General features: G+C 49.6%; 8 protein-coding genes and 5 long non-coding RNA genes across 34 annotated transcripts; 8 read left to right on the top strand and 5 right to left on the bottom strand.

The window, feature by feature from the left end:
- Positions 1-18,233: 18,233 nt before the first annotated feature.
- Positions 18,234-26,849, bottom strand: LOC135317294 (uncharacterized). Its single transcript, XR_010376302.1, has 3 exons — positions 26,201-26,849; positions 23,522-23,753; positions 18,234-22,578 (listed from the first exon to the last, which is right to left on the bottom strand). It is a non-coding gene; the product is annotated as an uncharacterized LOC135317294 (long non-coding RNA).
- A 13,078-nt stretch (positions 26,850-39,927) lies between these two features.
- On the top strand, positions 39,928-44,882 carry HOXB9 (homeobox B9). The gene is made up of 2 exons (XM_064473278.1): positions 39,928-40,562; positions 44,029-44,882. Exons 1-2 carry the CDS (start codon positions 40,055-40,057, stop codon positions 44,262-44,264), a joined length of 744 nt encoding a protein of 247 aa, XP_064329348.1. The 5' UTR covers positions 39,928-40,054; the 3' UTR covers positions 44,265-44,882.
- Positions 44,883-49,882: 5,000 nt separating this feature from the next.
- Positions 49,883-54,625, bottom strand: LOC135317300 (uncharacterized). The gene is made up of 3 exons (XR_010376311.1): positions 54,512-54,625; positions 51,307-51,361; positions 49,883-50,108 (listed from the first exon to the last, which is right to left on the bottom strand). It is a non-coding gene; the product is annotated as an uncharacterized LOC135317300 (long non-coding RNA).
- HOXB8 (homeobox B8) lies at positions 50,871-55,632 on the top strand. 2 transcript variants are annotated; one of them, XM_064473309.1, is made up of 2 exons: positions 50,871-53,558; positions 54,429-55,632. In XM_064473309.1, exons 1-2 carry the CDS (start codon positions 53,138-53,140, stop codon positions 54,731-54,733), a joined length of 726 nt encoding a protein of 241 aa, XP_064329379.1. In that variant the 5' UTR covers positions 50,871-53,137; the 3' UTR covers positions 54,734-55,632. The 2 variants fall into 2 exon arrangements, with proteins under 2 accessions (XP_064329379.1, XP_064329378.1); XM_064473308.1 differs by having other exon boundaries at positions 54,426-55,632.
- A 1,436-nt stretch (positions 55,633-57,068) lies between these two features.
- HOXB7 (homeobox B7) lies at positions 57,069-61,596 on the top strand. The gene is made up of 2 exons (XM_064473312.1): positions 57,069-57,715; positions 60,638-61,596. The coding sequence occupies exons 1-2, from the start codon at positions 57,316-57,318 to the stop codon at positions 60,889-60,891; spliced, it is 654 nt and encodes a 217-aa protein (XP_064329382.1). The 5' UTR covers positions 57,069-57,315; the 3' UTR covers positions 60,892-61,596.
- Positions 61,305-83,303, bottom strand: LOC135317299 (uncharacterized). Of its 2 annotated transcripts, none has more exons than XR_010376309.1 (4): positions 83,215-83,303; positions 69,075-69,365; positions 64,667-64,951; positions 61,305-61,422 (listed from the first exon to the last, which is right to left on the bottom strand). It is a non-coding gene; the product is annotated as an uncharacterized LOC135317299 (long non-coding RNA). The 2 variants fall into 2 exon arrangements; XR_010376308.1 differs by lacking the exon at positions 83,215-83,303 and adding an exon at positions 79,911-80,167.
- Positions 63,724-74,167, top strand: HOXB6 (homeobox B6). 2 transcript variants are annotated; one of them, XM_064473311.1, is made up of 3 exons: positions 63,724-64,209; positions 71,565-71,731; positions 73,060-74,167. In XM_064473311.1, exons 1-3 carry the CDS (start codon positions 64,196-64,198, stop codon positions 73,317-73,319), a joined length of 441 nt encoding a protein of 146 aa, XP_064329381.1. In that variant the 5' UTR covers positions 63,724-64,195; the 3' UTR covers positions 73,320-74,167. The 2 variants fall into 2 exon arrangements, with proteins under 2 accessions (XP_064329381.1, XP_064329380.1); XM_064473310.1 differs by having other exon boundaries at positions 63,727-64,209; positions 71,144-71,731.
- On the top strand, positions 76,038-79,058 carry HOXB5 (homeobox B5). Its single transcript, XM_064473306.1, has 2 exons — positions 76,038-76,948; positions 77,875-79,058. The coding sequence occupies exons 1-2, from the start codon at positions 76,399-76,401 to the stop codon at positions 78,120-78,122; spliced, it is 798 nt and encodes a 265-aa protein (XP_064329376.1). The 5' UTR covers positions 76,038-76,398; the 3' UTR covers positions 78,123-79,058.
- On the top strand, positions 80,216-96,025 carry HOXB4 (homeobox B4). Of its 3 annotated transcripts, none has more exons than XM_064473304.1 (3): positions 80,216-80,377; positions 93,307-93,733; positions 94,501-96,025. In XM_064473304.1, exons 2-3 carry the CDS (start codon positions 93,313-93,315, stop codon positions 94,815-94,817), a joined length of 738 nt encoding a protein of 245 aa, XP_064329374.1. In that variant the 5' UTR covers positions 80,216-80,377; positions 93,307-93,312; the 3' UTR covers positions 94,818-96,025. The 3 variants fall into 3 exon arrangements, with proteins under 3 accessions (XP_064329374.1, XP_064329375.1, XP_064329373.1); XM_064473305.1 differs by lacking the exon at positions 80,216-80,377 and adding an exon at positions 89,298-89,710; XM_064473303.1 differs by lacking the exon at positions 80,216-80,377 and adding an exon at positions 90,173-93,202.
- A 1,721-nt stretch (positions 96,026-97,746) lies between these two features.
- Positions 97,747-122,505, top strand: HOXB3 (homeobox B3). 16 transcript variants are annotated; one of them, XM_064473291.1, is made up of 5 exons: positions 107,092-107,179; positions 109,583-109,639; positions 112,784-112,846; positions 118,497-119,050; positions 120,132-122,505. In XM_064473291.1, the coding sequence occupies exons 4-5, from the start codon at positions 118,615-118,617 to the stop codon at positions 120,896-120,898; spliced, it is 1,203 nt and encodes a 400-aa protein (XP_064329361.1). In that variant the 5' UTR covers positions 107,092-107,179; positions 109,583-109,639; positions 112,784-112,846; positions 118,497-118,614; the 3' UTR covers positions 120,899-122,505. The 16 variants fall into 16 exon arrangements, with proteins under 16 accessions (XP_064329358.1, XP_064329370.1, XP_064329371.1 ...); XM_064473290.1 differs by having other exon boundaries at positions 109,583-110,180; XM_064473292.1 differs by lacking the exon at positions 107,092-107,179 and adding an exon at positions 107,753-107,820.
- Positions 105,126-110,859, bottom strand: LOC135317298 (uncharacterized). Of its 2 annotated transcripts, none has more exons than XR_010376306.1 (3): positions 110,651-110,859; positions 107,239-110,173; positions 105,126-107,158 (listed from the first exon to the last, which is right to left on the bottom strand). It is a non-coding gene; the product is annotated as an uncharacterized LOC135317298 (long non-coding RNA). The 2 variants fall into 2 exon arrangements; XR_010376307.1 differs by having other exon boundaries at positions 110,656-110,859.
- Positions 122,506-126,274: 3,769 nt separating the features above from the next.
- Positions 126,275-129,316, top strand: HOXB2 (homeobox B2). Its single transcript, XM_064473150.1, has 2 exons — positions 126,275-126,876; positions 128,084-129,316. The coding sequence occupies exons 1-2, from the start codon at positions 126,483-126,485 to the stop codon at positions 128,719-128,721; spliced, it is 1,032 nt and encodes a 343-aa protein (XP_064329220.1). The 5' UTR covers positions 126,275-126,482; the 3' UTR covers positions 128,722-129,316.
- LOC135317239 (uncharacterized) lies at positions 129,317-130,265 on the bottom strand. The gene is made up of 2 exons (XR_010376288.1): positions 130,064-130,265; positions 129,317-129,964 (listed from the first exon to the last, which is right to left on the bottom strand). It is a non-coding gene; the product is annotated as an uncharacterized LOC135317239 (long non-coding RNA).
- Between the last annotated feature and the right edge of the window lie 6,480 nt (positions 130,266-136,745).

The following is a 136,745-nucleotide window of genomic DNA, read 5'->3' as shown; positions in this document are numbered from 1 at the left end:
CCGATCGGTGACGACAGCAGGGGCGGTGGGGTAGACGTAATAAATCCCGCCCCGTGCGGGGGGAGCCGTCGGGGCTGCGGGGAGGCTCCGCGACGGTCCAAAAAAAAAAAATGCCCCCCAAAAAAGGCGGAAAAGGGGCTGTGCGGACAGTGTGAGGGCAGAAGCGCACAGGAAACCGCGCAGCTCCGCCTGTGCGGGCCCAGCGCGGGCTATAGGTCCCTGCCCCCGCCTATAACGCTCGCCTGTAGGTTCCCTTGCCCGCCTATAAGGCACGCTCCTCCGGCCCCTGGCAGCGGTGGCGGGTCCCCCGGCGGCAGCGCTGTCGTGCAAGGACCGGTTACACTTTGCTCTTCCCAATCCGGATCCTGCTCTGAATTACTCGGGTTTGAACCAATTCGGGTTTATTTTCTTAATTTCTGGCCCGGAGGGAGGATCCCGGCCCCGAGCCCCGGCAGCACCGGCCGGCCTCGTCGGCTGGGAATGTTTGTGTGGCTTTTCTGAAGGGGCATGTGGACGGAAAGCTCAAAATCCGCTTTCTTTCCCTCTGTGTTACCAATAAGGAACCTTCTCGCCCTGATTTCGGTGGGTCTGTAGGGGCAGCAAAGCAGAAGCGGCTTTACCCGACAGGAGGAAGCCCCTCGGATGTCCCCCCTAAAGCAAAACAAATAATTCAGTAAAAGAAAATAAATCCTGTTGTGGTCTCCCACGGTCCGTATCTGAGCGCGACTTCAAAATAAACTGGCCTGTTTACGGGTTTGGAAAGGGATGCTCCTCTTAGACCTCCCCTCTATGGCACGTTAAGAGTTAATACTTTTAATGAGCTGTTTCTTTTTCCCATCCTTTTTCCCCACCCGTCTAGAGATCTTTCCCCGATGTCCCCAAACCCGCACTGGAACGGCTGGAATCCCCCAGACACCCACAGCCCAGTTAGGACCCCAACCCCAGTGGGAAACTGGGCTGAAACTGGGAGACGTGACACCCCACCCCCCCGCCCCCAGTCCCTGTCTTCAGCTCCAGCCCCGAATCCGAGGCGGAAAATGCAGATGGGAAGGGGAGGAGGAGAGTCTCGGGGAGAGCTGTAAAACCTTTACACGGCGGCCTCAGCAAAGGGCGAGAAAGGCCCGACATCCTCGTAAAACGCCGGGAAGGAGCCGCTGCCGGGGGGCGCCGGGCCAGGTGAAGGCTCCCGCCCCCTCCCTTTGCCGTTGAACTTGAAACTCAGAAAACCCGGGGCAGAGCATCCCAAACCCGGGGCAGAGCAGCCCTGGGAGGTCCCGGGTGGGCGATGGGTTGGGGGCGGGGGGGTGTCTAGTATGGTTTTAGTAAGAAAATTGAGTTTAAAACTGTCACTGGAGAGACACTTTCGTCTGCGGGCCTCCCTGCCCGAGGTGGGACACACACCGCACCAGCATCCCTTCTCTTCTCTTCTCTTCTCTTCTCTTCTCTTCTCTTCTCTTCTCTTCTCTTCTCTTCTCTTCTCTTCTCTTCTCTTCTCTTCTCTTCTCTTCTCTTCTCTTCTCTTCTCTTCTCTTCTCTCCTCTCCTCTCCTCTCCTCTCCTCTCCTCTCCTCTCCTCTCCTCTCCTCTCCTCTCCTCTCCTCTCCTCTCCTCTCCTCTCCTCTCCTCTCCTCTCCTCTCCTCTCCTCTCCTCTCCTCTCCTTCCCCTCCCCTGTTTTTCCCCTAAATCAAACTAAAATGCACCCAAGATCCACCTACGAACTGAAAAAAGGCAGAAGCAGCGCAGTGGGAACACCTCTCCGAGTCCCTCCTTCACGCCTCCCCCCTTCCCCAGCCTTTGACTCCTTTCTTTTGTTCAAGTTCATGCCCACTGCACAAAGTGTCTGGGCTGCTTTTTTTTTTCTTTCCCCTTTCCCCTTCAAAGGATTTTGTCATTGAACTTGAGCCCACGTTGTAAACATTCTTGGGTCTTACAAGCATCTTGACGGGATGCCATTAACAGGGAACTCAGACCGCTCTCTGTCCTTCCCTGCTTCTCCTTCAGCAGAATCAAAGGTACATTTTTTACATCCTCGCTCCATTTGTTTCCTAATCCGAGTCCAAAAATAAAACACAAAATAAAAGGGAGCTCTGCCTCGCTTTCTTTTTAGTTTTTTAAATATTTTTTTTTCAAACACTACGGTGATGGGGTCTCAGTGCGCGCTGCCGTACAGCACCGTGGCATCTTAGCCCTGCAAACAGAACAGGAAAGCTCCTCGTTGTAGTTATATCCCGTAAATTTAAAATGAAATTTCTTACCCTAAAGCACTGCCAGGGAAATGCCTTTTCAATATATTCTAGTGTTACGCTGTCTACAAAGGCGAAATATAATTCATTTTCCAAGGGAATCGATGTTCTCTTTCTCTGCTAGATGACTTAATTGCTTTTTATAAAATTAAAAATAATAATAAAAAAAGATTAAACAGGTTTATTGTTTGTGAGCAGACTCGCCATTGATGGGTCTCACGCCACTCTGGAAGTGCCACTGGGATGAAATATCCCCTAAACAGCAACTAAAGCATTCCTCCCGTTAGGGTTTTTGCTCTGATCTACAGAAGTAAGCGTCCAAGTGAGAAATATTTCAATTTTCCGAGTGGAAATTTAATACAGTCATGGGTTTCTAATGGGTTTTTGTTCATTCACACTCAAAACCATTTCATTCCTACTGCAGAGGACCGTGTGCTGAATGTTAATGTCCACCGTAAGACTGTGAAATATCCGCACTATAGATCCGTGCGCGATTTTCTGTTGCAACCAAAAGACGGAGAAAAAGGGGCTCTTTTCAATTCCTTTCAAGCACCGTTTTGTCTTTATTCTGATGGCTAAACGCTTCTCTTTTTTCTTTTTTTCCCCCCTCCTTACAGGACAGTAAATGAACAACCCGCGGCCGCCCATTTGCATTTCGCCGCATCCTTCAGCCTCATCACCCTCTTCGGCATCAATTTGAGTGCAAGAAAGTGCAAGAAAGAGGCGATTCCTCCTGCTTTCGCCCGGGCAGGGGGAGAAACCAGAGCCCGGCGGAGAATCGAGGGGGAAAAGCCGGATTTTTTCGGCCCTGCAAACCTTTGCTCCGGCTGAGGCTGCACCCCGACCCGCCGGGAGCGGCTGCGGCCCCGAGGACGGGCTGCGGGAGAAGGGGAAAACCACTTTTAAAGCAAAATTTTGCCTAGAAAGAGGTTGCATTTTGCTGCACCCGAGCTCACCCGGCATGTATCTCCCATCCCGTTCATTTGCAGCTCGATATATTTTTTACAGCACCTGTAGGGTTGGATTTTCCCCTAAACACCCAAGGCTAAAAGAGATTGTTGTTGTTGTTGAGGATACACCCACGTGCTTTTAAGAAGCCTCTCTGTGCGGCCACAGGAAGGGTACTACCTGATGAAGAAATACGTGAAATCAGTGTGTTGCTGATTCTGAGACTCCAGGGCTTTTTGCACAGAGAAGGGAGAGGAAATCCCATCAGCGCTTATTTCTGGTTGCATCAAGCAACTGAATTAAAGGATCTGTTGCTTTTTAATGCCATTAATTCCTGACCGATGCATAGGTATGAGGCTAGCAAGGGGGCCTGGGGCACCGAGGGACGGGACACTTGGTGTGTGTGGTGGCAAGATTAAATCCAGATCGCAACTGGGTCACCTTCCAGGGACCATTTATCAGAATATCAAAAAGGTTTGATTTAATAAAATTCACCTCCAACCTAAACTCACCCTCACACAGCCCTGAAATCATCAGGGGCCCATCCTGGGTCTGCGCCCCAGAGACCAGGTATAGGCAAGGATATCAAAAGCCAAAGGTGTGGAAACATCAGGGACAGACCCGAGCCTGTACGAAGGGAGCCGAGACGGAGCTTAGTGCAACGCTACGTCGCCGAAAACGAGCACGTGGGCTTTCATATCTGCTTCCTACTGCAATGCACTGAGATGCTGGAGAGGGGTGGAAATGGGAGGGATGGAAACAGGTCTGTGTTTGCATGCATATGTTTCAGCAGCACTCAATAATTTATTAATGAAAAAAAGCAACCTGGGCTCAGGGCTTCATTTCCTCATTAAAGTCTCAGTTCAGCAGAATGCTTCAGTGGCTTCTTTAAGCAGGAGAATGAGACACAGAAGCTCAATCTGGCTTAAAACCAGGATCTTTCAAGCACCCTGTGGGACATGGGGCTTCTAAGGTTGTCCTCCAGCATCACACACAGCCGCAATGGTCACAGTAGCTGTGGGTGTAAATAACCGAGGTCGCTGGGATGGTCATTGCTCACCTGAAGGGCTGTTAGCGGGCAAGGGAAAGGAGGAAAACATTTCTGGCTTGGAAAATCTCGTCAGGAAAAGGCTAGTTGGAAGAAATATCATCCTGAACAAAATTTTCTTTAATTTATTAAAATAGCCATATGCCTTCGTCTTGCCTTCCCTCCCCCCCCCCCCCCCCCCAATTTAATGAAGTGATATAAAAGCAATTTCCTTTTGCTTTAGCAGTCCCTGGCTTAGGTACCTGCACACAAATTCTCATCCACACACAAAGACAGGTCTTTTTATAAAATTTATCAGAATCTTAAGTATTGCATTGGCTTTCCTGGGAAAACAAATAACCAGACTATTTTCTCACATATTTTGGGTTTTTTTAGCAGCTTACCACAGGAGAGAGGAGAGGCAGGAAGTGGAATGAAACTAAATTATGTTAAATGCCATTTTTTCCTGCACCATAAAATGCTTGAGCACACATGGAGCAACAGCTTCCAGCTTTTGTCCAGGGCAGAAGACCTAAATATGCACCGAAAAGCCGGGAGCTGTGTTGAGAGGCAGCTCGTTCGGCCTTGCTGAGCACGCGTGGCCCTGAGGATGAGGGTGAGCCTTTCCTTTTGCAGGCGTGCCTGAGCACAACACCCCTCCCCATCGCTCGCTTCAGCTTCTGAGCTTCTGTTGGTGTAAATCAACAGCAATTCCCTAACGAGCACCAGCAAAATCGCGCAGTCCCTTGTATTGGTTAAAGTTCAAAGCAATCTCCTCGAGTTTAGTGCGGAGGAGACTGGGACCGTCGTTTCATGCACATTTGCGAGGAATGAAGCAGAGCTGTTCTACATCATGAGCTGTTATTTTATGTCGCCTTATTACGGCTTCTCCTATTTGTCCCTCCACAATATTCCTCAGTCGACGTTGCTGAAACACCAACCTGATGCTGCAGATCCACTGGGGATGGAGCTGTTGCTTCCTCCCACCCCAACTGAGATTCCTTCTCTGACAATGGGTTTCTCTGTCTCTTCTCTCCATCTGTCCTGTGCGAGCAGTGGCCTATTAAGACAATGTCTTTCAGCTGGACAAGAGATTTGTGACCTGCAGTAGCCGAAGCAGCATGTGCTCTTGTGTTCTTTCACATGTGCACCCAGAAACGATCCCCGTGGGCCTGTGAAGATGAGGCTGAGCCAGACAGTTGAGAAACAAGTGGGAATTCATGGCTTCACAACTTGTCCTCTTTATCCAGCAAGAAATTTTGCCTTGGTGGAAGAAGAGGAATTTGGTCATGGTTTTTGGACGTCCAGAAATATGGAACAAAGGGAAGTAGGAATAGATTAACTCCATGGAGGTCAGTAGAGTCTGGTGCATTCGGGACATGCTGAGACCTTCTACACACGAGCCAGCTGTATGCAGAGTACACAGGCAGCGAGTCCAGCGCCCTCAGACATGCTGTGTGGCCCGTGACCTCCTCTTTGTGCCGGGGTTTCCACGCTGTGACCGTCCTTCCTTCCCCTCCTCACTGACACTAACTTCCTCCCGTTTTTTGAATGCTCATTAGCACAAAATATTTCCTCACCTCTGAACATGAAATGTGTCGTGGCGAACACGTTGCAATCCACTGGTCGTCCAGCGGCGCGAGCGGTTGAGCTGGGGCTACCCATGGGGACCGTTTGCTGGGCTAATGCTTCTACCGGCACCACGCAGACACAAAGAGCAGATCCGCTGTTAAGTCAAATGCCTTTACCGTCTCATCATTTCTTACCTACAATATTCCTCAGGAGTCTGTGTGAACTCTTGGATGCTGGTGCTGGGAATATACAAGTGCCTGATTCAGGGCACTGCATGCCAACGGCCCGCACGTTTTTGGCTGATTGATTTTTTTTTTTCCATTTTTAATACACTGTAGTACCTTCACCTATGTGCAAAAAACCAGCCATAGAGAGCTTAATCATTAGAAACAATATGTAAACTGATGTGCTTGATTAAATTTAACAATGTGTGTAAAGCCATAAAGGCCAGTGCTGAGCTAGAAGAGACAGGCAGGTGCTTCTTGTTAAAATTCCTCTGCTGAATTACATGGCAGGTTGGGGTGAGTTTCCTGTCATTTGAAGGCTCACCCTTTTTGCAACCACCATCTATCTCCCCCAAGATTATAAAACAGTGCTTAACATCTCTCTATTTATTGAATATACTTTCAAATAATTACATTTTTCTTCTTTTTAAATATATCAGCCTATCCCAGATTACTTCCCTGAAAGATCTGGTCCTTATCTAGATGGCCCTAAACAATTATTTTGTTCCTATTTCTCCCTCCAAGAAGTCAGGCACTGGCATTTAGCACTGAGATAGCTTCGGTGTACTTTTCCAGAACCATCAGAAACAATTTTCCCATCTCCAGCCTTTCACAGCAGCATCTTTGCCCAGCCCCGGGATCTTCCTCCCCATTGACGTTAAAAGAGAAAGTGCTTTTCTGTAAACAGGGAAATGAGCACTGTGGTGTTGCAGCTCCTCAGACATACGGTTTTCACAAGCAAGGGAAGGTCAGTGGTATTTTTATGGGAAGCCCTGGTTAATGTGTGTTGCTGTCTCTGATAAAGACTCTTGTTTTTCTATTCCTATTTTCACAAACTCCCTCACTCCTGAGTCCCAAGTGCCCCATAACCTAGGAGGGTTTCCAAAGAAACCTGAAGGTTTGTACACAGCGGCAAACGCGCCCCAGGTACAGAGTCTCCTGAGCAGACCAAAGAACCGGCATCTAAATAAATGTTTACGTAAAAATCACACACCTTAAGCTTTATGGTAGCTTATGGCTCTGCCTGCGGTCTGGGCAGGCGATGCAAGGCGGGAGGTGTTTGCGCACGCCCTGCACAGCCCTAAGCGCAGCCCATTGCACTGCCAGGGGAAGCATACGAGACCCAAGCGCTTGTCTTGCTGGCCAGATGGGCTGGCATGGTTGGAGCCAAGCAGGCTGCTGCCCTCAGCTCCACTGGCGGGCGAGGAGGGGGCTGATGAGGCCCCCAGGGCTGGGAATCTCAGCTGGAGCTTTGAGAGGAACCTCAGGGAAATCAGAGTGTGTTTGTAACTGGCAAACGGAGAGGTTCTGGTCTCAACCTTATCACTTTGTTCTCATTAACAAATGGGCTTTTCCTCCACAATGACTCAGCTCAGTGCAAATGAAAAAAAGGACAAAGCTCATTCCTACAGCCGTGCACGGTCCCAGTTCTGAGAGGAAAGGGAGAGTCAGGCATAACAAGCCCTCCTCTGTGCTCTCTTAGTCCCCGAGTCTGGATAGCTTATGGCAAAGAGAGCACTATTCCTTACGCCTGTGCTTATTCTGCTTTACCCCTTCAGCCTGAACTTGGCTGTACTGAGACCAACTGGCACCTGGGAACCGCAGTTCTCCGACCCCATCTGCATGGTGCTTTCCGTGCCCTGGGCCAAGCCCCCATCGCCGCAAATCAGTGGAGGCAGTATTTTTCAACACAAACCATTGAACCACCCTCAATTTTTTTTCACTTCTGATTTCCCACTTGCTCTTTTTGTGTTGCTAAATCTAATGCTGAGCCTATGCCTGAGCTGCCGGTGTTGGGACACCAGCCACCCAGTTTCCTGTCCCTCTCCCAAGCTCCCCACCATTATCAGTCCATAGAGGATGTGAAATCTGGAGCGAGATTCCAGGGCTCGTAGCCTCCATTCCTGCTGATGCAGCTCTATTTATTGCCAGTCCCATGTCCTTTCTTGGAGTGTTTTTGGCAGTCTTTTCCTACATCTGCGCTCAACCATCATTCAGGCACATTCCACTAAACCTAGGGTTACACAAACGCATGAAACAATGCGATCTGTACGGAGGAGAACTGGAAATGCACTGAAGGCTTTCGGTATTTGTCTCATCCCACCACTGCCGCTACCTTCCTCTGTGCTCCACATCTTAAAATTTCACAGAGGTAAAATGGTTGAATTAGGAAATCTCCTTAATAAAGTAATGGGAGGTTTTGAATTTGTCTGTAGCTATTCTTTATCAAAATGCTTCCCAGAATCAAGCCAGTTCTTCCCCTTCCCCACCCGAGTTTTAGAAGAAAAGGGGAACATTCAGGACTAGGATTTCTCAAAGACAGAAATAAATGTTGGCTTGTGTCTGTCCTCAGCATGAATTCAAAGCCCAAAACCGAGTGCTTTAAATAAAAATCCCAAGATTTGGTCTGCATTTGGTTTACGGCTTCTACTGTAAAGGAATTAACATATTTCAGAATTTCAGAATTAACATATTTCATATTTCAGAAGACCCAAGAGCCCAGTGGTTGGGGTACTACCCCGGGACTTGAGTGGTTTGAGTTGTATTTCTGGCTTTACCATCATCTCTAATTTTATTTCCACCTCTTACAGCCATCATAAACTACGTAGAGATCTCTGTGGAACTTTGCTATATAAGGGCTAATGTCATTTATAATCTAAGTTGCAAAGAAATCCTCCCAAATCTGCCTAGCATCTACACGTCTGCCAGCAGCAGGCCGCAAGCACTGCGAAATCTGGTAAAGCTGTGGGGTCCCCCTGCCTGGCCGAAGGCGGAGTTCGGGAGAAGGCTGAAGAGATGCTGTGTGAACGGGAGGCATTTCGGTCACGCTGGCCAGAGCACGAAGAATGGCTGCACGATGGACTGGGCCACAAAGAGCCTTGAGGGCCGTCACCTCGTGGGGCTGCTCTCTCCCAAAATGTAAACCTCTTTTAACTGTTCCTTTTAACCAGTCTCTGAAACCCAGCTTCCTCAAGCCCTCCCCTTTCAGACTTCAAGAGGAAAAGGCCAACTTGACAGTGGCTCTTCTTGGCTCGCCAGGCTGACGTGGGTCAAGGTCACCAATGCCTGAGCAGCAACCACAGCCCTCAGCAAAACCACAGGAGAACAGGACTGATTTAATAAGTGGAATTTTTAGACATAGACCATATGAGAAATGCACCTCTGCTGCAGGAATTCGGGCAGGAGCGTCTTTGGCTTTGCTCCCTGCAGCCCGCGTCCTGAGCAGACCTGCATTGCTGGTGTTGAGCAGCACCGAGGGGGTGGGTACGGATCTGCCAGCCCAAACCTGCGGCTCCTTGGGGGCTCCATGTCTCTACTCGTGTGTCTGGCCACCTCCAAGAATAGCCCTGCATGGAAGGAAGGAGAATTTAATTAGGAATTAGGGATCTCTGCTCAGCCAGATCTGTTGGGGTTTTTTTCTTTTTCTCCTGTCTCTCTGTTTGGTCTTAAAAAATAGAAGATCACACCACAATCAGTGGGAGTTACTGCTTTCCCCCCTTTTTTTTCTTGTTACTTTTCCTTTTGCTGCAAATGTCAAATGCAAGTGGGACGAGAAGTGAGATGCCGAAATTCTTTGAGGGAATTTGTGGACACTTCTTTCTCTGCTCTCTCTCCTTGTGCTCCTGCAAACCTCTACCGTGCCAGAGCATTTCTCACCCTTGTTGCTCACTTCACCATCGAACCCTCGCTGAGAGCACAAGGCCCCGGGCTCCCCTCCACGATGGAGCCCCAGGATGATGCGTGGGGCTGAGCCCTCCCAAGCCCACCCCAAAGGCCTGTGCCCCCTCCCAGGCTCTGGATGGGGGTGCTTGTGTGTGCCTGGCCCTTTTCACCTCGCAGGAAGCGTAATTCAATCCAATAATGCTTTGGGTATAAATCAGGATCCCTTCCCTGTCAGAGAGCCTGTGTGTGCAGGGACTGACAGAGCTGGGGGGGTCCACAGCACCGGGGCGGTTCACAGCACCCGGGGCAACCCTATTACAGGTGGGGGCCTCGGGGTGGGGGTGGGGGGGAGCTGGGTCTGTCCCCCAGGGATAAAGCGGTTGAGAATTAAGGGGCTGCAGCAGGGACCCCTTCCCAGACCGGCGCAGGAGCCTTTCCCCCCTCCCCCCCGCCGCGGTTCAATTTGCTCCGTGCCAGAGGGGGAAATTTATCGCTGCCCGAACAAGAGCAAGTATTTTTTGGCGACAAACTCCGGCTAAGTGACACTCTCAGACTTCCTCGCTTCAAGTCCCCTCCGGGAAAGGCCGCCGCGATGTTTTACAGTGAATCCCCCCGCCCCCCCCCCGCCCCCTGTCCCCCGGGAAAACGCAGAGAGAAAAAACCTGAGGGACCTTTTCCGTGGAAGAAGCCAGGGTAAGGGGGTGGGTGATCAGTTAATAAATGAAATAATGCCGCCCCCCTGCCCCCGAGCGCCGTGGGTGCTGCCCTGCTCGCCGCTGGGTGCCCCGCACCCCCCCGCCCCCGGGGGCAGCTCACGGCCGGGACTGATGTCCCGGCTCGTCCCGGCTCACCCCGGCAAACCCCAGCCCCGGGTCCCGTCCCCGGGCCGAGGCGCTCCGTCGGGAAAAGCCACGTCCCCGCCCCGCCGGGCCCCGCACCCACCGTGTGCGGGTCGAACGTCCTGGGAAAGGGAAGCTCCGAGGGTCGGGGAAAGGGCCTGGGGGGCAGCCCCGGCGGGCCCGCGGCCGCAGCGGGGCCCTTTTGCTGCCCTCAGGACAAGCGTTTGACGTGGAGCTCCCCGCGCGTGGGGGGAGGACCTCACCGGGGGGGGCGACCGAGCCTTCTCCCACCCCGCGCCACCCCGGGGAACTCCTGTTGGGCACCTTTAGAAGCACGAAAATTACCCGATTTCTTCCCCCCCCCCCCCCCCCCCCCCCCCCGGAATAAAATAAACTAATAAAGGCAGCAAAAAAAAAAACAACCCAACCCTAATTCATTGTAACAGCGAGACTCGCAGGTTAAGCCAATTTAAATTTATTTTGGACATCGGCAACTCTACGATATAGAGCCACCATCCCCAAAAGAACCGTACCCCAAAGCCCCACCTGGCATTTGGGTGCAAACCCTCCAGCCGTGCCCCAGGACCTGGCAGCGCCGCCCCTTGTAGCCCTGCCGCGGCCGCGGCTTTGCAAAAAGCCCTGTAAAAGCCTCTCAATTTTTGTTGTTTTCGTTTTCTTTCGGTGTTTTTTTTTTCTTTTTTTACGTGCACACATAGCGAATAATAAGGGTGCGTTTTTAAAATAATATCGGCGGCATATCGTTCTCAAGTTTCGACCTTCAAAATATTCCTGTAAAAATATTCGTGCTCATATGAACCATTTACGCCGTAGAAAATGTTGCACTAATTCACACCCACAGCCGCTATTATTCTCCTGGAATCAGAAACGAAGCTCTCCCTCGATCTAGAGACCGAGTTTTGAGGCTACAAATTATTATTTGTCTCTTTTTGCAGTCACACTTCCCGCAGGGTCAATTCAATTATCCGTACCGGTTTCTCTGCGTGTGTGAGAGGCTTTTCTTTGCTCTCTGAAGAAAAGGAAAGTGAATTGGACACATGGAGAGTTAAATAACAGTAGAAAGTTATCGCTGAAGATAAGGCGGGTCCTGCAGCCCCAAGTTTTTCAAGAAAAAGTGAATACAAAATCATTTTCACCGATGGTGAGGGAAAGGATTCTCCTTACGCTGCATTATCTCATGCTGCCGCTTTGCATCATCCCCGATTTCTGTTTTTCAGAAAGTTGTGATTACAGCTGGGGAAACAAAATAAAAACAAAACCCACCATTTCTTCCCTGCAAAAAACCGCTGCTTATTTGGTAATTTTCCTTGCGCATCGGTTTGGCTTGCAAACAAACACACTTGCAAGCTTTCAGAACTTGGCTGCAAGAAAATATATATTAAACGCAGCGCAGGGAAGTGGAGCCGCTTGTGCTGCACACGCAGGGTCTTCCCAGGCAATTCCCTCCTTCTGCATATTTGCAGACACACCTGATCAGCCTGTAGAAAGCACAAATACGTTGCAGAACTTGTTACTGTTATTTACCACTTAGCCTCTAGATTTTTTCCCCCCTCTAAGGGAAGAAGTTATTTTTTCTCCTCCTCTCTGTTAAATATAATTTAAGGTGAGTGAACCTATTATTATTATTGTTATTATTATTATTATGTTGTTTATGTTGTTTATGTTGTTTATTATGTTGTTTATTATGTTTATGTTTATTATGTTTATTATGTTTATTTTACTTTTGTAATTCAAGCTGGTGGTGTTACTTCGCTCTTGCAATTCAAGGTGGTGGTGTCTCTGTCGTTGCACAGTGACTCCATGCAGCTGCCCACACAACTACAAATACGTAACCGCAGGAAAGAAAAGCGAAGCACCAGGACGAATACCTGGCCTTACTTAAGGTCTGTGTTGCTTCAGGAGAGCGTGGCCGTACCCAGAGCCAGGAGGACCCTTCCCAGCCATGGACTGGTGAGGACTCACCACCAGCACAGCTCTTGCTGATCATACCCATCGTTAGCGTTCGCTGCCTGCAACAGAGAGGAGGGTCAGACCCTCGCTGTGGACTCCTTTCAGAGGATTAATTTGAAGAAGAAGCCCCAAACCTCATGGGGAGGGAAAATCCAAGCCACGCTTGACGGGACAGGTGGAGCTTTGGGGTCAGCCAGCGCGGTCGCGTCCAGACCCTTGTTCAGAGAACCTGTGGATGTCGATGCCCAGGTGGAACGATGCTTCCATACGTGTGTGTGTGTGTATACGTGTACGTGTACGTTGAACGCTGGGTGCTTCCCGTCGGGGGGCGCGGAGCTCTCCGCGGTGCTGCCGGCCCGGGGTTCAAGCGCGGCCCCCAGGGACGTGGGGCGGGCTGCAGGGGCTGAGCCCGGTGCGGGGTTGGGAGGGGTCCCCGGGCTGTTCTCCCCTGCTGACACCCGGGTCGGGGCTTGCTCCACAGCTGCCGAGCAGCGCTGTGGGGTTTCCGATCCGTGGCTGGGCAGGGGTGCTGCTGTAGGGCGGCTGAGAAACGCAAACAGCTTCTGATCGTTGCTCAGTGGTTCCGCGTCCCGTTTTCAGCCTGTGTATTGTCTGAGCGTTTTCTGGGTAATTAAGTAAAAAGTAACATTTATTATATATGTTCTGTCACTATGGGTATGGAGTCAGACATGATTTGTTTATCATTTTCTCTGTGATCTTTCTCATCAAAGGAACAAGACCCATCTGTCGGGCAGAGCAAAGCTGCTCGACTTTAATCCATAAATGTTACCATTTAAGGGGTGCAACCTTTGACAGAACATAGTACAAGTCTTTGAACAAGACAGTTGTGCAACTGGCATTAAATAGCCTAATTGAATCTCTCACTAACCACACACGCTTGCTTTGGGCAAAGGTTTTCTCTGTGCAAATATGATCTTGTCCATTTGCTAGGAAATTTATTACCTTTCCAATCATGTGAGTTCCATACTATCTGCAGACTTAAAAGCTTAAACATCATGGATTCATCTTCTGCTTGTCCAAATGTTTCATTAAGGTGCCTCATAAATTCATTCTGACTTTCATTAGTTTGCCTTTGCTTCTGTATTACACTTGTTTCTGTCCTTTCAAAGCATCTCAGCTTGATTGTCCCTTTAAGCTCTACGCCTCTGAGCTGGAGACACGATATTTGTTCTGGTGTGTGTTAAATTGGAGTAATTTCTTCTGGCTGAGCACCTGCCGTTCAAGGGGAGCGCTCAAAACCTTTTGGAAATGTTGGCTATATGCTTCCTTCTTTCTCCCAGAATGCCTCTGAACACCAGTGATCCAAACAGGACTGAACTACTATTGACTCTCGAGTCCACATTTCATGATCTCCTAGACCCTGCTGCTTCTCTCATTTTCCCTGGTTTGTGCAGATGAGCCAAAGCTGTGCACGGAGGGCAGGACTCTCACAGCCAGTCCTGCCTCCTGCTCCCTCCAGACAGGTTTCATCTTGCACATTTGGAGAACACGGTCGGGATCCAAAAGCAAGAAGCAGAAGTGGAGGTGGGGACAGGCCGGGGCTGGTCTGTAACCTACTAATCAGCTGCTCCTGGCTTATGGGATCAGAAGCCAATAAAGGCACTCTGCAAGAAAAACAGGAGGTGAGAGCTGTAAGAATGAGTTCTCTACCCTCTGCATAAGATTGGAGTCCCAGTCTCAGCTCGCCACTTGGTCTCGGACAGTTTTACCTTGTTATCACTGTGACATGCATCCACCCAGAGCCAGAGATCGCCCACCACTTCCAAGTTCCAAATTCATCCTTTCTGTTCCTTGCAAATGCAAAATCTTTGAAAACGGGTAATGTAAATCATCTTAGCTGTGTTCTAAACCCATTGTTTCTTGTCCTGTCCACCATGAAAGTGAAGAATAGGATACAGTCCAGTCTTGCAGCCACTTTGCATATTATTTAGGCAACGGTCTGAAATTTATCTTTAGACTTTAGACTGGTAAGTATTCAAATGCCTGCAAGGACTCACTGCATTTACACAGCAGAGGGGGAAGAGCTGTGTGACTCGCAGGGGTTCACTGCTCAGTGTTTGCAAAGGCTTTGAATAGGGAAAAGAAATTCAAAGCCATTGGAATTTCTTTTTTTTTCCTACTTTGCAACAGTTTGCAAGTCCCCAGTAGAGTTTGGCCTCACATAGCTACTGCAGTGCAATAATTTTTATTAATAATGGTGGTAAAATTAGGCACATATGGATTATCTTGTTATAATATAACTGGATTATATTGTTATGATTCTCTTTTATTTTTGAAAGAATCGTCATAAATGGCTGTGAAAGGGGAGTTTAAATTAGAGAGAAGCTCTGGACATTGGTTTTATTGCATTGCATAAAACACTCATCAACCTGCTTGATCTGCCTTTTCCCTCTTTATAGCTTTCTGGGTGATGGCTAAGATGGGACTTTGCCCAGACTCTGCACCTCACAGAAAGAAAGTCACTCCTGATGGTTATCGCTGTTTTGTAGACTTTAAGGAGTTAACTCCAGACCTTGCTCTGGCTCCATTTCTGGTGAGTGGATTTTATGGGCTCCTTTTAACTCCCAGCACAGATTTGACACTCTGGCCTTTCGTAATAATCCTCTCACTCATGTTGTTTCTTCTGGAAACTTCTCCTGCTCGGCTTGTGCCAAAAAGCTCCACATTCCAGTTCTCCCAGACTTGAGTGCTTTTTTCTCATTCCTGCTTTCTTTTTGTAGTTAACACTTAGCAAGAGACAGGATGGCCCGAGGACTATTCTAACAGGGGGTTGTTCATTTACTTTCCAGCTATTCTTCCTCGAGCCACACACCCTCACCAGGATGAAGTGGCCCGGTGGGATGCCCACTTCCCTGCCAATGCTTGTACATGAGGTTTTCCAAACCTTCTCCCAGGAGGTAGTTGGGAAATCACTGAGGTGTTGAGCAGCCCTCCTCGAGCGGGTTGTGTCTTTTCTCAGAAGCATTTTGACCCCCTTTCCTCACCTTCCCCTCCTGCCAGCTCCTGGCCACCTTCAAGTGCAAAGATAAGGCCATGCTCAAAAGTAGCTTCACTGAATCGCATGGGGCACCTCTCACACTCAAAACAATTCTGAAACACTGGCTTGGATCTTCACCGCCCTCTGAGGAAAGAGGACATCTGAAGAAAATTATATTTAATTCACGGCTTCTGCAATGTGGCATCTTGCAAAATGTTACAGTTTCATATTCCTTATTTTGCAGATGGGGAAACTGAGACAGAGAAGAGGCTGAGCTCTTTGATCTGTGTCACCCAATGATATAGAATAAAGCTTGGAATGAACTTTTGCCAGGGTCTTGCCCACCAGCCTGTCTCCACAGGGCAGGTCAAGAACGCATCTGGTAGTGTGAGAATGTATCGCATAAATAAAACAGTGTGTGTGGTGGAAATCAAGTATTTGGAGAGGATTGAGAAAGGCTGCACACAGATCTGCTTGTTTTACCCAACATACACCCGCATCTTCTGCCTGGGTCTTGTAAAAGGAAAAATATTAAAGAAGAAGAATTAAACACCAGCCTGGTGAAAATAAATGGTGAGATATGCTTATGATTGGATCACCCAGCATAAAGTTCCGAGTGATTCAAAAGAAATTCCAGTTTATTTTTAACTCTGCTTTTTTCCTTTTGGCAGAGCCAGCTTGCGTTAATGAAGGCCACTGTGTAAAGAAGCACAGCATACCCCGAACCCACACTCCCCGTAAGATCCCCCATCTGTGTTTTCCATTTTACAGCCTTCCTCCATCGCAGTAATTTGAGCTTTTGCTTGGAAGGAGCAGGGAAAGAGGAAAATCTTCCCAAGCATCTCTTTTTAACCAGTGTTTCTCAGTTCAGTTCCAGCCAGGGATTGCCCTCTCCTGGAGGACAGGAGAAAGTCGCATCCCACGACCTTGCCGTCCTTCCTTTTGGGTTGTAATCCTGCACCTGCCAGACCCCAGGGACTCTTTGGGTCTCCTGGGCAGACTGTCCCGTAAGAAAATATTTTCTCCACCAAAACTTGGGGTAACCACACCATCCATTGCCGACTAAGCTGCCAGGAAGAGGGATGGTTGAGATGGAGGATGATAGAGGTCTGTCCCAGCCTGGAAGGAGAAGGGAAGGGAGCAGGGGAATGTTTATTCTCTGTTTCAGAGGATGGACAGGTTGTTTCTCACAAAATGTGTACTTATGCTGTGGAACTCACTGCTGGAGGCTGTAGAAACCAAAATTGAAAATGAGAGCCAAAAAGGGATCCAACAGAGTACTGACAGATGCATCCAACTTTGGCTGTCAATCATGATGATCCAGGCAGAGCCACCGGGTCAGAAAGTTTCTTGCTCTGCTGCTTGCCAGAGGCTGGGACATTACCCTCAGCAAAGGTGCACTCAGTGCATGCCCCCTTTCCGCTGTACATCTGCTCCTGGGCCCCTCTGGAAGCTGGGGTTGGTGCTGGAAGTGGGGCTGGATGGTGCTCCGGGCTGATGCATGTGACAAACCTTGCTCCACCCAGCAATACGGACACTTCTGGGTCTCACAGCCTTTGCAACGCTGGGTTCTTGCTAATGTCCAGCCACATTCCCAGTAATGACAGGCAACACTGTTGCTCACCCCCATCACCCACCTGTAGGGTGCCAGACAGGCATATAGACATGACCATGGCCTGCCACAAAACATGTGGGACTTGCTTTCTACCCTTCCTCGGTGTCCAGCTGTAAAAAAAACCCACCCCAGCAGCATGTCACCATGTCGCCAGCCTGGGTTATGTGGACAAGTGATAGGACGAGAGGAAATGGCCTCAAGCTGCGCCAGGGGAAGTTTAGGTTGGATATTAGGAAAAACTTCACCAGAAGGGCTGTCAAACATTGGAACAGGCTGCCCAGGGAGGTGGTGGAGTCTCCATCCCTGGAGGTATTTAAAAGAAGGGTAGACGTGGTGCTTGAGGATATGGTTTAGTGCTGGACTTGGCAGTGCTGGGTTAGTAGCTGGACTCGATGATCTTAAGGGTCTTCTCCAACCTTAACGATTCTATGATTCTATGATCCTTTTCTTTCCCTGGCTGTGTCCCCAGCTCTTTCTCTGTCCCCGTTTCCAGCAGCTGCTGCCACTCGTCCTGCATGCTATGAGGCAGGAGGTTTCCAAGGTGCTTGGAGACCTCCGTGGGGCAGTGATACAGAAATGCAAAGCATAAATCCTTTATGTATTTAAGTCTCATAAAAAGGAAGCCCATGTCTCCTTCAGCTGCTCTCCGGGGCCCCAGAGACTTGGCCTGATATGAAACAGGTTTTTTTTTTCTGTAACGTTGCTATTTGGATAAGGGCACCAGCAGGAGAGAAGGTCCATTTCTCTGCCTAATGGTGCTTCAAACACTCTTGTGAAGTTGAATTAACACCACTAAAGGGAAAGATTAGAAGTCACTTTAAAGTGGCTCTGGGGGAAGTTTTCAACCCAATCTATTTGCACCCATGACACTGTATAAAGATAGAGCTAATGGGAGTGCAGTGAAGTCGTAAAGACTGGCAACCTTGGTTTTAAATTAACAGGAGCATTATTTACACCTAGGACATGGGATACAGGAAACCCTTTACATAATCTCTGCTACTTTCTAGTTTTCCGCCTCCTACATACTTAGGCAATATTAGAGTAGTTAATTAAAAACACAGTATAACACTTCAGAAAGGTTTGATTCTCCTTTCTTTACTGAGTGATTTGTTTTTATTAAGGTTGGTTGGTTTCTGTCAAGGTAAATAAACAATATCACTGTTTTATTCTCCAAAGAGCCACTGAATGGGATGCTAAGAAGATTAAAATGATGATAAATAAGCCCAACAGCAGCTTTTATGACCTCTTTTGTGCCGAGGTCCCTTTTGGTTCCTTTTTGCTCACGCTCAAGCTTGAGGTCATCCACCATAGAGCTCCAGCCCATCCACCATGCCTGTTTTGGGGATGCTTTTCCCTTTTGCGACCCACAGGAGCTCTGCTTAAGTCTGCTACAACCCCTGAGAACCCCTCATTGCCTTCAGGAGGCTTTGGAACTGCAGCAGAGCTCTGCATCATGCAGGAAAGGCTGTAGAGGGAGGAAAGTGTGGGGGAAACTGAGCCTTGGTGCTTGGGATGGGTCTGCAGGCCATTCTGCAAGCAGGCAGCACCCTACAAGCACCCCAAAAATGAGGGAACCCTGCTGCAGCCACTTGGCTGGTACCCAAGAGTGCCCCTGGCCTCTGAGACCCTCTTCTGTGGCCTCTTGACTGTGGTCCCACAGCGTTCGGCAGGCTCTGGATCAGCCCTGGGGACCTCCCTAGAGCAGCTCTGCTCTGGCCTCCCTGGGTATGAGCTTACGGCTGGGCCAGGCTGGGAAACATTAAATGCCTTAACGTTTATTCCTTACATTTCCCCTTCTTCCAGAGGCACTTCAAAAATCAATAGCAGCATAAAAAAGGCATTTTTTGAGACAGATTGATGCCTTCTGCTTTCTCTTAAATACTTCAAAGTGAAGAATAAATACCTAGGCAGAGGGGAAAGTAATTTTGACAACGTTTATATCAATTAGAGCCCAAATTGCCCCGAATCAGATCACAAACACACAGAGCTGTTTCCTTTCCTGCGTTTTAGGTTGGTGTCATCTCACTGCTATGCACATCTCATATATAGATACATATAGGCATAAATACAGCCGGAAATGCCAGTAATAGCACAGGTACATTAATTCTCACTTTCTCTCCCAGCTCCAGTGTTTTTCTCACTTGGTTAATTCTCGGTCGTTAATTAATTGAGCCCGGGGCTCCCTCTAGCGTCGCTCGGGGCCGCTCCCGGGGCCGGGGGCTGCTCTCGCCCCGACTCTCTCTCCTCCCTTCCCGACCACCAGGCCCAAAAATGGGAAGGAAAAGGTGGGCTGAAGCACTGCAGCAAGACCGGCCTGTGGAGTTTTACTGCACATCTTTCCGTGCGTGGTTTGCACAGGTGTTACAATGAGGTCGTCATTGCTCTCCTCAAAAAATGCTGACATAGAGTCAGGGCTTTTCCTCCTTGAGGTCGTTTAGACAGTATTGACAGTGGCAGGGGGTCTGGAGCTGAGCCTGTTCAAACGTTGGGGCTTCAGGGAGGCAGGCTGAGGTTCTGTTGGAGGTCCTGGGTCTTCAAACACTTTCCTGTGCACTTCGTTCTGCTTGGCCCAGGGGACTGACCTGCATACATTTGAACATGGACTTTAACGCCATGTTGAACAGCCAAAGGGGTCTGCCGCCAGTGGTGCATGGTGCTGGCTGGTTTCGGAGGGAGGCACAGGCCTTCAGCAGGGGATGTCAGCACCATCATGCCATGATCCTGCTCACAACACCCACATAACCTCATCCCCTGGACAGAGGAGGGGCACAGCCCACGCACAGGTGCCCAGAAGCAGACATGCACGAACCTCCATCTGCAGGGTCCATGGGTGTGAACCAGATGGCTCTGGACCACTAAATATGTTACTTTCCTTGTTTGGATGGAGAGCCCAGCAGAGAAATAAGGTTTCCATAGTCTATTCTAGCCTTGCTGCCCTGAAACAGGCTTGAAGTGCTCTTTGCTTCTCTGATTGGTATTCCTGTGGGGAAACTGAGGCATACAGCTGTGAGCAACTCCCCAGAGCTCGGCAGGAGCTCACAGAGCGAAAACCTTCATAGTTGTTGTGTCGGACACAGATTTGAGACTTGGGCTCTTGCTGTGCCTCTGCATTACTTCCCTGCCCTCGGGGGAATCTCTTCCTTTCTTCCCTTCTGCAAAGATGCTTCTGGGTAGCCAGACCTGGCCCAACAGTGCGATGCTCTTTTTATCGCTCTCCACAGCACCGACCTCCATAAAACCGCCAGCATCAGGGCCTCTGGCCCTGCCCACAATGCAAATAGTAATAAATAATGGGGCCTTCTGGCTCCAGCCATCCTGCCCCTCCTTTCTCCCCTCCTTTCTCCCCTCCCTCAGCCACAGAGCATCCTTTGGGGGGTCTGCAGGTATGCAACCATCCGGAAGGAGCCCATAACTCTTGGGGAAGTTGTCCTTTCTTGCCCTGACTGAGGCATTCTTCTTTGTTTGGAAGACTTTTGCCTGTGATCTCCAGCAGACACACCTCAAGTTTCAATCCCAACCTCATACTCCTGCTCCTTATTCAAGACCATGACCTGTGACCTTCAAGGTCAGACATCCCTAATCCCAAGAACAACATCTCTCTAGTCAACAGGGGGATATCTCTCTCCTCTCTCTCCAAATTCCTCGTATCTGGCTACACAAATCCCTCCTCCTCCAAGAAGGAAAAAAAAAAAAAAGAAAACCCCACCACATTAGTAAAAATAATATATGAGGGGTAGTGGCTCTGGGGGTGGGGTAGGGAGAAGAGACCTTAAAAGGCCCCCATCTCCCATGGATGTGAGCTAAATAGTTTCAGGATGGTGCCACAGCTTGCCTTTGCTCTGTCGGAGGCGAGACACAGCAAGTTCTGCTGCCGGGGCCCTGGGTCCTGTTTTCTTGTTGTGACTCACCTCTTTTGGGGGCCTTTTAATTTTATTTTATTTCTTTATCTAAAGAATAACTGATGGACTAGTGAGCAGACCCTCACCACCTCCCAAGCATTAGGAAAAAACGCAAGGGTTGGAGAAGTCTTTTTTTTTTTTTTTGCTTTATTTGGGATCCAAACCTTCAGAGGGACTGGAGAAGGGCATGTGTCATCAAGGGCATGAAACGCTGACACTACGCAGAGGAGAACCATAAACCTGAGAGGCGAAGGTCCCCGGACAAGGGCCGGGGGGGCAAGGGGGAGAGGAAGACTCACATTCATCTACTTGCAAGGGAGTTAAGCCATGGATTTGCTCTTGTGCTTTTTCCCTGCCTGGATTTCCAGTGCCGTTTTCCCCTTCTTTCACCTCTTTCTCTCCCTGCCAAGCTCCTGCTTCAAACTCCAAAATGCACGAGTAATTAGAAGGAAAACCAGCAAGAATAGCAAAGCTACATATCTGAGGAGCTTCTCCAGCTGCTTCAGGCTGGGATTGGGTTGGGATTTTCTGCATGGACAGCTGGGCCTACAAGTGGCCTTTGGGATGTCCCAGGGCTGAGAAACCCTCGGGACGAACCAGCCCCAGCCCCTTCCGCAGAGACCGGAGCTGCTGCTGGCAGAGGGGCTCTCCCTGCCACCATGGTGATCCAGGGACTTTTAAAAAGCTGAAACCCCCCCCGGCTGGAATCAGAATTCAACTCCAGACAGTCCGAAAATCCTGCGGTTTAAGGCCCGGTCGTGAATCAGCTCTCGTTGCAAGGTTTGAGTGTTTAAATTCATGCTAAACCCAGGGGGTCTCTTGCTGGGAAATGCAACCAGGAGGGAAAGGGACGGAGGTCTGAGTTAAGGAATAAAATGAAACCGTGTCCTGGGAGTTGGGTCATAAAAAGTTGTTACCTGGTAGTTTTCAGGTTCAGGAGATGTAAAGTGACTTTTACAAGGAAGGTTTCTTTATGAACTGGGGGCACAAGAGCTGTTACTGGGGGTGCCCTGGGCTCCATCGGACTGGACTGGGACCGGGGCCGGTTGCCTCCAGCACATTAATACCTGCCGGCAGCAAACTCGGGGAGGCAGGGGTTTTGGGGTTGTTTCTCATGTGATTTGCAGAATGCGGCAAAATTCACCTCGTGTCCCCCACCCTCGGGACCTGCTGCCCCGAGGGCCTGCACGATCGCAGCAGCGGGGATTCAGCATGAAAACCCGAAAGCGAAGTAAATTGAGTAAAGCTCGTTGGGGTGGGGAGGGGACAGAGTTTCCGGCTGAAATCAAGTCAAGGAGTGATTGTCAGTATTAGGCCCGGAGTAAAAGAGAGCAAAAGCCCCCACCCTACCCGCGTTAACGGCGTGGATTTATTCCGGACCCTCCAGCAGCTTCCCTTGGGTGGCGATAACGCCTGGAGCCCTCTCCAGCTCTCCCTGCCGAGATTTGTCATCTTTCAAGTACTTCCACTAAAAAAAAGCCACTCGATAGGGCCGAGGGTTGATCCAAGAGCTGGTGACATCCCCTGCCCTCTTCCCAGTGGCTCCTTTTCCTTCATGCTTTTCCGACAAACAGATTTTTGGCTAAAAATTAACAGAGAAAAAAAAAGGCAAATCTTCACTCCTTTTAGCCGAGACACCCTGAAACATCAGCCTTGGACTTTTAAAAGTCCTGCTCCCTGTTTCTCCTTCCCGTTCCCCCTCCCCAGTTCCCAACGGCTCCCGGTACTGGGGAGAAGACACCGACACGGGAGGGGGCCGGGGCTGCAGCGGGGCTGGCAGCCGGGGGGGACAGTCACGGCCGGACCCCCGCGGGTACACGCTGCTTTCGCCCCCCCCCGCTGGAAACCTCCACGGGTGACCCTGTGGAGAGCGGGATCAATGTGCGAGGCGGGTCTGGACTTTGGTCCCTGGGGGAAGAGGATGGAGCGAGGCTGAAGGGAAAAGCTCCCCCCCCCCGAGGGACCGCAGTGCCGAATCTCCTGGAGGAGAAAGATGCTTTATTTTTTAAATTAAGGACTCTGTGCAAAGGCCCATGGTGAGAGCAAGTGGGGAAGCGGTTGGAACAGGAGGTGGGAGGCAGGAAGGAGGTGAAATGGGGAAAACCCACCCCAATTTCCCAACTCACGGCTGCGGCCCGGAGAAGAGCAGGGAGGGGGTCCTGCGCGCTGCTCCCCCTCAGGTCAGTCCCGGCCGGGGGGAGAGGAGGGGGCTGGAGGCGGCTGGGAGGGGGCAAATATCGTCTGGGGCTCAGAGCCCTCGGAATTGTGCCCCCTCTCTTCCTCCCTCCGTTGTTTTATAGCAGAGGTTCGGCTGGGTTTGGTTTGGGGTCTTTTTTTCTTTTTATTCTATATGAAGTCTTGGGTTATACTTACGGTTTCCAAAATGTATAAAATCCCACTCCTCTTTTTTTTTCCTCCCCCACCCCATTATTGCTCATTATTAGCTATTTAAATTGGCCTATATTTATATTTTTGAGACCGTGTCGCGGATATAGAACCAGATGCAACTGCAAAATATCTCCTACCGGTGGAAGCTCTAATTGGTTTCCGAGAACACCCCGTCCCCGTAGGCTCACTTCCAGAAGGGAAGGTGTTTTACAAGTGAAGAAATTGGATAAATAGATTCTAACGAAGAACCAAATTTCCCCTTTTCTCCACGCTCCGAGCCCGAGCCGTTTTGGAATCGGTGCCTCCAGCCATCGGAAACCCGCCGGTGCTGCTGGGGTTTGGATCCTTTTCTTCTTTGCAATGACAGCCCTGCAGAGGATTGTACCACAAACCATCATTTTCCTTAAAGACAGAGTCAGAATTAATTCACGCTGATTGTTAAATCGTCCTACGCGGTCGGGCATTTAATCCTGCGTATAAATCCTTTCGGAAGAGAGAGCAAGCGGTCTGGGCGCCGTCCTCCTGGGAAACCCGGCTTTCCTCTGTGCTAGACGTGCCCCCGGGCAACCCCCAAACTGGGGAGACACACACACCCCCCCAGCCCCGTCTTTGCCGGCCGGGGAGGAGGGTCCCCCTCCAGCCACCGGCCAAGAACTTGAATTCCTGCGGGACAGGGTAGGAAAGAGGAGACGGCTGAGTCGGAATATGGGGGGCACCCCGGGGAGGGGCTGCTCTGCCTGCTGCCCCCCCCCCAGCTCCTTTCACAGCCCGACCAGGCCCACGCGTGTGCAGCCCCGCAGCCCGCGGGTTTTCCGCGGGAGCGGCCCGAGCCCAGCTCCGGTTTTGGCCCCGGGAAGGGTGAGGCGGGCTGGGGGGACACGTTCTGGGGTCCCCCGGCCTTTGGGGTGCTCCATGTCACCTCCCGGCTCACCCATCCCTCCGTGGGTCCTGCCACTACAGCAAGAAACCCCATCCCGAGGCCAGGGCGTCCTCCCTTCCCTAAAAATGCCACCGCCTTTTTGCATTTAATATTCAATATATAGTATTTAATATTTGCATGTAGGTGTGTGCAGCCTGCAGGCAAGGTGCCCTGCGACGAGCTCGTGGAAGGGAGCTGGGCATCAGCTCTCCGCAGCATCCCTCCTCCTCCTCCTCTTTATTTTTTATTTTTGGGTGGGGGTTTCCGTGCCTTGGCACAGCCACAGGCTCCCGCTTCACCTCCACAAAGGGCTTTCCCAAAATAACCCCCAACCCCAAAAATGGGGAGGCTGGAGGTGGAGAAGGATGAAAGAGCTTCGGAGCCGAACGAGAGGGGGTGTGGGGTGCGAGGGGACAGCCGGCGGCAGCTGAGGGTCTTTATATTAAAAATTACACCAGCCCCCTGCAAAGCAGTGAAGTTTCCCATTAAAACTGACACCAGGGGATGGTCTCAGCAGCCTCGGCTGCCCCGGATTGGTGAGCCTGCCTGCAGACGCGTTCTCTAACAGATAAGTCAATCGTCAGAGACCTCCCCCCACTCCCCCCTTACCCCAAAATATCTTTTTTTGCAAAGCCCCAGCCCGCTCCTTCCCCTTGCAGCAGCGGGGCAGCGACCTGCTCCCCCAGCCGCCTCTCCTCCTCCCTTCCCCACCCCCGCAAAGTGTCGGGGGGCGGGGGGGACAGGGATCACCCCACCCACCCCCCCGCACCCCCCTTTGGGGATGGAAATGAGCGGCCAGCAGCCCGGGCTGCGGGTCCTGCCGCCTCCCCTCCACTCCGTTTGGGGTGCCCCCACCCCCGGGCAGCCCAAAGGAGCCCTGCCCGCCCCCCCCTCCCCCAATGGGCACAGATGAGGGGTGCTGCCTGGGAGGCGAGGCTGGAAACCGCCCCCCCCGGCTCGGGGTGGGGGGCGGGGTGGCATGCCGGAGAGGGACTCCCCGCTTTAGCCACCGACCCCGCAGGTCCTCGGGGGCCTCCCGAGTGTCCCCCCCGGCCCCGGCCGCCTCTCCCGGGGGAGGGGGCTCGGCGCCGGCCGGGGCAGCGCTGCCGAGGGGGATTTGGAGGTGCCCGTTGTGCTGGAGCCTGCTACGGACCGGGGGGGAGTAAAAGAGAAGATAAAGTCCTTTTTTTTTATTTTTGCGACAGGAAGCTCCATCTTTAGACAGGTCTAAAGATGCTAAAACGGCACGAGAAGTCGAAGGTGGGTAAAACAAATGAATAAAAATTAAACTTCCCTCCCCTACTTTATAGGAGAAGGCGGCAAACAAGCAGGAATTAGGGAGGAGCGGGGAAAGCCTGCAGTTTGCCGTCAAAACAGTGATTTTGTCTAGACAGGGGGAGGGAAGGTGGGTTGTTTTTTTCTCCCCTTTGCTAACACAATGGCCCTTTAGTTAAAAATTAATTTACAGCACCCTCGCTCTCAAGCCAGACTAACGTTCAACCAGAAGGAGTCCTTAAGATTAAAAAAAAAAAAAAAGACAAAAAAGCTAAAAAAATATTAAAATCCGATCATCCGGAGCTGGGGAAGGTTTGCTCGGCTCTAACAAGTGGTGGAAGGATGCCTTTACGATGGAGAGTGGCTGCCGTTATTTATTTCCCTGATATTTTTAAGGGTGAGGGGAAGGGCTTGCTTAAAAAAAAAAAAAAAAAGGAGAAAAAAAAAGGAAAAAAAGAAAGGAAAAAACAATAAAAGGAAAAAAAAGAGCAAAGCCCGAGAGGAACGGCACGGACAGGTAAGTGAGGGGTGGATTCGGCCTCGCCGGGAGACCCGAGAGGGAGGCGGTTTTCGCAACGTCTGTTGGTCTTAGAATTTCCCACATGTAGCTTCCCGAGAATACCTTATCCTCCTTGTCAGCTGCAGACGTCTGGGTAGCAAACCGGCTCTCTGGAGGGCGAGCAGACGTGCTTACCTTCCCGCTTCTTTATTTTTTCATTATAATTTCATACTCCATCTTCTAAGAAACCTCAAGCTCTCCTTTAAAACAGAGATGGAGGCGAAGCCGCGTTGCTCCTCTCCCCCTTCTCCACCCGCCCGTTTCTCTGCTGGGAGTTTTGACTACTTCTTTTTTAATCATTGATCCGACTCTTCATCATTAGCATAACTTATTTATTTATCTATTTGACCAAACCCACTAACCTGCGCGACGGACCCGGGGATTAGAGGCGGCCGCGTCGCAGCTCCAGCTCATCGCAGAGAAATCCTGCTTGGCTCAAAGGCTTCGGAAGCCTCCTGGAATAAATCCCCCCCCCCCCATTTCAACCTCTCCCGGCACACACCTAGTTTAAAAAAATAATCATCATCATCCAACCCGCGCTTTCTACTCCCGTGGCTCTACCACTTCCACGATTTTCCTTTCTCCCTCTTCTTTTCCCCCCCTCCCTGCTGACTCTCTGAGCCCACCGGTGGGATGGGAAGGAAGGCTGCTTGCTAGACTTGAAACTAAAAGGTCACTTCGCCAGGATTGCCAAGTCCACTTGCTGAGGGGGACTCAGCCTTTCCATATCGCCTCGGGTTTTCTCTCCGGCTGCATAAACTTGCGTCCGTCCGCAGCGATGCAGAGCTAGGAAAGCACTTGTGCCGTAATGAGGTACCTTTCAATTTAATTTCCTGTCCCTCCCCTGCTTTATGGATTTCTAATAACAATGTTGAAAACCAGAGAAGAAACCTATTAAAGTCTCCGGGACAGAGGGCTTATGTACATAATTGAAGGTAGCCGGGCTTAATTGAATTTCCCAAAAATAGGTGGAATAGGAAGAAATAGAGTATTTTGTTTAAGGGACCGCCTGGTCCTGGATATATCTCTGTTGCTCATTTCCAGATAATTTTTATTAATATTATTATCTTTTTTTTTTCCTCCTCCCCAACGGAGAACTCGCAAAGACTTAAGCGTAGTTCAAAATACGCCGAAACACAGCAACTGAAATAATTCCTAAAATATAACCAACAACTCTCCTGAAAAATTAATAAAACAAAGATTTTTAGAAATGTTTTGCTGGCATGCGAATGTGCGGGGCAAGATAAATTCTCGCACGAGCTGTTGGACCTGTAAAGGTCTTGGCAAAGCGAGGTTTAATTCAGGAGGGTTAAACGCGCTTGACCGATCGATTTCTTTTCTGACCGTCGTCTCGCCCAAAATATTTTGCTAATCGATTTGATTTAAAGGCAGCCAGCCTAACGGTTCTGACTCTTTCTGTACCTGTAAAAATTACTTTTTAGGGTTTAGCCAGCAACCCCTCTGCCCAAAGCCTCTCTTGCTAATTAAAAGAAGCCTCATTTGACTAACTCGGAAACTTGGCCGCATGTGTGGGGACTAGTTAATTTTTTTTTCCCAGGGAAGGAGCGCTCCCCTGTACCCTGGGTTTAGCCGGTCCCGGACCCCGCGGCCGGGCCGGGGCCGAGCTCAGCCGTCAGCAAAGGCACCTCCGGACACCCCAAATTAATTTCGGCTGCTGGGGGAAGATGCTTGAGTGTCTGCTCGCTGCCGAGACGACTTTTCGTTTTGCTTCTCCGCGCCCTCTGGGTTTCCAGTTCTCCCTGCAAAGAAACAGGGAGTTATTGCGAGGCGGGTGTGCGGGAGTTCCCGCCGCCTTTTCCTGCCTATTAATTGGAGTTTTCCTGTTAATTGGAGTTTTCGAATTGGAGCAGCGAAAGGAACATGCTTTTTCACCTCGATTCTGCTTTTAACCCCGGGGCTTTGCAGAGTTTGCTTTCCCTCAATTCCTCAGGCGGTGGGTGCGGAGGGGAAGGGGCGCTGCGGGGACACGCGTGGGTCATTCCTTGAGTTTCCCTGCCCCGGGACTAATGACTCCGTCTAATTGTGGGTTTAAGTCCATAAAATCAGGGACTCCGGCTCTCCGTGAACGCAGGGGGAGCGTGGGCAGCCGCGATTTCGAGGGGGCCAAAAAAGACCCCGAAGGTGAAAGTAAATCCTCCAGCCCAGCCCCGACGGGGAGGGCAGGAGGCCGGGCCGGGCCGGGCTCCCGTTTCATCCCACTCGTGTCTCCTTTGTCCCGAAGGAAAACTTTTTTTTCCCGCAGCAACAAGTAGCCGAGGCGATGATGCCCTCGGGGTTTTGCTTCTCCCGGCCCGAGCCGCCCCCCGGGCCGCAGACCCCGGCGAGGGGAACCGCAGCCGGAGCTGCCCGTGGCGGGGTTTGCCCGTGGGTTAGGAGGCCCACGGTGGGGGTTTTGCCCCTCGACACCCCGGGGCCGGGGCACGGCAGACCTGCCCGTCGCCGCCGGGTCACCCCGACTGGGGGCCGTGGCACCCCATGTGCTTCCCACCCCGCCGCCCACCCGGAGTTAAGCTCTTTGCGTGGGTCACAAGAGCCCTACGGGGTTTTAGAGAAATGTGTTGGGGGGTGGTATTTTGGTATTTTAACGCGGCTTTCTTTAAGGCAGAAAGTTGAATTTAATTTTTATTCCAAAGCTCTTTTCTTTCTTTGCTTTTCCCTCCTTTCACTTAAAAAAAAAAAAAAAGGAAGGAAAAGAAGAAAATTAAAAAATAAATAAACAACCTACAAAAACAGAAAAAAAGGAGAAAAAAAAAAGAAAGTAAAGAAAAAAAAAAAAGGAAAAGCAAGCAACCCAGTGAAACGTTTGTCGTCTCCTTGCAGAGAAGCAGCAGCTGCCCCCCGGGCGCTGGCAGCGGGGTCCGCGCAGGCGGCCGGGCCGAGGGCGCTGCGGGTCCCGGGCGAGCCCGGCTGGCGAGCGCCGCCCCGAGGCCACCGGCCCCCGGAGCGGGGGCACGGCCGGGAACCGCGGCGCTCCGGCCCGCTCCTCCCGGGGCCAGGGCGTCAAACACGGCCCCGGCCAGCCGAGGGACGGTATTTATTAAGTATTCCTCTTTTTTATTTCCTTTTTAAAAATTATTATTATTATTACCGTCGCTGTAACGATTCCAACAGTCACGTAAAAAAATAGACCTATTTTTGCAACGGGTGGTTAAGAACTATCACGGCGGTTTTATGTCCTTTGGTCTGATGGATAGCCGGACGAAAGAGAGAAAAAGCCCACGCCGAGCTGTTTCCCAGTCACATCCAGGCACGGCCATGGGGAGGGCGGAGGGAGGGAGGAGGGTTTAAGGCCAACTTTTTAATCTTTTTCCTATAAATGCGACAGGCACCTCCCGTTCGTAACGTATTCTGCTCGGGAACATCCGCATGACTCCTAAGGAGCCGACACCAAATACTCCCAAAGGCTAATGCTGATGAATGGGAACTGTGAAACCCAGCTGCTATAACCATATTTTAATAAAAATACTGCTTTGTGAAGATCTAAGTAAGTCACAGAGAAACCCATAATGAGATCTTGAGATTCAGTGCCATTTCCCTTGGATGATCTGTAATAGATTCTTCTATTATGTAAGTGTGTGAGTGTAATGGATATGTACACATATATATACATTTACTGATATATGCGCACGCAAACACTTGAAATCCCTCCCATCCCAGCCTATTAATTATTTTAACACTTATTCCCCTGACAAGTAGAAGTTATCTTATAGCTCAGACATCCATTTACTGTCTAAGAGCTCTAACTTGTCTTTGACGTCTGAATTTAAAATGTCTTTTAAAACTTTAGCAACAGCCAGAAGGGGGAAAAAAAGATCCCATTACCTTAAAATGTTATTCCAGCCCAAGAATTAAACCTAATGCATCACCTACTTAGATCTGGGGCTCTTTTTCTTGTTTCTCTCCTTTTTTTCCCCTTTCTGTTATTTATTTTAAACCTAATCGTGAAATTAAATGGCACATGCAGTTTTCTTTTTTCACGCTTATCTTGAGTGCTTTTCTTTATTTATATTTTCAATCTGCAATTTAGGGGCGGGGGGGGAGGGAATGCTTCATTTCCAAGTTGCAGCAGTGAAAGCTCTGTTAAAATATATTCCTCCTGCCTGTTTTGTCTGAAAGAAAGAGCTTTTAGTAGGACGAGCTCAAGTGTGACCACGACTTTTGTTTTACAAATTGCATTGGCATAAAAAGTAAAGCAGTGGGTTTGGGTCGGGGTGTGTGTGTTTAATCCTCTCTGAAGGAAATCGAAAATATTCCACAATTTTTTAAATTATTAAAGGTGTGGTGCATGTAAGTGTAGCAGATTGTACGGCTGCGTGTCTGCAAACATATCGCATATACGTACTAGAGGTATGGAATATTATCGGTCCTTCACGTGTGAACATAATTGAAGTTTTACGGCAAACTTTAAGTTCTTTCCCTCCGCAGGTTTGATTTAAACTTGAACTTGCCTGTATTTGTGTAGCAAAAGGGAGAGAAAGGGAGAAAATTATGAATTATGAACTAATAGAAAAATCTATATTAATTTCAAATTATAGCCTGCACCAAAGATGGGGAAGCAGGCGATGTTCTCCTCCCTCCGTGCATTCAGAGAGCTCTAACCTCGCACAAAATAAACCCCCAATATCATCCTCCCCCACCAAAAGACATTAAAAAAAAAAAAAAAAAGGAAAAAAAAGTCTTTCCCCCTTTTCTATTCTCTTTCAAATGGGTGTTTGGGTTTTTCCGGGGATGTTTTTTCTTTGTTGGTTTGTTTGTTTGTTTTCGGATTCCGCCCCGTCTCCCCGCCCGACCTGGTATAAAGTGTTTGAAGTTCAACAACATGGCTAAGTTTTATTGTATTTCCGGTACAATAGATTTATATACCGTCCCGTCCAGGCTTTTAAAGGCTTTTCAAATGAAATGAAGCTAAGTTATCGTCAAGTTTCTGGCTCCTCCGTGCATCTCTTGAACTCGGAGGATTTGTTTCTTCAATGAACTTTTAAACTCCCCTAAACTTGCCCTTTCGGGACGGGCAAGTCTCTGCCTATTGTCTTTCCAGCCTTTATTATTTCTTTTGCTCCCCCTGTTTAGTTATTTAATCCACTTGAGGACAAACCCCCAGCTTACCAGGTAAGACATTGACTTTATATTATACATATATAAATATATACATCTAAACGTGGTTTGTGACCTGACCCGATGGGCTGGGGATCTATGGTCCTTTTTTTTTTTCCCCAAAAATGGGAATTCTGGTCTTTTGTTGTTGTTGTTTTTTTTTTCCTTTTTTTTTTTTTTTTTTTTTTTTTCCTGCCCAACTTCCCCCGCGGAAGTTAGTCGGAGCTCAGCAAAGCCCCCGGGGCCCGGCCGCCTCCCGGCCCCTCTCCTCGCCTTTAATTCTCCCTTTTATCACCACACAGTCATTATTTTATAACACGCTTTTCCAGCGCGGGGAGCGCATTGGAGGGAGGAAAGGACACAATAAGTTTCTCTGTTGCTATTTACACCTATAAAATAGTCACAATGACGCTTTTTTTCTTTTGCTTTAATTGATTTATACGTTCTTGGTCTTTCCCCCCGCCCACCCCCACCCTTAAATGAATCACGTTATACTTGGTTTCACGGGGGGGAATAATATGAATTAATTGGGCTTTTTTTCCGGAACCCACTGATTTGACTCTATTCTCTGCGGAAAGTTATCCAAACGCTGGCGGGTTTAGATTGAAAAAAAAACCAAACTGGTAATAGTATTTTAATACGAAGTCTTGATAAATCAAGATAAATCCTTTAAATTAGCCTTCCAGAGGAGGTGGGGGAAGAACTTTAGGAATTTTTGCTCTTTTTTATAGCTGCGATAATCGCTTGTTTCTCAAAGTCAATAGCATTTTACTGTTTCCTCTGGTCTATTTGTAAACTATTTGTAAAGTCCTGCAGGAGGGATCCGCTCCAGACACTGTACATAGGAAATCATTTGAATAGTTATTTCGTGCAATCGGAGGGGTTTTATTTCGTCTCTGAAAAGATCCTTTTGTTGCTTTTGTTTCCTAGCAACTGTTTTCTATTATAAAAGTTCAGATTGCAGATGATGTCAAACAAAATGGCCGCCCAGGCGCCTTTCTTGGGAATTTTAGCCTTTGACCCAAGGCTGAACTAGAACTGCTCTGTGAATTAGGTAGTTTCATGTTGTTGGGCTTTTAATTTTAAACACAAGAACATCAAACTACCTGATTTACTCCAGTTATCCTCCTCGCTCTTGTTTGCTGAGGGTAGTTGCTCCGGGAAGGATGGGGTGGCATCCCTGTATCCCCCCCACCCCCCCCGGCTCCACCCCCTGGACCGGCACCGGCGCCTCCGGGTGCGGGTCCGGGTGCGGGTCCGGGTGCGGGTCCCCCCCGAGCCCGGCTCAGCCCGCGCCGCCGCCGGGCCCCAGCGCCGGGCACCGCCGGGGCAAGGGGCGATGGTTTCTTTGTTTAAATCCCCATTTCAGGGACCTTTTGCCAGACAACGCAGTCACGCCCCGAATCATCAAGAGCTTATTAAAGGTCTAATTAGGCTGCGGCGCCTCTCAGAGGCTAAAATCCCCCTCCCCAGCCACAGGCAGCCCCGCGGTGGCAAAACCCCTCTGTCTGCGCAATAAAGTTTGTGTCCCGCATAAAAATATAGACCTATAAATATACACACAGCTATAAAGCAATTTAAGTGTGTCTCATTTTAGTGGCCGTGATCTACACCTCGGTGTAAAGGATAAAATGTGGGTGCAGGGAGCACAAAAGGGTTGTGTCCAGCTCCTGACTTGCATCGTCCCCATTGAGAAAATCAGATTATTCAAGGCCCCGCCGCACATCTCCGCAGCCTTTGGCGCTTAGCTGGCAACATTTAGAGGGAGCGGGTCCCTGTGGCTTTTCCTAATGAGGGAAAAATGCCGGATTTGGCCATAAGGGGCTGGATATTGAATATTCAGTCACCGAGGAGCTCCTGAATCTCGTAGGGAAACATGCCCACGTCTTTAGAGACCGATAAATGCCAAGCCGCGGTCTGTACGCACGGAACCGCGCGTAGATGCGCGGCTGATGCTCACTGCTGGGCGTTGATCTGTAAATTAATCAAATCTGACTTCTTCAGACCAAGCTGGGCGAGGACCACGGCTGTGAAGTTCACGAAATAAAAGGGGTTTAGGTGGTGTCAGAAATGCCCGCAATAGTTTCACCGCATCCTTCCTCCTCATCAAAACGTGTTGGACGTGGGAATATGCTGATTTTTAAAAAAACAACACCCGAACCAAAACTATACAAATCCGCGTGAGGAAGAGGGAGCGAGCTCTGCGTGTCGGAGTGGGTGAGTGGGTGAAGCCCACCCAGCCCAGCTTCTGCAAACTGGAAGCCCGTACATTTGCGTGTGAGCAATCAGCTCATGGAAGCGATTTTCCCTGCACTGGTGCTTTAGATACGCATAAAACCAAGTTTCACATGGTCCAGGCCGCGGCTAAATAAGCCTGGGACTGGATCCCCCTTCGAGGTTTAAAGAATTAGACTTTGATACCATATCCAGGGTCTAAACCACCATCTGCTGCTACTTTTTGTGGCCGAGGGGGATTACTTGGATTTCAGGGATTTTTAATTTTTTTTTCTCCACTCGGAGCGGTAAAAGAAAACGAAAACAAGCAAACAAAAAACTTGTTTGGGTTTTAAACTTGTGCGTGCTTTATTCCCGAAACTGGCGAGCCTTGTAGGCACGCTGCCTATCGCGCCTATAAAACAAACAGCCGCTCAAGGGGAGGAGAGGGAAAGTCAAACAGCGTAAAATAACTTCGAGTTTTCTATCTAACTCACAAGCCCTGTGACTCCTTCCTTAGAAACAACGTGCTGCTTGTGCCCTAACTCAAAGCCTTTAAACGGAAAAGGACAATCTGGGAAAGTTAATCATAAACTATTCGGTAATAATGTCCCCATAGGCGACCACTAACCTGCCTTGTAAATGTCTGGGCTTCTGATTTTGATCTCCCTCCTACCCACGTAAATAGAGGAAATAAGGGCCAGGGAGGAGAATGGGGGACGCAGAGCTGGGAAAGATCCGAATCAGGCCCGGGGGGTCTCTATTGCTGCCAGAAAACGGGAATTGGGACTAATTTCCCAAGGGCTTTGGGAAGGCAGGAGCGGGGAGAGGAGGGTGCGGTGGGCAGGGGGTCCCGCCTGTCCCGCAGGCTCGGCTGCCTCTGCAGCGCTTTGTTTTCTCTTCTTTTCCAAATTAAAAAGATAAGAGCGACCTTACCTGGAGAAGAAGCTGTGCGCGGATGGCTAAAATAAAATAAAATTTTAAAAAATATTTCCTCCGCGCAGTAATTGCCTGGTTTGTGACGCGCTGCACATTCTGCGCTTACAGGCGACGAGCAACTACGGTTAATGCAACTAATTTCCCCCAAGTTGCTCTCCTGCCAAGGGCCAGTCTGTCTGATATTCCCCCGACCCGGGATGAGTTTTAATTACGGGCAAAAATGTTGTGAAATGAGCCTAACCGAAAGCAACTCCCCCCTTTTATTTTACCGGGGCTCGTACTTCGGGTTTTATGGAAACAATTCTATCGCAACTTAATTCTTGTACCTGTGCTTGTATTTTCCCACCCCCTTCCCTGAGTGGGAGCGACAGATTTCTCACCATCATGGGCTGTTACTTCCCTTCCTCCCAGACTAAGGCGATTTGGACGAATTTTTTTGGGGGGTGGGGGAGGGTCCAGTTATATCGTGGTGACCCCAAAGCAGAGCCAGGGGAATCCAGTTGCACCAGCAGCTCCCGGGGTGTAAAATCTGCGGCAGCCGGAGCGAGGCAGGCGCCCAGCTATTTCATGGGACTTGAATATTATTTCAAGGAGGGAGGCGAGGAGGGGAGGGGGGGGTGGTGGTGGAATTAGTCTAGTAGCCAAAATGTGGGTTCCCGAACAACAATCAAACTTTATTTTAACTTTCGCTCCTTCCAGCTTCCCTTTCCAAACGCACATACGCTTTTACTTTACAGGGGGGATCGAAATGCTTTATTAACTGCTGAGATTACAAACCTCATTTGGAATTGGAGGTTTTTTAGCCAGAGTATACTTTCGGTCCTTGGAAAATTGCCCACATGTGTAACTTGTTTTTGCTTCTCTTCAGACAAGGAATTCCCCCCCCGCCCCCCCTCCCTCCTCACCACTTACGGATTTTTAACAGACGGCAGCATTCAAACTGAGAGCTAGCACAGGAAATGGCAAAGGTAGATCCTCCGGCTTTTAGGCTACAGAAACTTATTTCACTTAAAAAAAAGTGGGGGTTTTACTCTTCAGGAGGGATTTTTTTTGGTTGCGCTCCCGTGCGTTTGGAGGGGTCTGCGACTGAAGTTTCTTTCATAACCTCTTAGACCTGCCTGAATGTATCATTCATAAATTCTGTTTGCTTTATGCTGAGGTTTTATTTCTGTTTCCTGGCTCTTTAAAAAAATAATATTATTAGCTGCTTGTTGTTGCGATTAGCACTCTTATTGTTGTTATTATTAGTATATTTTCGGAATGGTTTATATCGCCTAAAATAAACGCTCAGCCCTTTGAAGGCTGGGTTATCTCAGAATCTGGTCTCCAGACTCTCCATAGCCATGAAGTTCACTCTCAGCTTTTATCCTCTCTTAGCTTACCCTTATCGGCTCCCCAACGCACACTGCGGAATTAAATATGCCTAAAGTAAGGCAGGTTGAACCCCACGCCGTGTCGGCCTCTTGGTGGAGAGCTCCTGGTGGCCCCCCCGCCCTGCCCTGGCCGAGCACCAGGCCGGGGGCAGAGCTCCGCACCCCCAGGTCTCCTCCACCTTCCCCACATCAGTGACCAAGAGGTGAAATCAGCTGGCAGAAGGTGCCAGTTCTAATAAATGGTAACAACCGTCTTTAAAAAGTGGTTAAATATGTTTCCGGTAAGAAATGGCTCATCCGCTCTCTCCTCTTTCTTACGCCAAAACTTATAAATCAGTAAAAAGTGGCAAATGCGCAGATTTAAAATCTGCATATTTCGAAAATATTTTATATTTGGTTTTTTCCAGCTTAGAAATGCCAACCCAAAGAGTTGTTTGCTAAGGATGGATTTTGGCAGCTGAGTATTTCAAAGCACCCTTTGGAAATGATTCCTTCTCCCCACAAACAATAAAGATTATTTATAAACAGCATCTGAGTTCAGAAGCCTCTGGCTTCCCATTGCAAACTGACAATACTCCGAATTTTTCCTCACGGCTAAATACACTTGGCTCTGATTCCGAAAGCAGGAAAGTTTCCACTTCGGACTTTTTTTTCTTAATTTGTTTTTTTTTTTTTTTTTTTTCATAACTATTTCCAGTTCCACTTCCCTTTACTAACTCACAACAATCACATATCTAAAATTAATCCAGTTTGCGAACTGAGCAAAGCTCGCACATCCTGCCTCCCCTCTCCCAAAGCTTCATCCTTTTAGACTTGTAGACTCTGCTCCGAGCTCACTTTCTCCTTCGCTTTTCCTTCTCCAAGATTTTTTTTTTTTTACCAAACAGAAGAGCTTTTCATGTAATTTCTGATGGGCTCTGTTTGGGATTTTAAAAATCTAACCGCCCATGTATGTCACCCGGAGCAGGCAGCACTGCTCGACGTGGGCTCTCCAAGCGGGCAGACCTGGGATGAAGCTGTAGCTTCCCTTAAGCCCCTCTCAGAAAAAGCTACAAAGAGATGAGCTATGGGGATATGTATAAAAAATAAACTACTGAACAAACGGAAACCTCCAGAGGAGCAAAAGCAAATGGATTTTGCAGATCTTCTTGTGAGGTTTCCATTCACTAGGGATCTGGAAACCCTTGGTTTCTGCCTCACAGCCACGCTCCTAAGAGTCTTCTTGGTTTAAATTTATATACTACAGAAAATTATATACTCACATGCTGACATAGTTCATCATTATTTATAGGAGGCGCACCAGGATTTTTTCCAAGAATATATTTATTACAGGTAAGACATGGCCAATCTATCTAGCAAACAGAGAACAGGTGTTTTGCTTCAATTAACGTTCAATAATTTCATCTACCCTTATTCAACACGCTGCTACCAACACGGCTGTTTATCCATCAGTTGTATAAACACATTTCCATGCGCCAAGCGAGTTTAATCTCCACAACACACTTAAATCAGCCCTTTCCTTTCCCAAGCTCTCATAACATTTGCAAAGTCCCTCCGAATCTCTTGTGAAATAGTCTGATTTTTAAAAATCATTTCTGAAAGGCAATAAAGCCGAGAAATATGACAATGTGAGCAACCAGCTCGTATGTCATGTCTGATGACACGGGGTCTTTTCATTTCAAAACCTCCCCAACTCTTAAGGAAGTTTAAGGGGTGGGGGGGGGAAGGGAATATAGAAATGTGAAAATTTGGAAAAAAAGCAGGAATTTCCCTCCTCGTTTCACACAGCCCCTGTCCGGGGGAGATGCACTGGAGGGAGCAGCGCCCCTGCCCTCCGCTGCTCACGGGTAGGGGATTTCTCTGCCTTCACCGGTTTAAACGCGAAAGGGGCGAAGTGGAGTTACTTTGGATTAAGACACACACACCCCCCGGAAAGGAGAGGAGAGTTTGCAGGGAGGAGGGGTGGGGGGAGTACTCACCTGGTGACATTTACCCACGGCTGCCTTGGCAAGATCTTAGCCCAGGGGCTGGAGAGGGCTCCCAGCCACTCCTCAAACCTCACCTTGGCTGGAGCCTGCCGACTGGATCTGCTCTCCCAGCACAGGCAGCATTTTGAGCTGGTTGGGGGGCTCTTGCTACCCTGATGGATACAAGAATGAAAAATAAACCTGACCTCCGGCATTAAGCTCTGGCTCTCCTTGCCCATCATCCCGACCCTCTCGATTATTTTGGTTAATGAAAATGGAGAGCTTCCTCATAGCGCCTCTTTTAGAGGAGCTGTAGTCCTGGACAGGGGGAAACGCGTCCCGCCGTCAGGCTGCAGGGCAGATGCTCCTGGAAAAGCACCGCTTAGAGGAAATAGGGAAAATCTAAAGCTTTGGGTGTAGGTTTTTAAACGCCTTCATAATCTCCCAGTATCAGTAAAACACCTCTGATAGCAATTTCCCACATCCGTTTCGTGGAGGCACGGACATACGGACACCCGCACGCACACTCCCACACGGACAGAGAAGAGCGAAATACATTTTTTCCTTCATTTCAGGCGGCTATTAGCACCCCTCAATGTTATGATTAGCCTGTTAGTACAGGCTTCCACCCCTATACACTTCAGGAAGGATTCGCGATGATTTATCAGTCGAGAAATCTCTTTGCCCTTCACTTTAAATATCCCTCAGTGTTGGGGTGAGAGGGAGAAGGGCAGAGGGGTAATAGATTAGAGGGGGCGAATTGATCCAGGCTGGTACAGCTGAAGTCCGGGGAAACACTTCTGCCGTGATCACAGAGCGCACCTTTTCCTTAACCAACATTTACGACGCCATCGGACCGTCTCACAATAAACGGATTTATCGTCATAACTTGGTAAAAGCGCCCCCGCTACCCCGCAGCCCTGGGGCTGGGAGCCGCGCCGAGCTCTCACCCCGTGTCAATCATTCGCTCCGTGCAAGGAAAAAAACACCAAAACCCCGAAATCGTCGGGTTTCCGAAAACACGGGGAGAATGCGAGGGGGGTGTGTGGGGTGGGTGGGTTTGACACGCACCGTGGGCACACACATGTGAGGTGGGGGGGGAGCACGGTGGCTGAAAACGCGAGGGATTCCTTTTTTGCCCCCTTTCTTTTCCACAGGCAATAAATTCAAGGCTATAAAAATCAAAGAAAGCTAATGTAAGTTTTATTAAACTATTTAACCATCACAAGTTTAAGGCATTCTGTAACAAAGCCGGATCAGTGGCGCACTGTATTTTACTAGCCTTGTAAAGTTAAATGAAGGCTTCTGATTTCACCAATGTGGGAAACTATTTTAGCCCAAGAAAAGCAACCCTGAGATTATGCCGCCAAACATGCGAACATATGTTCATACACAGAGGTATTTTAAAAAATTTTTTATATATATATGTATAAGAATAAGCCTAAGGCGGGCTCGGGGTGTGCAGAGGGGCTGCGGCTCGGCAGCTTGCTGCTCGGACTTGCGATGCCACGTCCACGCCAGTGACATTTTAAATTTCATATTTACCCACATTATTTTCCCGTGTTAACAATCCATTTTTCCCATTCCGGCTAGTTAATTATTTATAACAGCCTCCCCACCACTCTCGCTACCTAGATCCATCCTTTTCTTTACAGAAAACCCATATCTGTGTGCGGCTGTGTATATATGCCCGTAATGCACGCGCACATACGTATGTATATGAAATCACGGCGCGGGGGGGGGGGGGGGGGGGGGGAGGATGGTGTGTGTTTTGTACTTATTTTCTGGGTTTTTTGCTATCGTGCTCTGGAGCCCGAGTGGCAAAGAATAGCTTTTATCTCTATTCCCCCGTGGTGGTTATTAAAGGCAAAGCGAGCACATCAGCATCTTTCTTTTTTAAAAAAAAAAAAAATTACAAAATACCCCCCCCCGGACCCCCTCCCGTAATATTTCAGGAGCAAATCTAGGAAGGGATATTAGCCCCAGCTCTGCCCGTTTGGTGGCTTTTCGAAACTCCTGACGTTTTGCAACATTGCATAAACATAAAACAATCCATCCTTGATATGGAATGCAAGGGCGGATGACAGCGCAGCGCAGCCCCCTCGGCTTCGATTGATTTACGCCGAGACTGACGCTTTATCAGGCACACGAAAAAAGTTTGACCAATCATTTTGCTGGGAGCTCACAACACAGCAGCCCAACTGTACTTTGTTGGCTGGGAAGTTGGAGAAGGGGGTAGAGTACAAATCTAGATCTGTCCTATATATTTTTTTCCCTTCATTGAACCGTGCTTTGTATGATGTCTGAGAATGTCCATTTCTGGGACTCTTAGCAATTATTATGTCGACTCTATTATAAGTCATGAAAGTGAAGACTCGCCTTCAGCTAAATTTTCATCTGGGCAATATACAAGTTCCAGGCAAGCTGGGCACAATGAGCATCTAGAATTCCCCTCCTGTAGTTTTCAGCCAAAACCTCCAGTTTTCAGCGCCTCCTGGACTCCTTTGAATCCACATTCTTCTGGTACCCTTCCTGCCGTCTACCATCCATATATTCAACATCAAAGCGTCCCATCTGATAGCAGGTATCTACGGAGCTGGCTGGATCCAGTACCCAGAGCAGAGAACCTCCCCGGGCAGGGATCTGTTAAGGCAGAGCCGCTGCTGGGCCGTCCCGGGGATGTCCATAAACAGGGAACACAGGAGTACAATTTAGAAACTTCTGCTGCAAGGGAAGGGATCGTTTCCAATCAAAGGCCCAGCTTCGAGGACAATAAAGTTTGTGAAGGAAGCGAAGACAAAGACAGGACAGATCAAAGTAAGTTATAAAAGTGAGGAAGTAAACAGTATAAAAGCTGGAGGAGGTGCAATAAAAGGGGACAATGCTGCGTAAAGTTTAAAATCAGGGCTTAAAGAAAAGTCTCAGCTTGCTGATGCCAACCTAAGGGGAGAGGTGGGGAGGGGAGAGGGGTGGCATTGTCTCTGCCGGTAAATAAAAATAAAAATAAAAATGAGCGTCGTCTCTCAGCTTAAACAGAGTCCAGAGCGGACAAAAGCTGGAGCGAGTCATCCTCTTTCCTACAGAGCGCTGGCTCCGGCAGCAGAGACCACTTTAGTAAGCGGGAGTAAATCTGCGCGGGTGCGGGCGGCGGGGCCGGGGAGGGCCGGGGGGAGCCGCGAATGTCGGGGAGACGGGCAGGGAACGGGGGGCGGCGGGGGGGGGTAGGAGAAGAAGAAGAAGCAGAAGAAGGGGGAAAAGAGGAGAAATCACGGAGGAAAAGTTCACGTGGGGGAAGTAAACAGCAGCGGGGGCTTTTCCGTGCCCGCCGCTCCGGGGGACCCCGGCAGACCCCGGCTCATCCCGCCTCGGCTCCCCTCGGGCTTTTGCTGGCGGTCTCTTTTTTAAATTCCTCCTACTTGTTCGTTTGTTTGCATGCTTTTGTTTTTTTTAATCGTTTGTTAAATATAACGGTTCAGGGTAAGAATATTTCAAAACCACGCTCCTTCCTAGTTAAAAAAAAAAAAAAAGAAAGGAGGGAGGGGGCTGCTTCCAACTTAATTAGCTTGTATTTGTAATGTAGGCAGGTTGGGGAAACAGTTAAACTTCGGCATGTGCTTTTTCCGCGAACTGCCTTGTCTTTTTTCCCCTGAAATATAGAAAAAAAAATTCATTCGCTTTGAAAATATTTTATAATGCTATCAATAATGCTATTAATAAGGCTATTATTAATAATAATGGTAATAGTTGTAATAATAGTAATGATAATAACAATAATGCAATGGCGTTTGAGTACGAAAGAATCCGTATCTTCACCTCGCGCCGCTCTGGTTGGTACCTGGTTTCCATCAGAAAAGGTAAACCGGAGCCAAAGCCCGAGCGGGGGGAGAAACTTGGCTTCACCCCCACGGTAAATATTTTGCAGTGAAAGCCGAAGTTTCCCAAACTGGCAGAGGAGCAGCCCCCGCCGAGGGGAGAACTCGCAGGCTGTGCAGGACCCACTGACACAGCCATTCTTTTTCCCCTTGAATTAACTTCTCTTTCCACCCCCTCCCCTCCAACGTGGAGCAGCAACAGAGATTGCCATTGCCACCGTACGATCAAAAATACAGTATATTCTCTCCCCTCATGATTTCCTCCCCTCCTTGTGCAGGATGTTATGGTGACATTTCCCCCCCCCCAGCATTTAACTTGCACGCAGCCACACAGGCGCACACACACTCACACACACACAAAAAGAAAGTCCTTTTCTATTGTACTGGGCAGAGATCCAGAACAAACTGCAACCGTGAGGTGAATGGTTTGAGAGAATTAAATATCCAGGTTCTGTGCTCAATGTCCCTGAAATTGAATATATAAAAATCTTGTCCAAGAAAACGTTATTAAGTTATAAGTAAGTGCAGGGACCCGCGCTAAGAGGATGCTGTGTGGTTTCTATGGCATGTGGTTACGACGCATATTTTCTTTTAAATAATAGTTTAATTTGGGCTGATGTTGAGAGCCTGCCAGGGCTGGAAGACGGAGCTGTTTTGCAGAAAGTACTCCCACCAATTTCCCTGACTCTTTCAATTTTTGAAAGTATTTCGCAATAATGAACCCCCGCCCTGTGTACGGCACGGGGATCCGTTAATTTATTTGCTGGATTTTAAAGAAAAGATGTGCCGGGACCTCTTCCCGTCCCCTTTCCTGTTTAGGGATTTGTGTACAGTGGATAGACGAGGCAACGTCGGCGTTTAAAATATCTTACAGTTTAACTCTCCGAGATACGACCAAAAAATAAACCCAAACCGAATAAAAATCTGCTCTGAAGCAGAGCCCTCCGTTGCCATTAAAGGGCGGGTAGCAGGATTAACAGTATCAATTATTAACAGCTTTCTTCCTCTTTAATATTTAATTCTGCATATTAGATCAAGTCAATTACATTAAGGAAATAGCCGTGCAAATTTGTAAGAGGCAGTACTTACAGGGGAAGATTAACCGGATTATTTTTTAAAAAATATTCAATATATTTCATTTTACGTAGAGGAAACGTTCTGATGGCCCGCGCGTGTGTGTATGTATATATTTATAATGGTCCATTTAATTGGTGTAAAGGTTTATGGCTTCAGTCATAATTTCAGAGGAGGTAAAGGAAATAAAATAGAAATACGTGGTCTGCCTATAACCCTTCGTTTTACTCCTTCCCGCCTCTCAGTTACCCAACGGTCAGCTAATATTTGCATGTGATTAGTAAATGCTCTATTATTTACCCTAAACCCACTTCACCTCTGGGTGCGACCTTCACCACTGCCGGCTCCGTGGGGGTGGTTTCTGCTCCCAAAATGTTGTTTTCTCCCCCCACCCCCTCCCCCGAACAGGCTAATCCCTGAAATGTCCTTTTTGCAAAAGATTCCCACGTAGCTTCTCCCACACGCGAGGCTGACGGGCAGCCTGTTATTTATTTCTGGCTGCATTTGCAGCCCTGCAAATGTCCATGTCTCTGGGTAACGCTGTCCAGATCTCCGGCAGCAGAGTCCACCCAGCCCTCGGAGGATGTTTATTGCATCGGGACCCTTTCTTGCCACATAGTAAAAAAAAAAGGCAGGATTTATGAAAGGTTTCTCCAGACCTCCTCTCTCTGCTCTTTTTCTGCGCGATCTGTCTATAGGAGTAAATCTGTAGACACGTGGCAAAACACATCTGAAGGAAAAAAAAAATCAGAATATATATGATTTTTGCATTCGTTTCTTTGTATATGGCGGGCGTAACGTGCAGATGGGCGATATGCAAAGCTATAAGCGCGTGTGGGTGTTCACCTGGCCTAGATGGACCTGGGGAAAAGTGGGGGGAGCTCTGCCAGCGGCACGTGTGCACCCAAACATACGTGTGCGCGCAGACACGGCTGTGCGCGGGAACATGCGTGTGCGGGGGCAGGCGTGCGCGCAGACACGCGTGTGCGCACAGGCAGGGCTGTGCGCGGACACAGGTCTGTGGGTACAGAACGCACGGAGCCGCCTGTCCGGGGGTCCCAGGACCACCCCCCACCCCCCCACCCACCCAGGAGGGACGGGGTGCGTGTGCGGCGGTATTTCGGGATCGGGCCCCCCCCCCATCTGGAAAGCCTGTGCTCTCCCTGACCATCCCGTGTGATTTTCATACGGCCTCTGCTGCTAACTCCTCTGGCAGGCAGCGGTTTTCACCCGGGCGTGCATATGCGTACGTATAATCTTAATATTTGATGGCATGATTAAAACCTTCTGAGAAACACTCAAGCTGCATCGTATTGATCTCGCTGCTTTTCTTTCAGCCAACCCAGCTGCCAGCTGGCTTCACGCCCGTTCCTCCAGGAAAAAACGATGCCCTTACACCAAATACCAGACCCTGGAACTAGAGAAGGAGTTTTTATTCAATATGTACCTGACGAGGGACCGTAGACACGAAGTGGCCAGACTCCTCAACCTGAGTGAGAGACAAGTCAAAATCTGGTTTCAGAACCGAAGGATGAAAATGAAGAAAATGAACAAGGAACAGGGCAAAGAATGAAAAAAAAAAAAAAAAAAAGGAAGGAAAAAAAAGAAAAAACAAAAAAAAGAAAAGCAGCATCCCCCCCCTTCTCCCCAGCTCCCTGCCTCCGCGGCCGCGCACCCCCACTGCCAACCCCCCCAAACACGAGGGGAAACCCTCCCCGTCCCCCATCTCCACCTTTGCATGCGAGATGTTGCTTATTATTCTTTTTATCTTCTTAGTATTCCCACGTAGGAGGCAACTTAGCCAAAACTGCAGCTCCTTTTTGGGGACACATGCTGGGTTTTGTTTCAGTTCTCTTGTTTTCTTTCTCTATTTTCTCCCCCCCCTACCCCCACCCCCCCCCCTTCTCTTTTCTTCTCCCTGCAGTGTAACACAGACACAGGCTCCTGTCCGAGCAGCAGCTTTCTCTGCTCGCATTTTCTCCACGGAAAGCAAGACGGCAAAAAAACAACCGGCCCCAAACAACCCCGGCCCAAGCCCCCACCAAACCTCGCTGTCTTTCTTTATCCACGTAAGGACAATGATTCTCTATAACATTCACAACACCCCGGCGCACACACACACTCCCACCCTCACTCACACGTTGAGCCGGCCAAGGAACCAGACGATTTAATTAAACTACTGCAAGACAGACACATTCGTAAGACTTGAGTTTAATTGCACCCAACAAATCATTTTCAATTCGCCAACTTTATACCCGGGTAGTCGGTTAATGACAGCCCAACTCCCAACCGCGCTGGGTTTCCCCCCCCCCCCTTTTTTTTTTTTAAGTTTGTACTATTATGCGGGATTTTTATTTGAATCGTGCCATGGCAGATATGTGACTTTGACCTGAAAGTTTAGTAGGAGCTTTACAGGCAAACCTCCTCATCTGGTAGTTTTATACTGGGTCACTTGGAAGAGGAGAAAAGACGGGGAGGGAGGCGAGGGAGTGTGTGGGGGGCACTCTCGGAGCCGCATTGTAAATTATTTAGGAGAAAAAGGGGCGGAAGAACCCCTGCCAACTTATTCCTAACTTTTAGAGGAGAGGAAGAATGGGATTTTCTAGTTAAAAAACTACCTTAGTAGAGCTATAAGGGAGGGGAAGGTTGTGTTCTTAGTGCTAGCATATTTATAATTTATTGTGAATTGACTTTTCCTAAAGCAGTAGGCTGTTGCAGAGATAAAGTGCCAACCCTAGCCCGTGTGTTTTTTTTCCCCCTCCCGTTTGCTGAGATGCTTTTAATACTTGAATGTCGGTGGGGTTTTGTTGGGCTGGGGTTGGGTTTGGGGTTTGTTTTGGGGGTTTTTTTTCCGCCTGAAGCCAGCTCCCGGCGTGTTTTCCCATTGCAACCCGCTTCCCTCCGGGGCCGGGGCCCGCCGCCTCCCCGGGGAAGGAGCCTCGTCCCGCGGGTGGCACCGGGGGATGCTCCGCTCTTCCCCACTCCCTCCCCCCATCCTCATCCTCACCCCGAAGAAGCGTTTCGAGTAACAAATATAGACCTTGCTGGGCTCATGTCATGCGGCCGGAGCTGATTTCGCATCTGACAGATCCACGGGAGGTTTCTCCAACCCGCCCGTGCGGGACTGTTTTCCCTTTATCTCTGTAAGACTTAACTTTGTTTTGGGAAGGGAGGGTTGGAGGGGGGGGACACGGGAGGTGGGGGGAATTGGGGGGGGTTTAGTACCAGTTGATTATATGGTGGGTATTGTAAACTGTGTTTGTGGTTGTGTTTCTGTGAATGTTGAAGCTCGTTTTCTGTTTCTACTGTGGCTTTTTAAGTATGCGAAGAGTTCTGCAGTTGATAGTGGATGGAAAATATCGAAATAAACCTCTCTCGTTTTCTTCGTGTGCAAATTTGTATATTTAGCTGCCAGGAGGCTTTCTAGGAACAAGGCGAGTGTAAGGCGGCTTGTTTCAATAGGGTGGGAAAAAATAGAGAAAATACATTTATTTCTGCTGTGTATCTCAACGAACCAGTGCAAATCTGATTTCAGAAGCGACTGACTTGTATATCCTTTGCGTTAGGTTTTGTGAGACCCCTTTTATCTGCTGACCAGGGATTGCTCTGGGAAGAAGCGATAGGCAGATTTGCGGTTTTGGAAGTGTTTCTGCTTTTTTTTTCCCCCCCTCCACACCCCCCCCCCCCCCCAAATCCAGAGATAAGGATCAAGTAGCTGCCCCTCGGTGCACTGAAATCTCCACCACTTCAATTCCTCTGGAACGGGGTAAAAAAACCCTTCCACTCGACCAGAAACCAGACCTTAGGTGGTTAAGACCATTCCTTAGAAAGTTTTGGGTTGTTTCTTTTTAATTACTGTTACGATTTTTAATGCCCAGACTTTCTTATATAAAACTTTCCATCACGAAGTAGCTCCTCGGGGGCTTCAAAATTTAACTGTTCTCACGCCGGAGGGAGTTAAATGTAACCAAACTTCACCCTGTGTCAAAGCCCCTAATCTCCTTCCTCGAAACTCGATTAAGAAAAGCAGTTTCGGAGACATTTTGAGCTGGGAGCAAAAAAGTGGGTGGCAGCACGACCATTTCTCTAAATCCGGATTTATTAAAAAAAAAAAGAAAAAAAGAAAAAAAAAAAAAGGATAGTGGGTTGAAAAAGATGCTTTAGCTGTTTTTAAGCCGGGCAGTCAACTTTTTTTCGGTTTTGTTTGATTCTTCTCAAGGATGGATGAATTTCAAATCTGCTTCATGCTGAATAGATCTATTCCTCATATCTGGAACTGAGTATGGACTTGCCTAAATCCTCCTTACTATATTTTTCAGAAGCGTATCCATGACTTAATTGATGTTTGCGACCCATCGGCCTCTAGGATTTAGAAACGTTTTTCACTTTCTTTAGAGTTGTGGTAAAGAGCGGATATTTTTAAGACGACAATATGAGGTTCTTTTAAAATAGAATTTTAAATGTTAGTTCGTTTTATTAGGAAATATGCTTACTTTTAAAATGTTGGAAAAACTGTCTCCTGTAGCATCAGCCCGGATGTATTTTCCAGAGATGTTTAATGCTCCAGAATAAAAATCGATTTTAGAACAACAGCACCTATACGTCATTGTGTTATACGGCTTCATCTAAAATTTCAGAAATATTTTCATTGTGTTTTCCTGCGTTCTTTAGTGGCTCGTTAAGTGTATTATAAGAATCAATTTTTGCTTAGGTTAAAAAAAAAAAAAGCCCCAGAGATAAATGGAAATAATCCCTCTGTGGTGCAGCAAGTGCTTGCTCGGTCCCACGCGAACTTGCCGCGTTTCTAAATTATTTTTCAACTTATTTTATCCTTTAAATTGGAGATAGTTCACCTCTCCTTACATTTACCGGTGGTTGCTTGCTTGTTCGCTGGTTTATTTGTTTGGTTTTGAGGGTTTAATCTTTACGTTCCCCAGCAGCCTTAGGGGACCAGAAGGAAAGGCGCGGAGTGGACGGGCTTTATTTGACTTTCTTTGGTTTATTCCCCTCCCGCCCAAGGAAAACGGTACTCAAGAAAAATTAGAAACCCAAAACAAACAGTGGGAAACCCCACCCCGCTTTCCCCGCTTGGCATCACCTCGGATTTGACACGCGGTTCCTTTTTCCGAGGGCTCAATGAGCGGTTCCTATAATTCCGTCTCTAAATTCGTTTGACATTTTATTGCTCATGAAGAAATACAAGCGCTTGGAAAGTGTTTCTATCTCTATATTTAAAAAAACAAACAAACCCTAAGACCTGCTCAGCCCTGCAGGAAGCAGGTAGTGAGAAATACAACCGAGAATCTCTTTCCACTAATTTTTAACATAATGGGTGCTCTAAAGGGCAATATTTCACTTCTTTAAAAAAATCCTTTCTTTGGGGCAGCTCTGAAAAGAAAACAAAAGAAGAAGAAAGATATTTGGACCTTACTGAGGGAAGAGAGAGAAAGGGAAGTAACTTGTCATAAAAAAAAAAAGGAAAATTCAGTGCAGTGTGCTGCAATAAAAGAATATGACCGCTATAAAACTTTATAGGGTATAAATTTCTGAAGGTTAAGGAACTAAACGGCTGTAAAGCAAACAGTGCAAGAAAACTTTCAGGAACTCCTAAATTACTACAACGACTCGGGAATGTGGGGAAGCCCAACGTGTAAATGCTCTTGTTTCTGCTTCAGTCACATACAAAGTTCCCCTCTTCTTTTTTTTCCTAAAGGAGGGGGTAGTTAAAAAGTAAGGGGGGGGGGAGGGAGAGAAAAGGTGGGGAGGGACTTTTGCTAATTTATTCTTCTCTTGCAGATGCCGTGAAAATCCAGCGCTCTGGATGATTCCCTTTGTTCTTCCCCCCCCCTTCTTCTTTTTTCTTCTTCTTCTTCTTCTTTTTTTTATTTTCTTTTTCCTTTAAAGCAATTCCAGGCTGCCAGAATGCGAGCCATGCCCACAACAACAACAACACACACACAGAGGCACCCCCACGCTCACACACTCGAAGTTCTGGCGAGACGTCTGGGCTTGGGAAGCTCTTTATCGGTTTACAGCCCTGGCCTTCCCCCTCCAGAGCAGAATGACCAATTGTTTAGTCTCGGAATTTGAAACAATAGTGGTTTTCAAAAGCAAACCCATTTTCCCTCTTTTATTGCCGGGGAGAACGACTGGATGGTGGAGCTTTCTGCGCGGAAAACTTCAGCGCTGCGGGGCGGGGAGGCGGGACGAGCTTTGCCTTTTTCTCCCTCGCCTCCCATCGCTTTTGCCTGGTTTTATTTCCCCGGGTCCAAGCGGGATCCCCGCCACCCCCCTTTTTTTTTCCCCCTGCCCCCCGCGAACCGCCAGGGAAAGCGCCCCCGGCTCCCCGCGCGGCTGCGGCTCCGCGCTCGGCCGCGAGGTGGCGCCGTTGCTCCACGCATGACGCGCGTCTCCCGCGCTCGGCCGCGTAACACCTTGATGTCATCAGCGGCGGCAAGCGGGCTGTTTGCTGGCGAGCATGAATAATCCCCAGGCATAAAATATAGGGTTAATTATAGCTGTTTTGCCGATTTTATAGGTTACATCTATTTTTTCCCGGCGAGGGTAAATTATGTGCGGCTGGGAAAAAAAAAAGCAAAACCAAAACAAAAAACAAAGACCAAAAAACCACAACAACAAAAGAGTTAATCTGGAGGCTCTGAGCTGGGATGCGGTGAGAGGTGGGACACGCATCTATTTTAAATGTTCGTCTGAAGGGGAGAAATTTAAAAAAAAAAAAAGCAAACCAACCTAGTCTGGTTCGGGTGGAGGTGGGAGGCCAGCTCGGTTATCTCCGAACCGAAGGTTGACGTTTGCAGGACGGGAGAAGGGAGCGGCTCCGCGATTTCGGGGGCAAAGGCACGATCAGGACATTTACCTAAGCCGTTAGGATGATCTGCGCTTTCTCGGCTCTTTATTTTACGTTTTAGATTCAAAGCCATCGCCGGAAAAAAACAAACCCTAGTATTTGCTTTCTAGAAGTTGAACCGGTCATTTTTGGTGTAGTTGCTCCGTCTTTGGGTAACGCTACCGCTCCTTGCCCAAGGTCTTCACTTAATATGTTTGGAAATATTTTTAAATGCTACAAAATAGTAAATCAATCCAAAATGCTAGTAACTGACCGCGTTTTGTGAGACGTACGAATACTCCACTGCCGCAACAGCAGCAAAAATGTAAACTTTGAACTCCGTTAGTTCACTTTTATTTTGGCCTTTGTTTCTTCAAAATTACAGGACAAAAATTATTCAGACGTCCCAGCCCTTCAGCTACAAATTCAGCTAGAAATAAGGTAGAAAGGAGTGGTGGCGATCATTTCAATATAGCTTTTCTTTCAAATTGTTATAAACAGGTATTTTCTGAATAAATCTTCCTCCGAAGTTACACCAGAAAATACGCCCGTCCTCCAACACGCAGCATCCTGGGGAAGAATGTAACAAATTAAACCGATACACACGACAGAGCAGGATGTGAGGTGTTGTTTTAAAAAGCAAAGTTTAAACCTCTCAAGGCTCTGTTTAAATGCTGCAAAATTAAATACGAATGTAAACAGCAGTAGATGGGGAAATACAGAACCCCCTGCCCTTGGGCGTTCAGTAAAATGCAGAGTAGTGAAAAGTTAAGGGTTACCTAGGAAAGGGTTTGGGGTTCTTTTTTTTTTCCTTGTGAATTCCTAATAAATCTTTCCTCCACTGGGTATTTATAAATTATCTTCTCTCTCACAGACACACACACGCACACACATCCCCACTTGTTTTTTCTTATAATAGAAACATTTTCCTTTCATCAGGAAGCTGAGTACAGTATATGAATGATTTAAGATCAGCCATTGATTTCTGGTGCGTTGGTGAGTTACCATCACATCACGACCATAAAATTCTACTGCACTTGATAAAAATGTTAACTTCCAAGAGCAACTTCACTCCTGCCTTCTCGGGGTCCGCGGATGAACGGGAATTCCGGGTATTTTTTACTTTACAAACTTGATTAGATGGGAGTACGCTTCTAAATACACAGAGAAGAAGAGAGCTTCCCTTCCAGGAATACTTTAGTCGATTCTTTTTTTTTTTCTTCTTCCTTTCCTGAAAATTCTAGCATCGAGCATCCCCACGCCAGGCTGCGGAGCTCTGTTTACTTCTGCGCACCATTTCTGGGGTTTTATGTTCAAAGATGAAACCAAAATCTGCTCAATCGACAATAAAAGTCTTGAGAAAAATAAAATGTTAACTTGTCTTTTAGGGGGGGAGAAGCCTTAATTATACCACTGCAAGTGCTCCAACAACAATAATTACTTGAAAAGGCTCTTAGACTCGACTGAAATGATCCCTACACAAAATAAAGGAAACGTATTTACTTAAATTATTTCTCTAAGGATGGTTTTAAAGTTTTATTCCGTTGCTATCTTTGTTTTCTTTCTTTCTTTCTCCCTTTCTCTCTTGCTGTCTTCCTTAATTCCCTGCCTATTCCCACTGCCAATTTGAATCCAAGTATTTCTTTACCAAAGCCCTGGCAAGGCAGACTAACGGAAACCTTTCAACTTTTTCCTCTTTTCCATGTTGTGGAGGTGGAAAATTGTCCCTCAGTTGAAGGCAGGACGAGAGAAACCCTCTTTAATTCACCTTTCTCGTGTCAAAACCGCGCAGACGGATGCGATGGGAAGCAGCAGAAATCCACCTAGGGCAAGAGGGGGAGGGAGAAAATAGAGGTTTAAAAGAGTGCCTTTAACTCCTATTGAAGGTTGAAGGATTGAAAAATATAGCTGGCATTGCGAGGGGCTTGGAGGGGCGTCGTGGGTGTCGGGGAGCCTTTGGGTTGGGAGGGTTTGGTGTCGTTATTAGCTGAAATACGTCTCGGTAATATTTGCTGACTGCGATAAATGAATTTCAAAATCTACCCCCTGTGTGTTTAGATGGTGGAAAATTGCAGCGTTGGCATCTTAGGGGTAAGTTTGCTCCGTTGTTACCAAATGCCAATAAAATAGAAAGCCTCTCGCCTCTCTCCCTTACCCCACCCCCTCCTCTCCCCAGTTTTCATTAGAAGTATCATGCAAAAAAAAAAATAAAAAAGAAAGCCACCAAAAAAATTTTGAAGTTATTGAGGAGGGGGTGAGGTGGGGAACAGCCATCAGTTCCTGACCATAAAGGTTCTGTTCGGGGTGCGATAAGCGACACAATACTTTTAGTTCGCAATCATCCCCGGCCACGTCTTGAGCAAGTCCTCGGCGGGGGAGGAGGCAGGGAGGGGGCTGCGGGAGAGCCACAAAAAGTCAATGGTATATATGAAAAACTATAATCATTTTAATTCAATATTGACACCTCAACATCTCGCTGTAATGCGGACGGGTCCAATCGAAACCTCTGGTTTATAGCAGTAGAGGAACGAACTCGTAAAATCCTAACGGCTTTTATGTAGTGCGGTATAAACAACAACAACATCCCCGGCTTTATGGCGTTTTATAGTTTGTTAAACAGTTTACAGCCTTTTTTGGGGCTATTACAAATGCAATTCCCTTCATGTGATAGTTAAACCTTTATCAATAATAAGGAAATTGATCATTAAAATGTTAAATATGACTACCTCGTTTGTTTTAAAATATGTTTAGGGTAAGAAGCTGTATGATTTGATAACTTGTATTAAAATACCAATTACATTTATAGGACCTTTTAAAACTGGTAGCAATTAAATCGTGTTCTTTTACAGTTTTCCAAAGCGACCCTGACATTTAAAAAGGCTAAAACTGCCTCGTTAAAATTTTGAAATTAACGACTGCGAGCGCTTCTCTTTAATTTTCCAACACTCCCCAAAAATCAATCTTTTGGGTGGTCTAGGTATGTGATTTGTTGTGAGGCGAGCGATATCTCATTAATGTAGGTAGTTAAACATATTTAATCCGTATATTCACCCCACCTCCTTCTCCCTTCCCCTCTCGCTCCCTCTCTCTCTCTCTCGCTCCCTCTCCCTCTCTCGCTCCCCCTCGCTTGCTTTTCCTTCTTTATTCTCTCACACTCTTCCTTTCACAATCATGCAGTGCAGAGTCCGTGTGGAGTAAGGAGAAGCCAATAGGATGAGGTTTTGGTAATAGATGCAAATGATCATGAAAAGACACTGCAAAATATGAAACAACTCATTTGCGCTGAAGTAAATCACTGAAAACTGTTTATGAACTGGCATCTCTTCTTGGAAATGTAAAGCGAGAACTCTTTAAGTGGCGATTTTTTTTTTTTTTTAGGGGTGGGGGGGGAGGAAAGAATTCAATATCATGCAGGCTTAGAGTTTTGATTATATCCTCCTTTTATATTCCTGGAAATCACAAACTGTCGTTGCTTAGCATCTTAGCGCTTTCTTTTTTTGCTAATAGATTCCCGTGGTCTGGTTTGGTTGCCTTTTTTTTTTTTTTTTTTTCCTCCCCTTTTCTTCCTCCTCCAAACAAATATTCTTATTTAAATTAAAATGAGCTCTTATTTTGTCAACTCACTCTTCTCCAAATACAAAACCGGGGACTCCTTGCGTCCCAATTACTATGACTGTGGGTTCGCTCAGGATCTTGGGGGCAGACCCACGGTGGTGTACGGACCCAGCACGGGGGGCACCTTCCAGCATCCGACCCAAATCCAGGAGTTTTACCACGGAGCATCCTCACTCTCCAGCTCCCCTTACCAACAGAATCCCTGCGCCGTGGCGTGCCATGGGGACCCCAGCAACTTCTATGGCTACGACCCCTTGCAAAGGCAGAGCCTCTTCAGCGCCCAGGAGTCGGACTTGGTGCAGTACACGGACTGCAAGCTTGCTGCCAGCGGCCTTGGAGAGGAGGCGGAGAGCTCGGAGCAAAGCCCTTCTCCGACCCAGCTTTTCCCCTGGATGCGACCGCAAGGTGAGGCGAGATGGAAAGGACAGCGAGGAGGCATTTCCTGAGCCCATAAAGTAGCCCTCTTGCTTTCTTTCTGCCCCTCTTGCTTGCTTGCTTTCTTTCGCTCCCTTTTTCTTCCCCAGTGACTGTATTTTACTGCTTTATGGGGGTAAACTTTTGCACTTGTAAATTGCTTTATAGTTTAATTACCCTGAAGGAGACCTTTTCTTCTGGGGGCTGAGCGAGCCGGGCTTTCTGTGGAAGGAAGCGTCCTTAAAGTTTATGGCACTTTTATAGCCTTAAAAAGCTCCTTCATTTTTGTTTTGCGTTTGATTTGGGATTTCGGTGGTGCTGCTAGCTCTCCCCGGGCTGCAGCTTTTGCCTTTTTCTCTTTTGGTTTTTTTGTTTTGTTTTGTTTTGTTGCTGGATCCCAAAGAGCCGGAGCCTGTTGTTGTTGTTGCTGTTGTGGTTCGGGTAATAATAAGTGTGCAAGTGCAGGCTTTAGCTGTAGCTGCTCGGAGTGGGCTGGTGGGTGCCCCCCCCCCCCCCCGCCACCATCACCCCTTCCCTTTATAACCATCTTCCCTTTTATAATATTCTACAGGAGCCTTTCCCTCTCCCTGTTTGCTTCCTGCCTTTGCTCCTGCGAGTCCTTTCTTCCTCCCCCTCCCGTGCCTGTGTGTGTGCGTGTGTGTGTGCCTGAGTGTGTGTGTCTGAGTGTGTGCGTGAGCGGGTGCGAGTGTGTGTGAGCTGGTGCGAGTGTGTGTGAGCTGGTGTGAGTGTGTGTGAGCTGGTGTGAGCCTGTGTGCGCCCATTCCCGAGCCTGGTTTATGTATCTTTCAACCTCCTTCTCTTCCTCCCCTCTTCCACCCAACCTTTGCAATTCCCCAGCAGCCGCTGGACGGAGGAGGGGGAGGCAAACCTACAGCCGCTACCAGACGCTGGAACTGGAGAAGGAATTTCTATTTAATCCCTACCTGACCCGCAAACGGAGGATCGAGGTCTCGCATGCCCTGGGATTGACAGAAAGGCAGGTCAAAATCTGGTTCCAGAACAGGAGGATGAAATGGAAAAAGGAAAACAACAAAGACAAGTTTCCCAGCAGCAAATGCGAGCAGGAAGAACTGGAAAAACAGAAAATGGAAAGAGCCCAGGAGGTGGACGAGGAAGGGGAAGCACAGAAGGCGGACAAGAAATAAAAGGATTTTTAAGGACTGAAAGGCAAGCGCTGCTGGGGTGGAAGAGCCCCCGAGCCCCACGTTAATGGCAGTTAGTGTAAGGGAGGGGTGGGAAAAAAACCAACAATGCATAGAAAAGAGAAAGGAAAAAAAAAAACCTTTTATTGCTGTAAAACAATATAGCTGTAAGCACCACTTTCCTGATTATCCTTTGATACAATGAACAGTATGCAAAAGTGATCGGGAGGTCTCTCCTGCCTTTTGCCAGTTATTAACTAGTGGTAGTGTAACGCAATAGCTTATGTAAAACATGACTGTGAAATTTTCTCTCTCTCTCTGTCTTTCTCTCTGTCTCTCTCTTCTTTCCTGGGGGGTGGGTTGATTAACATAGCTTTCAATGCTATAGGAGTTACGTGAAATTACATTTGTGCACTTTTTTTTTTTTTAATTATTATTTTCCACCTTTTTTGTTGTGGTTTATCTGTATGTACTGGAGGTAGCTATTGAAACAAACATCCCAACAACATGAAACTGCCTATTTATGCTATAGTTATCTCTCCCTTTCTCTCTCTTCCTCTCTTTACTTTCCTTACTTCTCTTCTTTTCTTTGGTTCGGGATTTATTTTTTGTTTTGGTTTGTTTTTGTTTACAATTTTTGAATGTCTCTTCCAAAAAAAAGGAAAAAAAGAAAAAAAAAGACAAGAAAAAAAGCGTTTTTCTCTCCTTTAGTTAGCATGCGCACAGTGAAGCAAGTTGTAAAGTGATCTTTAGGTTAACTGTGAAAAAGAATGTATACTGTATACGTGAATTACTTTATTGGGGGAACTAATGATATATTTTGTTGTTCTTTCATCACTTTGTTCTATTGTCTAAACCTGGAAGCGGCGGAAGAAAGTTACAATAAAGTTTACAAGCGAGAATTCCGTGACATCATTCTTTTACCCTGCTCCATTTCCTCCAGGACCACTTTGATAGAAAGGAAATAAAAGTCAATTGTGTCGGAGCTGCAGCCCTGGCCATCAAAGACTTCTTTGCCTGGAGAGATGCTGGCGGGCTGGATCGCTGCTGGGACGGGCGAGGGCAGGGGCTGGGGCCGGGGCGCTGCTGCCTGGGAGCCCTGGGGAAGGGGAGGGGGACGGGGCAACTGCCATGGCTTCTGCTCTTGTTGTTGTTTCTAACAGTTCCTGGGTGGTGACAGGTTGGGAGGCTGTGTGGAAATCCTTCCTGAAGGTAACGTGTGTTGGTTTTGTTGGTTTTTCCCCTTTCTCTTTCCTCCTTTCTCCCTCTTTCCTCCCTTTTCCCTCTTCCTTCTTTACCCCCTCTTCCCTGCTTTCCCCCCTCTCTCCTCCTTCCCCCCCTCTCCTCCTTTTCCCCCTCTCCTCACCCACCCCACCGTCCCCACAAGAAAAGCCCAGCTCTGGGTCCCCCTTCCTTTCCTCCCACTCATTTCGCTGCAAAGAAAAAAAGGAAAAAAAAAAAAACCAGAAGATAAAATTGCCAGTCTCTCAGCTGAGCTGCTTTCTGCTCCTTCGCCTGCCGAGCGGCCCTGCCATGGCAATAGAGGAGTGCGGGGACGCACACCCATCCCCTTGCAACATAACCTTGGGAAAGGAGAAACAGCACAAGCCCTAGATGCACATCCACCATTGTCTGGGCTGCTTTTCCTGCCTGTAAGACTTTCTTTCTTTCTAACCCACCCCCCTCACCCCCTTTAAAAAAATAATAATAAAAAAAATGAGGCAGATCACATTTTGGAAGGTCTCTCTGCTTCTCCAGCAGAAAGCAAATCAGCCAGCTGGTAAGGTTTTACTTCTAACTGTAATTGAGTCCCGCAGAACCGCTGACACGCTAAACAAGGGATCTGTGCGCTCTTTATTTTTCGCAACAAGAAAAGCAAATGCCAGCTCAATACGAAGCTCAAAGCCTGTGGCACTGGAATAAATTACATATAGAGCTGAATGGCATTTGGGAAAAAAGAACCCTGAAACTATTAGGTATCAATGAGACATTTGTCTCCTTTTTTTTTTTTGGGGGGTGGGGTGGGGGGTGCCCGGGGAGGGGGAGAGGGTCAAGGGGGGAGGGGAGGGAATTATGTACAGTCTTGTGAAAAAGTACCTCGGAGCCGAGGACATGGTGCGAAGGAGGGAATTTTAGACGGGATCAATAAAGGGATAAATAGAGCTCCCTTCCTTTTCCTCCAGCAGAGAGAGACCGAGAGGGAGACGCCGGTTTATCAGCAACGTGCTTTTACCCCCCCCCCCCCCCTTTTCTCTTTCTCCCTCGGTCTGAGCTGAAAACTGATTACAGGTTGCTTATCGACTCCAGCACAATTTCACCCCTTCCAGCATAGATCTTGGAGGGTTTTATATCGCATCAATTATTTATCATATTTTATAAATCCAGCAGCACCACAATTTTTTGCCCCCGAGGAGGGAGCGGGCGGCGATTGGCGCCGCCGGAGCCACGTGCCCGCGCGTCACATGGGCCGGGAGGAAAAAGGGCTCCTTTTTGGTGTAAATCTGGACTCTAATTCCGTAATATATCACGGTACCTCGTAAAACCGACACTAAAACGTCCCGACCTACAAATCACCCGGCCAAATTATGAGTTCATTGTATTATGCGAATGCTTTATTTTCTAAATATCAAGCCGCAAGTTCGGTTTTCCCATCCGGAGTCTTTCCCGAGCAAACTTCTTGCGCTTTCGCCTCCAACACCCAGCGAGCGGGGTATGGGGCCGGATCCACGCCTCCCTTCGCCGCCTCCATGCCCGGGCTCTACTCCAGTGGCAGCGCCGTGCACCCCCAGCCCCCCAGCATGTATTCCTCCGGTTACGGCCTGGAGCCCGGCTCCTTCAACATGCACTGTTCCCCTTTTGAGCAAAACCTCTCCATGATGTGCCCGGGAGATGCTTCCAAGCAGAATTGCAGCAAAACGGACCAGAGGGACTCAGATTTGCAAAGCGACAGTAACTTCCGTATCTACCCCTGGATGAGGAGCACAGGTAAGCCCCAGCCTCCCCAAAGAAAGGAGCCGGGGGGGTGGAGGGGAGTGGGGGGGAGTGTGAATTATTTGATGGCGTGCGCGGGGGGTGGCGGAGGGGGAGGGGAGGGGGGAATTGTCCCCAACTCCTTTCATGACGTTTCACCGAAAACGCATCTTCAAAAGAGAGAGGGAGAGGGCGAACACACACCACCCCCACCCACCCCCCCGCCCCAAAGCCATCCTTTTAGCTTTAAATATTTATTGGTGTTGCCGGGGCTGTGTATGTGCCATGCAAAAGGCAGTTTGTCTTAGAGGGGACAGACAGAGCTGCAGAAATAATGGCCAGCCCCTTCTTCTCCTCTATTTACAGGATGGAGATTGTGCTTCCCCCGTGTAGATGTAGGTATAGATTCGGAAAGAAACTATTGATGGGAGGTGCTTGCAAGCTTGGGCTGTTTTCCGTTAGATTGCAAAGCCTTCGTTTGCCAGCCCCTCACCGCAATGTCCCAGGCGCTGCAATTAAGCGTAGCGTGTTGCCATCAGGAACAGCAGCACATCATTCCGGGTGCAATTAAATTCCCGCTCTCCAAACAGTGTCGCTCCGGCCGGAATCCGGATGGATGGACCGAAGGGGGGGCGGGGGGCACGTTTATCTGTGTCATCTCCAGAAAAACATCCCCGCGGAGGGGCGCGATGTGCTCCCCACCTTGGGGGAAGCTCTTTGGGGACCATGGGGTGCTCAGAGTGGGCCTACCCACCCCCCCCCAGCACAGGAGCTGGGGGTCCCCTGGACGCTGCCGCGGCGCAGGGGCAGCGCAGCTCCGCGGAAGGCCGCGCAGCGTTCCGCGCAAGCGGAGCAGGGCTTGGGACGCCCCACGCCGGGACACGCTGCCCCCGCACACACGTGTCCCAAAGCCGCCGCACGCCGGGCGGCCGCGCTGCCCTCGGTCACCGAGGAGCTCCTTCTCAGGGTATTAATGTCAATTAACATTTAATAAATATCTGTTTCCTTTGCGCGGGAGCGGGGCCGGCGCATCCCTCCCCCCCTTCTCCCCCCCAAGGGCCGCGCTGGGCGCTGCGGGCCGGGCTCCCCCCGGCTCGGAACAGCCCGGCCCGCGTCCGTGTACACGCGTGGTGGTGTTTACACTCGTGTAATCCTAAGGAGCTGGGGATTGGGGGGGGGTGGGGTGGTGGGTGTCCCGGCTGGGAAGGGAGGGGAAGGCGTGAGCTCGTTTTCCAGCCGCCCCGGCTTCTCCTCTGCCGTGCCAGATTGCAACTTGAGAGCATCCCCGGCAGCGAGCCTCCCTCCGCCGCCAAATATTCGGAAAGGGTCTTGTTAGGAAGCCTCGGGGGCGAGGGGAGTGCGGGCCAGCCTCCCTGCGAAGCAGAGTTAAAAGAAAACAGCGGAGGAGCCAATGCACAGCGGCTTATAAAGGCAGGAGTTACCCTCACACTTATTTGGTGGTCAGTTCTTTCCATTACCTGCTCCATAATTCATTCACTTTTACAGTTGATTTATCAAAGACCAAATATTTCTGGTCGTAAACACTTCATCCCTGCTTTTATCTGACTTTAGATTTAAGAAGCCCCCCCCCCCCCCCCCCCCGCCCCTTTTAGCCCGTGACGCTGCGAGGATCAACATTAGAGAGGGTTTGGAAGCCGGGAAACGCGCCGGGTCCTGCGCTCGAAAAAAAACCCGGGATACTCTGAGATCCGATGAGCCTAAAAAGCAGAGAAACACGACCTCGGTCGTAAAAGCGGGGTCCCCCCGCCCGCCCCCCGCCCCATCCCTCATGCCCACTGTGCGATCGCGCTTGTGGAATTTCATCAGGGAGCAGAGATAGAGTTGTCATCCCTATTCAGCAGCAGTTTATGGCTCTCCCCTCAGCGGATTTTACAACCCGCATTCCACGACCTGCACATTTTTACTTTACAGCTAGCCTGGCTATTTTGCCTTCCCCCCCACCCCCCCTTTTAATGACTGGATCTTTTCTTCTTTTAAAAAGAATGGGGGGGGGGGGGGGGGAGGGAAGACGAAGAGGAGTCCGGTGGAATGTGTGGAGGAGAGGCCGAGGGCTGCTCTTCGCTATCCCCACCGCTCTGGGAAAGAATACATTATCCTATAGATATACACAGCATTTACATAGAAAAGAGAGTCAGGATCACAAACACAATATTGTGGAATTATTTCCAATCAGACTGCAGGAAATGTTGGGTGGAAGGGAGAATTAGGAGCTGGGCCCTCTCCAAACCCCACTCGCGGGCAGCTGGAGGGTGGTGGGGAGCCTGGGGTAAGGGTTGAGGCGCCTCTTATCTGTGCAGACCCCCTCTCGGCCCCAGAAATCACTGCTGTGCCCAAAACATCCCCTGAAGTAACTAAGACCATCGCACACCTTCCAAGCAGGCGCCCTGGTGACAGCTTTAAGAGAGGACAAATAGTTGCATTTGTGTAGGTAGTAGATGCCTCTCTCGCTCTCGCTCGACCGTATTTCTGTATTTATTCCCCAACCGTCCGAAATTTCTGGTGTCTAACTAAAAATTAAAGCAGGAACTCAGAGCCTGAGCGCTGCTACGAGGGCAGGAAACTTCTGAAGTTTGTTGTTCACCCGGAGACATGCACAGGCACAGGCACACACACACAAAAAAAGCACCGCACGCTTTTCCTAGATGAAGGGAAATGAAAACTGCGGCGGTTTTGGGGGGCTGCGAACAGGGAGGGTGAGGTGGGGGAAAGCATCGAGCACGAGTTGGCCTTGCAAATAAAAAGGGCTGCCCCAGGTTGTGCAGTTCCTCCGAGGATTTTGTCCACCCGTGAGACTGCAGTGGATGGGTCCTTGCTAGGCTGCACCCAAAGACGAAACCAAGAGAGCAAACCAAACCGGCGTCTCCAAAAGATGCCCCCCAACCCCCCAGCTGATCTAATTCTGCCTTTATTTGCCAGGCACCGACAGAAAACGCGGCCGCCAGACCTACACCAGGTACCAGACCCTGGAGCTGGAGAAGGAGTTCCACTACAACCGCTACCTGACGAGGAGGAGACGCATCGAGATCGCCCACGCCCTGTGTCTCACGGAGAGACAGATCAAAATCTGGTTCCAGAACAGGCGCATGAAGTGGAAAAAAGAAAATAAAACTGCCTGCTCCGGCTCCAACAGCCAGGAAAAACCAGACGCGGAGGACGACGAGGAGGAATGAAAGGGGCGAGAGGGGGATGCAGGAAACGTCGAAACCCACGCGAGAAGAAAAGGGGGGAAAAACCCACAGAAAAAGACTATATATTAAAATAGAAAAATGATAAGTGCATAAATAATTAAAAACCCTAGGAATGATACATTGTGTTTCCTGACACTGAAAAAAATACTACCTATATTAAAGTCCTTTTTTTTTTGTACAATAGAATGACTATCTACCTATAAATGTGGCTTTAGAGTCAGAATAGACACATTTTTCTATGTGAGTCTTCCTATAGTACAAGTAATTTGTAAAGCTCCGTTTGTACTTCGCTGTGTACCTTTCGGTATGAAGTAACGTGGTCGTGTTTAGCACCTTTAATTTAGAAAATGTGACCTGAAAGTCTGAATGCAAATTATACTTAGCGTAAATAGTCCTGTACATAATGCGAATGATTATTACGCTTTCTCCCCTTAACCTCTGTTGTTCTTTTCTCCTTGCTATGCTCTTCTGTCTGTGTATATTTTTACCTGGATTTCTTCCTTGTTCACGTCTCTAAGAAAAAAAAAAACACAAAAAAGAAGATTAATTAATATTGTGCTACGTAAAATGTTGTATATCAAAGTAGCAAATTATTTAATGGCGACGCGTTGCTTTTTTTTTTTTTCCTTCCCCTTGTCTGTGATTATTATTCTTCGAAATAAAAAGGAAATCTCCCATAATCTCCCATCGCGTTGGGTTCCTTCTTTTCTTACTAAAAATCACACACGGGCTTTTAGAGTTGCTTTTTCCCATGGAAAATAAATACACCGAAAGATCCTTTTAGATTAACACGCGCCCACGCCTATCATCCCGAACGTCTCTTTTTAGGACAGCTGCTCCTTTCAAAATTTGGGTACCTTTTCGATAGATTTGGCGAATATACTAAGATACAACTGATGTTCGGGGCTCTGGAGATACGGGTTGGGCTCCCTTCTCTCTCCCCTGCGGTTGCTCTGGGGCTATTACTGAAGTGAGCAAAAGCATAAAGGAGGAATGCGAAGAAGCCAGAAACAGCCCAAACAGTCTTTCAGCCCCTTGTTTTAATTCTCTTCTTCTTGTAACTAATTTGCAAAAAACCGGTCTGTTTTACCGTGCCTTTAGTATATACATTTTTGTTGTTAGATTCTCCCTCCGCCCTTCAATTACTTTACTGCGGACTGGAACTCTTTCATTAGCGCCAAATAATGTTTAGCATCAAAGCAGGCATAAAATAAATTAAAGCAATTAAACGCAGGGAGGAAAAAAAATCAACAATGCAAAACAAAAGGCGACTAAATTTAAGCACTTGCGCGGGGGAGCATCCTCCGCCGCCCTCACCCCCTCCCGCCCCTGCCTGTTTATTTACACTGCCAGGCTGCGCAGTAAAGCCGCGGATTCCTCCCGCGGAGGCTCCACGTAATTTACTCCACAAATGCGTTGTGCAAGATGCACAGGGGGAAAAAAGAAAAAAAAAAAAAAAGAAAGAAAGAAAAAAGAAAGAAAACAAATGCAGCAGCTTTGGAAGGACTTGGCGATGGCAGCTTTCCACCTTCTCCCCTTCCTCTCCTCTCTGCTTTCTCACCACCCACCACCACAGATGACTTCATGTCCTGGGCGAAGGCGCGCAGGGCATCCCTGAGCAGGTTTTAGCGAAAATAAGATGCCACGTCAAGCATCTGGGCGCCCACGTCTCTAATACGGACTCACAGTATACGCTGCATACACTAATTACGGGAAGCTCATTACTAGAAGCGGCAGCTATTATGGCTTTTGCCGGCTGAAATTCCCACTTGAAGGGAAGGGAAAAGAGGGAATTTTTCCCTTTTTCCTTACTGAAATGCCTTGCTGCAATCTCTTTGCAGGAACGCTCTGTGTATAGTGAGGATGGGGGGCTGGGGGTGGGGGGGTGGGAAGGAGGGGTTCTAGAAATTTCCCCCCCTCCCGCTCCTGGCCCGGACCTCTGTGGTCGGGGGCCAAGAAGGAATTGAGGCGAAATCCATGGAAAAAAAAAAACAAAACCGACCAGGCAAAGCAAGGTCTACACCGACGCTTTAATATGCTTAAGCCAGGGCGGCAGCTTACCGGCGGGGTGACCCACCTTGCCGGAGCATCCATCCCCCGCCTCCCCCCCGCGCTATAGCGGGACCCGGGGGGGGAATCGGGGGGGACCCGGAGGCTCCTTTGGGGGTGTCTGGCCGTGGGGAGCCCCGCAGGCACGAACCCCGCGGCTCGGCTCTGCCCAGGGCACGGGCACCCCTGCCACGCTTTGATTGCATTTATTTGCCTCTATTTGCCTCTATTTGCTTTCTCCCCCCCCCCCCCCCCCGTCACCCCCCGGCCCCGAAATCTGCCCATTGCCCCTTTCAGCAGAAAGCATCCCAATTGCGTAAAAAAAAAGACATCAAAAATCCCACCCGAACCCCACTGTTTTACTGTGCCTCTCCCCATTTAAAAGCCAACCCCAACCCCAAGCTCTTTATTCTGGGGGGGCTGTTATTGGTAGCCTAACGTGTGGGGCGTTATTCGATTATTTCTCTCCAACCCCCCCCCCACTTGCAACCAAGGGGGGGGGGGACACAAAAATCCCTGAACCCGCTTTCATATTCTTTTATTTTTGTTTAAAAAAAAAAGATGGCGGCTAAGAAAAAGACTGCTGTTAAACCGGTCATGAAGAAATGCAATAAATTCCTTGTTGTTTTATGAAAATTTACAACTTTGTGATAGAACTTTATGAGTGGCTGGGTTCTGGGATTGGCCAGAGCCGGTCATGTGGACTGCTAACCGTGAACATGAACTTTTTATTATTTCCCATGTGGTTATATTGCACCATTCTTCTGTCCGCTGCACCTTGGGTCGGATCAGTGTCCTCTATAGGGCTCTCGCCTCTTTACATTTTTTTACTTTTGTGTATAAGCTCGATAGGGCTAAAACAGGGGAGAGGGGAGGGGGGGGCGCCTATACCCACATCCACCCGCACCCAGAGACACCCACCTCTGCACACACACGTAGGGAAAGAGTTATATCTTTTTTTTTTTTAATTATTATTTTTTTAATTCCTCTGTTAATTTGCCTGCTGATTTGGAATCTCAGTAGTAATGGAGGGGCAGAGGAGATTCTGGACCGAGTGGAGGCTATCATTTTTCAAAGAGGGAAGTTACTCCATTTTCTATGCAAATGACAGAAATGCAAGAAGCTCTCACAAGTCAGAGAGGCAATCGACGGCTATCAGGTTGGGACAATATTTGTCAGCTAACAGATAAGCAAACGCTGTCTCTCTCTCCCTATATATTTTACTTATACCACAGAAATGGACGTCAAAAGGTAAGGGAATAATATCTGTTTCTCTTAATGTAATGTTTTCTCTGAGAAAAAAAAAATGCATTTGTCAAGCTGCTTTTTCTATTCCATTCCCCATCTCCCTCTACCGGGTGGGGGGGCGTGTGTGTGTGTATAGAAAGAAAAGGGTGGGGTGATGGAGAAGGGGGGCACTGGAAGAAATCTGGGGTGCTGGAAATCTGTTTAAGCGACAATTTCCCCGAAAAAATTGTAGCGTAAAGGTGAGAAAAAGAGAGAAAGGGAGAGAGGAAGGAGAATAGGAAAAAAGTAAAGAAAGAAATTGAGAAAAGAAAGGAAAGAAATAGAGAAAGAAAATGGAAAATATAAGAAAGCAAGAGAGAAAGAGAGTGAGAAAGGAAGAGAGGAAGAAATAAGGAAATAAGAAAGAGAAAGAAAAATAAAATAACGGAATAAGAAGGAAAAATAAAGCCTGTAAGGTCACCTGGAGATAGTAGACTTGGAACGAAGGATTTTGCAGTAGCTCGGTGACGGAGGCTTTTAGATACTGCCTTTAAAAAAATACCAAACCCTTTGTGGGTAGTTGTCGTGTTTTATTTTTTCCCCCCTCGCAGAAGCTCTTGCCAGTTCGCCCGTCTTCAGGCGAGCCCAGTAATTTGGCGAAGTTTGTGTGGAAGCCAGTTGGGTTTTGCGTTGCTCTCCAGGGTCATTATTATGGGGGTGGTTTCTTCGGAGAGGGCAGTTCGCGGCAGTCCTCGGAAATAAGGTTCTGGAAATTAGTTAAAAAGAAAAAAAAAAAAAAAAAGGAGGGGGCAAAAAAGGAAAAGAAAAGAGAAAAAAAAAAAAGGTAATAAGGATGAAGCCAACCCAGAGCGCAGCGCTCTCATTGTATTTTTTTTTTCCCCCTTGTGAAACTCCCAAATGAAGCTGACGTTGCGATGCAATAAACCTCCGTGTATTTAATTGCGTTCTGCGATGTTCCCGGGGCTTCACGGCTCTCCCCACCGGGACACGGGCTCGGGTCTCAGCCCCACGGCGCGCCCGTGCTTTCCCACACCAGGTTATGTGCAAATCCCCCCCCCTCCGAGACCCTAACGCTTGCCTTCGGGTTTAGGAAAATATTTGGCCGGAGAACGCTCGTCATTTTACATGTGGGTTTATTTTTTAAATTTATTTCAAGATTTCGGGGGGGGTGTGTGTGTGCGGGGTTTTGAAATATAGTACTAATTGCTACTGTTACGAGGTGATTTTTAAATAAGATAATGTACGAGCCTGTGTATGAGAAGCGAGATTGAGTAAGAGATTCATTACTTAACCATAAACCATTTTATGACGTGACGATTTATCTCACCTCAACTGACTGTGCCTGAATATTGTGTGGACAAGAGTAAATGATCGCAAGCCGTGGAAATAATAAACAGAAAGTCATTTTGAAAAGCTATTTCTTCCCGAACCTGTTACATTTTTCATAAATCACGGGGTGTGGGGGGGGGATTAATGCCGGTTCAAGCGCCTGTTCTCCCTTTTCCCCAAGTCTCTCTGCGCTCGTTTTTTTCCTTTGCTCTTCGTAAGACATAAAAATAATGAAGAAAAAAATATTTTAAAAATTAATTTAATTTAGAGACGTTGCTCCAAAACGCTTTTATGCCGATCCTTCCTCATCCTGCGTGGGCAACCACTTGTGGAAAGCCACGCACCTCGCTGCGGGCAGGTCTTTTTAACCATTTCAGCCCGCTCCGGCGTGGGTGGACCGAGAAACCTCCGTGCACCGCCGGTGCTGGTGGGGCTGGGGGTTGGGGGGGGGGGTGTCCGCGCTCCTCCCGGCGGGGCTCCCCTCCTGGCACCCTCCCCTGCTTTTAATTTAAGAAAATAAGAAGGAACGGCATCAAAAGCGGGGGCACCCCCCGCCGCGCCGTCCCCCCGGTGCCGCCGCCGCGCCGCGGGGCTCGCCCCATTCCCCGCCGTTTGCTGCCATCTACCGTCGGCGGCGGCGGCCGGCGGCTCCCGGGGGGCTCCCCGCAGCCACTGCCCCGGAGGGGGGCACGGGGGGGGGGGGGGGGGGAACCCTACCGCGGCTGTCCTCCCCTCTCCCTGCCCGGGCGGCGGTGCCCGGGACCGCAGCCCTCCCCCTCCCAAAGCCCCCCGTGGGATGCGCTTCGCCCTCGAGGCCTGGTGCCCTGCTGTGATTTGCAAACGGTGGATGTGCTTTTAGCTCCACGCCTCGCCTGAAAGTGCCTGAATATATATATGTAAGGTGCACTCGCACGTATATGCGCACTCACATGTGAGCTACGGCCACCCCAGACGCGCGTGGCGATCTATACGTCCCCCGCCACGGTGATACCGCGCGTACCCCCGCACCGCGCGCGTACAATCCTATCCCCGCACACACGTGTAAGGGGCTCCCAAAGCTCTGCCCGCCCCCACACACACACCCCCCACACCCCCGCGGGACGTGGAAGGTGGTGGAAGATGTTGTGAAAGGCGCTGCGGTAGCGCCGTGCGAGGCGAGGGGGTTTCAGCTGATGGTGAGAGGCGGAGGGGCTTGTATTTATTTATTGCTTGGAGCGGTCATTTCGGCGGGGTCTGGAGAAGATATGTCAAGTCGTGTACACAAAATTGAGGTGGTTGCTGGGGAAGGAGCAGGGAGTAAAGGCGGAGAACGAATCACTTTTAAGTTACTGTAGGCTTTTGCAGGGACAATGCGTGTCTGTTATTTTAAAAGGTTTCTCTCTCTCCCTCCCTCCCTCTCGCTTTCTCCCTCTCGTTTTCTCCTTCTACCACACAGTTTCCTGGCAACTGTTTACGTCTAGACCAGGGACGTTTTCTCGAAGAAAGTGAGATGCCCAGGGACTATGTTAAAAAAAAAACAGAGAGGAGAAAAAATTTAAAAAAAGAAAAAGTTTCTCCCTTTTGACCAGCAAGAGCCATGATTAACTTGTTCCATGCTGTAATTCCCAACACCCCCCAGCATTCCCTTTCCGCATTACAAGGTCCATCTCGCCTTTTCCTCTCCTTCTCCCTGCTTTCCCAATATTACTTGGCCAGCAGCCCCCCCCTTTCCCCTTCCCAGGGCTGGCTTTCGCGGAAATACTCCGGTCTGGGCTCATTTTGACTCCCCCAACGCCCCTCTCCCCCCCTGCCCTCCCCTCCTCCCCCCTCCCCCTTCTTCTTTTTTTTTTTTTTTTGTTAATAATTAGCTGCACTCTTTAATGGAACAATGGTAGATTATTATTGCTTCTTTTCAAAGATCCCATTAACAAGGTTATTATGCACTGCACGGGAAGTCAGGTAAATTAAACTTATATTGCTGGAAATTAAGTTTCAGGCGGTTTTGCGCGGGGAGAGCGGGTATTTTTTTGCACCTTCAGGGATTATTGCTTTAAATCCTCCACCCCTGGAGCTCTACATGGCTCTGTCGGGGTTTTTTTTTTTTCCGATGTGCTGTTGGGTGTGCATGAGCATTACAGGGGAGGCTGCTCTGCTGCCAATGGCTTTCTATGTCTGACTCCAGGAACAAGGGGGTTTTTCAAGTGTTTTCGTGGTGTTGGCTTGACTTTATGGCTGCAATAAGTCCCTCGGTAGGGAAACCCCCGCTGTGTTCTCACTTCAGAAGGATCGGGAATTCCAGCTCCACATGAAAAAAAGAGAGTTTCATTTTTTATTGGAACCAACTGCACTGAACTTTCTACCAAGTTCTTAGCGGGTTTAGCTTTCACACAAGCAATGCTCTGTTCTGTTTGCATTTCGAAATATTTGGGGGTTGTTTTAATCCCCTCATCTATCCGCCTGGCTCTGCTTGGTGGGGTTGGCGTTTGCTGGCCAGAAAAGCAAAGCGACAAACAGTGGGACCTTCCTGGGCAGAGAGCTGGGATTGTACATACTGTAAATACTTCTCTTTATCTCTATTTATGCCCTGCCAGTGGAGTGATGTCTGTCAGGAGGGGAAAGCCGGCTGCCCAGCGCACTTCAATGGGTTATACCACCTTCTGGCGTCTCTCGCAACTTCCCTGCTTTATTGCCTCCTTCTTAGCAAACCCTGCGCCTGGTTTTGAGGAGATGAGGCCAAAGACTAAATAAAGATGTGCCCACCGGTGCCCTCAAAGACGGGTCTAACTTAAGGGCTACTGTATAAGCTCGGTTCTGCCACCGTTATTGCTCTGTGTCCGTGTCCCTCCCGGCTGGGCTGGCGCTAGAGGCGTCCAGAGAAAATATATTCGCAAAATCTGTCTCAGATTTACCTTCGGACTTTAGAGGGAAGGCAGGAGAGCGTCTGCTAAACAGTTACACTAACAAGCCAACATGTTAATTTTCTTTTAATTTAATATTTTTTTAAAACTATTGAGCCGGGAATCGAAACCACCTCTGTGCTAAACACTCGGTTCTCTGAGATGTAGTGTGGTTTAAGACCTCCGTTCGTATTTACATGTATTATAGGTGGCAAATCAATTAGACCGCGGGCCTGACCCTCCGGAAGATGAAAACTATGACAGGCGTTGGGGGTTTTTTTTTGCACGTTGGGAACCAAGTTTTCGTCTGTTCTTTTCCTCCCCCAAATAACCGCCTATAGGGTCATCCTCCTGCTAAGAGGCAAGATGTACGATTTTTTATCTCCAGCGCGTCTAAAATGCCAGCGATAAGCAATTAGCGAGCGGGCAGCTTCAGTGAGTGCATTTTTATTTTCTTTTAAAATGCCGACTGTCAAACTCCGTCAAAAAGCCTGATTTAGCCACAAAGGTACCGGGATGAGCCGTATTTCACTGCGGTAAAACTCTGGGGAGGGGGATTTTTTTCTTGTTTTTGTACAAACTATTTCGAGGGATTTATTTGCAGAGCAACCACGAGAAGTGAGAGAAAGCATTAGAGCAAACATTTTCAGCAGATGTACTCACGCATTGAATTATCAGGACATCCCATTTCTTAGCCCAAAATCTGCATGCGGAGCTGATCATGCCAGATCATCGCTGGTTTTGCAGAGCTACAAATATTGCGTAACTCTCTAATCAAATGTATGAGCTGCTCGGCTCCCGCAAAGCAGTTAACTTCAGGCTCTCATCCGATCCTGGTTGGGTGTTTTTTTTCTTCTCTAGTCATCGTTCCCTTTCAATCTCATTTTTTTTTCTTGCATACCAATAAAGCAGATCTACGTAAGTTTGGGTCCATTCCATACACAAAGGGAAACTCTGCAAGAACAAATAATAAGAGATATCAGTCAGAGAGGGGGTGGAGGATGGAAAACTACTTCCTTTGCATGTTATTTCCTTGAATTATAAGGATTACGTTTCAGTCGAAATGTTCGTTGCAGCCGTGGCATGAAACAATCTTGGCTTTGCTGCTGTAAACATGGTGTTTAAAATAAATTGGCTCGTAATAAGATACCAGTTTCGTAGATACTTAGAGCTCCGTCAGAGAGAGCCGCATTGGCAGCTCTACAGCCACCATGTAATATATGTAATTCCAGATTTGTAGCACACACATTCACAGATTCAAGTACAGGGGAGTGTGTATCATAAGGCGTGTCATTTCATTGCGTGTGAGACCCGACAGACAGATGGCTACAAATTCGGACAGGAAACAAATCCTTGATAAAACGCGAAGGATCGGGGGACAGTCCTGGGTTTAATTTAGTTGTTGTTGCTTGGGGTATTTTTTTTACCCTGTGAGATCTCTCTGATTTTCCCATTGGAAAAAAAAAAAAAGGAAGGCGGCGGTCAAAGATCCAACCCTACCTTGAGCAAACAGGGATCTGAGGGGGGGATGCACCAGGTAGGGCAGAGCCCATCTCTGGCGAGGGAATCCAGGCGAAACCGGGAGAGGCGAACCCCAGAGCAAAGCGCAGCTTTTAGGGTACCCGGGAATTGCTTGAGACTTTCGGAATTATCCCTTCCAGCCTTTTAACTTTGCAAAAATAGGTATTTTGCAGTGGGGACGGGCTCAAAGAGGGGGATGCAGACCCGCGGGGTCCCTGCGCACCTCCGAGGCAGCAGCCCCATCACACCGCCAGCTTCCCTCCCTTTAAAAAAAAAAAATCTCGATCGGTAACAATCAATAAACTCAGCTTTCGACGGTAACTCAAGGCTCCCTTTTAGCCATAAAAGGTCGGACATAGATTTGGTATTAACAAAAAAACGCAAGAGGGCACAATGCGGTACCGGACTCCGGAGGATATCGGGATTTAACAAGGGATAAAGGAAATACTTCGATTTGCCATTTATCTCCCGAACACGGAGCCTTTGCAGGGAAAAAAAGGGAAAAAAAAAAAAGAAAATAAAGGAAAAAGAAAAAGATGCAATATCTGGAAAGCGAAGGTTTACCTTCAAGCAAGCGCAGCTTTGCTGAACAGGGAATGCTAATCTATGGTAATTAGATAATCATGAACCGCAATAAGTTGTCCAAACCGATTTCTTCTCTTAAAGCAAATGTAAGTTAATCAAGCCGGCGGGATCTCCTCCTTGCAAACTTCACACACGCACAAGGACAAAACTTTTTTTCCCTTTTTTTTTTTTTTTTTTTTTTGGTGTGTTTTCTTTAACTGCAGCAAAGCACCCAGACACTTCAGGACGATTTGCACACATTAGGGGTTAAAGTTTTTCCGCATGCGAATAATCAACTTTTCTCTTCCCCCCCCACCCCCCCTTCCACTTACAGCGGGTATTTGTATACGTTATACGTGCGTAAATATACATCCAGGCGCGCACACCGCCGTCGGTGCAGACGGGCTCTCGCACACCCCCGCGCTGAGCTGGGGGGGGGAGGCGGGGAGGGAGGGGGGGGACGGACGCGTTTATTTATTTATGAAGCTCCGAGCGCGCCGGGAATGTTTCTTTCGGCAGATATTATATATTTGGTTAAGGGGGTGCATTTCTGTTGTTTAAAAGGGAGGGAAAAGGGGGTGGATGGTTTGTTCTTGGGGTCCCTGGTGCAATCTCAGCTCCTCATGGGTGCTATTTTGCAACCTCAGGCGCCTGCTATTGGTCAGCCCATGATCAGATGGTTGTATTTCCTTGTGTCCCTCGCTGGCACCACGCCATCTCCCTTCAGCTAAAACCCAATCTCCGATATACTACTAATAGCTAAACCACTTGGACTATAAAACACAACAAATCATAAAGCCGGGAAAGGACGGCAGGGCTCCTTCCAATGAGTTCTTATTTTGTCAACTCGACCTTCCCGGTGAGTCTGGCGGCGGGGCAGGAGCCCTTCCTGGGACAGATCCCGCTATATCCCTCGGGCTATGCGGATCCTTTGAGGCACTACCCCACCACCTATGGAGCCACGGGCGTCCAGGAGAAGGGCTATACCTCCTCTCCTTACTACCAGCAAAGCAACGGAGCCTACAGCCGCAGCTCCGCCTGTGACTATGGGGCCGGCGGGTTTTTCAGGGAGAAGGACCCTGCGTGCGCCCCCCCCACCCTGGACGAGGTGCCCTTCGCCCCCGAGCCGCGCAAGTCGGACTGCGCGCAAGGCAAAACTGTGTTCGGAGAGAGCGAGGAGCAAAAGTGTTCCGCCCCGGTTTACCCCTGGATGCAGCGGATGAACTCTTGCAATAGTGAGTTTACTCTTTTACAGAAATAAATACATCAATCTCCTCCCCCCCTTTCTTATTTGTTACCGCCCGAGAGAGAGAGAGCGAGCGAGCGAGGGAAGCAGGAATAAGGTTCACTTTAAAGCCCAAACTTCCAGCCGTGAAGTTAGGCGGCACGAGAGGCTCCAACTTGCTCCTGACACGCACCAAAACTTCACGCCGCTGAAGTATTTTCCCCCAGCACCCCACCCCCCCCAGCTAAAAAGTTTGCCCTGTATTTAAACCCCAATACAGTATTTCTCCATCCCCCCCCCCTTTTTTTTTTTGCACATTCCAGTTTGCGTGTCACTCAGCTACAACGATTTGTCTCTGTCTTTCCCCCACACGCACAGGGAGATATCTTTTCCAAATCAGATCTGGATGACTTTACACACGCACGGACCCACACCCCCGCGCAGCTCCCTCTCTCGCAGGCTAGCCGGTCTGGAGTTAAATAATATCGAAGTGTTTAAATATTTGAAAAGAGAGGGCTACATTTTTAATGAAACTCGCACATAATGAAAAGTCTGCCTGGGGAGAATTTTTTTCCCCACCCTGGTGATATATGACTTCTTTAAGTGCTGTTTCCTCAATCAGAATTAAAAAAAAAAAAGGGGGGGGGGGGGAGAGAAAGAAAAATAATAGAGGCTCACCACCCTCCTTCCCATGTTTAGATGCATTTGTTGCCTTTTAAGTTCCAAATTGATGTCCATTAGCGCAGGGACATAAAGTGTTGTGTCCTCTTTAATGTAGAGTTTGGGCAGATCGATTCACTTCATTATTGCTTAAATGCTCAGATCTATTACAGTTGCCGGTAGGGTGGAAAATAGCGAGGGCGGGCGGGGGGGTGAGAACACCTTGCGATTTTTCATCCCGGAATAAGATAGATCTCGCCCTGTCTCCCCAGCCCTGCCTGCAGTCTGGCCACTCCAGCATTAACCCTTCTGCCCTGCCGCCTGCAGCGCGGCTGCGGATCTTCCGCGGCTGCGGCCCGGCCAGGGAGCCTCTCCCTGCGCGCACGGAGGGGCTCACGGCGCTGGGGGTTACTCTGGGCTTGGCCAAAGCCTTTGGAGGGCAGGGGAGCGGGCACGCACCCCTCCGCACGCAGCCGCGGTGCGGGGCGTAGCGTCCCCGCGGATTATGCAGCATCTCCGCGGCTCCACTAAACCTCAGGGCTTTCCCGTGTTTTTCCTTTCCTCTCTCTCTACTTTTTCTCCCTCCCCACCCTCCACCCCCTTTCCCCCCTTATTTTTTTTCCTATATTTTCCTATTTTTTTCCTTTTTTTTTTTTTTTTTTTTTGCGGGTGTCACAGGTTCCTCCTTCGGGCCCAGCGGCCGCAGAGGCCGCCAGACCTACACCCGCTACCAGACGCTGGAGCTGGAGAAGGAATTTCACTTCAACCGCTACCTGACCCGGCGCCGGCGGATCGAGATCGCCCATTCCCTCTGCCTGACGGAGCGGCAGATCAAAATCTGGTTCCAGAACCGCAGGATGAAGTGGAAAAAAGAGAATAAATTGCTCAACTCCTCGCAACTGAGCGCAGAGGAGGAGGAGGAGAAAACGGCGGAGTGAAAGTATTATTTAAAACACACACAGATTTAAAAAAAATTAAAAAAAGGAAAAAAAAAATAGAGAGGGAGGGAGTGAGTGTGTGAGAGCCGAGAGGATGAGGGGGGTGTGGGCTGGCTGCGAGGCCAGGGAAAACCTGCACATTGGTGGGACAAGCCCTCTGCAGCAGCGGCAACAGCTAGAAAGTTTGGGCCACCAATGCCACGGACTCGTGTTCCCCGTGATCTGTCGTGTCCAGGGGAAAAAAAAAACCAACAACAAAAAAATCAGGCTTCTAGTTGCGTTTTGGAATTTTTTTTTTTCCTTCCTAGACCTCCCTCCCCTCCCACTCCACACCCCCCCCGAAATGATATTATAATAATAAAAAAGTGAAGAGAGAGAGAGAACGAGGAAAAGAAAGGGAAAGAGAAAAGACAAAAAAAAAAAAAAAAAGAAAAGAAAAGGACTCCTACCCGTGTTTCTACCCTTGGTGTCACTGTTAGTAATCTGCTAACTCTTGTATTTAATGGAAGTGCTGCAATATATGTCATTTGGGGTGTTTATTGTCTTAATTTTGTAAAAATGTTTCATGCACGGTTGACATAGGGTTTTTTTTTTTAATTTTGATTTTTTCCCCTCCTTTGGTAAATTAATCAAGCCCTGGGGTCTTTGTAATTAGGGTTTTTTGTTTGTTTTGTTTTGTTTTTTTTCTAAGAAAAACCTACTGAAAGAACGAGTACTACCTAAAAGGATGCAAAAGCAACAACAGCGACAAAAAGTTATATTTTATTAATTTTTGTACGTGTTGTGTTTGAAGTTTGTCTTAGGTATGACCATGGAATTCTCTAATAAAAACAAAGTCTTCGATCTCACGCACACCCCCCCTGTCATTATTATTATCTTTCCCTTTTCCAGGGGAACTTCCCATTCTTAAGGAGCAGAGAGTTGTAAAGAAAGCCTTGCTTCTCTCTGTATGACACTGTCTTCTAATCTGCAAGGACAAGCAACTCCAAGCACACGGAAGTTACAGTGGAGAGATAAATCTGGTTTTCCCTCTTTTTGTCTAATCTTAAATGGAAGACCTTTCACCAATAGTATTTCCTCGCTGACATTCTGCTTTAGTATCGCTCTTTTTTATTGTTACAGTACAAAGAGTTATGACGAAACGCTCTCCATATACATAATAAATCAAGGAAACAGGCAAAAATATGTTCTCATTTATCTACCAAAGATACCTAACATTTGCCTAGCATCTTTCAAACATCTGGTCCCAAATCAAAGTGAAGTGTATTGCAAAAAAATCCAGATTTCAAGGGAATTCGCCCTGCGAAAACGAGTAGCTTCTCAGCTCCAGGAGAATAGCCTCCATTTAAGGGGGAAAAAAAGGTGGAAAAAAGAATCTAAACTAAGTCTAATGAGCTCTTGTAAAAGAGCATATTTTTATTTTCCCTTGGAAGCGTTTTCAATGGCTCCTTTTGAGGGGCTGAGTCCGCTCGGGATGGGACGGGGACGGTTTGTGCTCCGTACCAAAGAGGAATCTCCTGCATGCAAATAGCAAACTTTTCCTGGGTTTGGGAATTAAACGAAAGGAAGTGCTTTTTCTGCTGGGGTTTTAGGACTGGAAGCAAGCGACCAGCCCAGCCTATTTCGGATACCGTTTTCTGCTGCCTCACAGGGGGAAAACGCGATGTAACAGTATCTCCTGCCTCCCGTCCCCTTTCCCCACTCCCCGCAAGAAATACCTATGTATGAATGCATTCCCCCACACCACAAGCTGGTTTAATGTCAGTCACTTTTAAAATCAATTCATGCAGAAGCTTCACAGCTGTAGGACATTTACTATTATTGCCACGCTTTTCATTGCCCGTAATTATTATAATTATATGTCACTTTCAATATGGCGCATAATTTCCAATGAGTTGCAGACAAGCATATGAAATTCCTAAACTGCCTTGGAAAAAAAAAAAAGAGAGAGAGAGAGAAAAAAAGAGAAGAAGGGGGAAAAAAAAAAAAGAAAGTAATGCTTAACAAAGCACAGCTCTTTCGCAACGTTTTTACCAATTTCAGAGTGCTTTTGCTCCCCAATATTCCTTGCAGGTTAGCGAATGGAAAGGAAAAACAACGTAGCACAAAGCTGTGTTCAAAGAGGACGTGAAACGCTCAGGAACAAGAATATCCTAAAAGCAACGTTGCCAACCAGTTCCACCGGCTGGACTTTCCCTCCTTTTCCTTTATTCCCCCCTCCATTTTCCCCCCATCCCCCCTTCCCCCCCACCCCCCCACCTCCAGAATTAAGGTGCGACCGCATCGCTGGCTCCGCGCTCAGCGTGCAAGAAAGCTTGACTTTTCTGACAATAACCACGCGAAATAAACCCGAGCAGCCACGCTCCCCCCGCAGCAGCAGCTTCGCCTTGTGTGTGCGTGTGCGTGTGTCCCCTTCAAATATTAAAAGAGAAGACTGCCCGGCCTCACAGCGACCCGCCACCTCATCCTTCGCTGCCTCTCAAACTTCCCCGGCGGTGTTATAAAGGAAGAAATTAAGAGTTTAATAAAGAAAAGGAGCTGGGCGAGAAGACCCACGCGGGGAGCGCGGACACGGCAGGATTCACCCCCCACCCCCCGATCCCCCCGCCTTTCACCTCTGATTTTTAGGAAGGAAAAGGAGAAATAAAAGGGGGGGGGGGGGGGTTGTGCGGTGCAGGGGCGGGTTCGGGGCGCGGGCCCCCCCCGCCCCCGCTCGGTGCGCCGCCCCCGCGCGGCCGGCAGGTGGCGCGCTCCGCCAAGGTGGGGGGCGAGCGCGGCGCCGGCGCGCCCGGGGATTCGGGGCGCCGCGCACCGACTTGGGCCTAAACGACTCCGCGATCGTCATTATTTGTAACCATAGAGCATGAATTACCTCTTGAGGTCATCAGTGAGAATTTACGACTGGTCAACAAAAGCACGTGATTCCCAAACGCACCCACACCCTCCCCCCATATTTGGCCGCATACATAGCAAAAACGAAGTACAGTGCATTGCTATAATTCATTAATACATCATAAATCGTCAAGCACAGGGTTATAACGACCACGAGCCACAAATCAAGCCCTCCAAAATAACCCAAATGAGCTCTTACTTTGTAAACTCGTTCTCAGGGCGCTACCCAAATGGCCCCGACTATCAGTTACTAAATTATGGGACCAGCAGTTCCATGAACGGTTCTTACAGAGATTCAAGCACCATGCATTCCAGCTCTTATGGCTACAACTACAATGGGATGGACCTTAGCATCAACCGCTCAGCCTCCTCTAGTCACTTTGGGGCTGTGGGGGAGAGCTCCCGCGGTTTCCCTTCTCCAGCTCAGGAGAGCAGGTTTAGACAGGCGTCTAGCTGCTCCTTATCTTCTCCCGACTCCCTTCCCTGCTCCAACAGCGAGAGCCATGGAGGCAAACCCGCCCCGTCCCCCTCCGACCAAGCTACTTCTGCCAGCACCACCAACACAAATTTCACAGAACTAGACGAGACCAGCGCGTCCTCGGGAGCCGACGAGGGCACTCCAATAAGCAGCAGCATCCCCCGAGCGCAGGCAGAGCCCATCGCAACCTCCACCGCAGCAACAGAAGGGCAGGCACCTCAGATATTCCCTTGGATGAGGAAACTTCACATTAGCCATGGTACAGCTACTTCTTTTTCCGTCGTTGTCGTTGTTGTTGTTTATTTTCGCACCCCCCTCTCTTTTTCTCTTGTGTTTTTTTCCCCCCCTTTTCCCTCCCCACCCCCCCACCCCACTCCCTTTTTTCCTCTCCTTCCTTTTATTCGGTGGAGGCGCTTTGATCAGAAACGCAGCTATTTATTGCTTTTGTATTTCTTGCTCTGATCGCTGCTTTAAAGCTGCCTCTGGCGCCTGGAGGGGGGGGGGGCGATTTTATTTTAGTTTCGCTATTCTTGCCGCGAAATGTGCGCTTATTTCAAGCTCTTGGCTCTATGTGGATGGTGGGAGAAGGTAATTTAAAAATTGAGGGAAGGGGGTGTTCCTGGGGGGGGGGGGGGGGTGAGGAAAGGAAAGAATTGACCATTAAAATGGCATTATATGCACAGATGGGTCTCTCAGCCCTCTCCTACTCTTATTTTGCTGGGTGTATTCTTGACAATCTGCTCTCGACAAAACCAAAATTGCGAGGAGATACACGGGGAATAGCGACACCCCCACCCCCCCCCCGGCCCCCCGGCCCCCGGTTTTCTCCTGGAGAAAAGAAATCAGCATCAAACCAGACGCCCCTGCGAACAGAGCCAGGCAGAGGCGAAAAGGGGAGATTTGGAGCCCTCGCTCCTCCAGTTAAATTATGACTATTGAGTTGTGAATGTCGGTTCTGGAGGGGCCGAGGGTGGGGGGTTTTACACGTGTCTGGGGGTGTGCGAGGAAGAGGAGGGGGGGCTGTTATTTGGGGAATAAGCAGCTTTCCTAGCTGCTCAAAGGCGGCGAATATTTTACCTCGGTATTTTAAAAAAATAAAAATAATTTTAAAATAGCCTTAAGGATAACAAAAGTCCTGGCAGAAAGCAAAAAAACCCCAACCCCGCTGTTGTCCGTGTTATTCAGACATGACTGGACCAGACGGTAAGAGGGCGAGGACAGCGTACACTCGCTACCAGACCCTGGAGTTGGAAAAGGAATTCCACTTCAATAGATATCTCACCCGCAGGAGGAGAATAGAGATCGCTCACGCTCTCTGCCTCTCCGAGCGCCAGATCAAAATCTGGTTCCAGAACAGGAGGATGAAATGGAAGAAGGATAATAAACTGAAAAGCATGAGCTTAGCCTCGGCGGGCAGCGCCTTTCAGCCATAAATTCTAGAGGAGGAATCGCGAGGAAAGAAGAGGAGACGAGAAAGAAATACGTAAATAAATAAATAAAGCGCCGCAGATCTTAGTTTCGGAGTACTGTACAGTGAGGCACCTTCTTTTCGGCATGTTGTTGATATTCTAAAACAACGCGTATGGTACCGTTATCCCAGGACTGAGTTCATGTCGTGTTCCGTTTGGGCTTTGGGGTTTTTTTTTTTTAAATTTTTTTTTTAATTAAATTTTATTTCCAGACGCTCCTCACGCTCTTGTTGTTCTTATAAATGTCTGTGTCCGTGCTCTCTTGATGCCTTCTGGAAAGCTAGCATGTTTTATGTGAGCCCTTTAAATGTTATAACTTATTTATAAATTGAGAACAGATACGATTGTTTGTTTATTTGTTGGGATTTTCTTCCCTCCCACCCCCCCCCCCACCCCTTTCCTGAGTTTACTGGTTTTGGGTGAGTTCTTCTCTGCCTAAACTAAAATCGGGGGTTCCTGCACTACAGTCGCAGAAAAAAAAAAAAACTAAAAAAAAACCAAACAAAAATGTAAAAAAAGGAAAAAGACAAAAAAAAAAAAAAAGAAAAAGCTCTTGTATCTTTCTGTCTTAAAATTGTCCAGTCTGTGTTTTAGTTCGACCTTCAGGCCAGGATTTCTAGTCCCAGGCTAATTCTGAGACGTACTCTTAGACGTGGGTAAACTTCACTATTAAAAAAGAAATGTATAAAATCGGACCAACAATAGAGTGCTCTAATGTTTGTAAATACTAGAAATATTTCTGATGTGACTAATAGACGGTTTGTAGTGGGCAGAGTGAATGCAATGTTATGTGTAAAAATGGCATCTGTCATGTCTAGCTGCCTGTTAGTACTTTGCCAATAAGCTTTTTGTATTTGTTTGTAGCTTTACTTGAAGTCAAATAAACGTTTCTCCTATTCACAAAGGCTCCCAGTCGCACTTTCTGCACAACCTCGGAGACTTGCAGCACATGCTAAAGCCGGAGAGGTGCCTGGCATGGAGCTGTGCCTGTGCTAGGAGCTCTGAGCAGAGCTGCAGCCTCTCCTGGGCAGCTCCTCGGGAGCTCCGAAACACCAACTATTCACATCAAATACCCTCCGGGCACCGCGCGGACATAAACCGCAACCCACCCCCTTGCCCCAAACGCCGTCTCCCCAAAACCGACACAGACGCCCAGCCCCCCCTCCCCACCCACACCCCCACCGTATCAGACAAACTGGTTTCAAGGACTTCGAGTTGCAATAACACGGTACAAACCCTTCCCCGGCAGCTTTACGTGCATCTCAGGAATTGTCAGATACAGATATCCCCCCGCACAACCTCAAAGCGAGAGGTCTTTACACCCACATATATGTCCGCGTAAAACGGTGTTCTATAGAATTACGGATCTGTGTGCTTGGATAGATACATTTATTATATATACATATAGAACATGTCTCTATAGAATACATTTCCGTGCTAAGCTGCGCTCTCTCCGCTACCTCTCGTCCTCGGTTTATTGTGCTTTCCTGCTTTTACCTCCTTAGTCTCTGGCTCAACATGTAAATAACAGCTCTGTAACTACTGACACTCACTACAACGAGTCATTTCGGCTGCAGATAATTTAACATCATCAAAGATGGCAAACGTTGCCATTTCGCTACCTAGGGAATCTAACACGGCACGAGATACTCCGCTTTAAAGTCGCTCGATTTGGCAAAACGCCACCGACATCTCTACAATACAGCTTAGGCTTTTTGTTCGTAGCAAGTAAAGTTGGAGCTTAAAACTTACCAAACTTAATCTCCCACTGTTTAGGTACTTCTTAAGTGATTTTGAGAGGGATGTGAAGTGGACTGTCAGATCCCAAACCATTTGCTCGCCTTCCCTTGATTTTTTTTTTTTTTACCAATAGCAAACTATACCAAAAGTGGGTATGACATTTAGATGTCAAATGGATAGGGTTTTATCTAGAAGTTAGATCGTAAAAATCGCCCAGACCTCAGACAGATACCCCTCACTGGCTCTCAAAAGTCACGTGAGGTCCATAAAGTTAGTTTTATGGTTTTGGGGAGTTGACAATGTACAATATATTTCACATTCTCTAGAATGTTAAGTGACACTTTAACTGCTTGGTTTGGCTTGTAAGGGGCAGCAATGGGTGAGCACTTTTCCAGATGAGATAAACGTTGCAATTGCAGGGAACATGTTTTGCGGGTCCAGTTTTCAGCCCAGAGAGCCAATAGACTGGAGTCCTGAAAGTAAGTTCTTCTGAAATATTATCTGCTTAAACTATTTTAAAGGGTTGATATGGCTAAAGGCTGAGCGGGGAGGAAAGAGGGTCTGTCTCTCTTTCAGAGCTTTATTTCTCACTTTTAGAAGGTCCTAATCCTTATCCTCCCGAGAGCTGGAATTGCATTACATTTCCATCACAGCTTCGAGGCCCGCAAGTAAACTTTGTGGAAGCGGGAGAAAGAGAAAAATCTGTAGAGATTCATTACCATCGCAAGGCAAACGCCATCCTGCCTTTGCCGGGGGACACGAGTGCTTCAGACAAAGTTTGGGTTTGTCCTTCGCCGTGCAAAAAAGAAAAAAAAAAAAAGAGGCTGGTGCTCGTGTGGTGGAGGTGGTTCGGTGTGGTTTGTACGGCTCGAATCGGGGCCATGCCTTTGCATTTCAATGAGCTGTGTTCTGGCTGTGCTCTCCAGGTTGTTAGTACCTTTTGACTTTCATTCTTTTCACCTGCTTGCCAAAGAAATGTGTGCACCTTTTTTTTTTTTTCCTTTCGGCCTGTGTAGAGACCGTTTGGGGTTGGGTTTTCTTTTTTGTTGGTTGGTTTATTTTTTTGCCCCAGGGCTTTTTTTTTTTTCCCTTTTTTTTGCTTTTTTTTTTCCCTTAGATTTCGGTTTTTTTTCCAATGATACGAACGAGTGTCCTCATGTTTCCGTAGTTCGTTTCTGCCATATGTAGACACTGAATGACCGCTGTTATGTCTCCAGCCTGTCTTGAAGTGCTACAGAAAAATAATCAGAGGGGCTGCAGTTTGCCTACGGACCCTCCAAACCTTACTGAACCCACCGATATCTCACAGATTTCCTTCTCCCCCTCTAAGGGGAGAGCCTGGAGAAGGCAGGCAGCAGCCTTTTTCTTTGGGAAAATAAACAAGTTAGCGGGGAAGGGCAGGAGAGCAGAGCCTGCCATGGCTCGGGGCTGCGGCGGGGGCTGCGTCCCCCCGCTCGCCCGTGGGGCGGGCAGGTGGCCCCGGCCGGAGGCTCCGGCTCCGCGGCCGCGCAGGGGGCGCAAAATAGGGCAGAAAGAGCAAAAGAGGGGAGGGGGGAAGAGGGAGAGTGAAACCCTGGCGAGAGTTGCTTTTTGTTTTGAAAGCTAAATCCACATCTGCAGCAGAGGTGGGGGGACGCTTCGTCCACACCTGAACCAACTCACATCCATTCCCTCCCCCCTCCCCGCACCTTAAAAAATTTTAAAATAAAAAAAAAGTTCAAAGCGGAGGTGCTGGGGGGATGGGGGTTTCCTAGAATTTGGAGCAGTCACGAGCTTCTATTTTTTTTCCCCTCCTTTTTACGGTAAGACAACATTTGGTGGACACATGTCCGTCTCTCTTACACAAAGCAGAATGTCCCCCTTTAGCACACTTTGGAGATTGCTTTTCCTTCCTTGGGCTGTTTTTCCTGTCCTGCTCCATGTGTCTCCTAGTATCTTTGCTATCATCATTTGAACTTCTGGCTTCTCCCTGAGCAGTCAGAGGGTGGCCAGCGCACTCCTGAAAACCCTCTGCTCTGAAAACCTGTAAACACAAATGCAAAAGCTGGGAATTCAGGGAAGGGAAGCAGGGTGCAGGGAGCCTTTCCTATTCAGCAGGCTGGGTTTACGCTGAACAGCCTCTCCCTAATCTCTGAGCAAGCCGGACGCCTGCTTTTCTGTTGGTAATAAAGATATTTCACGGGATCCTAAAGGGCTTCACTGGCACGGTGTTTAAAGGTGAATTTAGCAGCCGAACCACGCCAGGCTGCGGAGGGTTTGTCTACACGGGATTAGGAACGCTTTAGGAAAGGGCATGTGGGGAGAGGTGTGTGATCGTGCTGGGGTTAGACCGAGCGATGGCCTGCTAATTCTTCACCCTTACGATCTGTGCTGGCAACGAGAAAGAATTTCTACCGATTCAGATGATAACGAGCGATTTAGGCAAGAAAAGTGGCGTCCCTTCGCCTTCATGTATGTTTGAAAATGTAACCGTACGTTCAATGCACGCATGTACCCACGGACACCGTGTTTCCAAACTATATTCATCCATCCGTATATCCATAGATACAGCCATCCAGCCACCCCTTCCCATCCATCATCCGCATCATCGTCCCATCCCCACTCAAAGATACGCATTTTTCATAGAGTCCCAGGCAAAGTTTCCTTCAAATTCACTCCGATCACAGGAGGCACAAGGTATTGGCAGGTTTTTTTTTTGTTGGTGGGGTTTTTTTTCCCTTAAATACCACCATTTCTGGTCGCATGGTGTACACAACGTGTTATTTCGAGGGGGGAAAAAAGGCAGACCAAGGGGAATTTGGAATACAGTTTAGGTACAGGACTTTGCAGCGAGGAGGAGACGCCTGTTTGGGTGATGACAGGTAACAACTCTGTGCCACCCCCTCGATTTTAGCCTCCTCGGCACAGGGGTGGCACCGGGCCTGTGGCACAGCAGAGGAGCAGGGGCTGGGTTTTATTGCTGGCATAATAATCATATCACCCCCCAACCTTCCCATCGCTCACACGAAATCCTGTCCTTGAGATCTGCTTTCTACCCGCAGCGTGTAGCATGGCTTGGGGGGTTGTTATTAATTTTATTTATTTTACAAGCTGGGTTTTAGGGCTTTTAGAGGTCCCTCCCCTTCATGGTGTTAACCTCCAGCTCTCTGTGAGGCATAAGGAGGTATCATCTGCTCCCATTTTACAGCCTGGAAGGGGTCACAGGCTTCCCCCACCCCGCCCCAATCCTTTAAAGAAATAATAATTAAAAAAAATTCTCCCAGCTGCTGGTGAAAAGGAAGTATAAAGAGAGTAAACAGGAAAACGGAGCTCTGACCGTGCAGGTAGGCGGGGATTTTCCTTTGCATTTTTCATCGTTTCTCTCACTTTAATGGCATACATCAGACACGGGACAATTAGTTCTTCTGTAGCTGTAGAAGACAGAATAAATATGAAATGCTTTAATATCGGGTCTAAGAATATGAAGAATTTCTAGGACATGGTTCCTACTTAGGAAGGAAAAATATCTTTTTAAAAAAAAAACCTGTAGTTGCACAGACCTTTATGCCATGACTCTGGGCACAGATGGGGAAAACCTCGGGTTTAAGGACCCTCCAAACCTGAGCGCGGTGATGGCCTGGGTAGACTGGGGCTGTGTGCCCCAAATGTGCAAAGCCTGCCACAGCCCGGAGGAGCCCCTGTGAGCTCACCTGGCCCACAGCATCTCTCACGTACTAAAAATAGGTGCAACCATGCCCACTTTTCCCTCTTTTTTTGCTCCCCTGCCATGTGTCTTTCGCCTCTCCCCATCCCCAGAGGTTTCCTCTTTCGTTTAGTAAACAGTATCTAAACCTCACTGGCACTTTGGCGGGGGGAGGACGGACACACGACACGACCAAACCCGGGGAGGAAAAAACAACCCCCAAAGCAGTTATTTCTCACCCAAGACCCATCCCAGGTTCCACAGATCGGACAAGCCAAGCTGAGCATCTGTGTTAATTACAGGGCCCGTCCGCCCCCCCTCAAGCTGCCTTTTGGGGCATCTCCCCAGGGCCCTGTGCCAGGGCGTGTGTGGGACCCCCATACCCAGGCCGCTGCTGAAGGGCGAAAAAGATGAGATTTCACCCCTAAAGTATGTTCCCCAGGCTCGTTCAGCAATAAATTGGGGTGGGGGCGAGCGGGGGAAAATGTGCCTGTGAGCAGCACAGAGCGGTTTGGGGAGCCCTTCCATGCAAAAGGCAGCTTGATGTTGCAATGCCGTTGTCAGGCCATCTTGAATAGCTTTATTTATTTTTATTTATTTATTTTAGGATTTTTTTTAAAGCGTTTGTGCATTTTAGACCTTTTTTTGCGCACTGGGTACGGTGTAACACGAAATAATTTTCCCTTCCACCCGGATTTTAAAAACTCGACCAAGAAAGCGAGCAGGCCAAACTAAAAACAAAACAAAAACAAAGAAACCCTACCAAAAACAAACTTCGCCAAGGTAACCTAGTTGCAGATGTGTATGATGTCTTATTTTATTCACCAAAAAGTGATTAAAATCTGTTAAAGGATTTAATTAAGAGAATTAAATGAAAAGGAAGGGGCACAAATGAGTTGGAAAAAAGCGAAGCTATTCTAAACGATTAAATCGCCATTTTAACAGTATAATGGGGTTTGCATACTGAAAAGAGAAATCAGAGCTCATATCTCATCAATAATTCATAGGCAAGAGGGATCATTCCGAGGTCAGCAGACTTGTACAGCCCCGGCTCCTCTCTCGGAGGAGAGGGTGAGCATCGTATCACAACACAACACGGACCCCGGGGGCTGCCGGGTCACCTTTTTAAGGAAAACATAAGCTCCAGGGTTGGGGTTTTTTTCTTTCTTTCTTTCATACTTTCTTTTTTTTTTTTTTCAATATACCAAGTCCCACTGCCCGGCTGTGCTGGTGACTGGCAGATGAGAGGGGGAGGGCTGGATGGGGTTGATATTGCTCCAGTACAGACACACACCAACAATGTGGTAATTATGCTTTTGAGAAGCCAAAGGGATCTCCCTTCTTTTTTAAAAAAATTCTAGTTGTTTTCTGTTTTTCCTTGGCCACAAAAATGAAGGCTGCGGCTCCTTATCTGCCTTGGCGGGGGCGGGCTGGCGGCAGGGACTCGCAATGGCACTGCTCGGGCTTGGGTTTCATTCTAGTTAAAGGAAGAATCTGATTATTCACCTATTTTTTGTGCAACAGTCCTGTAAATTACTCCAGCCTACACGCACAGAGACACACCGTGACCTCCCCAAGAAGGGAAAGCTTTCCAAGGAAGGCAGCCCCTTCCCTCCAGCTCCGCTCCCCGAGCCCCTTTCCCTCCCCCACAGCTGAATTTCAGGCTGAGAAATTGCTTTCTTTTCCCCAGCCCCAACCTCTTCCTTTTTTTATTACACGTCCGACCTGAAGGGAAGGAGCTGCCGGGATTATTTAAAATCCTCTTGATAAAGGTCTCTCCTCAATTAGGGAACCCGAAAAGGACTATTATGGGGTTTGGCTCCTCCTCTGGGGGTCTCTTTCCAGTCCTAGAACGGATTTAAGAATGAAATTTTCTTTCAGAGCGTGGCTATTTCGGTGTCGGAGCTGATTTGTCCCATCCTTTCCTCTGCCAATATTAAATAAATGGTATTTGGAAGGGGGTTGAGAACTTAACTGGGGAGGTGTCCGCCCTGCGTAGTTTTCCCGTGTTCTGTTACCCTAAATAGCTTGAAAAAGAAACTATTTTGACAGCGAGCGTTGAAAGAATAAGACTAGTATGGGTTGCCCCCCTCCGCTTTGATTTATCTCTTTTTAACATGTGTATGTATGTGTATGTATATACATACACATATATATATACCCTTCAAGTCAAAACAAATTACGGCGCTGGGGGTTTTTTGCGAAGGACGTTCGCATCGTGCAAATCAGGGCTCTGTTTATGCGGGAGACTTTGCAAAACGGGGGCGGGGGGGGATGTTTGGGAGGGATGGGATGGAAGAGGCGACCCCGGGCAGGGGGATTCGGCTCAGCCGCCTCGCCTGTAACGTCCCCAAGCAGCCAGCAGAGCTCGCTTCAGACCAAGTTCACTGCCAGCAGGGACGGGCCGAGCCGGGCCGGGCTGGAGCGGGACCGGCCGCCCCCAGCCCCGCGTCCCCCCGGGCTCCGGCTGCCCCCGGGCTCCGGCTCCCCCCGGGCGGCCGCGGCGCTGCTCCTCGCCGAGCTCCGGTGCTCCAGAAGTAATCACAGGAACACCTCCTCTCTTCACCCCCCAAACACGGGGAAAAAAAAATTAACCCCCCCCAAATCAGAGCAGGCTCATTACCGCAGGCAGCAACTCACCCAGGTGAAACCTCAAATAAAAGAGAAATAATGCAGCTGTGGTTTAAGGCTTTTTTTCTTTCTCCCCCTTTCCTGTTATTTTAAATGTAAAAGTGGAGGGGAGCAAAAGGGAGACAAACCCGGCGGTCTGAGACAGCGATGGGTGAGCTGGAGACAAACACCTAATGTTTGCACAGCTCTGATTTTTTGCTTTCCCCTGGGGGGGGGTGGTGTGGGAAATAACGAAGAAATGTCCATATTTTTTCCCCTCCTTTTCTTTTTAAAGTAAAATAAGTAAAATAGGGAAACCAGCGCCGCGTTAGTTTCTCGAGACGTAGACGGTAACTCTGGTCTTGGGGGGCTTGTTAGTACAGCGTTATAGCTCGAGGGGTCAAAAAGTTGAGGGTCAAAAGTTTACGCTGTGCGTGACTCAGTCTTGTGTATAACCCTGATAGACTGATGTCAGCGTGGAAAAAAGCGAGAGAGAGAGAGAAAGAAAGCGGGGAGGGGGGCGAGGTGGGAGGAAGAGTCTCTGCTTATGGGCAGAGATGGGAGAAGATGATGGCGAGGTGGGAGCGACCTTCAGCCGCAGCCGTAGGGGCGGGGGGGGGGTGGGTGGGTGGGTAAAAAAAAGGGCTGCAGGATTTGGGGTGGGATGTCTGTAGAAAATAAGGTAGATTGATTTGTGCCTCCCGTGAGGAAACGCCGAGCGACTTCTTAGTATTTTTCTAAGATAACCCCTGAAACGCTATTTGGAGTCGAATTAACAGAATTAACAGAATATAGGGGAAAATGCATTTATTAAATCCAATTACGTGGAGGTCCCTCTAGGATATTAACGCGAGTAGTTAAAAAATAATTTTCATTCCAGCGTCAATTTTGTTTGGATAGGGTTTAAACTGTACTAAAAAAAATTTAAAAAAAAAAAAAAGTCTGCCACGGTTGGTGTAAATGTGTTCTAACATCTTTACTTGGAAACCCTTCCAAACCCCTTGGAAAGGTGCCTGGCTCCCGCCTCCCCCGGGCGCCGCAGCCCCAAACATTTTTTTAAATACGTATTCGGTGTCAGTGCAAATATTCATCCAAAAAAACCTACAAGAATTAGCCGAAAGAACGTCCGTGATTTACTGTTTGCATCGCTACCTTCAACGGAGCGGTCTAGAATGGTGACAGATAGGCAAAATCAAGGGGCTGATGGCTTTAAACCATTCGATGTATGTATTTAAAGGCGCTTTTAAGTGCCCGTTTCGTCGCTCGGTCCGGTTGAAGCAGCTATTTTTGTTTTGCAGCACGCTTTCCGTCGGAATTTGAATGAAATGTTTTATATTTCTTGCTTGAAATGTGACTCCACTCTGGTCATTGCAACAGTTTAATGAACTGATATAATAAATATTTCCCTTGGCATTTCAAAGTTATTTCTACACTGCCAGACTTTGAACCCTCCAAACTCTAAATATTATTTGCACTGGGACCGGGGAAGATCTTTTCAATAGCTTCTTAAGCAAACAGTCGTAGCAAGGCAAACTCTTCTGGAATAATAAAAAAAAAAGCCCTGCAAATTTGCTTTTTTTTTTTTCCCCCTCGGCTTTTAAATATTTTCAGTGACTAAATACGTATAACAAGGGTCATTTTTCTTGGAAGAGAAAGAGAGAATATTAGAGCCCTGGGAAAGGCATTCTGGAAAATCCATTTGCTTTCCCGATGCGGATATATTCATGGAGTAGGTGAAATTCAAGAGAACGTAAAGCGTTTTGTTTCGCGTGATAAGGCTCGGGTTTAATTAATTGCCATGAATTTGCTTGGTATTTATAAAATATCACTATATAAGGGCTACCGTTTAGTTGTAACTTGGGTGATTCATCTCTTTGCCCTTGTAATTACTATACTTATCTCTCTCGAACAGTCATTTCTACTCCAGGTTTATAGAACAGGTAATGGATAATAAAGGCCATTTGTTTTCGGGATATTAAAACAAGCAGGTATAATTTCACGGTAATAAAAAAAATAAATAAATAAACACCACCACGACGCAACTTTCCTTATAATATTCACTCCTACATCATAACGTTTAAGTTTCCATTTAGGGCCGCGTGTCCCCGCGAAGGGGGTTCATTCGGAGAGGTGGAAGGAGGGAGGGGAAGGGAGAGGGAGGAAATTAAAGGTATCATTTTCAAGGATATTTCTAATTTGTCTCCCTCGCTGGGGCGGACTCGCCTTGGCCCGCGTTGAGGGTCTCCGGGTACCGGCCAGGGGCTGCAGCCACAACCCAGGGTGGGGGGTTTCTTTCTTTTTTCTTTCTTTTCTCTTTTTTTTTCTTTTTTTTTTTTCTTTCTTTCGTTTTTGTTTTGTTTTGTTTTTCCTTTTCCCTATCGGACAATCGATTGAATGCGCTTTTTAAAATTCCGATTTACTTTCCAAATGACCTCTTTATGGCGGGGAGAAACGCGGGGTTGGAGCTGGTGGTTTAAACGGGGAGATAAATGGTGGCGAAGCCCCGCAGCCCCCTGGCAGGGATGCTCACCCCGTCCCTCCGGCGCGGGCTGGAGGTGAAAATTTGGTTGTTTTTTATTTTTTTGTCATTACAACTGAAAAGAACACACGAAGCTGGCTGGGAAACCGCGCAAGGCTTAAATCTTCCTTTCCCTGTTGCAAAACAGGTGTGGGTTAATTTCTACCTAACCCTGCAGCCCCCCTCGGCACGGTTACACAGCTCGGGCGCCGGTTGCTTCTTATTAAAAGTTCTGCCCTAAGGAAGCACCTCAGACCTCCAGCGCTCCCCGTTTGCTGGGCGGGGGGGGGGGGGGGGGGAGGATGGGGGGAGGTAAGAATCCCACTCTAATTCACAAACCCGAACGGTTTGTGCTTCTGAAAAGGGGAAGAAATTAAAATAAAATCCCCATTCTCACTGCTGCCAGGCTGTAGAGGGAGATCTCCGGGCGAGGGGGGGGGATATATCCGGGGAGGGGGGGATCTAATGGATGAAGGAGCGCGGAGCGGGGCTGGGAGGGCGCGGAGGGAGCGCGGCGCGGGGTGAAGCGCGGGTCAGCGCGGCTCTCGGCGGCCGCCGCGCTGCGGACACGCCTCGCTGTTTAACAAAGACTGACAAACTATGAGATTAATACCAAAACTTGCGGTTTTCCCACCCCAAAATGCTCAGAGGGCCTCCTGGCGCTGCCAGGAGCAGTTCCGCTCGCCTTTAAGGACAATAGTGGTTTATACTGGGGGCGCGGGGGAGGGGGCACCAACAAACCCCACAAAAAAAAAAAAAAAAAAAAAGAAGGAGAGAGAGAAATTAGTGTTCTTACCGCGAAATAATCTCATTGAAAAAGCAACACGGGGGAGAGAAAGCAGGATAGCCCAGGCTGGACCGGGGCGGGGGGTGGCGGGGGTGGGGTGGTGGGGGTTTAGGGGGGTTCTGTAGGATTCCGCCTCCAAAACCTTACCAAGTTTGGAGGGAGCGCCCCAACCCCCTCGGGGATTACTCCGAGGGAAGGACCCACGTTTTGCCAAGGTAGGTACCGCCGTCGGCGTTACACCTGGGCCGGGCTGGGGGGGACCCCCCTCCCGCTTAGTGCCCCCTCTCTGGGGGGGCGGAGGCGACCGAGGAGGTGCTCAGCAGCGGGAGCGGTTCAACAGCCCCCCCTGCGCTGGCAGGTGCCTTTGGGAGGCTTTTGGGGAGGGTTGGGGGTACCCCCGGCCTCCCTTTGGGGTGGGGTGGTATAGGCCGGGGAGCCCGGGGGACCCCGCATACACACACCCCCCCACCCCCCCACTGAGTCTGCTTTGAAATGGAAAAGAGCCCGAGAGAAATTTGCTGTGAGAAACTTCCGCGGCGTGGGGCGGTTTCCCAGGGAAAGGGAGAAAGGTGTGCGGGGAGGGGGGGAGGGGGGGGGCAGCGAAGGGCTGCCTTTAATTTGGGATCAGAGGCGGTGAGGGGGAGATTTCTTGGAGGTGTGGTGGGGGGAAGATTTCTGGTAAACGCTAGGGGTGCTGGTTTGCTAGCGCCAAAGCCGTTCTGTCATTGGGAAGGAAAATTAAAACGGATTTATTTGGTTGTTTCTTTTTTAAAAAAAAAAAAAAAAAAGATGTGGGAGGGGGTTAAAAATACGGAATAGGCCTAGTTGTTGCTATTCAGACTCCTCTCCTCGGTTAGGGGATCGCTACGGCACTGGCTGCGGGGAAATACAATAAAATAAATCAGAGAAGGGGGTTGGAAAGGAGGAATAAAATTTAAGAGGAAAAGAAAAAAGAGCTCTAATGGGTTTGGTTCTGTAGAATTATTTTATGGCATCCATCTACACGTTGTACAAGCAGATTTGATTTGGCTTCTTACTTTTACGGCAGGTTTTAGAGGGGAAGATACAGTTTAGGGTTGCTGCCCGCTCCCCGCAAAGCGGGGGTGCTGGGTTGGGGGGTGGGAAACGCTCCGCTGGGTGCAAAAGGCGTCTTCGCTTTGCTCCGCGTCTTTTGCTGGAAAGCCGGGGGTGGCGCGGGCGTGTGAAACTGCTCGGGGCTTGTCCTGAGCGCGTGGGGGTTTGGTTCTTAAAATACGCCTTCGTTTTTCTGTTTTTCTGGGAATTATACGTTTTATCAGGAAAAGCGACTATTCACCCTAAAGTACCTGAAAAATCGGGGGGGGTGTGTGTCATTTGTCCGGGAAAACCGCGGGACATTCGTTCTTGGCCGCAACTAATTTTTTGGTAGAAGAAAAAATGCAGTAGCTTATGAAATATATTTAAGATATTTTCCTGGAATTTTAATGGAGGGGAAACGCCGCATTTCTCTGATAACCTCTTTGCGGTGGCATTTAAATGCAATGAATTCGGGAGATGCTTGACCAAAAAATGTTCTGCCTTTTGAAATACAAGGAAACAAAAAAAAAAGGGGGGGGGGAGAGAGGATGCTATACTTTTAATCTCTTGGGCAACTGTAATTTTAAACGAAATCTCAACATGATGCTACCCTCATTAGTTCCGAATGAAGGTTCATTACCTAGACAGTATGAATATTTTATTGCTTTATATCCCTTTTTCGGAAATGAAACGCCTTTGATCTTTTTCTCGGGTTGTAAAAAGAATTGCCTGTCATTAAAAAAAAAACCTGTCGTCCCATCTGCCTTTACATTCTGTATTTCTTTTCATCTGTTTCTTTCCTTTTTTTTCTTTTTTTTTCTTTTCTTTTTTTTTTTTTTTATGATTTATCCGCACCCGCCCGTATAAACCCAAACCTTGGTTGACCTCCAGGAACGAAATGTGGGCGCTGCGTATAGCGAATGATTACGAGGGTTTCAGGACGGAGGGGGACTGAGCTGTGGCATTTTGCTTTTAAACAACGGTTATTTTGGTTCGAGCCTCGTTGCGCGTCTATATTTCTATATTCAGTCCCAGAGCTGATTTTTTTTTTTTTTTTTAGCACAGCGGTAAATTAATGCGGGAGGGACGGAGGAGAAGGTAGCAAAGTTCTAGTTTTTTTTCTAATCTGGGATGAGCTATTCGGCTACTGAGTTGGTGCTTTAATTAATCGTCTTTCCTCTGAAGGGTGAATCTTTTGACCATCTTTAGATTAATTCTCGATCTCTCGAGTCACAAAACTTTACCCCCCTGCCCCAGAAGATAATTATGGCGATAGGCGAAGATCTCTGACCGAGGAGGATGCATCTGTCTTCTATATGTACCCTGTAGATCCGAATTTGTGTAAAGGAAGTTGGGTCACAAATTCGTATCTAGGGGAATATGTAGTTGACACAAACACTACAGGTCACAGTCCCAGAAGGCATTAAAACCCAAACCAAACCCCCCAAAAAGCCACCCCTCCCTCCCCCGAGCTCTAACTAAAAGGGCGCAAACAAGGTTTTAACCAGAAAACTGTTTTAGAGCTGAAAAGAAATAGGTTGGGGTTGACCTTAGCTCAACTCCAGCGCTCCTGCGATAAACTTTATCATCGCTTCGAGATAAAATCTGAGCTGCGAAGGCGGGCGGGGGGTGTGGGGGGGTCAGGGGCGTTATTATTGCCGTCCGAGAGCCAGGGTCCCGCTAGTGCTTCAGTTGGTGGCATCTCAGCACCGACACCGAAAGAAATTTTTTTTTTTTTTAATATATATATATATATATTAATTGCTTTCTTTCGTGCCGCGCGTGGGGAGCTTATTGCGCGTTTCGGGTCCGAACACGGCTTTGAGGAATCGGGGGTGCCTCTGGAAAGGCTGCTGCTCTGCTCGGGCTTTTAAAGCGTCTTTATTACAAGAAGGGCGAGGCGAAGATGCATTAGGACTTGGGCTAATTCGCTTTTGTAATTGTTCATCAAGTCCTTGATTTCTTGCTTGGAGGACGGGCTCCTTTTTTTCCATCGGTGCGTGGGAAAACCAGGCAATCTCAGAGCGCAGCTAAATGTGATTTAGGAGACCGGGTACCCCGAATTAGCTGATGAATTTCTTATCGATCCCGAACGAGCCCTATTCATCTCTGCCAGGCTCGGGGCGCAATGTCCCTTCCCGTATCACCTTAGGACGGAATGAGATGCAGCCACCACCCGGAGGGACCGCCATGGATCATGTGCTGGGGCAGCGGCTCCGCGCCGCAGCCTCCCCCCACCCCAAAAAAAAAAAAAAAAAAAAAGCGGGGTTACCCTCTATTATATTATTTTTAATTTTTTTTTTTGTTTGGGGGGGATTTTTATTTTTCCCACCCTCCCTCCCCTCGGCCCCCCCGCGCCCTGAGCCAGGACACACCCCCGAGGGGTGTGGGCCGGGGTGGGGGGGTGGGGGGGGAGCCCCGCTTCTCGCCCACGGGGCGCTGCGGAGCCCGGGGCCGGCGGGGCCCGGCGGCGGCGGGGCCGGGGGAGGCCGGAGGGGAGCGGGCGCCCCCGGTCGCCTCCCCGGGGATGCTGGGGGATGCTGGGGGCCCCGGGAGAGCCCGGGCTGGGCAGATTTCCTTATCCGGGGATCGCAGGGCACCTCGCCATTGGCCCGCGCTGTCACATGGACTCCAACTTTGTTCACTTGACAGTAAGTAGGAGGGTTTCACGAAACAGGAAAACGAGTAAAGGGGGGGACAGGAATAAATTTTAGGAGAGAGATATATATTTTTTTTTCGTGTGTGCAATTCTAAGAAATTAATGGCCATGAGCTCGTTTTTGATCAACTCCAACTATGTGGACCCCAAGTTCCCACCCTGTGAAGAGTATTCCCACAGCGATTACCTTCCCAATCACTCGCCGGAATATTACAGCAGCCAGAGGCGAGAGAGCACTTTCCAACATGAAGCGATGTACCAGCCGCGGTCAGCCTGCAAGGAGCAGCTCTACTCGTCCTGTCAGAGCTCCGGCCACCAAGCAGCGGTGTTATCCCCCCGGGGTCATGTCCATCCTCCGGCCGGACTGCAGAGCCACCTCTCTGAGCCAAACCATCCCTGCGAGCCGGTCACCCCCAGCCCACCACCCTCCTGCAGCCAAAACTCTCTGAACCAAAGCCCTTCCAATTCCTCTTGCAAAGAGCCGGTAGTTTACCCCTGGATGAAAAAAGTCCATGTAAGCACGGGTAAGTGAACTAAAGTGGCTTTGCTTTATACTAAGTAGCACCTCAAAGTCTTGTAGAAATCTTATTGCACCAGTTGTAAAATAACCATTCGTGGAGATTTACGATCGCCTGTTTGCAGAGCGGTATAATTACATCCTCCATAAATTTTTATTGCTCTGCTTGGCCATGTGCCTTTGAAGTCTCTGTTACCATCCTCCTCCAATTTCTTGCAGGCTACTTTTTTTTATGGCTCTTGAATCTTCATAAGTTAAGTTTTATGTTTTCGTAATTTGTATTTAAGTGGCGGGTTGAGTAAACTTTTACTATTTTCCTTCTCCCCCCCCCCTTTTTTTTTTTTTTTAGCGTGATATTTATTAAAAAGGAGTGTCTGTGTTTGCCTGTTTGCATGTGTGTAGGGGGAACTTTAAAGATTTGGGGATAGCAGAGCGATGCTCGAGCAGGGGTGTGTATATGTGTGTATATACACGCGCAGAGGGCATGGAAAATGTGTCTGGGGGACCTTATAAAAACGTTTAGACAGGAATACACGTCAAGCAGCGAGGATGGAGGTGGAGATTGGGAGATAGGGTCTGGGTACTTTTTTAGAAGGTTTGCGGTGTATTTTTTTTGAGTGTACCGCCCCACCAAAAGAACGTGCGATGCTTTTTTTGGGGGGGAAAGGATCCATTAAAGGAACAGCTCAGTAATTCTTCTGCTCTTTTTTTTTTCCTCCCCCCACCCTTTTTTTTTTTTTTCCTTTTTCTTTTTCCTCCTTTGTGTTTGTTCAGTAAACCCCAATTACTCAGGAGGGGAACCGAAACGCTCCCGCACAGCCTACACCAGGCAGCAAGTCCTGGAGCTGGAGAAGGAATTTCACTATAACCGCTATCTCACCCGGAGGCGCAGGGTCGAGATCGCCCATTCCCTCTGCCTCTCCGAGCGCCAGATCAAAATCTGGTTCCAGAACAGGAGGATGAAATGGAAAAAAGATCACAAGTTACCCAATACCAAGATCAGGTCTAATTCTTCCAGCTCCTCTGCCAGCCTGCAGATCCCACAAGGAGGATCTCAAAACCGATCCCATGGACCAGCCACCAGCCTATAACTATTCCCTGGATGGATGGATGGATGGATGGATGGATGGATGGATGGATGGATGGATGGATGGATGGATGGAGTGTGCGTGTTTGTGGGTGTGAGTTCGTGCGTGTGCAGGGAACACATTGTAATTTGTTGGGGACTTTTCTTTTTTTTTATTATTTTTAAATGCTCTAAGAAGCGAGGGAAGGAGGGGTGCTCTTTATTTATAGGGGGAACAGAGGGAGACTCAGCTGCAACAAAGCAGAGCTGTGCCGTTGCGCCTCTCTTCCATTAAAAGGAGGCTGTAGATAGTAGTTTTCAGATTTGGCTAAGATGGATCCTTGTTTCATCTTTAATCACGCCAAGCTCTGCCCCATTTGTCATGTTTACTCTCCCGTACAAAGGATGGACCTTATGTCTGCTATTACCTCGACAACCAGCGCTCACTTTAATAAATGAGGCTCAGTTTCTTCAAGACGAACTGGATTTTCTCCCCCCCCCCTTCTTTTTTCCCTTCTCTTTTTCTTTTCTTGCCTACCAGCCACAAACGGAAAGTTTCTGTCCCGCCATCCCAAAGACGCGGCGATTCCAGCGCAGCCCTGCAATGGGAAAAAAAGATAAATCTCCCCAAACCCAACAAACACCCCCAAAATCCCCGACGGGGACCATGGGGAGCGGGAGGGGGGGCTGCGTGGGGGTGGGGGTGGGCACGGACCCCTGGAAAAACAAGGAAAATTAGGTCAAGTGGGTGATGGACAAAGAAAGGGAGAGGATGGAGAGTGATGGAGGAGGAGGACCTCCCCCCCCCCGGCCATTCTGTTGAGTCCAGCAGGTTAATTGTGAGTCTGGGAAAGGGGGGGCAGGAGGGGAGGGGGGGCAAAAGGGGGAGGTTAGAAACCAGGGGGTGACCACTGGCACCTGAACTCATCCCCCCAGCCCGGGGTGAGGGGCGGCGGGGGGTGGGCGTGGGGGCTGCTCTCTGTTTAGCCCAGTTTTGTACTGAAAATGTGAATTAGGGCCGGAGGGGTGAGGGCTCCCCCCCCCGCCCCCGCCTTGGGGTGAGCACGGGGTGAGGGGTCTGGCCAGGCTCCCCCTAATCCCCCGCCCTCCTCCATCCCCTCCCTTTGTCCTTCGCGGTGTCCAGGATTACCTGTAAATAGCAGAGAAAAAGAACAAAACCAACCAAACAGACAAAAAAAAAGCGAAATTGGAAATAAATTTTTTCATTGTGAATCTGACCCTGTGTGGTTTTTTTTGGGGGGGGGGGGGAGGGGGGAGGGGATAGTGGTGAATTATCTTTTCGTTCTGATGAGAAAAAAATATCTCTTCTAAAGAAATTAATTAAACAGCACGTTTCTTTTTTACAGGGATTTCTGTTGTCCATGGCACAGCCTCAGCTCCCTAATGAAAACAAAAGATGTTTGACTATAGGGTATATCAGCCTTAAGTACTGCTAAGCCTTACATATTATGATTTATTTGTTCTAAGCATATATTAATATGCTCTTCCCAAACTGGTCTCAGACAAAACAGAGGTAGTCATTAGCGCTTTGCTTTGCTGTAAGGAATGGATGTAGCGTTGGATTTCTCTAGAGAGACTTCTCGATTTAAAAAAAAAAAAAAAAAACCAACACAAAACACCCCACCAAAACCCTCCTTCTCCAAGGTAGTTAATGCATTAATGAGTCTAATTTTTGCACAGATGTTTCTCGGTGTTTGCAGGTTTTCTGTGTATTTTTATATTACAAAGGAGCTGGCTCCTGCGATAGCTCATAGCCTGACAAGCAAATAGATAATCAAGAAGACAAATGGCTTCTTTTGTGAGCCGCAGCTCTTGTATTAATTTTCATTTTCTTTCTCATAGAAAGTATCGAAAATACTGTTCAGGACGAAATAACACTCCAGTCCTAAGTTACAAATATAAAAAAAAAATAGTGCTGTGCACAGGGGGGTGCGCAGGGGGAGGAAGCCTCTGCACCAGCTGAAGAAAATCATTTTCTTACACTTGCTTGTAAAAAAAATATTGCTTTTGCTTATTTGTTCGATGTTCACGGAATTCTCCAAGACACCCCCCCCCCAGCAGGCCCGAAATATTCCCCCCCCTCCCCGCATTATTCCGAAACAAAGGCAGGGCTTGAAATATTTAAAGCCAGAGTGTGTTTGTGTGTTGTTCCTTTGGCTGCAGTAAGGCACCGCACGACCACCTTGCAAATAAAGTGTCCCCCAAGTCCCCCTGCCCCCAGCTCAGACAAAGGGCCGTTGGGTTTTCCCATCTATTGACATTTTAATACTTCAAAATAATATTAATGTAGTCACATGGTGCCGGTCTGTAACACGCTCTGATGTGAAAGAAATGGATTTATGGCTGTATTTTGGGTTAACTATCGCATTTTTTGGGGTAGCAACTGCAAACCTTTAAAGTTTCTTTTCCTTTTCCCAGGGAGGGTGGCAAGGGCTGTATTTCATTGTAATGCCTGAGGTTGGGGTGTTTTTGTTGTTGTTGTTGCATTTTATTTTACTGTTTCTCTCTTTGATCTGCTGGGGTTGTAAAGAGGGTGTTATTTTCAAGATGGTGCTTCTAAGAATGGCAAAAAATCGTTCTTTTTTTTTTTTTTTTTTTTTAAAAAAGCATATGCTTCCAGGAATGCGGGGTCTATAGAAGCGAATCAAAGCTGGAAAGTATGAATAGAATAGAAGGGGGAGAAAAGAAGATTTCTATAGGACCTAAAAGTTCACAGCCATTATAAGCAGACAGAAGCCAAGAAAAATGCGAGAATTATACAGAAAATCATTAATCACTTCTTTTCTTTAAATACTTATCCTTTTCCCATTGTTATTCAACAGCAAATCTCCGCAGACCGTCTGTTGGGAAAAAAGCACCCGGAGTCCTACAAGAATCTTCAGGGGAAATAATAATATTAATAATAAAATCTGGATCGTAAAGGTGAAAGCTTTATTTTTGGGGGAGAAAACCAAAACCAACCCCCCACCCCCCCACGCCACCCCCTCCCCCAGACCTCTCACTTTGGAAGAAACCACCCAAACCATGAGGGCCGTCTCTGGGGCGTTGGAAAAAGGATGTGGGAGCGAACCAGGTAACAGAGCTGCTCTCTTGGCATGCATTTCTGATCGGTTTATTGCCTCCTTTCACGAGAAAGCTGGGGAAAAGCAAAAGAAAAAAGGAGTTTTAAAAAAAAAAGAGGGGGGGGTCAGAAAGAAAAACAACACGTGAATTCTTGTGCGGGGTTTTCCTTCTGTTTTCTCGTTTTATTTTGACCGATGTGAGCGAGGGGAGCGGGCAGGGAAAGTTTGCAGGAGGGTTACTTGTGGCCACAGCGTGGGTTTATTATTATTTTATGCCCTCCTCTGTTTGGGGCTGTGCGTGGCCGGGGCTCGGCCCTGCGGGGCTTTGCTGCGGGACCCCAGGTGGGGGGACGACGGGGCCCGCGAGTGGGAGCTTTGGGGCGGGGGGTGCTGTTACCCCGTGTGGATCCTCTTTTTCGATTTGATTTTTCTCCCTTTTTTCCCCCCCTTTTTAATTCTTCCCCCCGCCAACAAGGTCTCCCTGCCCTTGCGGGGAGGGGGTTGGCAGAGTGTCCCAAAGGGGACAGAGCGCCGGGGGTGTGGGTGTCCCAGGGTGCGGGTGTTCTGGGGGTGCGGGTGTCCTGGGGGTGCGGGTGTCCCAGGCTGCCGGCGTCGCGGGGTGCGGGTGTCCATGGGTGCGGATGTCCCGGGAGGGGGGCGGGTTGCGGGCGTGTATCCCGCTGGTGTCCGTGTCCCACGAGTGTCAGTGTTCTGGGGGCTGCTGGCGATGCGGGGTGTTGCTGCTCCGTCCCGGGAGCGGTGCGGGATCACCGTGACGAAGGAAAGGAGTGAAAATTGGGGAGACAAACCCCAGGGCTGGCACGCCGCGATCGGGGGAGAGAGTTCACGCAGAGGACACGTTTTCTAGGCGATTAGCTGTGTATTGCAGCCGGGGACTGACCTCGCAAACCCCTTGACCTCTCCGAGGCTGGACATTGTGCTGGGCAAGAGCTCAGCAAAACTCCGCGTGTGCGGGGTCCCGCCGGCGCGGCCCTGGGCCGTGGAAGTGGGGAGCCGGCCCCGGGAGGAAAAGGTGGGGGACGAAAGCGGTGGGGAAGGGACTTGGGAGCGGGGTTATTTCTGCTTTCGCACGGTTTAATCGTTCTTTCCCTCCGAGCCGGGGCCCGACAGAGGCTTTCCCCTCTGATTTCACTTCAAAAGCCCTCGGTGTTCTGTTTGTTTGCTTCTTTGTAAGCCAGAGAGAAGGCGAGAGGGGGGCGAGGTGCGGGGGGGGCCCCGCAGCGGTTTGGCTTTGCGGGACAGCTTCGCTTTACCGAAAGGATTTGGGGGAGCCCAAGCCCTGGCCGGAGGAGGCAGCCCCCCGCCCCCGCCGCTCCCCTCGGCCCGCGTCTCAGCTCGCCTCTTATTTTCAGAAATTCCTTTGTTTCCGAGAGTCCCTCTCCATCCTCCCCCCCCCCGCCTCCCCCCCCCTCCCCGCACCTCCTCCCACTTCGCCCCTGCCCACGCCGCTCTCAAAAGCCTCTCTGTGCCCAGCTGCCGGCGCGGAGCAGCGCGGAGCTCTGCGGAGCTCTGCGGAGCGGCGCGGGGGAGCCCACCGGGCAGAGGGATGCTCGGGGGGCCTCTCCCCGGGACCCCCGAGCCGAGACCCCCATGCCAGACCCCACCCCCAGACATGGTCCCGCCCGGGCTGATGAACCCCTTTGTTATCTCTTGGTCCCAAAATAGGACAAAAAAATAAGTGTGTGGGGGTGTGTGGGGGTGTTGTGTGAGAGCGAAATCGTGTAGCCCAACCCCACCGAGAGGGAGTTACTGGAAGGAAGGGGTATAGAGGAAGGAAAAAATAAATATATATGTGTATATCTACCTATATATGCATGGATATGAGGCGGGGGCGGGGGGTGGTGGTGGTGTGTCTGCCCGCTATAGGGGGGTTGTGCTGCCCCTCTATAGCGCCAGGTCGCTTTAAAGGCGGCTGGGCTGGGAGTTTCTCAGCCCCGGTGACAGATTTATGATCCGCAATAAGAACGGCGTGTTTAAATCCGTAAATCAATCTCGCTTTCTCGCTATATAAACGTTCATTTTATCTTTAGAAAGAAAACGGCTTTGATCACGGCACCTCGGAGGGCGAAGCCGCTGTTTATGGCCGCGTTTCCGACCCTTTGAACTGGGGGCTTTAAAAAAAAAAACCACCCCAAAACCCGAAATGGGTGCTTCTTTTGCATGAAACAAACGCAAAAATGCCAGCGGAGGTGCGGAGGGAGGGGGGCCTATCTGCTCCGTTTGCTGCCTGGGATGGCTGTGCTCCCTTTTTTTCCCCTCCTTTCTTTCCCCCCTCTCTTTTTTATTATTTACCCGGCTCCGTTCACGGGGACACTTTGGTTTTTGACTTAAATAAAACAAAAAAAGAAGTGGTTGTGTAAAGCGAAAGTTGCGGCTTCTGAATTGACCTGAAGTTCCCATAAAAGCCCCCCCTGAAGTTTCCTCCCTCCCGCCCCCCCCCCGGCGGGAGCCCCTTTTAATCGTTTTTTTTTCTCCCACACCTTGACCAAACGTCTCTCTTCCGACAACCACTTTCACTCGATAAAATCGATTCAGAAATAATCGAGGGCTTCTGAAAACGAAGCGCTTCCCTGCTCGCTCCTTCGTGGTCGGGGGGAGCCCAGGCACCCCCCCCCCTCACCTTCCTAGCCCCCGGCCTCGGCTTAAAGGGAGGAAAAACCCGGTTTTAGGCTTTTAAAATGATTTTTTATATTTAATATCAGCTCCGCCCAGGCTTTCCCGGGGGGGTGTGTGTGGCACGTCGGTTATCAGTGTAGCCGCCCCGGTGGGGGTGTCGGGATGCTGGCGTGCTTGGGGGGGTGGTGTTGGGGAGAGGCTGTGCCCTGGGGGTCCCGTCCCCTCCCCCGCACCTGAGAGACCCGCGGGCGCTGGGACACTGTCCTGAGGCTTCCAGGCTCTACTTGGTGCCTTCTCTCGGGTGACAGTTCTTCCCCCGTGGACGTGGGGAGCCGCTGCCAGCTCGGCGGCTGCTCCCGGCCTTTCCCAGCGGCTCCCTTTGTTGCTGAGTCTTTTTTCTTTCTTTTTTTTTTTTTTTTTTTTTCCAGGATCGTTGTACTTGGCAGCTCTCTTCAGAGACAAAATTTGATTTTTTTTTTTCTTTAAATGCAATAAAGGCCGGCCAAACAATAACAGCAGCGGGGAGAAAAGGCCTGGAAGTGAAGCGAAGGGAGGGCCGAGCTCTTTAAACCCAGGAGTATAAATATTCTCATCTGCTTTGGGCTCTAAAACAGTTGTGCTATTCAGTACAAGATTGTAATAAAAATCTCAGTGTGGAGAGAAAAAAAAAGAAGGAAAGGGGAGAAAAAAGCACGATGAGGCTTAGCTGAACCAGGGTCCAGCAAAGCCAGCCTCCAGGAGAGGTTTGGAGAAGGGTTGGAATGCTCTCAGCTCCAGGAAGGAGAGGGAACGGGGAAAGAAAGCTAAACCCGTGCCCTTTGGTGGAGGGGTGGGTTAGGGGTGGGTTAGGGGTGGGTTAGGGGTGGGTGCCCCCTGCACCCCCTCAGCCCGCGCCGGCACGGCCGTGCCACCCGCCCCGGGGAGGGGGGGGATCTCCGTTCATCTCGAAAAGCTTCGTTCAGTTCGAAACTTCTTTAAAAAAATCCTGTTCCGGTGGAAGGTCACAGTGGTCCTTTGAGTATGAAACGGAGAGACCCCCTTCCCCCTTCCCCATCACGTGATTCATTAAATAATTAATGCAGAGGTTGCAGAATAGATATGTATTCGTCAGGAAAATCGCAGACATGGTCTCCTTGTGTCTGACGTGAAATTCAACTGTCCTTTAAAAAACAAGCCTATAGCTGAGGGAAAAAAAGAGAGAAAGAGCGAGAGGGAGCGAGAGAAAGAGGGGGAGAGGAGGAGAGAGGGAGAGGGAGAGGGAGAGGAGTCTGCAATAAAACAATTCTCAGGAACCACGAAGCCACGCCGAGGGCTGGATTATTGTAAGTAGCAGGGGCTTCCCAATTCCTAGCGTGTCTATATGTCCATGTAAATTTATTGTTTGTTATTAATGTTATTGTCGTAAAATGTGACAAATAGCCGTCTTCATTTCCTCCCATTTCTCTTCACATGGTGGTATGTGTGTTTATACCCATCGAGGCATTTCATTGATATTTTTAGGAATATTCCTCTCTCTCCCTCTCCCTCTCTCCCCTCGCAACCTTTTTTTTTCCCTCTCTTCCCCCCTTTCTTGATTTATTACAATAAACATGTCAGCAGCAGTGCGGCTGCCATTGTGTGTGTGTTTGTGAGAGAGTTGTGTTGTTTATAGTGGTGTCCAAGATAAATCATTTCTCGAGTGAAAATGATGTGCAAGCGATGATATTTTAGAGCGAGGATCTCTCTCTACCCCACTCCCTGGAGTTGATTATTTCAGACGATTTACAGTAATAGATCAGCAGCTAATATGAAAGCTCTGTAGCTGGGGGTCTTAAATTACAGCATCTGTGATTACCAATTAAGGAGAGATTTGTATAAATTTGGTAAACCGGGAACGCCTCATTGGCATATAAACCTAGTAAAAGAGCACGACCTTAATATAAAAATTACAGCCCGGAGTCCTGCGTTGCAGCATCCTTTTATCAACGATAACTCATTTTCTCCCCAGTTCCCATCCCCCGGCAGGACTCCTCGCTGGAGAACAGGCACAGGTTGCTGTAGCGAAGCAAGGCGGTTTCTGGAGATGCCCTGGCTTAAACCAGACACAGAAATCGGGCTTAAAAATGCCCCCCACCACCCAAAAAAGAGAGAGCTTGCAGCAGGAGGGCTGCGAGGGACGTGCCTCTGAGAGAGGCACGACCCTGGTCCCGGGCAGGAAGGGACTTTGCCCATCAAAACCAGAACAATGGGGATCTGCGGGAACTGGGGCGCTGCCGAGGGACCCCAACAGAGGCGGGTTCTCCCCGCAACCCCTGACACCGACAGAAAGGGGGGATCGGCTCCTTGCGGGTATTTCATTGCGCTTTTCTAGCAGGAGGATGACTTTGCGTGGCTTTTAGCGCCCGGGTCTGGCTAAAGTGTTGGACGGCGAGGTAGAGGATGATGATGTTCTTCTGAAGATGCTTTAAGGAATGTCTTTCTATTTAGGAGCCCGGGCCTGTTATTTACCTAGGGAGAAGCAGAGCTCCGAGGAGAAATGGCACCGAAAATAGGCTTAAATAGTAGCGGAACTCGGCCAGCATCTGTTACCTTGTGAAATTCCCATGTAAAATATCGGAGAGCTTTAACAGGGAAATTCCGTTCATTCCTTGCCCTACCCACCGAGGTAGGGTAGCGAAGGGGAAGCTTTGGGGGTGAGGTGTGTCCCCCAAACGGGGAGCACCGCTACCTGCTTTAGCGTCTGCGCGGGGAGCGCATCCTCCGCGGAAAGCGGGAGGTCAGGAGTCAGGCACTGCCCTCCCGTCTCCAAACTGGACCAAATTGGTCCTAACCGGGAGTGTTGAAAGGGAAGGAGGAAGTGGGAGATCGCGTTTTTAAATATTTTACAAGCTCCAACATGCGAGGAGTCAATAAAACTGACAACAGGAGCAAAGATTAAATGTTCGCACCGGATTCTCAGATGAGAATTCAGCGCTTTTCCCCCCTTCCCTTCCCTTTCCTCCCCTCTGCTCGGCAGCCAAGCCTCCCACCGCCCGAGTGGGGAGATTTAACTCTGTCTGCTAGTGTAAACCTTTATGTAGCAAAATTAGAGCAACTCAGCGACTTTCATTAAATATTAAGGGAGATCCAGGGACGGTGACTGAGCCAGAAATAGAGCATCACTCTCTGTCAAGCCCCGTATTAATTTAAGTTGTCGGCTTCAAGTGGATGCAGGCCCCCTCCCCTCTCCCCCCCCCCCCCTTTTTTTTATTCGGTGGTATTTTGTTTTATTTTATTGTATTCTTGTTTTTCCTGTCGGCTCGGGATGTTGAGCGTGAGAAATGGCCCCTGGCGGGGGGCGGCTGCGGTCTCGGTGCGGAGGAGCCACCCCGCAGCCCCCGCCCCGGCCGGCAGCCCCCTTTAAATCAATACCGGGGCTTTATTTATCCCCGGTCCAGACGCCTTTGTGCGAGTGTCGCCCTTTAATGGTCAGATGTCAGGAGGAGATGGGGTGGCCGAGGGCTGCCGGGTCGCTCCGGCCCAGCCTGCGTGCTGGGGGTGCAGCCCCGGCCCGGGAGGGGGGCCCGGACCCAATTATGACCCTGGGTAAGAGCCCCGATTAAAAGACACAGAGCCGGGATAGGATCTCAGATCCTGGATAAGCGTCCCACACCCCCATTAGGAGACCCAGACCACGAATAGGATCCCTAGAGCCAGGAGGGCACCCCATAACAGAGATCGGACCCCAAAGCTCGAGAGAAGAGCCTCCAACCTTGCAGGGCATCCCAGACCCAGGATACGACCCAGACCCGGGAGCGGACCCCACACCCGGGAGGGGACCCCAGTCCTAGGCTGGGAGCCGGGCCGGGCGGTGGAAGGCAGAGCGCTCCTGGTCCTGACTTGGCCCCGGCCGGGGGCTGTGGGAGGGGGTCGGGGCAGAGGGGCCCTTGGGTGATGCAAAACGTCCCTCCCTGCAGGATCCGGACTGGGGGGACACCGTTTCCCCCTCAGCAACCCCTCAGCCCTTGTTTTGGCCTCAGATCCTCAGGGGTCTGCTCCCCCCACCCGTGCCAGCTCCATCCTCCCCACAAACCCGCAAGTTTCTCCCCTCTGCGGTTAGCGGTGGCCGAGGGAAAGGGCTTGGCTCGGCCAGAGCTGGGAAGGGGCGTCCGGAGCAGAAGCCCCTGCCCCGCGCAGCTCCCGCGCATCCTCCGCGCAGCCCCGCCGCTCCCAGCTCAGCCGCCCAACAGTTTCGTTCAGACCCGCTAGAAATACCGAGCAAACAGCACCTTAGCAGTTGTGTGGGTTTTTTTTTTAAGCTGTATTTCTTTATTAACTCGTTGAAACCGAGTTTTTGGAGACACCAGCTATTGTGCCTTAAGAGTTACAAATGGCAGAAATAATGTTCAAGAGGCGGGAGGAGGTAATAAGCTATTTCAAGTAGCTCAAGCAAGCGCTATTTCATTAATTCCTGTGCAATAAGCCTTTCTCCTCGCCTGTCAGCTCGTCAGAAGTTGCTGGTCTATCAGCGCTGCGAATCCGTGTTTATCACACCTCATCCCCAAAGAAATCTCCCTCCCTTCCCCTCCCGGCCAGACATACCCTATCTTTTCCCAAAGAGGAAGCTATTAAAGTTGTAAATATGAGTCAACAGCACCTTAATTCATAATTTATTGCAGGCGGTAGGAGAGAGTTATTTAAGATCAAAGCATGGCGGAGGGCGAGAGCTGCAAGGCGTGGAGGCCGGGGAGCCGAGCCGAGCAATAAAGGAGGATAACGCCGAAACCTGTGGCTTAGGCGCGGAGAGGCGCGGAGCGGACGCGGCGGCGGGGCGGGCAGGACGTGGCAGCAGCTTTTTTTTTTTCCCTTCTTTTTTTTTTCTGTCGGTTTGGTTTGGTTTTCCCCTGGAAAAGGGGTTTCAGGCAGTGTTGGCCCGGGCCGGTCCCCGGCAGCACCCCAAAGCCGCCGGCTGCGCCCCCCCCGAGCCGCAGGGGAGGGCCCCGAGCCCGGGCCGATGCTGCTGCTTCATTTTCTTATTTAAAAAGAGAGGCGAACGCGAGTCACAGGCAGAGGGGACAAAAGGGAAGGGCTCGGTCGCTTGTCAGTTAAATAGGCAAACGTTTGGGAAGGGTGACAGTTTTCTTTTAAGTTTTCTCCTTTTTTTTTTCCTTTTTTTTTGGTGGGGAGGAGGGAGAGGAGAGGAGGGGGGAGACGAAAGAAATAAAAGGCAATAACCACATTTCAACATTTCCCTGCGTGTAACTATCCCAGCTGAAAAGGAAAGCTATAAATCAGAGGCGATGGTGGAGATTTGGCTCCTTTATTTATTTATTTATTTTTTAAGCGCAGCTATAGGGGAGGGGTTAAGGAGAAATCCCCACTCGCTGCTATTTCGTCTCCTTTTGATGTCCGACTCAATGCGAAATATATCAGTGCTTTATTGGCAGCGGTATCTAGGGGTCAGGAGAGAAGCCTGAAAAACTTCGGGTCAAATTCTCTCCAAGCATGTCCCAGTGAAATCACGAGGGAACGGCAGTCCGCAGCTTCTGGGGCTGGAGGGGGGACGGGGAGAGGGACCTCCGCCCCCCCCCAGCCCCTCTCCCGCGGCCCCGGGGGCGCCGGTACCCCCGCTGCGCCCCATCACCTGCCTCCGGCCCCGCCGCTCCCGCCGCTCGCCTCGGCCCAGCTCCGCCTGGGTCGGGAGGGTTTTTTTTGGCGGGGAGGGTGTGTCGTGTGTGTCCCCCCCCCCTTCCCGTTTTTTGGGAGCCGACGCCGCGCCATGGCACGCTTCGCCCTTTCACCAGCATCCAGACCCGTATTTTCTCTCCCCGCGTTGAGGTCAGCTCCAGCAAAGCCGAGTCTAAAAATAACCTCCAGGATCTGGTTTGTTGCTACTGGTGCCTCTCCCTCTCTGTGCTTCCAACGCGAGAGTCCAAAATATTCCCTGGAAAAGGGCAAGATTTGATGACAGGGTATTTACCCGGGGCGACTGGGAAGGGCGGGGGGGGAGGGGGTGAAGGAAGAAACCCGGAGGGGTTTGCATAACTTTTATTCCCCCCCATTTCTTCATCTCTCTTTCCTTCTCTCTTTCTTTCCTTCGTTTTTTCCCCTTTCCCCGGTCGAAACATATGGAATCAATTTTGAATCCTGACATTGAAGGCTGGCCAATTCCTACTGGCTCTAAAAACCAGAATCCATTTGGTTCCCTTCTCTCCAGCACCCCTTGTCACTCACTATTATAACCGTCTTGCAACATTTTAAGTCTTTATAAAGAGAAACAGCTTTTCCGGAGAGATACCAAGGAGTCGGCAGTGGGGGAGGTTTTTTAGGGCACTTTTTTTTTTTAAAGGGGGAACGAGCGCGCACGCCCCCCCCCCCGGCACCCCCATCGCATCCCCCTCCGCTCGGCATTGCTCCGCAAAGGGGGCCTCATCCTTGCAATACTTTAAGCTGTTTTGGAAGAGTTTCTATTTTTCTCCACGTCAAGGCAGTTCCTTTTGAATTGAGCGAGTCCCCCAAAAAATCAAAGTAACTTTGGGGGGGGGGGAGGGAATAATCCAAAGCGTCCGAGAAAGCGGTCAGCGAGATCCTCCAGGGTGCAATAAAGTAGTTTCTTCTCCTTAATTTGCCTGCTCCTGTTGCGAACTCACACCACCCCGATCCGGCTTCACTCCTTCTCGTCCAAGTCCTGGGTCGGACAGTATCACAGGTAAGAAGTTACCAAAACAATAAAAAAATAAAAGAATGATGCAGCTCTGCCTTTCCTACCTTCTCAGCTCCGACGCTGTGAGATATAATTAATTGCTCCGAAAGCTTTGACAGGCTTCTCCACCGGCCACCGTGAGCTATAGCTGCCTTTCTGCTGGTAACAAATTAAGAGTGATGCCTCGGGAGCGGGAGCGGGGAAGCTGAAGAGGAGCAAATATTATCTCGCAGGGTCCATAACCGAGACCGGCCGCAAATCGCTTCTTTCCAAGTGCGTGTTTCCCCGCGAAGTTTGTCCGGGACACATTTGTTAAAGGTTTAGCACCTCTCTCTTGTTTGAAAAAGAAACTACAAAAGCCCATTGGAAAAGCGGGGTGTTAAACTGAAGAATGTATGTGATGGTGATTTATGGCCCTACAAAGTTTTTTGTTTACTTGAAGCAGACCCTAATTACAAGGGCTTCTAAAAAAAAAAAGAAAAAGAAAGAAAGAAAAGAAAAAAAAAAAAGATTTCCCAAGCTCTGTGGATGTCCATAGCGGCTTTTCCCTCCACAGGTCTGGGTCTAGTGGCCAGATGTGACTGACAAACATCTGGTTAGTTGAGCTGCTTTTCCTTTTAGCCGGCCAGTGCATTTGACCGAAATGGGTAAGGCTGAGACTCGTCAACATTTGGCATTAAAGCGGTGGCTACTGGGGGAGTCCGAGCCTGAGAATATCGGGCTTTTAAAGAGGTTCAAGGTTTGTTTGGGGTGGGGGGGGGTGGGTGGTGGGTTTGTCCTCTCAAAAAATGGGTCATTTCGCTCAAATGCAGTTTCTGGGATCGAAAGGGAAACGGCCACGAGGGCGAGATTTCGCGTGGGAATATCGGGTGTGCTTTTTTTCTGTGGATTCGTGCTATTTATTGCTGGCTGAAAACAAACGAAAAAATCCCCCCCTCCATCCTTCCCCGTGAACGCCCGATGCGTATTTTAAGAGCGAGACAGGGAAATCGTTTGTAAGGAGGAAAAAAAACCCTCCGAGAAATCGAATTAAACCTGGAAAGTTTTTCTTTCCCCCTAAAAATATATATATTTGTGCTCTCTGTTCTCCTTTGGTTCCTTTCCGAGATAATAACTCAGTCCTCGGGACAAGTTGCCAGTTCTAAAAATGTGCTCATACATTGTGAAACTGGAAAGTTTTGACTCAGTGTCTAATATTTCCCGAGGCGAACTGGTATATTGGCAGGGAGCGGGAGCTCGGATACACAAGCGTCTGGGTTTGGTTTCTTTTTCTTCTTTTTTTTTTTTTTTTTCCTGAAAATTGCTTTGCATTAAATTTCCTCAGCTTCAGAATTATCTTTACTCGCCTCCAGCTAAACTTGAAATTTTTTACCAAGCGCTTGATCTGTTGGCGAATGAAATCCGAGCAGAAACCGCAGGCCCTAAGTGGCCGTAATTTAATTGATTTTATCATAAATCATCAACTTCATGAAGAACCAAAGTTTTCATTGAAGTAAATTGATATTAATGGACACTTTCTGAAATTTAACCGTATAGATCTATACAGTGCTCCCAGTTCTGCTCTTTTGGGACAGGAGATTTGAGGTGGGGGGGTATTTTTCCACCCTTCTCGTTTTCGTTGCTTCCACCCTCCTTAAAAACCGACTTTTATTTTTTCCCAGCGTGGGGAATCTGATCCGGGGCGTGGAGGGGGGGGAGGTCTGAGAGCTCAGCACCTCTTTGTGGCACCGCAGCAGCGGATAAATCCGGGAGCAGGGCGATGAGGCTTTTTGGGGAGGATGAGCACAGAAGAGTTGGGTTTATTCTTCGGGATATTCCCCAGGGCAGGTTGTCTCCCTCTGCCCAGGGGTTTGGTGGGCGCAGGGATGGGATATCTCGGGCAAAACCACGCGTGTTGCAGCGAGGTGCGTCCCGGCTCGGCCAGCGCCAGCTCCGCCCTGCTCGCATCCATGTTAAAAATAATAACTAAAAAAAAAATATTTAAAACCCCTGCTTTCATTTACGTGTCCTCTGCTGCGTTAATCATTGCCGTTCGCAAAGTTTCCCGCCTAATTACAAATTAACTAAGAGCCCGGGATGGATGGGAGCCCTTTGATGTGGTGATGAGGCTGAGAGCCCGAGCACCCTTACAGGAATGGGGGCGTTTAGCGAGGGGCAGCTGCGCGGGTGTGTGCCCGTGCCTGGGGGTGTCTGCAGCGATGCACCGTGCAGGGAGGCTGCAGGACCCGCTGGTATCCGCACGGTTCCCTACAGGCGAGAAATATTCGGTGTAAACATGCCAAACCAGAGCAATAGAATTCCTTGACACCCCTTCTTTCTCCCTCTCCCGAGACTTCCTCCTCAGAAATTGGTAGTCGTTATGAGTTATCAGATGGAAGCAGGTAAAATGGAACTCATTTCTTCTCCCAGGTCCCTTCTCCCCCATGCCCAGCTCGTTCTCCAGCGCCAGCCGGGTCCGGGATTCAGGCGAGTATCACTGCAAAGAAAAAAAAAGTAACCGAATTCCTTCCTTTTCTCACAGAAACGGCCACGGCGGTAGCGTGGGTCCTCCCGGGAGGCGAAGGAAGGGCAGCGGGAGAAAAGCCCTGAGTCCTCATTTTCTCCCTCCCTCCCTCGCTCTCTCTTTTTCCTTTTGAGGAGGAGGAGGGTGGGGGTTAAAATGGGAAGAAGCGGGAGCCTGGACGTGAGCGTAGGAAGCACAGGAGCCGCGTCCTTGGTGCCGGGGCCAGCCCGGGCGCGGCTCCGGGGGGGGCGAGGAGCCCATCCCCAGGGCCTCCGGGCGCTGCGCACCCCCCCGCGCCGGGGAGGCAGAGAAACCCTTCTCAATTTTTTCCCGCCCCCCCCCCCCCCCCAAAAAGAAAAACAACAAAACCAAACAAAACCACCCCGTTTTTTATCCCTCCGTGTCCTCCGGCTTTGCCGTTTGGCTGGACGCTGGGGCTTCGGGAGCGCTGGCTGCTGCGGTCGCTTTCCTCGTTAGTGTTTGTCCGGCTCCTTCGCCTTCAGGGTAAATGATAAAAAGGAAAATTGAAAGAAAAATATGGAAAAGCAAAAGCAGCCCCGAACGCGGCAAAGGCCAGGGCAGCCGGGGTTGGGGGGGCCCGGGGGGCCCGTGGGGGCGAGGGGCATCGCCCGCCCGGGAAGTTTGGGGAATTTGCTGATGGGGGAATTAGTGGGACTGGAGGGGGGGAGCCGGGCATTTACCGATTCTGTATAAAATGGGCAAAAGGTTGACGTGTCCCAGTCACGTGAGCGCATAATTCAAGCTATTATTTTGGCATTTGGAGGCTGGGGGGGGTGTGGGAAGAGAGAGAGAAGAAAAGTGGGGACGGTGATTCCCAGCCCGCCTCCGGTGAGCTGCTCCCAAAATAACTGTTTGTAGCACGCCGGTATCGCAAACTGCCGCCTCCTCTCACCCCCCAACTCCTCTCACCCCCCCACCCCCCCCCGCACCCTCCATGCTGCCCCCCCCCGCACCTCACCCCCCCCGCTGAGGGTTTTGGCGGTGGGGGGACCCACGGAGAGGGGTGCTGCGGGGGTCGGGAGGAGCCGGCGGCGGCCGGGAGTTGTGTGTCCGTCCGGGTGTTGTTTCTGTTTTGTTTTTTTGGAGACAATTCCAAAGCACTTCCGCTGATTGATCATTAACCTGGTGAGTTATTGCTCTTCTAAGCAAAGGTCAGGGGGAGAAAAAGGTCTAATCTGTCAAGACGAACCCACTGCTTACTCAGTTTCATTTTGATTTCTTATCCGGGCTGGCTTCTGTTTGGGGTTTCAGGAGGTCCTGGACCCTCCATAACTCTCCCTTCCCCCTCGAAGCCCTCCCCGCGCTCTGTTTGTGGGGTGGGAAACCCCAAACTCCTTCCATTTAGAGAGGAAAAAGGGCCAAGGGAGAGGTGGGGGGTGAGCAGCCCCCCCTGGGAGGAGGCAGTGGGTGCTGCGCGGCTCCCCGCCCTGCCCGGGGGTCCGGAGCCCCTCGGCGGTGCGGGACGAGGGGGGCCGGGCCGGAGCTGCACCGCCTCTGAGGGGAAAACGAATGCAAACCAAATAGAGAAAAAATCAAAACAAAGAACACCGGGTGGGGGGGAGGAAAGGGGGGACGCGCTCCGTCCCTCTTCTGCCTGTACCGCGAGGGGATAAATTAAAAACAAAGAAAAACACACCCCCGCCCTCCTTGCTGGAGCCGTTATTTGTACCGGCTTCTTCGGGGTTGTTTGTTTGTTTCTCTTTTCCCCTCCTCCCTCCCGCATCCACTCCAAATAAACGCGATTTTCCCCCCCTCTTTCCCCCCCCCCCGCCCTCGGCTGCCCCCTTCTCCCCGGGCCCGGCGTGGGAGGAACTTGCCGAGGCTCAGCCTGCGGTTGCTCAGCTCGCAGCCCAGAAAGGGTGGATTTGCTTGTCTTTTCTTCTTTTCTCCCCCCACCCCCCTCTTACAAATCTCTGTGTGCTCTACAGAGGGAACTGAAAAGCCCCAGTTAACCGGGGAAGGCTGTGATGTAAGTGGAATATTGCCAAAGCTGTGTATTAAAGTGTGCGCGCATGTAATAATAATACTAATAAAAAATACAGCTATAGGCCGCCGACTAGAGAAGGTCACGAAGCATCCGCGGGTGATTTATGGACTCGGGGATGTTGTCACAAGCAGGGTAGGGGTGTGAGGGGAACATTTTTATTTGAGATTAATAACATCAGCATACAGAACGGAAACAGGATTATTAAAGCGACTGAATGTTTCCCAAAACGAAAATATTTTTAAATGAGATTGCTTTTTCTTTCTCCCCTTCTTTCTCCCTTTCCGAGTCCGTCGTGCCAAAGTTGCGGTGATAAATCTCGGCGTGGCTTTAAAAATGTTTACGGCTCGATACCGTTAATTCTGATACCAAATCACTGCTGCGTGAGCGGTGCCCTCGCACGCTACCACCGGCCTCCCCCCCCCCCCCCCCTTCGTGGCGATGCTCCGACCACATTGGAGAAACACGGAAAATCATATTCGGAATCCTTGAGGCTTTTCTGCCATTCAGGAAAACGGCCTCCTCCTTTCCCTACTGGTATCCTGTGGTTGAACCCCGAGCTAATTAACTGCACGTATTTAATATCTCAAACGCATTTAACTCTGAAATTACTACGGAATATAACCAAAACCCTTGCCGATATGTATATATTTTCTAAATCCCATCCAGGGTTGACCACCAGCCGTGGCCAAGCCGCCCACGGTCCACACCAAACCGTTGCCATCCCTAAGGCGAACCCGCGTTTCCCTCGCCGGGTTTATTTATTTTTTTTTTTCCACGGGGGAAGGTGGAAGGAAGCGGCGGGGAGGCAGGGGATGGCTTCAGATTTACAGAAATAAACCTGGCGCCCACCGCCTCCGACGGGAATATTGGGCTGTCCGCGGACGGCGAGCGGTGCAGCCCCTGGAAGTGCTGTGGGTACTCGGAGATAATCTCAGAGGAAATGCTGGGGCTTTTGTTCAGTAGAGCCTGTCTTCTCCCCATCCCCACCCAAAGGTTTCACTCGATGATGAATCCCCTTGTCCACGCTTTTCTGACCGAAGTTTCATACTTTTTTGTTTTGTGTTTTTTTTTTCTGTTTTTCCCTTTTCCCCCCGCCCAGTTCTTCTCCTTTCTCAAAGTCCACCGCTGCCTCGTATTTGCTGGACCAGACATCCGAGAATTGGTGAGTTTTGCTGAATATCCTACCTGGTCCCCTGTCTGTGTGTGTCTCCGTCTCGGCATCAGGCTGGGAAGCCATTCCTGCTCTAAAGTCACCCAACGTGACTGTTTTTAGCTTCCCCCACCCCTCCACCAACCCCAGAATAAGCACGGCTGCCCTGGATTTCAGCTGAGTATTTTCATTTTGCTACTGGCTTGTCTTTAAACTTGGTGATTTATGGCCGTAACTTTGAGGGAGTGTTTTAAATGGAAGATATTTCCTGTGCTCCCTTTGAAGGGAAACCCGGGCAGATTGCAACATTTGCTGCCGATTTCGTGACGAGTGCGAGGGAGTTACATTTTTTTAAAAGAAAAATAAGCTGCAACCAAAGCAAAGATGGCAATACACGGGGAGCCTAAAAAAAACTACTTACAGGAGCTCAACACGTAAACGTGCAACGACCTTCTTAACAGGGTTGGGCTTTTTTTCGGCTGCCAGTTAAGGTTAAAACCAAATTTTGCACTTCAGAGGAGTCACTTGCAGAATCCGAGGTACTTCTGATTGCCTCGGTACTCCGAAAAAGCCAGTGGCGATCCATATTCAGGGACCTATAGAGTGTTTCACCTACAGACAAGTCTCTAAAAGAATAATCCACGACTGTTTTTCCTCTTTCCTTCCCTGGAATGTCATCGCCGGGGCTCCAAAATAGGAATTCTCTTGTAGCAGAAGATTTATGTTGGAGCAGTTCATAAAAAGTCAGATGTGAGGGGTGAGGGGGTGGGAAATCGCACCCATGGTCTGTCCCCTGGTCGAAACCCTCACGTCTGGGATCTCAACGCTGCGGCCACAATAGCTGGAAACACCGTAGTCCTTGGGGAAGAGTTTATCCATCACCTAGAAAACCTTGGCCGCCCAGCCCCTCTCAAAAGTCATATGTTTACTTGGACACCCTTCTTTTTCCTTCCAGAGTTACCGGCCTAGAGGTGCACACACACCCCCAGGCACACAAAAAAAGGGCGATGCGACCCCCTCGACGGGCCGTACCTTCCCAGCGAAGTCCAAAGAGCCTTTGTGGTCCCTCTGTTTCTTGTTTTGCCAGACGTAAATTCCCCCCGTCAGCACTTACCCCAACGGAGGGAGCGCCAGAATTAAAGGAGGGAAGATAATTGCGATGGGAAACAAAAGTAGCACTTTAAAAAAAAAAAAAAAAAAGTGCAGACACCTAAATTCCTTGCCCTGCCTTCCTCCCACTCGCCAGCCCCTCCTCGTCACGGACTTTCCCCAAAACGCATCTTGGCGAGTTTCTGCTTTCGGCGGCCGCGTGGGAGCGGGGAAAGGCATAAATCTCCCGCGGCGACAGCAGCAGCGCTTGCATAGCAATAACGGCGTTATTAATAATAGCAATAATAATCATCTTTATTGTTCAACACCGCGCTGTCCTGGCCTCCCCCGGGGGTGACTTGCGCCCTGAGCTTCTCCCCCCACCCCACCCCCACGCACCCGCTCCCCGGGGGAGCCCGAGGGGCGACAGGAACCCCCGGACTTTGGGACGCACAAACTTCACGCCGAAGTTCCCCGGGGCCGCGGAGTTGCATCAACACAAGCCGTTCCTCCCCCCCCTCCCCGGCTCCCCCCTGCCCTTATCGCCTTGCAAACACCGGCTCCCATGTCGTCCCGGGTCCGTCCCGGGTGTCCCCCCCCGGACCCCGGGAAAGGGGTTTTAATTTTGGGGGGGGGGGTCTGAGAGGAGCCAGAGGCAGCCGAAGGGCCGGGGGAGGAAAAGCATCAGCTATTGAAAGAGCCGCGGCCGCCGCCGCGGAAGGGGGTGGGGGGGGAGAGACTATGACTATGTTGAAACGGTTTATTAGCATAAATTGACACCTAATTGTTAAACACGTGAATCAAAGGCAAGCCTTGCTATCTTTCTGCCTAGGCCTCTGTCCACCACGTCTGCAATTAGCATAATTTTTCACTAGTGACGCTGTTTGGGAGGCTCGTTGGCTTTGCCCGGCAATCCAAACCAAATCTTTATTTTTAAATATCCCCTCGGCTTTATTCCCCCCCTCGCCCACCCCCCACCCACCCCCACCCCCCGTAGTCTGGATTCTTTTCGTTATTATTTTAATCCCAGCCAAGCATTGCATAGTTAAAAGGGGGGGGTTGTGTTCAGCTTTTCTTTCTTTCTTTTTTTTTTTTCCCTTCTCCTTTCCCTTCTTCCCCTTTGCTGTGCTAAAGCAGAGGCCATTGTTATCAGTGAGCAGCGCGTACCAGGCTATAGGGCAACTAGAATCTCAGGGTTTGTCCATTCAAAGCCCTCAGCTTTTCTGCACATCTTGGAAGCTGGAAAGCATCTTGATTTTTTTTTTTTCTCCCCCAAACGGAGGCAGAGAGACAATTTGAGCCGCCGTAACCGAAAGCTCCACTGGCTGAGCCCCCTCCCCCTCTGTTTTGGCTTTTTTTTTTTTTTTTTAATACATATATACATGCATATGCCGGATTTTTTTCCTCTCTCTCGTATATTCCTTTAACGTTTTTAAAGGAAGGGGGGTGTCATTCCTTGCTTATTGATTGCGTGGATGCTGGATGTGAAAATATATTATGTCTGCCCGTGCTTTGCTCGTCAGAGACTAAGGTAAGCCGGACTCAAATAGGCTATCACTTTGTGAATGGCGGAGTATATGTCCCAATGATTTATGACCATATGACTCCAATCTCGGTTCAAGAAGAGTTCACAAGCTTTAAGCTTCCTTCCACGCAGAGACTCTTTTGCAGCCCTCATCCAGGGCCCTTTCTCCCCCCCCCACCCCCCCGCTTTACAACTGGGGAGTTCTGCTTGGGGTGAAGCTCGGTTGTGGGGGGAGGGAGGAGGGAAATTTTAGGAATGTGTCTCTGTTTTCCAGGCATACCCACGGCAAGGCAGTCGCTGGGATCTGAGCTCTTTCTGAGCCGCCGACCTATTGTTAAGGGCATGTTTAGAATATTTATTATTAATAATAATTTGAATTAAAAGCGGGGCTCTGCCTGGTTTCGCCGGTTCTGGGAAATGTACCTTAGGAGGGGGCGGGGGGAGGGGAAAGGCGCTGCTCTTCTTCATAAGCACAGTCAGGTTGTGAATTTAGGATTTCCAACATGGAGGGGATGGCTTTACAGGAGAATACCTCCGCCTTAGATTTCTTTTACCTTTTTTCCCCGACTGCCTGATTTTTTTCCCGAGCATCCTCCTCCCCGCAGCCCTTCCCCTCTCGCACCTTCCCCTGATTTTATTTTATTTTTAAATTATTTTTTAAACGTCTCGAAATTCTCGCACTCAAAAGTTGCAGGCAAAGAGTTTGTGGTTAAATGTTACCGCTCGCAAAGTGAAACTTGGAGCGTGATGAAACAGCCAGCGCGGATCCTGCCCGGGTTTAATTGGAACAGGAGATAATCGAATATTTATCATTCTGCCTGAGATTTTTTTTTTTTTTTTAAACAATTCCTTGGAGTAAATAATTAGGATTGCGGCCGTCCTCGGCGAAGATAAATGAGCGGCATTTGTGAGGCGCTGAGACATGAGGTACAAAGCAAATCTTCTGTGGAAGCCACAAGCGAGCGAGCTTTTGGGCGAAGGGGATTGTAAATTTATTTTATGGCCATTTACAAAAAAAAAAAAAAGAAAAAAAAAAAGGTCGCTGTTATTTTTAGCTGCTGTAACTGAGCCTCTCCGCTCTGTTCTGCTGTGGGTTTGTTTGGGTTTTGGTTTTGGGTTGTTGTTTTTTTTTAAAGAAACCTATGCCAGACAGGAAGGCCTTGGAGAAATTCCCACCTCTGCCCTCGTAGATATTTTCAGCAAACCTATTCATAATAAAGGCGCTGCTCTTTGTTAATTAATTCACAGCTTCTCGGCTCGGGTAGTGGAGTCTACTTTTTAATAAGACATATTTATCATGGCGAGGAAACCAAATGAGAATAACTCCCAGCAAAGAGATCATCCTCTCCGTAGACAATAATACATCTCCGTGGAAGACGCAGTACAGATTTGGGAATGCATAAAGGATTTAATCAGTGTAAAAAAGCGAAGCAGTCCCCTCATGGACACGTCTGAGGCTGTGCTGGAAGTATACGGAGGTTTCATGTGACTTGACATAAGAACACAGCAGTCAGGGAAGGGGAAAAAAGATGTTATTTATTGTCGAGCTACAGCTTCTGTTAAACCCTGGTACTTAGAAATATCGCATTAGACTTTATCTCCACAGAGTTTATTTTATTTTATTTTAGAGAATGAAAGAGCCCAGATAAAATTAAATATACAATAGATACAATTAAATATACAATGGATATCAATTTCCAAACAAAATGCACGGTGGCTTCTCGCAAACTCTGAGCTGCAGAGGGAAGTCACTGCCTTTTTAAAAAATATTTGCTTGATTGATCCTCACACATCAGATTATTTTCAAGTCAGGGTAGTTTTCATATTTCTGAGGGTATTTCTACTTTGTCTTTATGGCAGAGAAAGTTTATGTTTTGAGGGGGAAAAAAAAAAAGGGAAAGAAAGAGACGAAGAAAAATAAAAAGGCCAGAGAGAGGGAGAAAAAAGGAAGGTTTCATTTTGTAATTTGAGGTTTTAGATTGGGGTTTTTAGACTTTTTGAGCTTGGATTGAGGGAGGGAGGAACGATGAAAAATCAAAGGGTAGAAAGTTAAGAGCAAATGGCCTGGTGACGCGTTTGTTTTCCAAGGGAAAAAAACCAACAGCAATTAAACTGGGTTTAGAATCACATCTTGCCAATGGCAGCTCCAGATTCAAGACCGATGAGTACAAAGCAGTGCAGGCAATGGAGGGGTTGTTTTCTAAATACAACCTGTGCAACTGGAGGGAGAGAGACTAACAAACAGGCCAAAGGAAGCACATTCTTGAATTCATGCCCCTGTTTAAATCTGCTTACAATATTTGCACTGAATTCCAAAGACATTGTGTAAACAGCAAATCAAGCCAACTGTGTTAGGACACCGTTACCTGGATAAAACATACTGGCTGTTTGCTGGTTCCAGTTTAAAAACATAGAGGACAGAGGCCCTACAATGAACCCTGCAGACTTTGAATTTCTGATGATACAACGTCTTGCTGGTTTTTATGCCTGTGAATGGCTGATTTCAATAGGTCAGGGGTAAGAAAGCAAGACTTTCATTCCTTTCATGCTTGTAGCTAGCAATTATCCCTTCTGTATTCTTATATTTACGGTAACGTGTGTGCTCTCTGGACGAGGATGTGCGTACGTGCACACGACGCACGCAGCTACATGCATATACACACGCACGCTTATATGGGAGTGTATGTGTATGCGTGGGGGTGTGGATGTATGTAAGTAGATAAATATAGAAGTAAACAGATGTATGTAGAGGAAACCATGTGTGCTTACAGAGCGTGTGTATAGTTATACGTCCTGGGTGCTACCCTCTAAGGGAAAAAAAAAGTGCAACGAACCAGCCAACCAGGAAAACTACCCCCCAAAATCAGCTCAACACCCTCGCACTGTAACATTTGTTGAGCCTCCTTAGGCTGCATGCAGGACAAAATCTGCTCAAAGCATCTGTTCGCCCTGTTCTGCAGGACCCTATTCATGTCATGGGCCTTTCAGGCCCCAAGATGGATTCATAGGCCGGGTACTATTATTGTGTGTTTTCTCCTAACCTTTCAGGTCAGCTTCCAATAGACAGCTGGAAACGGCCTGTCACGTGGCCTTGGGGTGCCAATGTTCTGCCATAGGGGTGTCAAGACCCTGGTAGCCGGAAAAATCATTTTGGGGAGTCCCAGAGATGCAGAAGACAACGTACTACGACAGCTCCACGCTCTTTGGGGGTTACTCCTACGGGAGTGCCAATGGGTTCGGCTACGAGGGTCCCCAGCAGCCCTTCCAGCCGGCCTCTCATGTGGAGAACGACTACCAGAGGTCCGCCTGCTCCCTCCAGTCTCTTGGCAACACAACCCCGCACGCAAAAAGTAAAGACCTGAACGGGAGCTGCATGCGTCCAAGTTTGCCCCAGGAGCACCATCCGCCTCCCCCCGTCTCGCCACCCCCAAACCCTGCCACCAACAGCACCAGTAGCAACAGCAATAACCAGTCCGGGAGCGGTAAAACTGCCCCCAGCAAAGCCAACCTCAGTGCAAACGCCAGTCTCACCAAGCAGATTTTCCCCTGGATGAAAGAGTCGAGGCAAAACTCCAAGCAGAAAAACAGCTCCCCTAGCACAGGTACACTGTTCTGCTTTTGTAACCCTCCGCTTTCCGAACCAGCGAGGTAACGCAGCCGCCGGCCGGAGCGGTCTTTTTTGGAGGGAGGGGAGAGGGGCAGAGGGTGCAGCGAGGATCCAGCTAGGATCCTGGTGCTGGGCGGCATCCCAAGGCTGCCGGCCGCGTGCCCCGGCCAGGCTGAGCTTGGCCCATCCTGCGGCACTGACTGCATATTTATTTTAAACATATCCCGAGCACCACAGGGAAGTAGAACCAGGTGGTTGTACACAGCCAGTGCCTGACTGTGTAAATACAGATACATGAAAATGTGCACCCGCTGCTCAACCTAGCGATGCTAAAGCACCGTGCTTGTTTTCCTCCCGCCGCCCTGCCTCCAGACACAGCGGTGAACACGGTGCTCCCTGAGTATATGAGTGTGCACATATAGAGCATACGTATAAACACGTGGATAAACACGTGGATATTCTTGCACGCACACACGCATGTCTCTAACGTGATCGAGAAAAAAATAATCCGTATGGAAATATCATTTTTCTGACAAATATATTCATATAAACTTTGCGGCAGACACTTCACTGCGTTAATGTAATTTATCTGTTATACACAGGTTTATCTCACAAGAAGGCAGGTACAAAGGCAGCTCGGTGTCTAACTATGTACACGCAAATATTTGGGTTATGCAAATACAAGTCGCACACAAGACGTGCGAGTGCGTGCGCACATTCATACCTCGGCAAACAAAATAGCTCCCAACACTGACCCGTGTTAGTATTAATTGGCTTTGCAGCGGCTGCCCCCCTGCCAAATATTATTTTCTCAAAATTATCTGTTGGAAATAATCGACTCCTAAACAAATGGCCCTGGAATCCTTTTCTACATGACATGATCAAATTTTCATAAACCAGGGGCAGCTTTGGAGAACAGAACTCTTAATAAATGACATGATTATGGAGTGCAGGCTAATGCAAAGGGGTGAGGGAAGCGGGGGTCGAACTCTTGTGCCTGTTCCGGGATTTATTAAGAAACGATGCATTCAATTTCTGCATGTAAGTAATTATCTTTTATTTCATTTCACGGCCAGCAGAAACCTGCAGCGGCGAGAAAAGCCCTCCAGGCTCCTCGGCCTCCAAGAGAGCCCGCACAGCCTACACCAGCGCTCAGCTGGTGGAGCTGGAGAAGGAATTCCACTTCAACCGCTACCTGTGCAGGCCCCGGCGCGTGGAGATGGCCAACCTGCTGAACCTCAGCGAGAGGCAGATCAAGATCTGGTTCCAGAACAGGAGGATGAAGTATAAGAAAGATCAGAAGTCAAAAGGCATGGGGTCTTCCTCCGGAGGGCCTTCCCCCACCGGCAGCCCACCCCAGCCCATGCAATCCTCCGCTGGATTTATGAACGCCTTGCACACCATGAGCAGTAACTATGACGCCCCCTCGCCGCCTTCCTTCAATAAACCCCACCAAAATGCCTATGCCATGTCAACTAACTACCAAAACCCCATCAAAGGCTGCCCCTCCCAACAGAAATACGCCAACACGGCCCCCGAGTACGACCCCCACGTCTTACAAGGGAACGGGGTGGCCTACGGGACTCCCAGTATGCAGGGAAGCCCCGTCTATGTTGGAGGTAACTATGTGGATTCTATGCCCACCTCTGGCCCATCCCTTTACGGCCTCAATCACCTGCCACATCACCAGGCTGCCAACATGGACTACAACGGGCCTCCGCAGATGCCCCCGAGCCAGCACCACGGACCGTGCGAGTCCCACCCCACCTACACAGACCTTTCCACGCACCACGCTTCTTCTCAGGGCAGAATCCAAGAGGCGCCCAAGCTGACCCACCTGTGATAGGGAGCGGGGACAGGCTCAGGCGAAGCGGACGGGACCTCGCCGCGGGGCATGGGAGATGGGGAACAGGGCAGGATCTGCTTCAGGAACATTTGTGTTGAGCTGTTTTCTTTCTTTCTTTGACAGGGCAATTTCTACCAGGTCGCTGTGTTTGCTGTTCTGATTTCTGGGGTTTACTAGGCACAATTTCCAACCATTTCAGTGTTTGCTGCCAAGAGCAGCTCTCTCTCTGAAGAGATATACCTCCTGTGTTTCAACACAAATGCTTCTGAAATGGGTTTGGGGTAGTTTTGTGGGAATCTAGCAGATTTTTAGCAGCAGCAGCCATCATTTCCAAACCAAGTACAGATCGTCACTGATAATTCTCGGACACTGGAAAGGGAGAAGAGTCAGCCAGCCGAGCCTTTACAGTTGGCGTCTCTGCATCTACGTACACATGCACACATGTGTACATATGCAATCAGAAGAGATTCACAAGAAAACTACCCTCCTCTCCAGTTGCTTCTCAAGAGGAACCTCGCGCTTTCCCTTCCGGGCTTCAGAGGAAGGGCATCCTTTTTCGCTGAGCAACTGCCCACCAGCCCCCACACGAACTGCAAATATACATACCTGCCAACGCGTGGGATTCACGCTCTTCCCCTCGGGCCCCTGCCTCCCCTCTCAAAAATAATAATAATGATAATAAAATAGAATAAGAGAGGTCTAAGAATTGCAAAAGGTTCGGGAAACAAGTTTTTCATCTGCCTAAAACCCACCCCACCAACAATAACAGCAGTCCAAAGAGAGGAAGAAAGAGTTGACAGGTCTGAATATTTTCCCACCTCCGCCTCTGATGACGTGAAGTGTCTCCATTTGACGCCGCCGGGGTTTTTTGTTTTGGGGGTATTTTTCTTAGGGTTCGTTCTCAGAAAAGCAATCTTAAGACTTAGAAGTCCTACGCTTCTTTCCTCCTCTTCTCTTGACCTTACGTGAAAACAGGGTATATTTGAACAAACGGAATGTCCTCCAATCGAAGCAGAAGTGAATGGATCTCTAGTATTTGCTAATGCTTTCTTGTCTGGACATCTTTGTTGCACTTAGAGTTTACATATAATGGGTATAAAAACAACTTTGAAGGGCGTTCGTCCAACTCAGTCGAGATGTCCTTCAATAGGTGTGTGTTCTGGTGAACATTCATATATATTTATTGGTTATAGCCAGTTTAAAATATTTTCCGTTTTTTGTATTATTTATCCCCAATATTATGTATTTATATGAGGAAAAAAAGAATCAAATTGTACTTTTTTAGTATTTACTTGTTATAAAGGACATTGTGTTTCCTTGTCATTGTACAACGAGCTTATTTTAGTTATTGTAATTTAGAAAGACCAGTAGTTTTATGTTACCTTCGTACTTATGAATAATGTAATTAGTTCTACTGGAGGCATGAGAGCAGAACCAGACTGTAATTGTATAGTCCTGACTTAGGAGAACTATAGCTAATCCCTCCCTCCCACCTCACCCCTCCTCTTTGGAGATCTTTCTTTGTTCTTATAGTAGTTATTTTATTTCCTTGCTTAAGGGTTGTCTGTTGAACAATTCTTGAATAAACTTTCTGTTATCAATTTTACCTTGTCCTAGCGGTCGGATTTAAAGGCGAACCCAAGTAACGCGTAAGTAAATATAGCGAAGGGGCGCAGGAGAGGGGCCACTCGCGACGTGCCAGGGGCCAGGCAGCGGGGTTCAGGTCCGCGCCTCCTTTTTGGGGTGAAACCCCAGGGGTTCGGGCCAAGCGCGCGCGGCCCGGCCCGCGCCCGCGGGCACAAAGAGGGTCACGTGGGGCCGGGGCCGGGCTGCCATTGGGCCGCGAATGAAAACAAAGGAAAAGGATTAATCACAAAAAGGGGGAAAAAAAGAAGAAGGAAAAAAAGGCCCCGAGTTTCCATGCGGGGACCTTCACAGTGAAGAGAAACGAAATGGCTTATTGTAATTAATTCTTATTAAAAGCCGCGCGCCAGGAACCGCGCACACCTACACCCCCCCCCCCAGACCGACACACGGACCTAAAATTGTCATTAAAAGGGGAAAAAAAGCCGCCGCCAAAGGTTCCACGATCAGCGCAAGCCGAAGGCGGACTAACCCCTCGCCCGCAGCCAGAGCAGATGGGATAACACCGTGAATAATTTGCTTTTTATGCTCTAAAGCCCTGAGAAAACTTATATTAAAGCAGCGAGGGCCAATAAAAGTTTTATGGTTCTGCAAAGGGGGTGAACGGCTCGTTCAGGCTCGAAACGCTGCCTTTCTGCGGCTGTCGGAGGGGGGAAGGTCCCCTCCGGGGGAAGGACAGGGGGGTTCGATCGCTGCCGGGAGACGAGGGTGAAAAGACTGTAAAAGGTACAGATAAAAAAACCCAAACGGTCTGGGCTGTAGAAATAGGGCTTGTGTGCGTCCGTGTCCGTGGTCTGTCCACCTGTGTGCACAGCCAGGGGCACCCACAGGCGCCTGGCCAAACCCACGCGGATGGAGAGGTCGAGCGGGGAAAGCTTTACATGAGAAATGATCATCGTGCCTCTTTCTATCTCTGATCTCTCTTAAATAAATGAAGTTCCAGGTTAATAATTATAACCTTCCCGCAATAATAAATAACGGTGTAACAGAGAGACAGGTCTCGGTTTTCTCCCCGGGACCGGGGCTGGGTTATGCCCGGCCATGCAGAGAGCAATTTGCCGTTCGGGGATCCCATAATTTAAAAGCACAAAAGCGTGTAGGCTCTGATTGGGACCGGCTCAAGGAACAAGAGCTTGGGCTGGGCTTGGGCCTGGCGTTGCCTCCCCCCCCCTCCCCTTCCCTCCATCCCTCATCGAATGTATTTTCCCTGCCCGCATCCCGGTCGCCATGTTGCTGGGTTTTGTGTCAGGGATTCCCAGGAGTTGGTTAACATCGGGGAAAATAAAACAAGAAAAAGAAGCTGGTTGCGAGGCTCCGGGCGCGACAGCTCCCACGTTCTCGGCGGGCTCCCGCTCCCCCAGCTCCTCACCCCCGCCGCTTAATTCGCGTTAAAGAAGCAGGCCCGGGTTTGTCTTACAATTATTGCATTTCCCCGTCGTTCACTAACCCTGTGAATTTATTCCTACAAGGTGATGCCTTTCCCCTTGAGAAGGGAGATTTCGTGTGCCTTGTGCCTCTGCCCGGCGCGTGGGAAAAATCCCTCTTTCCCCAAGAGGTTCCTTTTCCTTTTATTTCTTTTTTTTTTTTTTTTTTGTCTTTTTTTCTCTCGGTTCCCCCCCCCGCCCCCCTTGCAACTTCAGTGTTAGCAAAAGCAGCGAGAACGGTTGGGAGCGGCTGGAAAGAGTTTCCTTTGGCATCTGTAGCCCAGCTCCCCTGTGAACCGCACCATCCCTCAAAAAGGAGGAACGACAAAGCCCGAGACCCCCAAAACGCCACTTTAATCCAAAACAAGCGAGAAATGATCGGAAAAGCCAGCTGTGAATGTTTACCTCAGTCCTGATCTGCCGAGATTGGGTAAATTTATGCTGATTTCGATGAGCGCATTCAAAAAAACCCAAAATATTTAGGGAAATTCTCCCTTCGATCGAGCTGAGTTTTGCAAACGCTTTTTTTTTTTTTTTTTTAATAAATGTTCTTAGCCCCTTCGCTAAACCGCGCTTCGGCCTCGGCTTCAGCTTTAGATTTATGATGTGTTTCTCACCAACCCTTACCACCCACACGGATGCTTGAACTGACAAAAGTTTCTAGGCTTCTCCCTGCGTGAATGCAGCCTGCCAGTCCCTCTCTGCTGCAAAATGGGAGAAATGGAGCTTGAACAAACAACCTCCAGACTGGCCACGCTGCCATCCTGCAGCAGGCACCTTATTTTTATCCCCCAACCCAACCTCTGGATTTTTTATTTTCTAAACTTCCCGAATTCAGGCCCTTGGATTATTTTTTTTTTTAAATCTTTCTTGGTTTAAGTAACTCTTGCAAAAGCCAAATTTCTTTGCTGAGTGAGTTAGGCCGAGCTGTCAAAAGTCTTTCGAGAAAAAAAGATTGATCGTTTCTCTCTTCTTTTCGGTTTGTGTGGACCCGGATACTTTAAAAGGGAAAAAAAATCTTCCTGGGAAATGACTTTTCGTTTTATTTATTTATTTTGTAAACTCTGGAAATTGAGCTGTTTATTGATGGGGGGGTGGGGGGAGGGGGTGGGGTGGTGGAAGGGGGGAAAAAGATGGGAAGGAAGAAATGTGATTTCAAAGATATCCGTGACCTTAAAACGTGTTTTGCCTTAAGGGAAGTGTAAAGGGTCCATTAAGTCTGGCTTTAGGGGCGGAAGGATTACGCTGGTTCTTTAAAAGTGATTTAACAAGGTAACTCTGGCCGGCCTAACTGCACTTGAACGCTCGCTTGGTTGCCGAGGTGCGCACACGCGGAGCCAGACGCAGAGCTCCGGCTTCGGCCCTCCAAGCCCTGCGCCCCGGCGGGACGCGCCAGCCCAGGCGGGCGCTGCCGCCAGCCCCCGCCCCCAGCTCGGCTGCATCCCCGGCTGCCGGCGGGCACCTCGGGGGCGCAGAGCCCCCTTTCCCACGCCTGGACACCCCCCTCCCCGCCCCTCGCCCCGGGGGTACAAAGTGTCGGGAGCTCAGCGAGCGCGTCTGGAGCCGCCCGGCATAGGGAGGGTAGGCAGGGCAGGCAGCAGCAAGAGGTGCAGGCAGTGCAGGCAGCAACAGGCAGTACAGGCAGCAGCAAGAGGTGCAGGCAGTGCAGGCAGCAGTAGGAGCTGCAGGCAGCAGTAGGAGGTGCAGGCAGTAGCAGCAGCAGGCAGGGCAGGCAGCAGCAGGCAGGGCAGGCAATAGCAGCAGCAGGCAGTACAGGCAGGCAGCACAGGCAGCAAGCAGGCAGGGCAGGCAATAGCAGCGGCAGGCAGTACAGGCAGGCAGTACAGGCAGCAGCAGGCAGCAGCAAACAGTACAGGCAGGCAGCACAGGCAGCAGCAGGCAGTACAGGCAGTGCAGGCAGCAGCAAACAGTACAGGCAGTACAGGCAGTGCAGGCAGCAGCAGACAGTACAGGCGGTACAGGCAGTACAGGCATGCAGCACAGGCAGCAGCAGGCAGTGCAGGCAGCAGCAGGCAGCAGCAAGCAGTACAGGCAGTACAGGCAGTGCAGGCAGCAGCAGGCAGTACAGGCAGTGCAGGCAGCAGCTCCCTGCCCACAGCCCCAGCCCCCGGCCCCAGCAGAGCAGCCCACCGCCGGCCGGGGAGGGATGCCGGGGGGGGGGGAGGGAGAGAAGGCTTTTCTGGGGATCTTCTCTCGTTTTTTTTTTTAATCAATTAAAGAAAATAATGCTTTCTGTTTGCCACCAGGCCCCGCCTGCCATTGGCCAGGGCTGGCCACGTGACCAGGAATTGGCTGCAATTTCGCCCCAGTCTCGAGTTTAATAGAGCAAGGTCCCCATACGCCTGTATTATCAGCAATATAACAATTATAAAAAGCCCGAGAACCATCATCATCACTGCCATAAAAACTGAGGCCCTCAGATTTCTTTCCCTCTCCCCCTCCTCCTCCCTCTCCCCCCTCCCGCTTTTTAAACCCTGGGCCCTGGAAAAGCCATGAATTTTGAATTTGAGAGGGAGATCGGGTTTATAAATAGCCAGCCTTCGCTCGCAGAGTGCCTGACGTCTCTTCCCGCTGTCCTGGAGACATTTCAAACTTCATCAATCAAGGACTCGACATTAATTCCTCCTCCTTTTGAGCAAACCGTCCTCAGCCTGAATCCTTGTTCCAGCAGCCAGGCGAGACCGAGGAGCCAAAAAAGAGCATCTCATGGCCTGCTCCAGCTCCAGCCCCAGCCTCCGGCACAGCCCGGCCCCTTGGCAGCGGAATTCCCCTGGATGAAGGAGAAGAAATCGTCCAAGAAAGCTACCCAGGCTCCATCCTCTTCTTCCTCCTCTTCCCCCCCTTCATCTTCCTCGGTGCCGGTCCCTGCCGCAGGATCTCCTGCAGGTTCGTATAACGAGGGGATGAGGGGGTGTTTGCTGAAATCGGAGAGGAGCCGAATAATAAACACCCCCCCTCCCAGCAGCCCTACCCCAGCCCCCTCCCCAGCAGACTTTGCCCCACGCCTCCCCCGAAAATGTGTCACGCAATAAACTACACCGCAGCAATGGGGGAGGGGGGTTCCCCTGCCTCCTCCCCTGCAAATAAAAGAGCAAATTGCTGTAACTTCTGCGAAAGCGAAGAGGGAGAGGGGGTCGGGGGGTTCGGGGGGGGGGGGCCGGACTCCTCTGCAGCAGCTCCAGCGGGGTACCTGGCAGCAAAGCCACGGCTCCGTTTGCTGGACTTACTCTCCCAGCCCTGAATTTTTTTAAAGCTTACAGAGGGGAAAAAAAAAACACCCAACCCCCCCCCCCCCCCAAATAAACAACACCAACCAAACAATCCCCCCCAAACCAAACGAAAGAAGAGCGGAGGGGGGAAGGAAGCCGGGTGGGTAACGGGGAGGCTGCTACGAGCGGGATGGGAGGTGGAAGGAGCGAGGGCAGGGCTCTCAGCGTCCTGCACGATGGGGACAGCCAGCTCCCCACTGCAAAATGAAATAAATACCCCTCCCAAATCCTCCCGCAACCCTCCCCCGCCGGAGGAATCAATCGCCTCCCTCCGAGGCGCCCCTCGGCCGGGGAGCTCAGCCGGGCCAGGGAGGCTCCTTCCCCCGGGACAAAAGGGTTAAGGCACGATTCACCGTGTGGGTGTTTCGGCAGCACGGGTCGGGTGAGGGCTCGGGCCGGAGGAGGGCGGCCGCCCGAGCAAGTTGGCCAGATAATGCGGGAATAAGGGACTCACAGCCCCGAACCGCCCGCAAAAAGAAAAAAGGAGGGGGGGAACCCCCAAAACTAAAAGGAAGGAATGGGTCGAAATTCCCCTTATCCGCGAAGGTGGCAGAGAGGGAAGGTCTCTAAAGGCAGAGGCCGGGGAGCAAAATCCTTTCTCCTCTTTGGGACAAGGGGACCGGAGAGAGATTTCCAACCCCCTTCCACGGTGGGAAGAGTTTAATTAAACATTTATTTTCTCCCGTAGCGACGTGTGTCCCCCCCATAGCCGTTAGTGGGGGGCACGGCTCTGCCCTGCCCGCAGCAGGGAGGGGACGGATCCAGACCCTCCATTTGCCCCCCGCTCCCTCTCTTTGCAACGTGCGTTTTTCTCTGTGTTTAAGACATCCAGGGGCTGGCGGACACCAGCGGCTCCAGGAGGCTCCGCACCGCCTACACCAACACCCAGCTGCTGGAGCTGGAGAAGGAATTTCACTTCAACAAATACCTCTGCAGGCCCCGGCGGGTGGAAATCGCGGCTCTGCTCGACCTCACCGAGCGCCAAGTCAAGGTCTGGTTCCAGAACCGCCGGATGAAGCACAAGAGGCAAACCCAGTACAAAGAAAACCCCGACGGGGACCTCGCCTACCCCAACCTGGACGAGGGCAGCGACCCCGCGGAGGAGGCTGAGGAAAGCCCGGCTTTCGGGCCGGCTCCGGAGCCCGGCGGGTGCTACCGGAGCCCGCGGGCGGGGAGCGGGGAGGCCGGCAGCCCGCGGCGGGCGGCGGCCGGGCCGGAGCGGGGGGCTGCGGGGGAGCCCGGCGGCCCTTCGGACCGCGCCGCCCCCCCCCCGGGCCGGGACTCGCCTTTGTTGCCAGAGCTGAGCATCTTCTCGGCAGAATCCTGCCTCCAGCTCTCGGAGGGGCTCCCCCCCGGTCTGCAGGGCTCCCTGGAGAGCCCCCTCCACTTCTCCGAGGAAGACTTGGACTTTTTTACGAGCGCACTTTGTACTATAGATTTGCAACATTTAAATTTCCAATAGCCGCCCCCGCTCCCCGTTCCTGCCCCTTCCAGCCGCCCCAGCCCGAGCCACGGCCGGCGGCCCCCGGGTGTCTGTAAGGGGAGCGGGGACACCCCCAAAAATAACCCCAAGCCATTTCTCATTCAATCACCCCATCCCGCCCCCGCCCCCCTTTATTTTAAAGCCTCTCACACTGTGGGACCCGAATCACCTTCCCGATATTTATTCTAGAAGGCTCACGTGAAAGAACAGCCCGAGGTTTTGCTAAATGCAGGTATTTAATTATAGTTTTATTTTTTCCCCCTTATTTATTTTCAAGAAAGCACCAGACAGTCCCCGTGCGCACCAGAGATGTCAGCCCCCAAGAGAAAACATTTGTAAATCCTTCAAGCGACTTTCTCAGGAATCAGAACGAGACTTTTAGATTTCTTAATAAAATAAAATAAAATAAAATTTAAAAAAAAGACAGAGGAATTTTCCTTTCCTCTTTTTAAGTTTTAGATGTAGACTATTTATTCAAATCCTTTAATAGTAAATGGCAAATTATTTATTGTACATTATTTTCATAGAGTAAATAAATGTCTTTATAAAACCAAGAAACGCGTGTCGCTCCATATTTAATGCGAAAAATGTGCTTTATTTTTTCCCCCTAAATCATTTGCCTTCCCTTTTCCCGCTTTGCAGCAATGATGTCCGAATAATCTCCTTGTGTGCACTGAGAGAGGAGACAAAAGGAATCGCTCCCAACTAACGTTTCAAGAGGCTTCGGGAGTCAGAAATATTTCTGTCCGCGTTTTCTCGAGCTTGGGTTTTATTTATTGTCTTTTTTTTTTTAACTAAACCAAAGCGGGACATCAGTTTTCTACTGTTAACATTTGCGCTTATATTTTTCCTAACGCCCCCCCCCCGCTCCTGGAAGGGGTTGGCGGCTGAAGGGACGGGAAGAGCACAAAGGCGGCGCTCGGGGGGGCGCCGGGGCCGCTCCCGCTCCGCGGAGCCCCCGCACATTCCGCAGCTCCCCGCGGCGATCTCCGCCGCTCCCACGGCCCGGCCTGGCGAGGCGGGAGCTGCTCCTTCCCTCCAGCCCGCTCCTCCTTCTCGCTTCTCTTGCAGCAGAGAGTAGAGGCGTGCCACGGCGCGATTCTCGGGGCTCTACACGGCCCGGACCACAAAAAATAAGGCGGAAAGGGAGGATTTGGAGTAAGAGCGAAAGATCCACCCCGGGAGGCTGCTGCGCGCCGGCGTTTTAATCAACAAATAAATGCTATAGAGGAAAGAAAGGAGAGAGATTAGCCTGAAAGGGGCCTTTCTGTCTTCCTCTCTCTTTTCCAGCGGTGCAAACCAGATCTCCCCCCGCCCCGGCCTTATAAATCTGTGATCTCCTTCCGCGGCGATTCGTGCTGCTCTGGCCCGGCTCGCCGATGCCTTTACGAAAGCTTTCTCGCAACATGCAATTTTAAATACAAAACTCATATATCAAGGAGGGAGGGTGAGGCAGAGGGGGTGGGGAGGCTTGTGAATGAAAAGGGGTCAGCGCAGGAATCAATCGCGGTGACACCCAAAATAAATCATATTACGTCTTTGCTAAGTCATTGGTGTTTCCTCAGACACGGCAGAAATTTGGGAGGCGTTCAAGCGGGGTTTGGGCGAGAGTAGCGCGGAAAGGCGAGCTCGGGGACGGACGGACACACGGACACACACGCGACCCACGGAGGCGGCCTTAAAATGGCGCAGGGAGCCGCGGAGAGGAGCGGAGCAGCCATGACATGCGGCGTTGCCACCAGCCTCTTTCTTTAGGGTTAAAGGAGGGGAAGGGGCGGCCCTTGTCCGTTCCCCCCCACCCCCCACCCCCGGCTCCTCCGGCCTTCGGGGGCTCTCCCCGGGGGCTGCCGGCTCCCCCCGCGGACAGCCGGGCTGGTTCCTCGGTGCCTGGGCGGTGTCACACCACCCCCCCACCCCCCCGCAGCCCCCGGGGAAGGCGTGGAGTCCCGGAACCCTCCGCCTGGTCGCCCGATCTTTTATTTCGGATTAAGAACATCAGAGCCGGGCTTGCTTTCTACTCCGGGCTGTAAAAAGAAATAAAATGAAATGAAGAAAGCCCTTGACAGATGTTTTCGAAATTGCTCTTCGCAGATCTGGATTATCTCTTCCCTCTGCAACAAAGGCGGGGGGTGTGTGTGATTTTACAGCTACCTTTTTATTCTTAATAATATTACCAGCGTCTTTCCCTTCCAAACGACCAGACGTTGCAAACCTGCTAGCATCTCGCTCCGGGAAGGAGCAGGTTTATATGGAAAATCGAAGTAGATTGCAATTAAAATACGCAAGTGAACATTACTTAACACCTTCCCATAAATAAAAGGAAGCGCCTAGCGCCCAGCTCGCGCTGCCTGCAGAGGAGCTGCCTTCGCATCCCGGCCTGGGAGCCCCTCTATCCCTCCCCCATCCCCATCGCTGCCCTCTCCCAGCGATTCCTCCCGCTCTGCAAGTCCCAGAGCCATGCGGGGGGAAGGAAAGCCCAGGCACAGCCCAAGTACCACAGAAGGCTATTCATTATCTTTAAGTTTATTTAATATCTCCAGCTTCTGGAACATACTCAGCGGCAGCGTTGGCACTGCCAGACGTTGTCTATCAAAGCACCATTTGTTCCAGTGCTTTACATATTTCCCCTCTCGCCTCCTCCCCCTCGCAATCCTGAATACAGGCTTGTTGGGGGACGGCAGGAGCCGGGAATCAGATGGTCGGGGCCGGCCCACGCCAAGAGCCCCGAGCGCCGCCGGGCAGCCCCGGGCCCGGGCGGCAGCGCCGGGGGCCCCTCGGCCCTGCCCGGTCCCGGGGGTCGCTCGGCCCTGCCCGGTCCTTGGGGGTCTGGTTCCCCTTTGCCTCTCAGAAGAGAGCTTCTTATCCGACGTAACCCACGTGCCACAAACAGGCCTTGCAGCGGATTTCCCCAAACACAAACGCCCTTCCCGCGGGAAAGGGAGGGGAGCGGAGGGACACCGTGCCCCGCAGGGTTCCCCCTCGCCGGGGGCCGGGGGCCGGGGGGGGCCGCCTCCCTCCGCCGCCCGGAGGACGCAGCGGCGGGGTGGGCCGCGGTGGGGAAGGGGTTTCCACGAACCCCCCGACGTAAAGGCTGACACCTTATCAATACAAATCTCTAACAAGGGCCCTTTTGAAGATCATAATGACTTCTCAAAGTTGCTGCAGGTCTAGAAAGCATGCCAGTCACAGCCACAGATCAATTCTACACCCGCGGAAAGTGACTTAATAAATGGAACCTCGCCAGTTATTATCCTTGCTAACAGCAGGCCCCTTCTTATTTGTCCTAATTAGCAAGACTGAAATGTCGGAGGAAAGAAGGGGAATATTCAATAAAATCTAAATTATTGAATGACTGTAAGATTTCGCCATTAGTTTAGCCATTCTTTACCTTCTTCAAAATGTCAAACAAATGGGGAATGCATATTTGCAACCCTGCCCTTCTGTTCTGTGCAACTGGAGGGCATATATTAAGCGTATTAAGCGTATTCAGCTCTTGATCGTTGTCAAAACACTGCAATTGCCTCACGATTATTAACCTAGAAATATGCAAATGAGACACGTTCGCACGTGTTGGAGGGATGCTAAAGTAATATTTATCTTGCGCTCATCTAGTCTGGGGATGTGTTTGCTAAAGAGCTACTCGAAGCCCTGAAGATGTTGAACCAACTCGGTAGAGCCGTGGGAGGGCTCGGGGCGGAAAAACTTCCGTGAAGGAAAGGCGGGCGAGGCAGGAGCTGAGCCTCTGGGGTGCGAGATGGGAAGAGGGAACTTCTCCTGGGGAACCACTCCGGGCTTCCTCCGGAGCTGCCGGGAACGGCCCTCCAGTGACCGCTCTCTCAGCTGAGTCGTAGCATCCTTTTCCAGCCCTAACCGCATCCCAGTCCTCAATGCCCGGAGCTTGAGGAAGGCTCCTAACGCTCCTTCGCCATCAAAGGAGGGAGCTGGGACCTTCTTCTCATCGCCATCCTGGCACCTCCCACGTCCACCCCAGCTCTGCCTTTGAGGTTTTTTCCTCTCTATATTCGGTGAAGAGGTAAATACAAGAGTGTCGGGTTCGGAGAAACTTCGGAAACGCTGCGGTTCAGCCAGGTGGATCTGGTCCTCAGCCCCAGCGGGATGCTGGTGGGTATTGAGAACGCTGACCTACTAGTATTAGCAACACTGATGGAGGTTTTAATAAATTCATGCACTTATTCAAGGGTGGGTCTGGGTGGAGCTAGCCCACGCTGGGCCTGCCAGGTACTGGATCTGAATGAAACACGGAGGGTTTGGGCCCCCCGGGTTCAGTCCCAGCCCTGCACCCCCCGCGGAGCTGCCCGAGGCCGGCCCTAAGGCCTGAGCCCAGACCCAGCCGGGCCCGGGCAAGGGTCCCTCGGGGTCGCCTGGAGCGGGATGTAGCAGGGATGAGCAGCCTATAGGGTCTGCCCGCTACCAAAAAAGAGCAGGGCTGCAGAGCGGAGCAGCAGCTACAGACCGCTCCTCTTCACTCTCACCCAGCAGAAAGACTTAACTGAACCTCATTAGTGAGACGACCTCGCTTACAGACACACCTCCGCCCCGGGGACGGCACAGAAATGGCCGATGGGACCCACAGGGAAACGGGACAGGTTCCCCGGAGCCATTGCAGGAGGAATTGGGTATTTTGGCGCAGGAGGAGGTGGGATTTGAGGGGTTCGTGGCACCCTGAAAGGGGGGCGGGGGGGGGGGAAGATCGAAAGAGGCATTTCCCACCCAAATCTTCAACTCAAAGTGTTGGTTCCTCTCCCTCCCGCCGAGGGATGGCGGCCACCTGCGGGCCGCCCCCACCCGGGGAGCAGCACGGCGCTGGAGCCGGTGCCGGTCCTCACCCGAGGCGGCCTCCACGGCCCGTCCTGCTCCCGAAGGCGGCAGAGAACAGTTATTGTATCTTATCTTAATTGGCTCGTATTTATTCTGCAGCTCGGAGATAGCCCGGTGCTTGTAACTCATTAAAAGGATTCCTTCTGCATCGCTTTGGGCTCCCAAAGCCTGAAGCGTTTTTCCATATACGGTTTTATTTTCCCTCTTCAGTTTTTAGCCCCAAATATAGCTTAGCAGGCTATGATCTAACCAAAAGACATGCCGGGGCTATAAATTTCTCTGACAATTTCTAGGGACAAGTCCTTTTTGGTGATAACGGAGCCCGCAGCCAAACACGCACCCCCAGCGTCAGCGGTGCTTCTTATAAATCACCCTGCCGGGAGCCAGAAGTGACATTTCTTACGGGCGTCACAAACTTTTCTCCGCAGAGAGTTATATTTAACTCCAAAACGAAGTATCTGAGCACTCTGGAGCCTTTAGAAATGCTTCGTTACCTCTGTGTCGCCTGAACAGAGAACTCCCCGGCCTGATTCCTTGCAGGAGGTGTTCCCACCGCCTGCGGAAGGGCCCTATCCTCCCTGTCGGAGGGTTGTTTCAAAGCAAACAAACCGTCTCTTAGGGAAGGGTGATATCTCCCCTCGCTCTCCCCTCCCAGGCTGCTGCAGCCCCGAGCTTCGTGGAGCCGCTAAAAGGGAGAAACTGCTCTCGAGAAAAGGTTTCTTTTAATAAGAAGATGTCTTCGTCGGGTTGGAACAAAGGGCGTGGGTTTCCCTAGGGAGCCAAAAGCCCCATCTTGCTAATTTAATAGCGAGGGGGGTGCAGGGGTGCTTCCAGCCCGGGACAGCGAGCGGCTGAGCCGCCCCAGGCTTTGTCACACCGAGCCCCTCTGCCTCGGGGTGGATGGGGGGCCCCGGGTGGGCAGAAGAGGTCCCCCGCCGCCAGGAGCTCCGCGGAAACCCCGTGTTATCCTGCTGATGGCCTCCCGGTTTCTTATCTGCTCATCAAATAAAGCCTGGGGCTCGGGAGCCCCTGAAGTGCCGTAGGCCCGCAGCAGCTCCCGGGGGGCGGGGAAGCAGGTCCCCCCGAGCGCTGCCCACTCGGGGCCGTGCCAGGGATCAGGACCGGGGGACGAGGAAGAGATTTCCTCTCCCTCCAGGGACCAGCCGACCCCGCTCCTGGACAGCACGGTTTCTTTTTTCCGGGAATCAAAGAGCTGAAAATTCCCCGTTCACCCGCTATCCTCATCCATTTCCAGATATTTTGTTTTAATCCCGTCGAGTGAAAGGCAGCAGCATGCCCAGAACGGTGCCGCCTGGGCTTTCGGGGGCGGGAATAACTACTGCCTGCCTCCATACATGGGTGAAAAATCAAGTAATGGCTATAACGAAAGGCTAAGAAACTATTGGGGAAGGTGTAGGACAGAGCTCGGATAATTTGGGAACCCCCACCTGCACCTTTCCTTTGTCCGCCTTCCCCCCCCTCCCATAAAGCTCCCATAAAGGAGGTTTTGAAGAACTGAAGGTGTGAGTGACAGGATTAGGCTCACCCGGCGGTGGGTTGTTAACAATAATCTGATATTCCTTTCTCCTGCAGGTTGCGAAGGTCTGTACCACAATAGGGTCTCACACCTTCCCCACGAGGAGAGTTAAACGCAGCCATCATAACGGCAGTGATTCCGTATTGGATCCAGGGCAAGAGGCTGGGAAGGGACTTTGGAAAAGCGATGCCTAGGCGGTTCCCAGCTTTCGAAAATACCGCGCAGCCGCCACAAGCTATGCGTTTTGGGGAGGACCATGGCACTTCGGGGAAGGAAGCCGAGAAGCGCGGGCCGGAGCTCAGCTCCGCCGGCAGCTCCGGGAAGGGGCGCCCGGGGAGCCCCGGGGGTGCCGGGCCGGGGGGAGGGACACGACACCCACCACCTTCCGCCCCGCCTCACCCCGAAACCTGCCCGGTGTCCCACAGCAGGTGAGAAAGTGAGGGGCCTGAGAAGGCGGCGGAGAGGGGCAGATGGCGAGCGGCCCCGCGGTGCCCGGGGGCACGGAGGAGCGGGAAGGCAGCGGCCCCTTTCTGGGAGGAAACCGGGTCCAACATCCCGCCTTTGGCGACCTGGCAGTGCCCTCAAGGGAGGGACAAGGAAAAGCCTTTGCCGAAGTGACTTCGCCTCCGCAGGTCCCCTCCTCGGCTCACAGCCCCATCTCACCAGTACCTCCACTTGCCCCCAGCAGCCCCCGACCGCCTGTCACCCCCCGCTCAGCTCGGGGCGGCTCCTGCCTTTCACGGCTAAAATTTTCATCCTGTCCTATCCGATTTTTAATTTTTTTTTTTTTAATCAACGAAAGAAATGCCGTGCTTTCACCCCAGAGCTGCCTCGGGTCTAAACTTCGGTTTAGCCTTCGCTGAGATGAGATGCGCGGCAAAACTTCCCTCCGTAACTCGGCAGCCGTTAATTCCGAAACTCCACAAGACAGCTGGGTTTTAATGACATAAAGCACCCTCTTAACGTAAGAGTGGAAGACGATCATGGTGGAGAATTATCAGACAATACGAAACAATTGATTCAGGAGTGAAATAAACATCTATCCTTTTCTTTTTTCATTTTACACCCATAAATCATCTATTGTAAGCATCGTTTAAATATAATACATTCAATTTAAAGGCGAGTACAACATAATATGAAAAGCACTCCTGGAATCAAATTAGCAACCGATTTCTCTTGCAGGGGGAATGACGTGAGAGTTGCTTTGAATCTTTATAACCACTTTCGGTCGTTTTATGCAAAAAAAAAAAAAAAGAAGTTGGCAGCGAGTTTCAGAGAACATTTGTAACCGAAAAGATTTTCTTCTTGAATATCTCAGCATCAGCAAAGCCGACAGAATAAATGAATAAATAGGCATGCGGCTCTGAAAATAGTTTTCTCCTTAATCTTTTTATTGAAGGACGAGGGTTGTAACTGGCTAAAACTCACGTTTGCTCTCAGGGAGGGTTAAAGAAGGGAGGAAGGTTGATGCCACGGCTGCCTGTGTTGCAGTTTCTTAACAAATGTTACCCCAACGTGTTGCATCAGCCAAACCGACCAAGGAAAGGCCGTGTTTGTGCCTTTCAAAGTGAACTTTTGGCCTGGGGAAAAGAAAAAAAAGAGCCCTCCTGGTTCTTCTTAGAGGCTG

This window comes from Phalacrocorax carbo, chromosome 25 (genome assembly GCF_963921805.1).
Source record: "Phalacrocorax carbo chromosome 25, bPhaCar2.1, whole genome shotgun sequence".
NCBI lineage: Eukaryota > Metazoa > Chordata > Aves > Suliformes > Phalacrocoracidae > Phalacrocorax > Phalacrocorax carbo.
The sequence above is the reverse complement of the archived record's forward strand: the minus strand, read 5'-3'. Positions and strand labels throughout refer to the sequence as shown.

Bases quoted from the DNA above. Each gene is read 5' to 3' on its own strand.
- HOXB9 (XM_064473278.1), top strand. From the start codon at position 40,055: ATGTCCATTTCTGGGACTCTTAGCAATTATTATGTCGACTCTATTATA. The intron at 40,563-44,028 runs GTAAGTTATAAA...CTTTTCTTTCAG, and splicing joins CAAAGACAGGACAGATCAAA to CCAACCCAGCTGCCAGCTGG.
- HOXB8 (XM_064473308.1), top strand. From the start codon at position 53,138: ATGAGCTCTTATTTTGTCAACTCACTCTTCTCCAAATACAAAACCGGG. The intron at 53,559-54,425 runs GTGAGGCGAGAT...GCAATTCCCCAG, and splicing joins CCCCTGGATGCGACCGCAAG to CAGCCGCTGGACGGAGGAGG.
- HOXB7 (XM_064473312.1), top strand. From the start codon at position 57,316: ATGAGTTCATTGTATTATGCGAATGCTTTATTTTCTAAATATCAAGCC. The intron at 57,716-60,637 runs GTAAGCCCCAGC...TTTATTTGCCAG, and splicing joins CCCCTGGATGAGGAGCACAG to GCACCGACAGAAAACGCGGC.
- HOXB6 (XM_064473310.1), top strand. From the start codon at position 71,323: ATGAGTTCTTATTTTGTCAACTCGACCTTCCCGGTGAGTCTGGCGGCG. The intron at 71,732-73,059 runs GTGAGTTTACTC...CGGGTGTCACAG, and splicing joins GCGGATGAACTCTTGCAATA to GTTCCTCCTTCGGGCCCAGC.
- HOXB5 (XM_064473306.1), top strand. From the start codon at position 76,399: ATGAGCTCTTACTTTGTAAACTCGTTCTCAGGGCGCTACCCAAATGGC. The intron at 76,949-77,874 runs GTACAGCTACTT...CGTGTTATTCAG, and splicing joins GAAACTTCACATTAGCCATG to ACATGACTGGACCAGACGGT.
- HOXB4 (XM_064473303.1), top strand. From the start codon at position 93,089: ATGCTGGGGGCCCCGGGAGAGCCCGGGCTGGGCAGATTTCCTTATCCG. The intron at 93,203-93,306 runs GTAAGTAGGAGG...TGCAATTCTAAG, and splicing joins CCAACTTTGTTCACTTGACA to AAATTAATGGCCATGAGCTC. The intron at 93,734-94,500 runs GTAAGTGAACTA...GTGTTTGTTCAG, and splicing joins AAAAGTCCATGTAAGCACGG to TAAACCCCAATTACTCAGGA.
- HOXB3 (XM_064473300.1), top strand. From the start codon at position 118,615: ATGCAGAAGACAACGTACTACGACAGCTCCACGCTCTTTGGGGGTTAC. The intron at 119,051-120,131 runs GTACACTGTTCT...TTTCACGGCCAG, and splicing joins AAACAGCTCCCCTAGCACAG to CAGAAACCTGCAGCGGCGAG.
- HOXB2 (XM_064473150.1), top strand. From the start codon at position 126,483: ATGAATTTTGAATTTGAGAGGGAGATCGGGTTTATAAATAGCCAGCCT. The intron at 126,877-128,083 runs GTTCGTATAACG...TCTGTGTTTAAG, and splicing joins TGCCGCAGGATCTCCTGCAG to ACATCCAGGGGCTGGCGGAC.